Genomic DNA, 111,768 nt, shown 5'->3' on the forward strand with positions numbered 1-111,768 from the left:
CTAAACCCTAAACCCTAAACCCTAAACCCTAAACCCTAAACCCTAAACCCTAAACCCTAAACCCTAAACCCTAAACCCTAAACCCTAAACCCTAAACCCTAAACCCTAAACCCTAAACCCTAAACCCTAAACCCTAAACCCTAAACCCTAAACCCTAAACCCTAAACCCTAAACCCTAAACCCTAAACCCTAAACCCTAAACCCTAAACCCTAAACCCTAAACCCTAAACCCTAAACCCTAAACCCTAAACCCTAAACCCTAAACCCTAAACCCTAAACCCTAAACCCTAAACCCTAAACCCTAAACCCTAAACCCTAAACCCTAAACCCTAAACCCTAAACCCTAAACCCTAAACCCTAAACCCTAAACCCTAAACCCTAAACCCTAAACCCTAAACCCTAAACCCTAAACCCTAAACCCTAAACCCTAAACCCTAAACCCTAAACCCTAAACCCTAAACCCTAAACCCTAAACCCTAAACCCTAAACCCTAAACCCTAAACCCTAAACCCTAAACCCTAAACCCTAAACCCTAAACCCTAAACCCTAAACCCTAAACCCTAAACCCTAAACCCTAAACCCTAAACCCTAAACCCTAAACCCTAAACCCTAAACCCTAAACCCTAAACCCTAAACCCTAAACCCTAAACCCTAAACCCTAAACCCTAAACCCTAAACCCTAAACCCTAAACCCTAAACCCTAAACCCTAAACCCTAAACCCTAAACCCTAAACCCTAAACCCTAAACCCTAAACCCTAAACCCTAAACCCTAAACCCTAAACCCTAAACCCTAAACCCTAAACCCTAAACCCTAAACCCTAAACCCTAAACCCTAAACCCTAAACCCTAAACCCTAAACCCTAAACCCTAAACCCTAAACCCTAAACCCTAAACCCTAAACCCTAAACCCTAAACCCTAAACCCTAAACCCTAAACCCTAAACCCTAAACCCTAAACCCTAAACCCTAAACCCTAAACCCTAAACCCTAAACCCTAAACCCTAAACCCTAAACCCTAAACCCTAAACCCTAAACCCTAAACCCTAAACCCTAAACCCTAAACCCTAAACCCTAAACCCTAAACCCTAAACCCTAAACCCTAAACCCTAAACCCTAAACCCTAAACCCTAAACCCTAAACCCTAAACCCTAAACCCTAAACCCTAAACCCTAAACCCTAAACCCTAAACCCTAAACCCTAAACCCTAAACCCTAAACCCTAAACCCTAAACCCTAAACCCTAAACCCTAAACCCTAAACCCTAAACCCTAAACCCTAAACCCTAAACCCTAAACCCTAAACCCTAAACCCTAAACCCTAAACCCTAAACCCTAAACCCTAAACCCTAAACCCTAAACCCTAAACCCTAAACCCTAAACCCTAAACCCTAAACCCTAAACCCTAAACCCTAAACCCTAAACCCTAAACCCTAAACCCTAAACCCTAAACCCTAAACCCTAAACCCTAAACCCTAAACCCTAAACCCTAAACCCTAAACCCTAAACCCTAAACCCTAAACCCTAAACCCTAAACCCTAAACCCTAAACCCTAAACCCTAAACCCTAAACCCTAAACCCTAAACCCTAAACCCTAAACCCTAAACCCTAAACCCTAAACCCTAAACCCTAAACCCTAAACCCTAAACCCTAAACCCTAAACCCTAAACCCTAAACCCTAAACCCTAAACCCTAAACCCTAAACCCTAAACCCTAAACCCTAAACCCTAAACCCTAAACCCTAAACCCTAAACCCTAAACCCTAAACCCTAAACCCTAAACCCTAAACCCTAAACCCTAAACCCTAAACCCTAAACCCTAAACCCTAAACCCTAAACCCTAAACCCTAAACCCTAAACCCTAAACCCTAAACCCTAAACCCTAAACCCTAAACCCTAAACCCTAAACCCTAAACCCTAAACCCTAAACCCTAAACCCTAAACCCTAAACCCTAAACCCTAAACCCTAAACCCTAAACCCTAAACCCTAAACCCTAAACCCTAAACCCTAAACCCTAAACCCTAAACCCTAAACCCTAAACCCTAAACCCTAAACCCTAAACCCTAAACCCTAAACCCTAAACCCTAAACCCTAAACCCTAAACCCTAAACCCTAAACCCTAAACCCTAAACCCTAAACCCTAAACCCTAAACCCTAAACCCTAAACCCTAAACCCTAAACCCTAAACCCTAAACCCTAAACCCTAAACCCTAAACCCTAAACCCTAAACCCTAAACCCTAAACCCTAAACCCTAAACCCTAAACCCTAAACCCTAAACCCTAAACCCTAAACCCTAAACCCTAAACCCTAAACCCTAAACCCTAAACCCTAAACCCTAAACCCTAAACCCTAAACCCTAAACCCTAAACCCTAAACCCTAAACCCTAAACCCTAAACCCTAAACCCTAAACCCTAAACCCTAAACCCTAAACCCTAAACCCTAAACCCTAAACCCTAAACCCTAAACCCTAAACCCTAAACCCTAAACCCTAAACCCTAAACCCTAAACCCTAAACCCTAAACCCTAAACCCTAAACCCTAAACCCTAAACCCTAAACCCTAAACCCTAAACCCTAAACCCTAAACCCTAAACCCTAAACCCTAAACCCTAAACCCTAAACCCTAAACCCTAAACCCTAAACCCTAAACCCTAAACCCTAAACCCTAAACCCTAAACCCTAAACCCTAAACCCTAAACCCTAAACCCTAAACCCTAAACCCTAAACCCTAAACCCTAAACCCTAAACCCTAAACCCTAAACCCTAAACCCTAAACCCTAAACCCTAAACCCTAAACCCTAAACCCTAAACCCTAAACCCTAAACCCTAAACCCTAAACCCTAAACCCTAAACCCTAAACCCTAAACCCTAAACCCTAAACCCTAAACCCTAAACCCTAAACCCTAAACCCTAAACCCTAAACCCTAAACCCTAAACCCTAAACCCTAAACCCTAAACCCTAAACCCTAAACCCTAAACCCTAAACCCTAAACCCTAAACCCTAAACCCTAAACCCTAAACCCTAAACCCTAAACCCTAAACCCTAAACCCTAAACCCTAAACCCTAAACCCTAAACCCTAAACCCTAAACCCTAAACCCTAAACCCTAAACCCTAAACCCTAAACCCTAAACCCTAAACCCTAAACCCTAAACCCTAAACCCTAAACCCTAAACCCTAAACCCTAAACCCTAAACCCTAAACCCTAAACCCTAAACCCTAAACCCTAAACCCTAAACCCTAAACCCTAAACCCTAAACCCTAAACCCTAAACCCTAAACCCTAAACCCTAAAACCCTAAACCCTTAACCCTAAACCCTAAACCCTAAACCCTAAACCCTAAACCCTAAACCCTTAACCCTAAACCCTAAACCCTAAACCCTAAACCCTTAACCCTAAACCCTTAACCCTAAACCCTTAACCCTAAAACCCTTAACCCTAAACCCTAAACCCTAAACCCTTAACCCTAAACCCTAAACCCTAAACCCTAAACCCTAAACCCTAAACCCTAAACCCTAAACCCTAAACCCTAAACCCTAAACCCTAAACCCTAAACCCTAAACCCCTAAACCCTAAACCCTAAACCCTAAACCCTAAACCCTAAACCCTAAACCCTAAACCCTAAACCCTAAACCCTAAACCCTAAACCCTAAAACCCTAAACCCTAAACCCTAATCCCTAAACCCTAAACCCTAATCAGTTGCGTTTTTATAGTCTCGGATTGGCGTAAAATTTTGGCACAGTGTAGACATTTTTGGCGGGGACGTGCTCGTAAATTTTCAATGCGATCCGTGACCTGTAGCCCCAGTTTCAGCGTCCCGGACTTGGCGTAAAAATTTGGTTTTTTGAAGTGAAAATAGGGGGTCGGGGCCGGGAAACGAACTTTAAATGGAAATTTCCAATCGTCCACATGATCGCCTCCACTTTATCTGCTTTGCCCGTCGAATTTCGTGCCAAACGGATGAGCGTAAGGGCTTGACCTGGGGAAAACGGTCCGGATCGGACCCCACTGTCAAAAATCAGTTGCGTTTTTGCAGTCTCGGATTGGCGTAAAATTTTACCACAGTGTAGACATTGTTGGCGGGGACGTGCTCGTAAATTTTCAAAGCGATCCGTGACATGTAGCCCCAGTTTCGACGTCCCGGACTTGTCGTTAAAACTTGGTTTTGTGAAGTGAAAATAGTGGGTCGGGGCCAGGAAACGATGTCTAAATGGAAATTTCCAATCGTCCACATGATCGCCTCCACTTTATCTGCTTGCCCGTCAAATTTCCTGCCAAACAGATGAGCGTAAGGACTTGATTTGCGGAAAACGGTCCGGATTGGACCCCACTGTCAAAAATCAGTTGCGTTTTAGCAGTCTCAGATTGGCGTAAAATTTTACCACAGTGTAGACATTGTTGGCGGGGACGTGCTCATAAATTTTCAAAGCGATCCGTGACCTGTAGCCCCAGTTTCGGCGTCCCGGACTTGAAAACGGTCCGTATCGGACCCCACTGTCAAAAATCAGTTGCGTTTTTGCAGTCTCGGATTTGCGTAAAATTTTACCACAGTGTAGACATTGTTGGCGGGGACGTGCTCGTAAATTTTCAAAGCGATCCGTGACTAGTAGCCCCAGTTTCGGCGTCCCGGACTTGGCGTAAAAATTTGGTTTTGTGAAGTGAAAATAGGGGGTCGGGGCCGGGAAACGATCTCTAAATGGAAATTTCTAATCGTTCACATGATCGCCTCCACTTTATCTGCTTGCCCGTCAAATTTCCTGCCAAACAGATGAGCGTAAGGGCTTGATTTGCGGAAAACGGTCCGGATTGGACCCCACTGTCAAAAATCAGTTGCGTTTTTGCAGTCTCGGATTGGCGTAAAATTTTACCACAGTGTAGACATTGTTGGCGGGAACGTGCTCGTAAATTTTAAAAGCGATCCGTGACCTGTAGCCCCAGTTTCAGCGTCCCGAACTTGTCGTAAAAATTTGGTTTTGTGATGTGAAAATAGGGGGTCGGGGCCGGGAAACGATCTCTAAATAGAAATTTCCAGTAGTCCACATGATCGCCTCCACTTTATCTGCTTGCCCGTCAAATTTCGTGCCAAACGGATGAGCGTATGGGCTTGATTTGGGGAAAACGGTCCGTATCGAACCCCACTGTCAAAAATCAGTTGTGTTTTTGCGGTCTTTGATTGGCGTAAAATTTTACCACATTGTAGACATTCTTGGCGAGGACGTGCCCGTAAATTTTTAAAGCGATCCGTGACCTGTAGCCCCAGTTTCGGCGTCTCAGACTTGGCGTAAAAATTTGGTTTTGAGAAGTGAAAATAGGGGGTCGGGGCCGGGAAACGATCTCTATATGGAAATTTCCATTCGTCCACATGATCACCTCCACTTTATCTGCTTGCCCGTCAAATTTCGTGCCAAACGGATGAGCGTAAGGGCTTTATTTTGGGAAAACGGTCCGGATCGGACCCCACTGTCAAAAATCAGTTGCGTTTTTGCAGTCTCGGATTGGCGTAAAATTTTACCACAGTGTAGACATTGTTGGCGGGGACGTGCTCGTAAATTTTCAAAGCGATCCGTGACCTGTAGCCCCGGTTTCGGCGTCCCGGACTTGGCGTAAAGATTTGGTTTTGTGAAGTGAAAATAGGGGTTCGGGGCCGGGAAACGATCTCTAAATGGAAATTTCCAATCGTCCACATGATCGCCTCCACTTTATCTGCTTGCCTGTCAAATTTCCTGCCAAACAGATGAGCGTAAGGGCTTGATTTGCGGAAAACGGTCCAGTTCGAACCCCACTGTCAAAAATCAGTTGCGTTTTTGCAGTCTCGGATTGGCGTAAAATTTTACCACAGTGTAGACATTGTTGGCGGGGACGTGCTCGTAAATTTTCAAAGCGATCCGTGACATGTAGCCCCAGTTTCGACGTCCCGGACTTGTCGTTAAAAGTTGGTTTTGTGAAGTGAAAATAGGGGGTCGGGGCCAGGAAACGATGTCTAAATGGAAATTTCCAATCGTCCACATGATCGCCTCCACTTTATCTGCTTGCCCGTCAAATTTCGTGCCAAACGGATGAGCGTAAGGGCTTGATTTTGGGAAAACGGTCCGGATCGGACCCCACTGTCAAAAATCAGTTGCGTTTTTGCAGTCTCGGATTGGCGTAAAATTTTACCACAGTGTAGACATTGTTGGCGGGGACGTGCTCGTAAATTTTCAAAGCGATCCGTTACCTGTAGCCCCGGTTTCGGCGTCCCGGACTTGGCGTAAAGATTTGGTTTTGTGAATTGAAAATAGGGGGTCGGGGCCGGGAAACGATCTCTATATAAAAATTTCCATTCGTCCACATGATCACCTCCACTTTATCTGCTTGCCCGTCAAATTTCGTGCCAAACGGATGAGCGTAAGGGCTTGATTTTGGGAAAACGGTCCGGATCGGACCCCACTGTCAAAAATCAGTTGCGTTTTTGCAGTCTCGGATTGGCGTAAAATTTTACCACAGTGTAGACATTGTTGGCGGGGACGTTATCGTAAATTTTCAAAGCGATCCGTGACCTGTAGCCCCGGTTTCGGCGTCCCGGACTTGGCGTAAAGATTTGGTTTTGTGAAGTGAAAATAGGGGGTCGGGGCCGGGAAACGATCTCTAAATGGAAATTTCCAATCGTCCACATGATCGCCTCCACTTTATCTGCTTGCCTGTCAAATTTCCAGCCAAACAGATGAGCGTAAGGGCTTGATTTGCGGAAAACGGTCCGGTTCGGACCCCACTGTCAAAAATCAGTTGCGTTTTTGCAGTCTCGGATTGGCGTAAAATTTTACCACAGTGTAGACATTGTTGGCGGGAACGTGCTCGTAAATTTTCAAAGCGATCCGTGACCTGTAGCCCCAGTTTCGGCGTCCCGGACTTGGCGTAAAGATTTGGTTTTGTGAATTGAAAATAGGGGGTCGGGGCCGGGAAACGATCTCTATATGGAAATTTCCATTCGTCCACATGATCACCTCCACTTTATCTGCTTGCCCGTCAAATTTCGTGCCAAACGGATGAGCGTAAGGGCTTGATTTGCGGAAAACGGTCCGGATCGGACCCCACTGTCAAAAATCAGTTGCGTTTTTGCAGTCTCGGATTGGCGTAAAATTTTACCACAGTGTAGACATTGTTGGCGGGAACGTGCTCGTAAATTTTCAAAGCGATCCGTGACCTGTAGCCCCAGTTTCAGCGTCCCGGACTTGTCGTAAAAATTTGGTTTTGTGATGTGAAAATAGGGGGTCGGGGCCGGGAAACGATCTCTAAATAGAAATTTCCAGTAGTCCACATGATCGCCTCCACTTTATCTGCTTGCCCGTCAAATTTCGTGCCAAACGGATGAGCGTATGGGCTTGATTTGGGGAAAACGGTCCGGATCGGACCCCACTGTCAAAAATCAGTTGTGTTTTTGCGGTCTTTGATTGGCGTAAAATTTTACCACAGTGTAGACATTGTTGGCGAGGACGTGCCCGTAAATTTTCAAAGCGATCCGTGACCTGTAGCCCCAGTTTCGGCGTCTCAGACTTGGCGTAAAAATTTGGTTTTGTGAAGTGAAAATAGGGGGTCGGGGCCGGGAAACGATCTCTAAATGGAAATTTCCAATCGCCCACATGATCGCCTCCACTTTATCTGCTTGCCCGTCAAATTTCGTGCCAAACGGATGAGCGTAAGGGCTTGATTTGGGGAAAACGGTCCGAATCGGACCCCATTGTCAAAAATCAGTTGCGTTTTCGCAGTCTCGGATTGGCGTAAAATTTTACCACAGTGTAGACATTGTTGGCGGGGACGTGCTCGTAAATTTTCAAAGCGATCCGTGACATGTAGCCCCAGTTTCGACGTCCCGGACTTGTCGTTAAAACTTGGTTTTCTGAAGTGAAAATAGGGGGTCGGGGCCAGGAAACGATGTCTAAATGGAAATTTCCAATCGTCCACATGATCGCCTCCACTTTATCTGCTTGCCCGTCAAATTTCGTGCCAAACGGATGAGCGTAAGGGCTTGATTTTGGGAAAACGGTCCGGATCGGACCCCACTGTCAAAAATCAGTTGCGTTTTTGCAGTCTCGGATTGGCGTAAAATTTGACCACAGTGTAGACATTGTTGGCTGGGACGTGCTCGTAAATTTTCAAAGCGATCCGTGACTAGTAGCCCCAGTTTCGGCGTCCCGGACTTGGCGTAAAAATTTGGTTTTGGGAAGTGAAAATAGGGGGTCGGGGCCGGGAAACGATCTCTAAATGGAAATTTCCAATCGTCCATATGATCGCCTCCACTTTATCTGCTTGCCCGTCAAATTTCGTGCCAAACGGATGAGCGTAAGGGCTTGATTTGGGGAAAACGGTAAGGATCGGACCCCACTGTCAAAAATCAGTTGCGTTTTTGCAGTCTCGGATTGGCGTAAAATTTTACCACAGTGTAGACATTGTTGGCGGGGACGTGCTCGTAAATTTTCAAAGCGATCCGTGACCTGTAGCCCCGGTTTCGGCGTCCCGGACTTGGCGTAAAGATTTGGTTTTGTGAAGTGAAAATAGGGGGTCGGGGCCGTGAAACGATCTCTAAATGGAAATTTCCAATCGTCCACATGATCGCCTCCACTTTATCTGCTTGCCCGTCAAATTTCCTGCCAAACAGATGAGCGTAAGGGCTTGATTTGCGGAAAACGGTCCGGATCGGACCCCACTGTCAAAAATCAGTTGCGTTTTTGCAGTCTCGGATTGGCGTAAAATTTTACCACAGTGTAGACATTGTTGGCGGGAACGTGCTCGTAAATTTTCAAAGCGATCCGTGACCTGTAGCCCCAGTTTCAGCGTCCCGGACTTGTCGTAAAAATTTGGTTTTGTGATGTGAAAATAGGGGGTCGGGGCCGGGAAACGATCTCTAAATAGAAATTTCCAGTAGTCCACATGATCGCCTCCACTTTATCTGCTTGCCCGTCAAATTTCATGCCAAACGGATGAGCGTATGGGCTTGATTTGGGGAAAACGGTCCGGATCGGACCCCACTGTCAAAAATCAGTTGTGTTTTTGCGGTCTTTGATTGGCGTAAAATTTTACCACAGTGTAGACATTGTTGGCGAGGACGTGCCCGTAAATTTTCAAAGCGATCCGTGACCTGTAGCCCCAGTTTCGGCGTCTCAGACTTGGCGTAAAAATTTGGTTTTGTGAAGTGAAAATAGGGGGTCGGGGCCGGGAAACGATCTCTAAATGGAAATTTCCAATCGCCCACATGATCGCCTGCACTTTATCTGCTTGCCCGTCAAATTTCGTGCCAAACGGATGAGCGTAAGGGCTTGATTTGGGGAAAACGGTCCGAATCGGACCCCATTGTCAAAAATCAGTTGCGTTTTTGCAGTTTCGGATTGGCGTAAAATTTTACCACAGTGTAGACATTGTTGGCGGGGACGTGCTTGTAAATTTTCAAAGCGATCCGTGACCTGTAGCCCCAGTTTCGGCGTCCCGGACTTGGCGTTGATATACCACTTATATAGGTTATGATATACCACTTATATTGATGCCTAGTTGAATTTTAGAAAAGTGAGTAATGCTATGTGAAGGACAAAAGGAAGTTGTTCCTAAATCAGGCTACAGGAATATAATAATTGATGGTAATATTAGGTGTTGATTATTGGAGATGACTGATTTATATATATATGAGGAAATTAGTTGATCAAATGATTTGATGATTTTTGGAGAGATTATTTTTCCTATGCATCTAACGAACTTTGGATAATATATTTGAGGTCTTTCTAGAGCTTAAGTTAAATAAAATTTTGATGATGTGATTCATTGATTCTCTTAGATATCCTTGCTTGGCAGATAAGTTTATAATTAGCAGATCTGAGTATTGATTGACTGCATAACTAAGTTGGAGTAATACTAAGATTTTAATCTATTGAAATTTGAGGATGATAGTAATTATGCAGAAATAGAAAGAAGAACATAGTACCAAAAGGATTATACCGAGTTTAAAATCATAGTTCAAAGGATTACAGACATATTAGATGATAAGAATAGTACGTAGATAATAATTGTCTTACAAGATGAACCACTTTAGATTCAAAGAAAAACCATAGACCTGCAAATCGGACCTTTTTGCATCATTCCCAGAGAGTTCATACCTGCAGGTATTTCATAGTACTGCAGTTAGTTATTTATTGTTGTTAGTAAAGAATTGATAGATCAAATAGAATACCTGGCTAAGCCTCAGAGTGGAAAACCCTAAGATCTCGAACTGCACGCAAGAGATCTTGGTATTGTTCTTGGAGACGATTAGAATTCTGCTCCAAGTCAGCGTACCTCTTTTCCAAGTCTTTCGCATACGAATCTACCAACTTCTTCAGCTTTTTATTCTCTTGTTGGAGAACCCAATTTCTTCGCCTAAAATCTATATACATTCCCTGCAAAGTCGAAATTTGAGCTTTCAGCGTTTGAACTTCATTTCCCCGGACTTGGAGACGCCGAGCCATATTTGAAACCGAAGAGGCGCCCTGAATACTGAAAGCCAAAGAGTCATTGATGGCTTGAGCATCCGTCCTATCCGCCAACAACTTTTCATCTCGAGGAGTTATGATGCCTTCAGCCACGGATGCAGCTACTGCATCATTCAGCATCACAGAGTCATTAGTCAGAAGAGGACCTCTCTGAGATAGGAACAAAGGACGCCAAATTTCGGGTACTACAGGCGCATCATTTAGATCAAAATTATTTTGAGAAGATGAAGAAGCCATTTTGGAAAAGACTAAGGAAATGATGATACTCTTCAAAAGATCTGAAGGAGAAAAGATAGAAATGAGGCTGTTGTTTGAAAGATCTGAAGGAAAGGAAAGAGGACTTAATCAGTGAACGAAACGCAGTCTAATCAAACGTCATTCTAAGCGTAGCTACCACTAACACTAGCAGACAGCTCTCGAATCACGAGACTTCCTTCTTTTCAACTTTCACCATTTTCACCTTCTCGAATTCCGAATTCACCCAAGACTTTTCCGGATTTCTCGCCGCACTTTGCGTACCTAGCAGACGTGGAAGAGCATTCCGAGAAAAGGATGGAGAAATTGTGATCCACTGTCGGCACCACTTGCACCGACCCTTCGCGAATCTTTTCTATAAATTCGCTCATCTTCTCCATTGCAAAGCACACCTTTGAGCTTTCAACTCTTCATACTTTGAGAGCCAAAATTTTTCTTCTGGTCTAAACTTGTCATCGCTTCCTGAGAAGGAAGATGTAGTTTCATAACCAAATTCCAAAGTCTAAAGTTGGAAAAAAAATGCAGCATCACAATCAGATTCACAAACCACGAAGCAAGATTATTTTTGATCATATCATCCAGAAGCAAGATTATCCTTGATCACGCTTCTGAGATGAAGTATCTTTCTCTTCCTTCGCATCACCATAAACATTTCTGGCATCTACTTTCAATCCGGTGATGGCGATCTATGACAGAAGAGAGAGAGCACGACGATATGAGTACCGCACTCATATCCTTTCCGGATTGCTTGCCTTGCCTTTCTCTTTCCTGGATTCCATGTTTCCATTTAGCAAGCTTTCCACCAAGATTATCAGAAGACATCCTGACAAAGAAATTTGTTGTAGAAATTTTCCTTTAATGAGAAATGAAACATTTTCTTTTCTGCGTCCTACCCATTTGTATACTTCTTGTGATGAGCATAAAATTCCATGTTCAATAATTAATCATACGGTCTATCCTTGTTTACTCTCTTGATGTTATAAAACTATATTACTGGACTTGTTTTAAAAATCTGAATTTTTCCTTAATAGAAACTTTATACGAAGCATAGCTTATAATTTCGAGGACGAAATTCTATTAAGGGGGGAAGAATGTAATGCCCCAGATTTTTAAGACATATTTTTATAATAAAATTTATTTTTAATAAATATCCATTCGATTTATAAACTATTTTATAAATATTTTCAATTTGATTTTATGAACCGGTATTTTTATAAACTGATAAATTATTTTATCACAAATATTTTCTGAGTTAATATTATTGACGGAATAATAACCGTAAAAATTTATTTACCTATTTTTATAAAATTCGTAATATATTATCATACAAATATATTTTTGTTTAAATTATTCAGATATATATATTATTTCTTAAATAAAAAGAATTCGCCACTGCACTTAAACAATCAAACCACTACAGCAATCATCTTTCATGATCAACCACTGCGAGTCTGCAATCTTCCATCTTCTCCATTTTTCCCACTGCAAATTTCTTAATCAAACCACTACCGTTTATTAAATCCATTATCTTCTCCACTGCGAATGTATTGATCGACCAAACTCCACCATTTCTCCACTGAACATGAAAAAAACCTCCTCCACTCTAATTTCATATTCGCACCAAAACTCTTCCACTACAGTTTATTAATTTTCCACTGAATCGACCATTGCTCCACTTCACCGAACCATTTCCACTGATTCTCAGTGCCCTCTCCAATAAACCACAGCACTCGCGATTCTCACAATATTTAAGCAGATCATTGCTCTCCTACTAAATCGCACTCCATTCCTTCCTCTTTCATTTTCCTTTCTGCCTCCTGGATTCCATCATTCTTACTTCACGAAGTCAGAGAGAGAGATGCGAGAAATGGTGAGATTGGGAGTGAGATACAGAGAGAGAGTAGGGGATGCAGAGAATTAGAAAAGAGGGAGAGCTGGGAACAGGAAATCCGAACCTGCCAAGCCCGAGACCCATCAACCCAGCAAGAACCGTTCCCCCATAAACCAGAAATCAGAACCGTTCTGCCATGACCCATCGACAAACCCCAGCAACGTGTAATCCACCGTGACCCAGTGAGCAACCCAGCTGACCCAGCCGGCCGTGAACCCAGCAGCCCGACGAAGCCAACAACCCACCGAACCCAGCAATTTCGGCACCCATCCAGCAGACCCAGCAACCCGTAGCAGACCCGTGACCCCGATTCAGCAAACTCAGCAAGCCCATACTACAGCCGTAGCCTACAACGCCCCGATCCTCCACGATCGGCGGCTGGAGCTGAAATCCGGCATGAAACCAAACTCGAAGCCACCCTGCCAACCGAACCCCGTGAACCCGAAGAGCGTGAAATCCATAAACCCAACTCAGCCAGACCGTGCGTGCATAAGCCGATTGTGCAGACATAGCAGACCAGTTGTGATCCATCTGATCAACCCATAACCCCTTTGATCCATTAGAACCCATAAAGCCCGATAGGCCCAGCCCAAAACCGTAGCCCAGATTCATTAAGCCCAACCCATTGATCAAACCCAGAAGCCCATCAACCCGCAGCCCAGCCCAATCTAATCAACCCTTTTTGTTGTGCAACCCAATCTGACTTCAGCCCAAAGCCCATACCCGAGAACCGTGACCCGAACCCGGAAACCCGACCCGCCGGTGACCCATCTCCGGCAGAACTCCGGCGAATTTTCCGGCGAATTCCCGTGACCGAACGCATCGTTTTCACTAGATTTTTCTAGTGAAATTCTTATTTAATAAATCAAGAAAATATAACAAAGAGGATTAAAGCTCGATCCCGATATTAATGGGAAATCCAAGTAAGGGAACCCTTTGCCCCTTCTCAAATTATTATATTATTTTAATTATATTCCTTTATTTGCAAAATTTCGAGTTACTATTTTGATTCGGTATTTCAAATTATTTTTATATAAAGGATTTGTTGGTTTTGATATAAAATTTTTGAGTATAAAAATGATATTCTTGAAATCGTGATTTTAAGTAAAAAACCCTCCAACACGTTGCCCTATATATACTAGTAAAGAATGAAAAAGTTTTTGTGAGAAGTTATACAAGAAAAGAATGAGAAAGTTTTGAGAGAAAACTCTTTGAGTTATATATAAAGGAGAAATATTTTTGAAAAGGGCACATGTGTGGAGGAGATTATATTTTGAGGCCTAGACCCGCAGAGATTCGAGACCCTTCAAGATTTAGCTCGGTACCGTAGCTCGAGATGGAAGCGCACCCGCTGGTTCGCTTTGTGACAGCGGTATCTGTCTCTATGTCAGTCTAAGTGCACTTCAATTAATTAGCTGATGGGGGTGGGGCCTGTGGCCACAGGTAAACCGCGTTACTCACCCAAGGTCAACGCATCGACTGCGCAACCCTACTTACACAGGGCGTAATAGTGTATTGGCATATATTATGACTAATGATTATTTCAAATATATATATATATATATATATATATATATATATATATATATTAATTGTGTATAAAAAGGGAGTTTTTGACAAATGTTTTGGAGATTTATAAAAGGGAGTTTTTACACAAATGTTTTGGAGATATTTAAAAGAAGTTTTTGACAATAGTTTGAAGATTTTCAAAAGAATTTAACTCAACTGTTTTATGGTTGAGGATTCCTTACTGAGCATGTTTTTTTGTGCTCACCCCTTATTTTGTTTTTGTTTTCAGGTTATGAACAGAGAGACGTAGGTGGCCGGGATGGGATCTAGGAATGCATTAGGACATTTCATTTATATTACCCCATAATTTTCAGTTATTGTATTTTTACAATTAAACGACCGTTTCCGCATTTATTTAAAAACTCTGATATTTTGAAATCATTATTATTTTTATTTATTTAAATCAGCATACTAGTTAAGATATTTGGCAGACCTTACGAATCTTTGCAGTTTAAAGAGAAAAGTGACGAACCTAACCCATAGCGGTTTGGGGGCGTTACACTCGCGTTCTGCATCGTACGTTAGTAATTCAAATTTTGATATACCAAAAAGATTTCAAATTCAGATCTCTCGCTCTTAAAATATTAGAAACACAGAGGGTGTACTAATTTTGTTTAGTTTGACCCAAAAAAATTGATGATAAAGTTGTATGTTCAAGGTTTCTTCCGATCGGACTCACTCGCGTTCTGCATCATGCGTTAATAATTCGAATTTTAATGTACCGAAAAGATTTCAAATTCAGATCTCTCGCTCTTAAAATATTATAAACACCGAGGGTGTACCGATTCTGTTCCGTTTGACCCAAAAAAATTGATGATAAAAGTTGCATGTTCAAAGTTTCTTCCGATCAAACACACTCACATTCACATCGTATGTTAGTAATTCGAATTTTGGTGTACCGAAAAGATTTTAAATTAAGATCTCTCACTCTTAAAATATTAGAAACACCGAGGGTGTACTGTTTCTGTTCCATTTGACACAAAAAAATTGTTGATAAAAGTTATATGTTCAAAGGTTTTTTTGATCGGCCTCAAACTTGCGTTCTTCATCGTACATTAGTTAATCGAATTTTGATGGACCAATAAGATTGTAAATTCATATTTTTCGCTCTCAAAATATTAGAAACACCAAAATTGTTTCGATTCTATTCAGTTTGACAAAAAAAAATTGATGATAATAATTATATGTTAAAAATAATAACAATAATAATAAAGAAAAAAGCATATCCACCGTTCATACGCTTTCCAAACTGTCCCGACCGTGCGAGCAATATGCACGGATTGCCCCGTGGAAATCCTTCCAGAAGGTTGTGGAACGCAGATGGGATTTTCCTCGTGCGGTTTGGACACGTGTTCAAGTACGTGTTTGCTTCATTTTTGGGACAGAGCAATCCGACAACGAACAACCACCGCCCCCCCGCCCCTCAAGTACCAAATTAATACCTATCAAGCATAATCATATCCTCCTCTTCCTTCAGTTGTTAGTTGGCAAAGCGTTCGAGATCTTCTTCTTTTCATTTTTGTTAGATGGCTCTAAACCCTCAACTGTTCCCGAACGGGATGCCCGTTCCTTTCGTCAACGAGCTGTTTGTCTTGACCAGAGACGGCGTCGAATTCGAGGTCGATAAGATTCCCGGGTCAGTCTCTTCTCCTTCTCATCATCTTCTTCTTTTATTATATGCAATCTGGATTACTATTAAAAAAATTCGGAGCGTACTGCGCCTTCTCCTTCTTTATTCGTCGATTCCCGATTTAATCAGAGGTTTCGCTCAGAGACTGGCGTGAGTTGATTTCTCTTTGGCTGTATTTTTGGCTTTGGAGGATGCATTATTTTGAGCAGGATTCTCCAATTTACAAATGAAAACGAATTTAACTGTCGTGCATTCTATGATTGGGTTGTTTAAAATATCTATGTTCTTAAAGTCAATGTCTGAACGTACAGGAATGGTTTTGGAATCTATTCTGCTGTCATTGGAAAATTACTGTCAAAGATGTTTTCATGGTTTGAGGGGTGGTTAGGCCACGCACTTAATCGTTTTGGGGTGCTCCTAAACACCCCATTACCGGTTTTGGCCGCTACTTATGGCTTGTGTTGGGTCAATCTACTGTCTATGATTAATAACCCAAGTAACGAGTATAAGAAAAATCACACATAAGCAATTAATCAAACACTATAAAATCTAAAGACTTTGTGTTTATGCTTTGTACTGCCTTACCAAATGTTGGTATAGGCTATTTGTATATATAGAGATACTAGAACGTAGTTACAAGAGTTTAGGAGATTACAGTTCTGATGAGAATGAAAGACTACAATCTGATCTAAGTATTGGAATTCAAACTATTTATCTTATCACTAGTTCCTATCATCTAGGTTTTATCTTCATCTTGAGAATGCATAGAAGTAGGAACTTTATCTTGGGAAGACATATCTTATCACGATGGAAGTGAAGACTATACTGAACTGTTTCCTTAAGATAGTCTTTTTTGACAACCTGCTAGTGTAGATCCGTAGGATTATGCATGAACTAAGCAAGTTTGTTAGCACAGAAGATGTTCAGTCTTGTGATGCAGAGATACTGCATTGCGCCTACTGTGTTGCAGAACAAAATCGAGTCAGAGAATAAATCACCTTCAAAAGCCAACAGGTGAGTTGAAGAGGCCATTGAACAGTTGATCGGTTTTGCCTCAATCATTTTGGTCTTGATGAGAATGTCCAGAATGTGGCAATGCTGAGATAGGATGAAACCATTTGAGCTTGGTATAACTTTAATTCCTAGAAAAAAAAAAAATGGAGGTTCCCATGATCTTTGACAGCAAATTCTTGTTTCAATGTCTTTAAAACAGTAGAAACTGCTGATGGTTTAGAGGATGTGATTAGAATGTCATCCACATAAATTAATACTAGCATAGTGTAAGCAGGGACTTGTAGATGAAGAGAGAGGTGTCTGATTTGGATCCATGAAAGCCGAGCTCCAATAGTTTACCACTAAGCCTGGAGAACCAAGCTCTTGGGGCTCATTTCAGGCCATATAAGGCCTTTTGAAGTTTACACATATGATTGGGAAACTGAGGGTGAGGAAAGCCGGGGGGTTGAGACATGTATACCACTTCAAAAATGTCTCCATAAAGAAAGGCATTTTGTATGTCAATTTGATGAATGGGCCAGCCATTGGAGAGAGCAATTGATAGGACAATGCATACCGTAGTAGGTTTGATCACGGGGCTATCGGTTTCACCATAATTAATGCCCAGTTGTTGATGAAATCCCTTTGCAACTAACATTGCTTTATACCTTTCAATCGATCCATCAACTTTTCTTTTGATCCAAAAGACCCATTTTCAGCCAATTATATTGGAGGCCGGATCAGGAGGAACTAAGGTCCAAGTCTGGTTCTGTAGTAAAGTATTAAATTCAGTGTTCATGGATGTTCTCCAATGTTTGTCTTTCACGGCTGTAGAATGACTAGGCTCCATCTCTATAGCTGAGGACTCGGCAAGCAGGGCTCTCGAAAGAGGATACCGAACTCTACCATCTATAAATTCTCTAGGCTTGGATATGTTATTTTTAGCACGAGTGACCATGGGATGTAAGGATGCAAGTGGAACTGAAGGGGGAGAGGGAGATGCTGAAATTTCAGTTGGAGATGGTGACTCAGCAGAGCTAGAAGAAGTTGAAGAGAGGGGCTGCATTGGTGCAGAGTGCAGAGACTGAGAGGAATGGGGAGAGGAGGACTCTATGACAGGTTGTGGGAGTTGTGCAGCCGACTGAGGTATGAGAATAGGCAAGGAGAATTGCTGCCTAGGATTACAAGAATTAGACTCAAGTGGGGATAAGGTAGACGTATATGGAAATGCAGAGTCAGTGAAAATGATGTCTCGGGAAATTTAGAGTTGATTAGTGGGCAAGTGTAGGAATTTGTAGCCCTTGTGAAGAGGGCTATAGCCTAGAAATAAACAAGGGACAGATCTTGGTTGAAACTTGTTTGAATTATAGGGACGTAAGTTGGGCTAACAAAGGCATCCAAAAGTATGTAAGAAGGTATAATCCGGAGAGCATTTGAAAAGTGTTTCAAATGGGGAATAATTTTTCAGAACTGATGTGGGCATGCGATTGATGAGGTAGCATGTAGTGGAGAAAGCATCATCCCAAAATTTTAAGGGTAAATGAGCATAAGAGAGCAGTGCTAGACCGGTTTCGACAATATGCCGATGTTTCCATTCGATAGCACCGTTTTGTTGGTGAGTATGGGGACAAGACACACAATGCTGAATGCCAATTTGGTGGAGGAGTTTGTTGACAGGGTGATATTCACCACCCCAATCGGATTGAATTGCTTTAATTTTGGTATTAAAGAACCGTTCAACATAAGATTTAAAAGTGGAGAAAATTGAAATTGACAAAATATTATGTGAATGGCTGAATTTAGCCTTGAGTTCTCTCTATTATAAAGACTTTACATGAATGCTATACATGGAAAAAATAAAGTCCCGCATGATTCTAGCCCTATACGTACAAACCATAATCGGTCAAATATATATATACCAACTATACAAAAATAAGAGATGGAGAAATAAGGAAAGAAATAATGAACAATTATGGACAGCTGTGCTGTCCATTGACAGCCCCCCTCAAATTGATGCAGGGTGATCAATAAGCATCAATTTGCCACTTAGGAAGCAATGTCGATGACGGGTGAGCGCCTTGGTGAAAATATCCGCAATTTGGAGATCAGTGGAAATATGTGGAAGAGTGATAATCCTAGCTTCAAAGGCTTCCCTGATAGAGTGACAGTCCACTTCAATATGCTTGATGCGCTCATGATAGACAGGATTGGCCGTGATCTGAATAGCACTGGTATTATCGGCATATAGAGGTGTAGGGTCGGTCTCAATAAAATCTAATTCAGCAAGCAAACCACGAAGCCAAATAATTTCTGAGCAAGCAAGAGACATAGCGCGGTACTCAGATTCCGTAGATGACTTAGAGACTCTGTCTTGCTTCTTACTTTTCCAGGAGATCAAGGCATCACCTAAGAACACACACCAACCAGTGATAGAGCGACGTGTATCCGCACAACCAACCCAATCAGCATCACTATAAGAGGCAAGACGAGTAGAATTCCTGGCAGGAAAGAATAAACCACGGGCAGAAGTACCGCGAACATAGCGTATAATTCTTCGAACAGCAGTCAAATGTAGATGACGAGGAGCCTGAAGGAACTGGCTGACTTGCTGAACAGCAAAGGAAATGTCTGGTCGAGTAATGGTGAGATAAACGAGGCTGCCCACCAACTGCCGGTATAGGCTGGGATCAGCAAGTAAGTCACCCTCCTCTTTGCGAAGCTTGACATTTAATTCCATGGGAGTATCAACAGAAGAAGCCTCTTGAAGACTAGCTGTAGCCACCAAGTCACTAGCATACTTATGTTGATTGAGGGAAATGCCGGAGGGACCACGATGCACCTCAAGACCAAGAAAATATGTGAGAGACCCAAGATCTTTCATATGAAAGGACCCCGAGAGATGAGTTTTGAGCTGGTCAAGTAAAATAGAATCGGAACCAGTGATCACAATATCATCAACATAGACCAAGAGAAGAACAATACCCATGTCCGATTTCCGAAGAAACAAAGAGGTGTCATACTTGCTCTGCTTGAATGAAAATTGCAATAAAGTGGTGCGAAATTTATCAAACCAGGCCCTCGGAGCCTGTTTGAGACCATAAAGGGAGCGACGAAGCTTACACACATGTGAAGTCGAAGATGAAAACAAGCCTGGAGGTGGCTTCATGTAAATACATTCTTTCAGATCCCCATGGAGAAAAGCATTCTTAACATCCACTTGATGTAGGGGCCAATCATTAGAAGCAGCAAGGGCAAGAATCGTACGAACAGTTGTCATTTTAGCCACTGGAGCAAAAGTCTCTTCATAATTGACACCATACTCCTGATTATTTCCAAGAGCAACAAGCCGAGCCTTGTAACGGTCCAAACTTCCATCAGATCGAACTTTGACTGAGTAAACCCATTTGCATCCCAGGGGCACAACAGTAGGAGGACAGGGCTCAATGTCCCAGGTGTGATTAGCCTCTAGAGCAGCAATCTCTTCCTGCATAGCTTGTCGCCAACAATCATGCTTGACAGCATGTGAGTAACAGTTGGGAATATCAAAAGTGGCCAATGTAGCAGTAAGGGCTGAAATAGAACTGTCAGCACTAGAAGAAGAAAAAACCATACCTATCCGGAGGTACAGACACTCGAGAAGAGCGACTAACCAAAGGCTCAGAAGATGTTGCCACGGGCTGAATCTGGAGCGCGGTAGGATCAGATACCGAGTGAGCGACCGGAAGAGGCTGTGGGCGGGAGCGTCTTGTATACACAATACCTGGTTTAAATCGGGAACTGAGAGGAGGAAGATCTGAGAGCCACTCCTCAAAGGAGGGAAGAACCACAATAGAGGACGATGACAGAGAGGACACAGGAAAGAAATGTTGGTTTTCAAAGAAAATAACATTCCTAGAAATACGAGTACGACGTAAGATAGGATCATAGCAAACAAATCCCTTTTGACACACATTATATCCCAAGAAAGCACAACGGACAGATTGAGCAGACAATTTATGTCGCTCATGAGGAGGTAAATGAACAAAGCAGACACAACCAAAAGTACGAAGGTTATCATAACTAGGTTGCTTAGCAAATAAGCGGAAATAGGGAGACTCCGTATGTAGAACTTGAGAAGGTAAACGGTTAATCAAGTGAGTAGCAGTTTTCATAGCCTCGACCCAAAACATGGACGGAACAGAAGATTCTAACAAGAGAGTACGTACCACATCAAGAAGATGACGATTTTTACGTTCGGCTACTCCATTTTGTTAAGGAGTAGAGGGACATGAACGTTGATGAAGAATACCCTTAGATGCCAAGAAAGCCTGAAACTCAGTAGACAAATATTCACCACCAGAATCGGTGCGTAATGTTTTAATAGAAGAAGAAAATTGATTGGCACATATGCAAAGAATTCAGTAAAAATACGAAAGACCTCAGATTTAGAGCGAAGAAAATAGACCCAAGTAAATCTGCTATGATCATCAATGAACGTCACATAGTATTTAAATTTCTCATGTGAACTCACTGGAGAAGGACCCCAAACATCACTATGGATAAGTTCAAAGCAGCGAGATGCCCGACTAGCATGCAAAGGAAATGGAAGAATTTTGCTTTTACCAAGTTTGCAAGAATCACACTCAAGAGAGAAAGAAGAACTGTTTTTATTACCAAGCAAACCAGAATTCAATACATGAGATAAAATCTGAGTATTGGGATGGCCCAAACGACGATGCCACACCATACTAAGATCGGAAACATTATTACAAGCAAAAGACTTAATAGAAGAAACTGGAGACGAAACTGGAACAGGTAAAATTAGTGGAAACAAGCGCCCCACTTTAGGTCCCTTCGCGATCTGCTCCCCCGTTACCTGGTCCTGCACAACACAACCATCACCAGAAAATTTAACATCACAATTGTTTTCAACTAATTGGCCAACCGAAATAAGATTTGTGGAAAGCTGAGGAGCAAGAAACACATCAGTGAGTGTAGAAGAGGCATCTCCGACAGCAGCTATTGGCAGAGAACTGCCATTGGCAGTCTGAATAATAGAGTTACCAGCATAGGGCCGAACATGGCGCAAAGCGGTGTGAGTAGGAGTCATGTGATTAGAAGCGGCCGAGTCCACATACCAGAGTTTAGGGGAATGTTTACCTTGAAACCCCATTGCAGATAAGGCTGAGATCAGAATCTGTTGGACCATTTCTGGAGTGCAAAAATCTGGTGCAGGAGGGGCGGCAGGAGCAGCAGTAGGCGTGGCAAGAACTGAAGTCTAAAATGCCTGGGCTGGACGATTCGAGGGACGAATACGACATTCCTTGATAATGTGACCCTTCTTCTTGCAATAAGAGCAAAATTTCTTAGGACAATTAACAGCAATATGCCTAGACTCCTTGCAGCAAAAACACTGCAACGATCGAGAATGCATAGGTGGTCCACGGCCTTGGGCAGAGAAGGCCACAGTGGCAGCCCCAGAACTGCCATGAGATTGCTCCAAAATAACTTGAGTACTAAGACGTTGTTCTTCACGAAGTAACTCACCAAAACAAACATCAAGAGAGGGAACCGGAGAGCGATTCAGTAAAGAGGACCGAACAGGTTCATATTCAGGGTGAAGTTTCATAAGAAACTGATCACGCTGTGTAGTGGCGTGAAGAGTTTGAATAGCAGAAAGAGCGGCAGCAGGAACGTCCGCAGTAACCAAGGCCGCATATTCGTGCCAAAGAGTCAAAAACCCCGAGTAATAATCTTGGATGGAAAGGCTATTATGCTGAAACATGGCAATTTCATGTTCCAACTGAAAACGACGAGCATCATTAACTTGATGATAAACCTGCTTCAAATAAGCCCACATAGCTTGAGCAGTGCGATGAGGCCGCAAGTGAGTGACAATATGAGGCTCCACTGAACCAAGAAGCCAGGACATGATACGGGCATCAAGCACAGCCCAGGACGGAGAAGACCCGTCAGCCTTAGATTTTTCAGAAGTTGACGATGAGTCAACATCCGTGCCATCAATATGACCCCAAAGCGCCTTGCCCTTGAGAAAGAACTCAAACTGAAATGCCCAGGTAGCATAATTGGTGCCAGTAAACTTAACACACACAGGAGCTGAATCCATAGAGAAGAAACAGAGACTTCTACCGAGAAGAAAGATTCTGCCGAGAACTCCACTGAGAGGGACAATCCACACTGTTGCCCAGAGAAGTGCCGAGAAAGCCACCGAGAACCACACAAACTGCCGAAACCACCAACCCAAGCTGCAGAAAACGGTTTCGAGAGACTGAGGCCGAGAACCACCGAGAAACCGAGAAGCCACCGAGAAACCAAGAAACTACCGAGAACCACCGAGAAACCACCGAGAAGCCGATAACCGAAAAAAATCAGGAAGCAAAAAATTTAGTAATTGGGCTCTGATACCATGACAAAATATTATGTGAATGGCTGAATTTAGCCTTGAGTTCTCTCTATTATAAAGACTTTACATGAATGCTATACATGGAAAAAATAAAGTCCCGCATGATTCTAGCCCTATACGTACAAACCATAATCGGTCAAATATATATATACCAACTATACAAAAATAAGAGATGGAGAAATAAGGAAAGAAATAATGAACAATTATGGACAGCTGTGCTGTCCATTGACAGAAATAACATCACTCTTTCTTGTGCTTGTGTGTTGTTGACAGGGTTGTTTTCATCCTTTGTTGTGCTTGTTGCAAAAGAATCAAAATCTACTCCTTGCTATGAAGCACTTCATCTACTGCATCCACCTTGGTAGTGCCTGGAATATAAGACAGCAATCGAGGAGGAGGTTGGCCATAAGTTTAATAGGTGGAATGTACAAAATCATTGCCAAGGTTCTAGCAAATTGGTTGAAGTCAATGCTGGGGAAGATTGTTTCTCATTCTCAGACTGCTATTATCAAGGGAAGGCAAATACTGGATTCTGCATTGGTGGCTAATGAATGTGTGGATAGCAGGATTCGATTTGGGATGCCAGGCATTATTTGTAAATTGGATTTGGAGAAGCCATATGATCATGTCAATTGGGAGTTTCTGCTTTATTTATTGTAGAGTATTAACATAACTCCACAAGACTCAAATTCCAACTATGAGTCTTGTGCGGCACAATACAATTTGAAGACTATTGAGAAGAGTCCTAATTCTATTCGGAGTCAAAGTCTGAAGTTAAGAGTTCTAAGATCAATTGTATTCTAGTTAGTTGAGAGCTAAAGAAGTCCTAGATCAATTATGAATAGGAGTTTTGTTTATGATAATTTCCTGTAATTCTCCTATATATATATATATATTCAATGAAAGCTCATCTATAGAGCACGGTTTAACAGCCTAATATATTAGTTCTATCATGGTATCAGAGCCAAATCATCGACAAACATCGTGATCCATGGCCTCTTCCTACTCCAAATCCTCTGCCACATCGGCAGCTTCCCATGCTTCACAGCATCCCCCACCACCCGTCCAGCCCATTGTCATTTATTCAGTTCCAAATATGAACCATAACCTTAATATCAAACTCACCAAAGGTGACTTCATGGCCTGGCGAACTTAGATTCTTTCCTATATCAAAGGCCAAGACGCTTATGGCTTCCTCAATGGTTCTTCTCTACCTCCTACCCAGACGATTCTGAATCCAAGCCCTGCGGCCAGAGCTCCTGCCACCGTCGTCAACCCAAACTTCCTCGCCTGGAATCAACGGGATCAGATGATTCTTAGTATTTTGATTTCTACACTGTCTGAGCCTTATGTCATCCATGCGGTTGGCTCTCCCTCGGCTTCATCTCTCTGGAACACGCTGCTCACCATTTTCGCGTCTCAAGTTCGTGCTCGGGTCAGGCAAATTTACTTCCAGCTCGCAACGGTCAAGAAGGGCAACAACTCGATCACCGAGTATTTTCAAACCATCAAGACGCTTAGTGACACCCTTGCAGCCGCCGGACAGCGTCTCAATGATTTTAAGAGTGTATCTTTTCTCCTCAAAGGGTTCGGCTCCGAATACAACCCTTTTGTGACGTCGGTCACAACTAGAGTCGACCCACTGTCCATTGATGAACTTTACGACTACTTACTTGCTCATAAGATGCGACTGGAACAACAAATCCCAATCATTGATGTTTACCCACCTGCTGCGAACATCACCACCCGCAATTCAAATTTTCGCGGTCGAGGTTTCCGTGGTCGTGGCGGTCGTCCTTACAACCGGGGACATGGGTCTTTCAACAGCAACAGAGGACGCGGTTCCTATTTCTCCCCGAATGCAGCATCTTCTAGGCCTACCTGTCAAATTTGTGGCAAGCTCGGTCACTCAACTGTCTGTTGTTACTACCGACAGGAACCACCTGAGTCGTCCCAACAGCCCGAGTCGTACCAGCCGTCCAATCCCCAAGGTTATTACTCCACACCGGTATTGCCAGTCGAAGACTTTTGGTATCCCGACACCAGTGCAACTCACCGCACATCTTCAGAATCTCAACTTAGCTCAAGAGGAGTACCACGGCTAGGACCAAATCCGCATAGGCAATGGAACAGGTTTGAATATTTCTCATACTGGTACTGCTTTTCTTCCATTGTCTCATCGTAAGTTCATCTTAAATCAACTTGTTCATGTCCCCTCTATTTGTAAAAATCTTTTGTCCGTTAGAAAATTTGCCATTGACAATTCCGTTTTCTTTGAATTTCACTCTTCTTATTTTTTGATCAAGGACAAACAAACCGGGCTTCTTCTTCATCACAAGCACCTTAAAGATGGCCTCTATCAATTGCTTCCTTCTCCCTCTAGTTTGTCATCGTCGTCAATAAATCAAGCTCTTGTTGGTGAACGCACCACTCCGGCCTCTTGGCACAAGTGCTTAGGTCATCCAGCTTTTCGCACCGTTCAATGTGTCCTGTATCAGTTTAAACTTCCAGTTATTTCCAATAAGGCACATCCTTTTTGCTCAGCATTTGCTCAAGCAAAGGACATCAATTGCCATTTTATCCATTTATTTCTACAGTTTGTAAACCTTTACAATTAATTCATTCTGATGTATGGGAACCATCCCCAACTATTTCAGTTAATGGAAATTGTTATGATGTTTCGTTCATTGATGTTTTCACTAGATATACATGGGTTTTTCCTCTTCAAGCAAAGTCTGATGTCATGCCCACTTTTCTTCAATTTCAAGTCATGGTTGAATGTTTACTTAATCATAAAATTATAAGTGTTCAATCTGATTGGGGTGGTGAGTATCGTAATTTTTATAAATATTTTCAATTTGTTGGTATTACTCATCGTCTCTCTTGTCCTCATACACATCGACAACAAGGATGTGTTGAATGTAAACACAGACATCTCATTGATACCACATTGGCGTTGCTCACTGACAGCCATCTTCCCCAAAAATATCGGGATGAAGCTTGTCTTATATCATGCTACCTCATTAATCGCATGCCAACTCCATTGTTACAAAATCAATCTTCCTTTGAAATACTTTTTCATACAACACCCGACTACACTTTCCTAAAAATCTTTAGGTGTGCTTGCTATCCAAATCTTTGTCCCTATAACTCACAAATTTTCTCCACATTTAGAGGAATTTGTCTTTCTCGGGTATAGCCAACATCACAAAGGTTATAAATGTCTCCATCTAGAAACCGGCCGGATGTACATCTCAAGAGATGTCATCTTTCATGAAGACCGGTTCCCCTTTTCCAAGGCCTCTCCTATTCCCGAATCTTCAAGCGTTTCTCTTCCTATTGTACTTCCTCAATTATTGTTTCCTCCTCCTACCACTATATGTCCCCTGGATCCTCCTACTTTATCTTCTTCTTCTTCTCACTCCCGATCATCCCCTAGTTCTTCAAATAATTCTCCAGCAGTTCCCAATATGCCTTGTTCCAATTCCTATGCAAATCAGCCTCCTGCTCAAGTACATCCTATAAGAACTCGATCAATGAACAACATTGTCCAGCAACGGCAACTCACAGATGGTAGAATTTGGTATCTAGTTCCTCAAGCTTTAGTGGCAGCATCTTCTCCTGCCCATCTTGAACCAACATGCTACTCCAATGCTGTCCATATTCCAAAATGGTGAAATGCCATGCAAACCGAGTTCAATGCTCTTCTCCAAAATTAGACTTGGTCACTTGTTCCTCCCCATCCTTCTCAAAATATTTTGGGATGCAAGTGAAAGGCTGATGGTTCCATAGAAAGAAATAAAGCTCGGCTTGTTGCAAAAGGTTTTCATCAACAGGCCGGGGTAGATTATGGAGAGACTTACAGCCCTGTAGTGAAGCCTACTACGATTTGGACAGTCCTATCTCTTGCTTATTCCACTAACTGGCCAATGAAGCAAATTGATATCCAGAATGCTTTTCTCTGGGTTTCTTTCTGAAGATGTTTATATGGTGCAACCACCAGGTTTTGTTCATCCTACTTTTTCTTAACATATTTGCAAGCTTCAAAAGGCGATTTATGGCCTCAAACAGGCCCCAAGAGCCTGGTTTTCAAGACTTAGTAACAAGCTACTTCAACTCGGCTTTGTGGGTTCTAAAGCTAATACTTCTCTCTTTATTTATCTCACCAAGACTATCACTATGTATCTTCTTATCTATGTTGATGATATAATCATCACCGCTTCAGATCAGGCAACTATTACCGAACTTTTACAGCTTCTTAGTGCAGATTTTGCTATCAAAGACTTAGGCGATCATCATTATTTTCTTGGTGTGGAAGTACTCAAGCTAGATTCTGGATTTCTACTTTCTCAACGTCGTTATATCATTGACCTCTTGAAGAAAACAAATATGCATGAAGCAAAATCGATCACCTCTCCAATGGCTTCTTCCTCATCTCCCTCAGCTTTTGCAGGTGATCAAATGGAAGATTCGTCACTCTACCGTAGTACAGTCAGATGCTTACAGTATCTCTCTCTCATTCGGCCAGATCTAAGTTATGTAGTCAACCGTGTGTGTCAATTCATACATCGTCCTGTCAAACCTCATTGGCAAGCAGCTAAAAGAATTCTTCGATACTTGAAGCATACAGTTTCTCATGGTCTCCTTCTTCATCACAACTCTTCTAATACATTACAAGCATACTCCGATGCAGACTGGGTTGGATGTCCCGATGATCATCGCTCTACAGGTGCCTACTGTGTTTCTCTAGATTCTAATTTAATCTCTTGGAGCTCAAGCAAACAACCGACTGTTTCAAGATCATCTACTAAAGTCGAATATAAAGCTATTGCCAATACTACAGCTGAACTACTTTGGATTTGTGCACTTCATGAACTTGGAATCACTCACTCAACTCTACCAACTCTTTGATGTGACAATATTGGTGCCACCTACATGGCAGTTAATCCGGTTTTTTATGCCCATACAAAACATGTGGAAATTGACTTCCACTTTGTCTGTGACCGTGTAGCTGATAAATCTTTGGTTGTTCGTTTTGTTCCCAGTTCAGATCAGACTGCTGATGTCCTTACAAAGCCACTCGTTTCTGCCAAGTTTCATCACTTTTGTTACAAGCTCAACATGTGATCTCCCCCGTTGATCTTGAAGGAGGGTATTAACACATCTCCACAAGACTCAAATTCCAACTACGAGTCTTGTGCAGCACAATACAATTTGAAGACTATTGAGAAGAGTCCTAATTCTATTCGGAGTCATAGTCTGAAGTTAGTGATATAAGATCAATTGTATTCTAGTTAGTTGAGAGCTAAAGAAGTCCTAGATCAATTATGTATAGGAGTTCTTGTTTATGATAATCTCGTGTAATTCTCCTATCTATATTCAATGAAAGCTCATATATAGAGCACGGTTTAACAACCTAATATATTAGTTCTATCAGAGAAATGTGGTTTTGGAGAGAGATGGCGAGGCTAGATGGCGAGGCTGGATTGCTCATTGTATTTCAATTGTTTTTTTCTCTATCATTATCATTGGGTCGCCTATAAGGCCTTTTAGTAACTCCCGGGGTTTATAAAAAGGGGATCCTTTGTCTTCGCTTCTGTTTGTGTTGGTGATGAAGGCTTTCAGTTGGATGCTATTTGCACGGTGGACAATGGGCGACTCTCTGGGTTCTCAGTAGGATCGCAATCGCAAGAGGCTATGATGGTGTCTCACTTATTATTTGCAGATGATACATTGATCTTTTGTGATCCTAGTGCTGACCAATTCTGAGATCTGAGATGTTTACTGCCATGTTTCGAAGCGGTCTCGGGGCTGAAAATCAATTTGTCTAAATCTGAGATTGTTCCTGTAGGTGAGGTAGGGGATGTGGAGGAGTTGGCTAGCATTCTTGGGTGCAGTATGGCTTCGCTTCCTATAAAGTATTTGGGTTCTCCGTTGCGTGCTAAGTATAAGGACTCTCATATTTGGAATAGTATTATTGAGTAGATGGAAAATAGATTAGTGGGGTGGAAGAGATTGTATTTATCTAAGGGTGAGAGGTTAACTTTGATTAATAGCACTCTTTCGAGTTTGCCTACATATTTTTTTGTCTCTCTTCCCTATTCCAATGGGAGTGGCTAATCGTTTGGAAAAAACTTCAAAAAGATTTCTTTTGGAGTGGTATTGGAGATAAATTTAAATTTCATTTGGTTAATTGGCTTACGATTTGTTCTCGGAAGGTTTCGAGGGGGATTAGGAAGGAGAAATATGATTCGATATAATAGAACTTTGATGGGTAAATGGCTATGGAGGTTTGCTTTGGAAAGGGATTTTTTTGGAGAAAGGTGGTGACTATCAAAATGGAAGTATGAGGGGTGGGTGGTGCTCTAAGGAGGTTGGGGGTTCGTTTGGAGTAGGAGTATGGAAATGTATTAGGAGGGGTTGGGATGCTTTTACAACTCATGTGAGATATGAGGTCGGGGGTGTTTCGAAAGTCTTGTTTTGGCATGATGTGTGGTGTGGGGAGTTACCTTTGAAGACTTTTTTTCCATAGCTGTTTCTTATTGCATGTGGCAAGGATGCTTGGGTGGCGGAAAATATGCAAAGACATAATGGCACAATTCTATGGAATGTTTTATTTATTCTACCTGTTCATGATTGGGAGATGGAAGAGGTTAGTAGATTTTTTGAGATGTTGTATTCTCTTAAAGTTGGAGGGAAGGCAAAGATACAATTTGTTGGATTCCTGGGTGAAGAAAATCCTTTGAAGTAAAGTCTTACTATGAGGTTTTATCTAGTTCTATAGTCTTCGTTTCCATGGAAAAGTATTTGGAAAGTTAAGGTTCTCCTGAGAGTGGCTTTCTTTGTGTGGACGGCAACTTTAGGGAAAATCATAACTTTGGACAATTTACGAAAGAGGAACATTATTGTGATGGAGTGGTGCTACATGTCTAAGACTTCCGAAGAGTCCATTGATCATTTGTTCCTGCATTATATGGTTACTACAGAGTTGTGGAGTATGATCCTACAGCTGTTTGGTGTGGTGTGGGTAATGCCGCGATCGGTGAAAGATATGTTTGGGAAGTTGGAGGGGGCAAAAGGGCAACTGGACATTGATACCGATTTGGTAAATGGCTCCATTGTGTTTGAAATAGTGTGTATGGAGGAAACAGAATGCACACAGTTTTCAAGGGTATTCTGTAATTCTTGTGGTGGTGGTTAGACTATCCAAAATCCAAGGATATGTCTGACTATATTCTGCTCCTTCGCCAGAGGCTTCTCCTCTGGTGGCTCCGGTCGCTAAGGAAAAGGTGGTTCTGTGCAGTGGGCTTGCTCCGGAATTGGCGGTGGGCACTGCCCAGGATTCGGGTCCGGGTCCAAGTTCGTGTTTTAGCATGGGTCGTGGTCAGGGCCCTCTCTTCCCGAATTCGTTGCAGAAGGGCTTTTTTGGTGGGTATAATTGGGCTGTGTCTCCTCCAAGACCGTTCTCCTCGGTGGTTGAGCGTTCTCCCCAGTTTCTACCTGGGATGTCTTGGAGGGATCAGCAATGCAAGTTGGGTGAGAATTTGTCGGGGGATGGCCTGGAGGGTGGGGTTGTTCACACCAAGGCAGTGAAAGATGCTAAGTTGTGTTTTAGCACAATGGGGATTTCTTATATGGGGTCTAAGGAGGGTTTTCTAGATTTCTTGACATTGGTGGATGAGGGGCAGAACTCGGTATCTACTTCTAAGAAAAAAATGAATAGAGAGGTCAAGAATTTAGAATGCCCGATCAATTTCGATGCTAGGGGTGTGGGATCTAGCAGGTTTAGAGGCAAGAGATTGGGGATTTAATGTAATTTTTCTTGGGTTTTTTCGGGTTTCTTTCTTTGCTCTCTTTTTTCTTTTGTTTTGGTGTCCTTTTTGTATACTCCGTGTATGCTTTGGGGCGCCTTTACGCTTTTAATGCTATCTCGTTATTTTACCTATCAAAAAAAAAAGGAATACGAATAGGTTGAAGTAACCCTGCTGGCGAGGTGTTTCCTTTTTATTTTGTTGACAAACTGCACATTTTCTGATAAACTTATCTTTCTTCATACCTTTCTAGTAGAAATCTCTTTTAGCCCTCTGCATAGTTCTTTCATAACCAAAGTGCCCTGTAATAGGATCACTATGCACAAACTGCAGGACTTTTCTTAAGCTGGTGACAGCCACCAACATGAATTCTCCTTATAGAGAAGAAGACCTTCTTTAAGAGAAAATTTCTGGGTGTCTAAGGAGTTGTCATGCCACTTGGTAAACAATTTTGCCAACTCTGGATCCTGTTGATACTGGTTTTTCAAGTTTGCAACCCAATCTGTTGTTGGTATTGATAGGTACAACAGAGTTGCTTCTTCTTCCCAACCTTCCCTTCGCGACAAGGCATTTCTACTCCTTTTTTGTAATCCAAAATGAAGTCATAGCCCAACAACTTTGTAATCCATTTTTGTTGGAAAGGAGACTCAACCTTCTATTCTAGTAAGAATTTCAAATTCCGTTGATCAGCTCTCACGATGAAAGCTTGACCTAGGAGATATGGCATCCATTTTTGAATAATTGTAACTAAGGCAAACAATTCATTTTCGTATGTTGACATGTGTAGGGCTCTCCCTTTCAATTCCTTACTGAAATAAGCAATGGGCCTATTAGCTTGCATCAGTATAGCTCCCACTCCTAACCCACTAGCATCACACTTTATAACAAAGGGTTGTGCAAAATTAAGTAAAGTCAAGACTAGGGCATGAGTAACAGCTATTTCAAGGTTCTGAAAAGCTTCCTTGGCACTATCATCCCAACAAAAAGCATTCTCCTTAACATTGCTGTCAAGGGAGCAACAATAGATTTCCTCAAGATATCTAGAGTGATTTGCAGACGTTTTTTGTGGATTACCTCATTAGAACTGAACACTAGTATATCATCAAAAAATACTAGGATAAACTTCCTGAGGTAAGGTGAAGACATGGTTCATTAGACTTTGGAAGGTTGATGGAGCATTAGTTAGCCCAAAGGGTATCACTAAAAATTCATAGTGGCCTTCATGGGTTCGAAATGCAATTTTAGGTATATCATCCTCCATTACCCGGATCTGATGATAACCATATCTTAAGTCTAATTTTGAGAAAATGCTAGCCCCCCCACAGTTCATCTAACAACTCATCTACGATAGGTATTGAAAATCTATCTTTAATTATAACCTTGTTGAGTGATCTATAATTCATGCACATTTTCCAAGTGCCATATGCCTTTTGAACTAAGAGAACTGGTGATGAGAATGGGTTGTTGTTGTGCCTAATCACTCTGGATTGCAGCAAGTCTTTTACTATTTTCTCAATCTCCTTTTGATAGAAAAAAAAAAAAGGTATCTTTATAGCCTTATCGAAACTGGGCTGACTCCTTCCATGAGTGGAATTGAATGGTCATGGGATCTGTTGGGTGGTAGTCCTTTTGGCTCAAGGAAAATATCCTGATATTCTGTCGAAAGGCCCTTGTACTTTTAGCTGCCAATCTTCCTCCTGAGCTTCGATAGTTGTGTTGTCTTTGGATTCCATCAGCTGCATTAACACTCCTTTATTCCTCTTAGAGATATGATCTTTTGCCACCCCAAGACAACTCTTTGACCACCTTGCCCATGTGGCAAGGTAGTCCCCTAACTAGTTTTTTTTTTTCTTAAAAAAAAAAAAAAAGTAAAAGTAAAAGTTGTCACGTGGGCAAAGGTGGTCAGGAGTTATGTATTGGGGTGGCAATGTATCATATCTCTTCCTCTTATTAGATAACTTGAAAGCATTAGCATCTTCGCTTACTTGAGGAACCTGTTGTAAACCCTGCAACACGCTTTTAGTTTTGCTATATTGAAACTCCATAGTAAGGCTCACAAAATTCCCCAAAATATGGCATAAAATTCTCAGCCATTGAGTCCCAAGTACAACATCACATCCAGCCAAGGCAGAATGTGTAAGTCTACTTGAAACACAGATTTCTAAATCTTTAGAGGAACTTCATGGCTCATGCCAGGACTAGTAATCTCCTGACCATTAGCTACTCTGATTTTGATAGTATTGCTACCCTTAACTTGAACACCCAGCAGTTTAGCCAATTGAGAATCCACAAAGTTATGAGTACTGCCTGAATCTATAAGAATTACCACCTACTGATTCTTTAAGATACCTACAAGTCTCATAGTTTTTGGGCTAGGAGTGCCTGTGATGGCATTAAGAGAGATCTTAGGTGAATCTTCTATACAAAGGTCTCATGGATGATCTTCTTCCAGATACTGTTGAGGTAAGGGAACTTCACCTTCCACCTCTAACTCTTCAATCATAAAGAGTTTTGGAGCTGCACATACAACCTCTACTCCACTTAGAATCACAAGAGTAACACAACTCTTTCCTTCTTCTCTCCTCCATTTGAGCCTGGAAAATTTTTTGATCTGGAATTAAGGCTTTATCTAAATTCAAACTACCCCCTATGTTCTAAGCAACACCCATACGAGAGTTTTGAAAAACTCTTTCATTTTATTTTATTTTTAAAAAAAAATATATATATATATGTAAAAAACCAATCTTATGAAAAAAAAAAACGTAAGAAGCCCCTTAGTACAGGAGTATACAAGGAAAACACCTAGTTAGAAAGAGAAAAGCGAGCGAGAAAGTTAAGAAAAGAAAAGGACAAAGGGTGGACATAAGCCGTAGTCCAAAAATACAAGGAATGGTAGAACAAGGAAAGAATCTCTTCCAAGGTACTTTACAGTTCTCAAAACTCCTACTGTTTCTTTCCCTCCATAAGCACCAAAAGAGGCAATAGGCGCCATTTTTCAAACCGCAGTGCTCCTTAGTCTTCCAGAGGACTACTAACATGCAAGCAAGTCGATAACCCGTCTGCGCATAACCCAAGACATCCCAATACGACTAAAGAGGGAACTCCACAAAATAGAAACTACATCGCAGTGGAGAAGTAGATGATCCACGGACTTCCCATTCCAATTACACATATAGCATCTGTTTATCATGATAGGATGCCGTTTCCTAAGGTTGTCCAGGGTTTATCATGATAGGATGCCGTTTCCTAAGGTTGTCCAGGGTGATAATCTTGTCAAGAGCCGTGGTCCACACAAAAAAGGCAACCTTTGAGGGAGCTTGAGTGCGCCAAACACTTTTCCAGGGAAAACAGCGACAACCAGAGCTAGCTAAGGAGTAAAAGAAGAACTTGACTTTGAACACTCATTTTTTGGAGGAGACCCACCACAACTTGTCTTCACTGTCTCTGCTCACTTTGACTAAGTGCAACACTTGGAAGAAAGAAACAAAGACATCCACCTCCCAATCGTGAGCCTCTCTAGTGAAGCTCACGTTCCACTAGATTGAGTCGCCCAAATGCTCCAAATTATCTGCAACAACAGCATTCTTTACACGGGCAATACCAAATAAAACTGGAAAAGCTACTTGGAGAGCCGTTCCCTACACCACAAATCATGCCAAAAACTTATCTTGGAGCCATCCACCACGACAAATCTAGTTAATCGAGAGAATGAATCCCAACCTTTGATTGCCTTGCAGCTGGCTCTTATTTCCCACAAAGCCACTATTTCTATTAAACCCCATTGCTATTTCTGCCGAACCTCCCTGATTGTTGCTTCTATAGTGGTTTGGAACCCACAAAGCTCTGTTACTCTTAATATTATTCAAGATATTTTCTTCCTGAATTTTTGCTAAAGTGTTGGCATCTACCAAAGTTTGTGTATTAAACATTATGACTGGAAACCTAATTTCAGGCTTGAATCCTCCTAAGAAACAACTGAGTTTATGATGCTTTGGTAAATCATGTACCCTATGAGCCAAAACCTCAAATTGGCTTTTATATTCTTCAAACAACCCCGACTGTTGTAGTTTGGTAAGAGTTTCCATAGGATCATCATAAGATCCCTTCCAAATCTAGCTCTAATAGCTTTCAGAAATTCATTCCAACTAGTAAGATTGTTTCATTGAATCTTTCACAGAATTGACCTCCACTTGCATATTGAGAAGAGCAAGCTGGAATTCATGCGATTGATCCGTCCTGTTGTTTTCCAGCATGTTGATTGTGTTTTCATGAAACTGGTTGCGGACCGTGGGCTTTGATACCTCTTGTAAGAGAACAATTGATCTCTTAGGGATTTTACGGATAGAAGAAGGTAATGGAATGGAATTCTCACTTCCTCCAATGTAAGCAATTCAATACCTCTCTCTTTTCCTCTCCTCTCTTTATACAACTTTCCCTCTCTTTCTACTGAATCAGTTACCCAGTTACAATGAACAAATGTAAAACGATGACGTATTATATTACGTAAGAAACACTTGATACAGCTAGATGCAACTAATTCTTGACTGGCCAGGTGACGAGCTCTTTCCAACTCAGTTTCCTCTCCTTGCGCCTCATGTCACCCACTCGTCACTCACGATCTTCTACTTCTCCTCTGTAATTACATAGAACCTCCAGAAGAGCTCCTTACATCATCACACACCTTTACTTGTGTCTTGTAAAGTGTGCAACAAATCTGTTATCTAGTAAACACCATTGACCCCTTTTATCGCAGTAAAAGCACTTGATACTTCTGGATTTACCATGCCCCTTAGTATCGCCACACTTTCTTCTTCGTATGTTCTCTGTAACAAGAGCCTGTGCGTTATCCCTACCTATGTGTCTTCTTCTGGTTTCTTCATTAAATGTCTTTAACCATAGCCAGTTGTAGCACACCATTCAGAGTAGAGTTGCTAAATGACACCAACAAAGTCTCCCAACTCTCAAGCAATAGTGCTTGCAACTCATCATCTAGCAGACTAGCACTATTTTCATCGTGATCAACTGATTGAGACCAAGTCTTGTAAATCATTAAAATGCTCGGCAACGGACCTTTGCTCTGAAGCTTCAAATTCACAAGCTTTCTAATTGCGAAAGCTTTATTTCTAGTTTTCTTCCTCTCATATATACCCTCCAATTTTTTACAAAGACTGTAGGCATCCATCTCTTGAGAAACATGATGTAACACGCTAAGGTCAACCCATTGTCTGTGACATACCCAATGGTTTTCGTGTGCATCTTCTCACACTCTTTTTCAGTTATGTTGCTTGGCCTGGCACTATCACCCTCAATTGGATCATGTAAATCCTTACAATAAAGTTATGTTGAGTGTGGTTTGGCTTAGCCTTCCTCTTTCTTCTGTTGTTTTTTTACCATTAATAAATTTTAGTGTTAATTAGAAATTACTTATCAAAAATAAATAAATTTTAGGATTAATTTGAGTATTTCAAGTAAAAAAATAGTGCAGTGTGGTATTTTCTGTCCATTTTGATCGTGAGGTACTAACAGATGGTGTATCTTGCAAATTGAAAATGAGGTGTAAGTTCGGGCTTAAATGTATTTTCCCTATATATTTTTTAAAACAGGCAGCCACCTTTAAAATTACTTTGGTAAATTCCATATACCAACCCAATTGGCAAGAACTAAGCTTGGGATCGTAATTTTCTTGTATTGGGTTATAACAATGATTATTATTATTAAGTTGAATTCCAGTAAGAGACTCTGGAACTTTCTCATCTTTAGTTAGTTTGCAAAACATCTTTCATGCTAGAACCTAATGAAGTGGTATGTGGGTGTGGTTGGTTGTGGAGTTCACATCATCATTCATCATGGACCTAATTCAAGCATGATATGTAATGAGAGGGTACAACCGTACAATGAGTGAATTTTTGTTATTTCACCTTCTGTAGTACGACTTAATTTGGTATGTCCTTGTCATGGGATGACAGTGCTATTGTATCTCGAGTCTCATCTGACCAAGTGACTATTCATGCTGAGGTAGTTAATGGTGTAATATTCCAGTTTTAAACTGACTCTCACCTTGAATTATCAGGTCTCATGGCGGTCACTTTAAAGCAAAGGGAACAATCTACTTGTCCAATATACGCATGGTCTTTGTTGCAAACAAGCCTGTTGGGAACTTAACTGCTTTTGATATGCCTCTGGTATGTACCCGTATATTCCTCTCCTGCGTGCATTTTGTTGCTATGTCTCGTGGTTTTGTAGTTCTGTTTGAAGCTAAAGAAGTTGCTATAAACCTAATGACCTGTTTGAGATTGGCTCTTTACCCTTTTCAATTTTGGTTGTTGGTTTTGCTTCAGAATACATCCTTTTACCCTTTCAGTTATCTCTCTTCAAACTTTCCTCCTATAGCGGCTACAATAGTCATCCCTTATTATATATTTTGTTACCCCTTGGAGTTGGTTCAGAGATGTCTGAATATAACACTCCATGGGCTTAGTTTGCTTTTTCTGAAGCTTTTTTTATGTTGACATTAGTTTGGGATGTGGGATCTAAGGAACAAATTGGGTGCTAACTTAGGATAAATGATGTGGTTTTAACAAGAAGTAGTGTCAACATATGGAGAGGGTTTTATGGGGTTGACAATTCGTGTTAGCGTGTTGAGTTTATATCAGGTCGACTCACGGGCCAACCTGATATGAGTCAACTCGAACACAACCCATTTAGTTAAAAATGGGTCATACCCCTGACATAACGCGACCCACTTAACCCGTTTAATAAACAGGCTGTGTTGGTTGACCCGACCCGACCGCACAACCCATTTAATTAACAAGTCGTGTTAGGTTGACCCAAACATGACCCATTTCGACCTGTATATGAATTTAAATGCAATATGTGTGTGTGCGTGTGTGTGTGTGTGTGTGTGTGTGTGTGTGAATTTTAAAAATGAATTTATATGAATTTTAGCCTTCTGTTTTTTTTTTTTTTAATTTGTTTAAAAAAAACTAATTTAATTTATACGGGTTAAGCGAGTTGATCCGAAATTGACCCATTTATTAAACAATTTAAAAAGGGTTTTAATGAGTAGTGTCAACATATGGAGAGAGAGAGAGAGAGAGAGAGAGAGAGAGAGAGAGAGAGAGAGAGAGGGGGGGGGGGGGGGGGAGAAGCATTGCGTCCTGGTTCCCAACTTTACTGATCTGGCTACTTTAATCCCTTACACTAGCCTGGAGGAATGTATAGTTTTAGCGAGGCGCTGTTTCAACACAAAATAAAAAATAAAAAAATGGGGGAGAGGTAGAGAAGATTGTCATTTATCTTTCTAAGGTCATATCGCCCACTATCTCAGTTGCTTTTGTAGTAATTGATAATGTAATCGCAAGTAGGATCTTATGAAGTTGAGGAGTTTGTGAGCATTGATAGAGATATTTAGGACCATTGTTTTTGGAAATGGATGGAAGGAGGAAGTTGCATTATTTAAGTCTATACAATTGACAACGGCTGCTCTTTAATGTAACATGGAGCTTGGTTACAGATGAAGCTTCATTCATGACTTTGTTGGGGTCCAACAAATATTTCTGTGTTTTGTTTCAAGCCTTGTGATGAAACATCTTGTGGGGTTGGGTTGTAATCTGATGTGTCGGGCTGTGTTCATCTATGACCATGTATTGATGTCTCACTGATTCATGGATGGTTTATTTTGCAGCTTTATGTCCATGGTGAAAAATTCAATCAACCAATATTTTTCTGCAACAATATTTCTGGTCAAGTGGAGCCTGTAAGAAAACAGTGAGAGGTCTACAATTGTTGGATATGAGTATGACCCTTTCCTATTTCCAAGATCCTGACCATCTCTTTAACTTCTTTCAGGTAGTTCCAGAAAGCCAGCACAGGGCACTTTACTCCACTCATTCATTCAAGATTTTGTTCAAGGAAGGGGGCTGTGGAACCTTTGTTCCACTATTTTTTAACTTGATCTCTTCAGTGAGACAATACAATCAACAATCTAACTCGGGGGAACAACCTCGTTTGGATCCTCTGCAAGCAGCACAAACTCCTGTTGATGAAATGATGAGACATGCGTACGTGAAATCGCTTCTCTTGTATTTTTCTCTAGTCAAGTTGAATACAAAGAAATCATTGATTGAATATCTATTAATCATTTTGCAGATACGTTGATCCTAATGATCCAACAAGAATATTTTTACAGCAGCCCACATCTGAGTCTCAACTGAGGAGACGCACGTACAAGTCCCACTCTGCTGAGGACGCTATGTAATATTAATCCCATGTATTATAGCGTATGATTACATGTTTGAAGAAAACTAGTAAATTACTACTATTTTGAAGAATATTCATTGTTTTGCTGTGTGTTGTTTGCTTTGACCTGGTTTTGCTGGTTTTTTTTTTTTTTTGTTCAAACCAGGAGCTGAATCCGGCTGCTGTTCTGGTTTTTTTTCTGCTGTACTTGTGGTTGTTAGATGTGTTTCTCTCTAACTGTGTAGTTGTCTAGTTTGATTTCCTTCTGGAAGTTGTAATTGTTGGTTCTAGCATTTTATATGCTAGTGTTTGTACGGATTGATTTTCCTCGATACAAAAGTTACTTTCATCAAAATATATATTATTTTGTCAGTTTTTTAAACCAAATTATGTACCTTTCTGCCAAATGAATCAATTAATTTTGTCGGTGGGAATCACAGGTGGGGGTTTCTTGACAGTCTCAATTTAACTTGTAAGATTATTGGAAGATGGGCAACGGCCTGCGAAATCAGCAATTCTCATTTTTAGTTACGGAAATAACTTCAATTGAGATGGTGTGAAATTCATCTTTTGAATAAGCACTTGAAAACGTCTTGCGTGAGAAAAACAGGACGTATGATAAAATAACAAGATCAAAGATCTTGAATATGATCAAAGAAAAACAGGACGTATGATTAAGTACTTGAATGTGCCATCGGTGGCTAAAATAACAAGATCAAAGATCTTTCAAGTAATGCGTCCCATGATACATGAGGTATTAACCAGGGTATTACGCTAGTGATATACAGAGACCAACAGAGCATACTGAACTGCGTGACCCTTCATGTAACCACCGGCATGGAGCCCATTGAAAACGCAGAAAATACCTGTTTTCAGCATGCGGCTATAATGTGAAACTTCATACGGCCCTCTTTTAAGTATTTATAGTGCAAATCAACACCTGAGCTAACAAGGGGAATTAATGGGATAGTCGATTTATGTTTCTTCTCAGCCACAACTGGTAAGCAGTCATATGGAAGGAATCAAAGCCCCTTGGTGTTTTATGCCAACAAAAATGTTTCCGAACTTGGCACAGATTACGGAACATATTTAGGTACTTTCGCGTTGTTATTGACAGCAGTTTCTTTTTGGTGAGAGCTATCTCTCCTTGGTTGATGATAACCGCAAACTTGCTCCAGTTCAAAACATTAGCAAATGGAAGCTCATAGTAGTTTGAAATAATAACAGGAATGCATCCATAATGTATAGCATCACTTACCCTAGCAGTGTTCACCTCATAACCTTTAACATGGAGGCAATACTTGCTTCTCCTAAACCCTTCTTCATAAGGGAAAGGTGGACTCCCAGAGAAAACGTCCATATAAGAATCATTTCCCCATAAAGCTATCAGCTCTTGGCGAATACGAGAGTTTTGGATACGTCCAGAAAAGTAAACAAGTTTATGTCTGTATGTCAACAAACCAGCAGAAAATTGTTGGTCACAGCACGCAAAAAATACCTGTAGCAAATTGATCTAGAATTTGCAATGAATCTACAACCTGATATGCTTAAACAGGATTAGAAATTCATACTGCTACTAGAGGAGTTCTAATATCTATATGATTTTAATAATTTTGGATATAATCCAGTAAAACGTAGATCCGAGTCATCAGTCAGATAATTGAGTTGGTAGTGACCCCTATCCACAATTTGTACACCAACTGTAGGGAATTTAGTGTTGCGATTGACTGCTTGTTCTTGAATGGGTTTCCTGGGTACCCAAATCATTAAAATGGAGAGAAAGGGTTAATAGCCCTTTTAACAGCTAGGCTAGCCGGCATCCGCAAGGACACAAGTCACACAACAGTAAACCTCCCCTCAAATTACTGCACTTAAAAAGAAAACTAAACTTTCAAAAATTACTTAACCCCTTTCAACTCGCATTCCTTTATAAGTTACACCCTTTACTAGCAGGTGACATTAAAATATACTAAAAATGCCACACGTGACTTTTTTTTAAATGTAAACTATCCAAATTATTGCTAAAAACTATTAAATAAAAAATAAAAATAAAACTAAAAGGTGGTCAAACCACCTCAAGAGGTTGCGTAAGTAGTTCGGTCACCATCGAACTAGTCAAAGGGGTGGCCAACTGACACAAAGGCTGCCGGAGTGGTTTGGCTACCCTCAAACTCGTCAAAAAAGGTGGTCAAACCACTCCTTCATGACTGAGTTGGCCACCCTTTCATATTTTCCTTTTTCATTTTCATAATTTTTAGGGATACTTAGGTAGTTCAAGTAAAAAAAAAAAAAAACTCATTTCTGACATATTTTGTCCATTTTAACACCACATGCTAGCAAATGATGTAACTTGTAACAATATGGTAATTAGAGAGATTTAGTATCACTTTTTAAAATTTAGTGGCCTAAGTACCAATCCATCATCTTTTTGACACTTAGACTACCAAACTTAAAAAAGTAACACATGATTTCCTCCGACTACCAAACCGTTAAAAAGTACATCATCCAATAGCATCTAGCATTAAAATAAAGGGAAAATTTTTACACATGACTCGCACATGAATATTTTTACTTGAGCTATCTAAATTAACCCTAAAATTATTAAAAATAAATAAATAAATAAAAACAACTAAAAAACCCTTTGGGGTGGTTTGGCTACCCCATAACTAATTTAAGAGTGGTCAAACCATCCTTAAAGGTTAGAGAATGAGTCAACTACCACTAGATCATTTTTGAGAATAGTCAAACCACCCCTACGGCCATGAAGAGGGTGGTCAAACAATTCCCCGAAGCTAGGTAATTCGGTTCAAAGAGGGCCTAACCACTTTCGGCCGATAAAAGTTGTGTGCACATGAAGTTTTTATTTAAACTATCTAAATTGTCCTTAAAAATATTCAAAATAAAAACAATTGAAAAAAAAAAAGTCGTCAGCCACCCCAAGGGGTGGCCAAACCACTGCTCATGAGTAAGGTGGCTGGCCCACCCCTTTAAAAAAAAAAATCAATTATTTTTATTTTTTTAATAATTTTAGGGACAATTTAGATCGTTAAAAAAAAAAATAATAACTGGACTACATATTTTTTTGCGTAATCAGAAGTAATGAACAGAAAAGACAGAGTCCCCATTTTGTGATAATCGAAAAATTATCTTTGCACAACATTGTTGTCACATTGTTGACAACAATGTTGTGCACCAATCACTACTTGTGATAATCAGAAGAAGCTAAGCATAGTCGTGGCATGGCTGATGGTTTGAGTTGCCCATATAATGTAATGAACAGAAAAGACATAGTCCCAATGAAAGCAAGTAGAATATAGCAGTGAAAGAGTACCTCGCATCCGGGGGAGTAAGAGCTTTCTCATGTGGGCGAGGCCAAACCTGCGGGAAGCCCACGTCTTTGTGGGAAACATAGTATCTCTGGAAGTAGCTGGATGAGCAAGTTACCTGGATGGCATTGTTTTGCAAATCATAAAGCCTAGAGGCGGCCTCTCGACCAACGGAATGACAGTATACGTAGAAGTGGTCAGAACCGGCGGAGGAATTCCAGAATGTGAAATCACGGCGAACCTTGGTGGTGTATTGGGTGACAAATTCGGAGATGGATGCCTCGGAGTGGACACGAGGGTCATTCCGCAGAAGGTTGATGGAAAAGGGCAAGAAAAAGAGATGGGCTTCCTCTGGATGGCGCGTAATGAGGGAACTTCGAAGAAGAGCCACCTTAAACATGTGTTCGCTGAAGTAATTTCCTAGTCCTGCATGGAATGGGTTTGGGTGCGGAAGGAAGATGGGAGAGAATGGAGAAGACTGAGAATGGGACTGGTTCATGAAGGCATCAGAATAAACATAAATCTTAAAACTGCGCTTCATTTCCTGAAAATCTAGAGCAAAGAGTTGCCAGTTATGATAAGGACCCGATTCTATGTCTACCTTATTACCAATTGTCTTGGTTATTGAAGGTGGAGGTGCTGCATCTGCACTGCTAAAACTTGAGGGGAATGGGAATTGCGGTGGGGCTGGCTTTTCCTCTATAACGAATTTGCTGCTCCTTTCCGACGAATCAATATCAAACTTTAGGGTATTAATGTGGGCAGAGCCGCGGAAAAATGAGGCAATAGCAACCATCAATGCCGCCATCAGCGCTCCTAGGAGCAAGAGGCGTAGGTGGAGAGCGTGAGGACAAGAGGAAGGTTGTTTGTGCCTCCTCTCTACTTGTTCTGGAGAGACGAGCATATTGAAAACTGAGGATGCTTTCTTCAATCTTGCCCTCTTGCCCAGGTATCTACACCAAGTATTTACTACCCACTGTAAATTGTTGGAGTTTTCAATCCCAATTTCTTCACCGGTTCTACTTTGACTAGGAGTGGGTTACGTGTGCACAGTCACAAACAAACATAAATATTAATTATATTATATATATATATATATATTTGCTGGGAAAAAAAAAAAAAATGCGCTAGTAATTTTGCCGGAAGAGAGAAAGAAAAAAGATGCCCAGGGGCGAGAGAGTTAGACTGTCAGTCTGTCGCTAGATAGACATAATTTGGGCGGCAGAGAGAGAGGCAGTACTTTTTTTTATTTGAAATTTACTCCGCTCTGGTAGTCTGGGATGGCCGCTTGGCTAAGGACATCGCACCCCAATCCCCTACTATATGATTACGAAACAAATAAGCTAATTTTTCAATCTCAAAAAAGTCGCATCCACGGCTTGTCCGATAACCATCATCGGCGTCTTCACTTGGCGGTTAATTTTAGAAATCGTCGCTGCCGTACCAGAATCTATTGCAACTCTGACGATTCCATAAAGAAACAACAACCAGAATCAACTGGAATTCAACTTTACTCGGAGATTGAGAGGTCGTGCCCTTGCCCTTGCCCTCCCCCTCTTTGTTTTGTCTCTCTTACTCTGTGCGCTTATTTCATATACGATTATTCATATGTACGTTTCTATTTATGATTACCGTCGATTATTTTGATAGTCTGTTTACGTAATTCAACCAAATGGTCCGACCAAAAAGGGAAAAAAAAATAAAAAATAAAAAATAAAAGAAATAACATATGGACAGCACCTACGCACAAAATATAAGCAAGTTTAGGCTGATATCTATATGTAAGTCGCCAATTAATTCATGTCGAAAACGGGCTTTTCTGATCTATCCAACCGTTTGTGCATATCATAGCTATCTAGTAGTTGCATATATACGCATAACGTACATATGTATGGACGTAAACAGATATATTTCGTATCAGAAGTGCTAATTGGAAATAATCGTTTTTCTTTCTGTATTTGCAGATTACTTACTGAGACTGTAAAGCAATCACAAGATGCTTGGGGTGGTTCGAGTGAATGGAGGGAAGTTGAGGTGTTGTCTGATTTAGTTTTTGCAAAGTATCATATGGATTTTAGTTTGATTCATGTGTAGCAAATGGTAAACTGATTTTCATGTTAGCATTGGTGATACCTTGCTGAAAGAATTGCCAGTTATGAAAAATGGATGGTGATTATTACCTTATCCTTGTTTCGTTACGCCCATTCGCTTGTTTATTCTTGAAGCTAAATCTACCGGTTTTGCATAAGTTTCATTGTTTTATTGAATTAAAGAACACGTTATGTTGGAATGTTTGAATTGAATTGCGAACTCTATATGAATTTTTTTTTCTGTGCGCAAATGGATTTAGAAGATTTCCCATCTATACTATGCAATGCAAAAACAGACTACAACAATATCAATTCCTTTCTATTCAAAGATTGTGCTATAATCAGTTCAAGATGGGAACTTTGCCACAATCGTTGTCAGTTTCTTTGTCTCAAAAAGAGTTCGTCTCAATTGAATCAAATTGAGTTTGGTTGAGTTGAAATTTAAAGAGTTAATGCATCTTGAATATCATATATGGAAACGCTTGTAATGACTCTGATGTGATCATAATTATTTGGTATTTATAGTCCAATAAGGAATAAATCTCTAATAAAGAGTTTGATTCCGATTCTTCTTAGTAGAGTTAAGAGTCCTAGTTTAGAATTAATAAAGTCAGTCTTAATCCCAGTCAGTCAGTTAGATAGCTTAAGAGTCGTATTTTGATTACTAGTTATTTTTGTAATCGATCAATATTGCTTTTCTATTTAAAGGGAGATTATTAATGAAGAAGTATGCATGACGATTATTATTTGGTATAATACATTTATTGTGTTTAGGAGATCACGGCTCTCTCGAAGTAGCCTGTAGAGTGCGCAAAGAGTTTTTATGGAACAATGAAATAAAAATGGAAAGTTGACTAAGGCTTTTGCTGAATAGTACTGGATATTGAATAAAAGAGCATTTAGAGAAGCTCGATCTCCTGGATACAAGCAAGGACTATAGGATTTCTTTCTTACCTCACTGACTACTGACGCCTACTATTTATAGGCTTACCATTCGGGTACTAGTTCGAACCGAATGGCCAGTTCATATATTCCCTTACCTGCAAATATTTCCCTCGAGCAAGTAATTGTGTAACAGAACTTCAGTTCTGTTAAGAATTCAACAGAGAAAAGGAAGAAATTTCAATGTAAAAGAAGAAGAATTGATGAGAAAGATAGGAATTTTATTGAAAGAAATGGCCTATTCGAGAAGGCTATTCTCCTCCCTTGGCATTCGAGGTGCCAAGAACCTCCAAAGTTCACTAGGAACGAATTACAAACAGAATACCTTCCCTCTACATCTTTCCCTCTCTTTTGTATAAGTAAAGAAACAACTAACATAACTTCTAAAACGACTAACTGCTTACAACCGCCTCTCAGCTGTCAACCCGCAACAGTTTCACCACTTGTGATGATCTACTTCTCGAGCTAACTTCCACATGTTAACACTACTTACAGCCACGTATACCTCTAAGACTGGTCTATCACAATACTCCCCTCTTTTAAAGCACCTTGCCCACAAGGTGCGTGTAGGCTTGAGTTAACTTATGAAAATCCTCCCAAGTAGCATCTTCCGGAGTCTGTCCAATCCAATGCACCAACAATTCAGTGAAAGCCCTGTTGTTCAAAGGCCTTGATCGGCGATCCAAAATAGCCATAGGCTCTGGTTGAATAATTCCCTCCAAATTGACAGGCAGTAGCACAGGTATAGGAGAGGTATTAACTCCCAACATAGGCTTAAGCTGAGAGATATGGAATACAGGATGTATTCTAGAAGTGGCAGGCAAATCCAACTCATATGCTACAGCTCCTACTCTTCTTAAGACTGTAAAAGGCCCATAGAACCTCAGAGCTAACTTCAAACTCGTCTAGTGGCTACTGAGGTTTGTCGATAGGGCTGAAGCCTCAAAAAAACCTGTTGATTCACCTCCAAAGTCCTCTCACTTCGTCTCAGGTCAGCAAATTTCTTCATCCTTTGCTGAGCTTGCTGTATATTCTGCTGCAACAAGGCCAAAATCTATTCTCTGGTGCGAAGTAACTCATCAACTGCAGCCACGCTCGTAGTACCAGGAACATAGGACAGAAGTTTTGGAGGAGGCTGGCCATAGACTGCCTCATAAGTAGTCATTTTGATAGAAGAGTGCCATGTTGTATTATACCAAAATTCTGCCCAAGGTAACCACAGCAGCCACTGTTTAAACCTGTCCTGAGTAAAGCAACGGAGATAATTCTCCAGACACTTATTAACCACTTCCGATTGACCATCTGTTTGAGGATGATAACTGGAACTCATCTTCAAAGTTGTACCCTGTTGCTTAAACAATTCCTTCCAAAAATGACTTGTAAAAGTCAGATCCCTATCAGATACAATGGAGGTGGGCAGCCCATGTAACTTAAGGATATTAGCAATGAATAACTGAGCTACTTTCACTGCTGTAGAAGGATGAGCTAAAGATATAAAATGGGCATACTTGGATAATCTATCCACTACTACCAAAATCACCAAATGGCCATTTGAAAGGGGTAAACCCTCAACAAAATCAAGAGAAATATCCGACCAAATCCGATTAGAAATTGGAAGAGGTTGCAGCAAAACAGCAGGAGAAGTATTCTTCTGTTTGTTTTGCTGACAAACAAGGCATTCCCGAATGAATTTCTTAGTACTCTGCTTCATACCACGCCAATAAAAATCTCTTCGGGCCCTCTGCATGGTCCTCTCATAGCTCAAATGACCTGCAGCTAGATCACAATGCACATACTGTAGAACCTATTGCTGCAACTGAAGAGCTCCTCCAATATGGATTCTGTTTTTGTATAATAACAGACCCTGCCTCATAGAATACTTTTGATGGTCCAGCTTATTAGAATTCCACTACTGAATCAATTTCATAAGGTCTGGATCATCATGATATTGAAATTTTAAATTCTCCATCCAATCAGCAACTGGAAGTGAAACGGAAGATAATGCAGCTTTATTCTCCCAACCTTCCCTTCTAGACAAAGCATTCGCGACCTTGTTATCCACCCCTTTTTTGTACTCCACTCGAAAATCAAATCCCAGCAACTTAGTTAACTATTTCTGCTGAAAAGAAGTGCCCACTTTCTGCTCTAGAAGGTATTTCAAACTCTGTTGATCAGTCTTCACAACAAAAGGCTGGCCTAAAAGGTAAGGTCTCCACTTTTGCACTGCAGTGACAAGAGCAAATAACTCCTTTTCGTATGTGGACATATGCAAAGCTCTACCTTTCAAGGCTTTACTTAAAAATGCACTAGGCCAGTTACTTTGCATCAACACAGCTCCTATCCCCAATCCACTAGCGTCACATTCAATGAGAAAAGGTTTCTCAAAGTCTGGTAAAGCTAAAACAGAAGCTTGACTTACTGCTGCCTTCAACTTTAGAAAGGCTTCTTTAGCTTCCGGAGAGCAACTAAATGCATTTTTCTTGAACATGGAAGTAAGAGGAGCAGCAATAGATCCATAAGCATGGATAAACTTACAATAATGTCCTGTCAAGCCCAAAAACCCCCTCAAAGCTTTGATAGTGGTAGGAAATGGCCAATCCCCCATAGCTTTTATCTTTCTTGGATCAGCAGAAACACCATCTGCAGAAATAATATGGCCTAAATATTCCACCTCTGTGCAGCCAAACCGACGTTTGGATCTTTTTGCAAAAAACTGATTAGTCCTCAGGATATCAAGAGTGATCCTAAGATGTTCTTTATGACTTTCTGGAGATGAACTAAATACCAGAATGTCATCAAAGAAAACTAATATAAACCGGCGGAGATAAGGTCTGAAAACGTGGTTCATCAAACTCTGAAAAGTTGCAGGAGCATTCGTTAAACCAAAAGGCATCACTAAAAATTCATGGTGACCCTCATGAGTACGAAATGCAGTCTTAGGAATATCTTGTTCAACCACCCCAATCTGGTGGTATCTAAACCTCAAATCCAGCTTACTGAAAATCTTCGTGCCACAGAGTTCATCCAGCAACTCGTCAACCACAGATATTGGGAACTTGTCTTTCACCGTGACATTATTCAAGGACCTATAGTCCATGCACATCCGCCATGTGCTGTCAGCTTTCCGAACTAAAAGCACAGGTGAAGAAAACGGGCTAGTGCTGTGGCGAATAACACCAGAACCCAACAAGTCTTTCACAATTTTTTCGATTTCTCCCTTTTGGTAAAAAGGATAACGATAAGGCCGAACTGACGCAGGACCAGCACCTTCTACTAGTGGAATAGCATGATCATGGCTTCTGCGAGGAGGAAGATCCTTAGGTTCTGCAAAGACATCTTGATACTCTAGAAGCAAACTATCCAGTAGGGTGTCACGTGAACCTTTTTGTAACTCATTGGACATAACCTCAGTATGCGCCAGTAGCTGTAACAAAACCCCCTTATGTCTCTTGTTAGAGAATTTGAACCCAGCTGCATCTTCGAAACTCAACTGTGGCCCTTGTAACAACCCTTGCAGCATATATTCACCCTGGCCAAACTGAAACTTCATGATGAGCTGCTGAAAATCCCAGAGAATAGGACCTAAAACTCTCAACCATTGAATGCCATGGACAATATCACATCCGGCTAAAGGACATAAAACTCAATCTGGAAAAGAGCTTTCTGAATTTTTAAAGGCAAAGCCTTGCTTCTGCCAGGGCTTAAAACTTCCTGACCATTTGCTACCTTCACCTTATTGGTCCTGCCATGCTGCACCTGAATACCTAATATTTTTGCCAGATGGGCATCCACCAAATTATGGGTGCTTCCCAAGTCTATAAGAATGACAACCTAATGTCCCTTCAAAACTCCTAGCAACCGCATAGTTCTAGGATTAGGAGTGCCGGTAATTGCATTAAGATAAATCTCAGGGGAATCCTCAACCCTACAATCCTCAAATTCTTCTACCATATCCTCCTCGGCAACTACCTCTACCTCCTCAATCATAAAGAGTTTTGGAGCTGCACAAACGTGCCCTCTAGTCCATTTAGAGTCACAAGAATAACACAAATCCTTCTTCCTTCGTTCATCCATTTGAGCCTTAGTTATTTTCTGGACAGGAACTAGTGCTCTATCTGAGTTACCAGCACTACTTTTCTGAAAAGAAGAACTAGGCTGAAACTGCTGGGAACTATGCTGCACTTGATTTTTATTAGCAACAAAACCAACTCCCTTATTACCCCCTACTGTAAATTCAGCAGAACCTCCAACCTTGTTACACCTAAATTGATTTGAAATCCAAGGTCGAATGCCTTTATTATTATTCAGGATATTCTCTTCCTGAATTTTCGCTAAAGAATACGCTTCTACCAGAGTCTTAGGATTAAACATCCTAACAAGAAAGCGAATTTCAGGCTTAAGACCCCCAAAAAAACAGCTCAATTTATGGTGTTCAGGCAAATCATGTACCCTATTAGCCAAAACTTCAAATTGACTCTTATACTCTTCTAACACCCCTGATTGATGGAGCTGAGACGGAGTTTCCATAGGGTCATCATAGGATCCGTTTCCAAAACGAACTCTAATAGCCTTTGTAAACTCAATCCAACTATTGAGATTATTAGTACTACGAAGTTCTTGAAACCAAATCAGAGCTTTACCTTACATGTGAAAGGCTGCAAGATTGAACTTCTGATGATCGGGCATAGCATAGTTCTCAAAAAATTAGGTTGCTTTATAACACCACCCATCTGGATCTTCACCGTCAAATCTCGAAAAATCCAACTTTAGAGATCGCGGCCTGATAGAGTCACCCTCCGAACCAAATTGATCGCCAATATTGGTGTAAGAAGTACCCACAGACTGATCCTTATGATTCTTATTTTTTGTCACCCCGTTCAGCATCTCCTGCATCTTTTTCAACAACCGCTCCTGAAGTTACTGATTCTACTCCTGGAGCCTCTCCTCCATCGAAGCAACTGCTACCTGCATACTGGCCATGGCTCGCTGAAGCTCAAGAACATTCGGTTCGTTATCTGCCATCGAACGTGTTCTCATGAATTAAAAAGACGAATCAAAGAAGAAAAGGAAGAATAGAAAGAATTGTGGCTTTGATACAACTTGTAACAGAACTGAAGTTTTGTTAAGAATTCAACAGAGAAAATGAAGAAATTTCAAGGTAAAAGAAGAAGAATTGAAGAGAAAGATAGGAATTTTATTGAAAGAAATGGCATGTTCGAGAAGGCTACTCTCCTCCCTTGGCATTCGAGGTGCCAAGAACCTCCAAAGTTCACTAGGAACGAATTATAAACAGAATACCTTCCCTCTACATCTTTCCCTCTCTTTTGTACAAGTAAAGAAACAACTAACATAACTACTAAAATGATTAACTGCTTACAACCGCCTCTCAGCTGTCAACCTGCAACAGCTTCACCATGTGTGATGATCTACTTCTCGAGCTAACTTCCACATGTTAACACTACTTACAGCCACGTATACCTCTAAGACTGGTCTGTCACAATACTCCCCTCTTTTAAAGCACCTTGCCCACAAGGTGCGGGTAGGCTTGAGTTAACTTGTGAAAAACCTCCCAAGTAGCATCTTCCGGAGTCTATCCAGTCCAATGCACCAACACTTCAGTGAAAGCCCTGTTGTTCAAAGGCCTTGATCGGCGATCCAAAATAGCCATAGGCTCTGGTTGAATAAAGGAAAGCAAAACGACAACCACGACCATAAAAATCGAGAAACCATGAGAGGAAGGCAACCCCTCAATAAAATCCATCGAGATATTCGACCATACTCAACTGGGGATGGGGAGAGGTTGCAGGAGGCCCGGGGGATGGATGGTATCCAGTTTGGATACCTGACAAACAGCACACTCCCTGACAAACTTTTTGATGTCCTGATGCATACCTTTCCAAATAAAATCAATCTTAGCACATTGCAAAGTCTTGTGATAGCCGGAATGGCCTGCTGTGGGGTTTGAGTGAATGAACTCCAGAACTTGGAGTTGGAAGGGAGAATGCTTGATCAACCACAAGCAACCCTTCTTAAGCAACAGCCCCCGTTGCAAGGAAAAACCCTTTGAACCAGGTTGATTTTGCTGGAGGGTCAGCAAAATGGACTGAGTCTCCGGGTCATGAGCATAGGATGCCGTTAAATCCGCAACCCAAGTAGGGGTCGAAAAGGAAATGAGGGAGATGGAGAGCTCAGTAGAGGTAGAAAAAGTATCAAATTGCCGAGATAAGGCGTCGGCAACCTTGTTCTCAGTGCCCTTTTATACTCGATAATGAAGTCATACCCCATGAGCTTTGAGATCCATCATTGCTGAGGGACAGTGGCAGCCCTCTGCTCCAAAAGGTACTTCAAAGCCTGCTGATCGGTTCGGGCTTTGAAGGGGCGGCCCAACAAGTATGGACGCCACTTCTGTACTGTTGAAACAAGGGAGAGGAGCTCTTTGTCGTAGGTGGAAAGCAACAAGGCTCGACCCTTCAGAGCTTGGCTAAAGAAAGCAATGGGGTGCCCGTCTTGCATCAACACGGCCCCTAGGCCCAAGCCACTGTCGTCGCATTCAATGACAAGTCCTGAGTGAAATCAAGAAGGCGCAATACCGAAGGGCTTGTAACGGCAGCTTTGAGTCTAGTAAAAGCCTCGGTAGCAGATGGCGTCTAAGAGAAAGTATTCTTCTGCAAAATAGCAGTCAAGGGGGCGGCAAGAGTATCGTAGCCTTGAATAAATTTCTAGTAATAACCGGTGAGGCCCAAGAATCCCCGTAAGGATTTAATGTTGTGAGGAACCAGCCAATTACCCATGGAAGCTAGCTTGGATGGATCAGCTCATACCCCATGGCAAGAAATGAGATGACCGAGATATTCAATCTCCGGAACACCGAACTGGCATTTGGAACGTTTAGCGTAAAGCTGATTGGACTGAAGGACCTCCAAGACCTGCAGTAAGTGAAGCAAATGGTCAGATAAATTGTTGCTGTAAACAAAAATGTCGTCAAAGAATACCAGCACAAATCGACAAAGAAACAGTCGAAAAAGATCATTCATAAGCCCCTGAAAAGTGGAAGGTGCGTTCGTCAATTCGAAGGGCATTACGAGGAATTCGTAATGACCTTCGTGGGTGCAGAAGGCAATCTTTTGCACATCTTCAAGACGAACACGGATCTGGTGGTACCCAGATCGGAGGTCCAACTTTGAGAAAATATGAGCACCAAACAATTCGTCGAGGAGCTCGTCAATTACAGGTATCGGGTACTTATCCTTCACAATAGCTTAGTTCAAAGCCCTGTAGTCGACACATAATCGCCAACTCCCATCAGCTTTCCAAACAATTAAGATCGGAGATAGTAAAAGGGGCTAAGACTCGGCTGGATGACCCCAAAATCCAGAAGTTCCTTCACAATCTTCTCGATTTCTGTTTTCTGAAAATACGGATATCGATAAGGCCGAACACTGGCGGGTTGAGTGTCATGAAGTATAATCTGATGGTCATGGGACCTGGGAGGTGGCAGACCTTTAGGCTCGGCAAAAATGGACCCAAAGGACCGCAGAAGACCCTAGAGGGGTGCGGCCATAGAGGCAGGAGCCAAACCAAGAGTGGATGGGGGGACCCAGTTGAAGGAAAAAAACCCTTGTTGCCCAAAGGGAAAGATCGAAGGAAGCAAGTGCCATCCTCCAAAGTAAAACCTGAGGGAGTCAACCCTTGAAGAAGCATTCGAGTGGACCCTTGACCAAACACCATGGTCAATGACTGGAAGTCCCACAAGACAGGACCCAAGGTGCGCAACCAATCAACACCTAAAACCACGTCACAGCCACCCAATGGAAGGAGGTAAAAATCCATGGTAAATAGCTAACCCTGGAGTTTAAGAGAAACCGCAGAACAGAGGCCTTCACTCAACACAGTCGCACCATTAGCCACCCTGACCTACAACTGAACACCCGAATTAACCCGCAAGGGAACTTTGCTCAACACAACCGGGTCAAGGAAATTATGGGTACTGCCGGTATCCAAAAGGACCACCACCTTGTGTGTTCGAAGCATCCCAAACAGGTGCATGGTTTTGGGATTAATAGAACCAGCAATTGCATGCAGAGAGATCTCCGGATCCGGAACCTCAATGACAATAGGATCAACTTGAGGATCGCCACCATCCACCGAATCATCACAGAAAACCTCCTCCAATTTCTCATCCAAAAAAACATCACAACCATGCATGAGAAAAAGCTTCGGGGACTTACATTTGTGGGCTGGATTCCACTTCTCATCACACTTATAGCAAAGTCCCTTATCCCGGCATCCCTTCATCTGAGCAGGAGATAATTTCTGAATTGGGACGATAGAAGGGGACCGTTGCAAGGGCAGTGAAGAGGATGGGGAGGAGGAAGAACCCCCAAGGGCAGTCCAAGGTAGCTGTTTACAGTAAGAGTAAGATGGGGATGGGGAGCGAAGAGAACGGCAGGTGCTGAGGATATATTCCTCCTGGAGTTTGGCGAGACCAAAAGCAGGTGCCAAGGTGATGGGATTCAACATCCGAAGAGGAAGACGGATGTCGTTTTCAACCCGCTGAGGAAATAACTCAGTCGATTCTTATCTGAGATACCACGGAGATTATTTGAAAGAGATTCGAACTGGGTGGTATACTCAGTCACAATAGCCGTCTGTCGGAGTTTCATAAGCGACTCCATAGGGTCGTCGTAGACGGGGCCAAAGCGAGTGAGAAGGGCTTGTAAAAAAGCCTCCCATGTCGAAAACTGACCCGCTTCATCGGCGTCTTGAAACCAGACCAACGCCTTGCCCTCCATGTGGAAGGAAGCCATGCGAACGCGTTGATACAGGGGCGTCTGGTAATAGTTGAAGAATGCATTGAAGGTCCTCCTCATCCCGAACCAGGCGACGAGCCTCCCGGTCATCACATTCATCCCGTCATTTTTTGACAGCGGTCGTCAAAACCGTCGAAGGGTGGATTTTCCGGGGTTGGACGGTTAGTGAGCAGGGTGCCGAGCATGTCGGTGACCTCCGTGAGCTGGGTCTAGATAGAGGTATTGTGAGTGTGTTGGCGGGTAATGGCATCTTGACATTCCTTAACTGAGTCGGCAAGCTGGTGGAGACGGGTTCTGTCGGCCACTGCAAATGAAGGTAGCAGGAAGAAGAACCAAAATGGCTCTGATACCAAATGTAGAGTGCGCAAGGAGTTTTTATGGAATAATGAAAAAAAAAAGTTGACTAAGGCTTTTGCGGAATAGTACTGGATATTGGATAAAATAGCATTTAAAGAAGCTCGGTCTCCTGGATACAAGCAAGGACTATAGGATTTCTTTCTTACCTCACTGACTACTGACGTCTACTATTTATAGACTTACCATTCGGGTACTAGATCTAACCAAATGGCCAGCTCATATATTCCCTTACCTGCAGAATATTTCCCTCAAGCGAGTAAATGCAACAACCCAAAACAAACTAGCTGAAATAAAGGAAAGCAAAACGACAACCACCAAGGCTAAAACGCAGAGTTCTAGAATACTCTTCCACACCACTTCCAAAATACCCTCAAATCCCTAATTGCAATAAACAACCAAATCCCCAATTACTATAACCCTAAATTCCCAATTGCAATAACCCTAATTCCCCAATTGCCCAATTGAGTCCACAACACAGCCATTGGAGGTCACGGCTCTCTCGAAATTGCCATTGAAGGTTACGGCTCTCTCGAACGAGCTCGTCTATCATTTTCCTGTGTTTTTATTAGTTGATTCGCATAAATTGGTATCCGAGCCAGGCGCAATCACCAATCCATGACTGCCCAACAACAACGTTATGATAGAATCCTTGAGCTTCTACACGAGATACGCACTGTCGTGGAGCATATGACTATATGAGCGATGCGTGCCATCAATTTACCCAAAAAACCCAACCCAACGTGCCACCACGGTGCAACAACACACAACCGACAAATTTTAACCTTTTAAAACTCCCACCTCAACATGCTGCTACTGTCTCAAAAAAGAGGAAGAAACAAAAATCCATTAACGCCGGTGTCCTACCAAACCATCTTCGACTGGCCGCAGATCAGCCCACCCCAGCCGCAAATCCAGAAATCACCAGACCCAAGCTTCTAGACATGTTGTTAACCATCGCGCCGCTGCAAACTTCTCACTGGCAATTCTTCCACCGTCGCAAGCCACCCCGCACCCAATGGTTACTGCATCGCAGCTGAGCCGTCATGCTCTTAGAAATTTAAAAAAAAAAAAAAAAAAAAGAAGGGACATGTTTTTGCTTGGATCAGGAATAGAGGAAATAAAAGAAGAAGTTGGCCAAAGACTTAAAAGAGAAATAGCATATCGCCACCCACTGGCCACGTGATATGCATTATGTTCTCCAACATCTTTGTCTTTCCCATTGAGGGCACAATCGGGTATTTGGCTCCTTAATATTTTATGCATGGAATTGTTGATAAGAAAACCATGTCTTTGTGTTTGGGGTTTTATCGCTAGAGCTCATAAGTGGTTAGTCACCATCCTGTTGAGTGAAGCCGGCAAAGCCTTGGTTGAGTTTTTAATATTGCTATTTTCATAATTGTTAAGTGATATTTTTAGAAGGGTTTTAAGGGATTTCAAGAGTAGTTTTTAGACTTTTTCCTTTGGGGCAAGGAAATTGTTAGGGGAAGGGAATGATGTGATCATAATTATTTGATATTTAGAGTCCAATAAGAAATAAATCTCTAATAAAGAGTTTGATTCTGATTCTTTTTAGTAGAGTTAGAGTCCTAGTTTAGAAATCGGTCTTAATCCTAGTCAGTCAATTAGAAAGTTTAAGAGCCCTATTTTGAGTACTAGTTATCTTTGTAACCGGTCAATATTGCTCATCTATGTAAAGGGGGATTACTAATGAAGAAGTATGCATGATGATTATTGTTTGGAATAATACAGTTTACTATGTTTAAGAGATCACGACTTTCTCAAAATAGTCATTGGAGGTCACGGCTCCATCAAACAAGCCCATCTATCATTTTGCTATGTTATGTATTAGTTGGTTCACATCAATTTTCTTTTTCTTTTTCTTTTTCTTTCTGGAGTAATGCTAGAAGTCTCTCTTGTATCCCCCCAATAATGAAGTGGCTTTTAAAATCATCACTGGACTTGTGATTGATCACTATTAAATTTTGATAATATAGTAATTTTAAAAGCAATCTCATTTTTGAAGTGACTTAAGAGGAACTTCTAGAATTACTCATCTTTCTGTAGTACAAACTCTAGGACCAATAGTGTAGCATATATTTGATACCAGCTCAAATAAGCAGTTTTGTTTTCTCCTTTCTTATATCCTTTTCTGAAGAGATAGTCACTGTTGCATTATTAAAGATCTGCCATTGTTTTATCTCAGGGAGCATGGGTTCTCAAACCAAGAAGCTCAAAACCTAAGTCAGTCGTACATTTTGTTGGCGGCATATTTGTTGGAGCTGCTCCTCAGCTTACTTACCGTTTGTTCCTTGAGCGCCTTTCAGAAAAGTGAGTCATGATATTTGGACACTAAAAATATAATGAAACGCTTTGGTCAGCATCATGTGCTTTGAAAGATTTTGTGGTGCTGCTGCATGCAGATATTTTTTTTTTTTTTTTAAGTTTTATATTTATTCTATGATAGATTATCTAAAATTTTATATTTCGTGAGATGAAAATTCGATACCATGCTGGAATCTCTCTCTTAGGCTCACAACTTTTACAGTCTACTCATATAGCGCCCTTTTTTTCTGGGTTATCTGTGGATTCTTGTAGAATGTCTATTAATCAAAAAGCCTCTTTTTGTGATGTAGGGGCATATTGGTGATTGCAACTCCATATGCTAGTGGATTTGATCACTTCTTTATTGCAGATGAGGTCCAGTTCAAATTTGATAGGTGTTATCGGTTTCTACAAGAAACAGTGAGTTTTAATTGTTATTTGCAGAACTAGTATTTCTTTAAGTTGCATTTAAAAAGAAAGAAGAAAAGAAAATCCTAATGCCTGAATTTTGCAGATACAAGATCTCCCTACTTTTGGTATTGGACATTCTTTGGGATCTGTCATCCACCTTTTGATTGGTATTACAAAATCTTCCTCTTTGCTTCTAAGGGTACAAATGGTTTGGTCGCAGCAATTCATAAGATTGGTTACTTAATTGTTGATCAGGATCAAGATATGCTGTTCAAAGAAGTGGCAATGTATTAATGGCATTCAACAACAAGGTATTTGACCTCTGAATTCTTAAGTATGCATGTCTAAGAAGAGGAAAGAGGTGTGATGTTTAGAGGCAAACTTCTCCCTTTGGACCAACAAAAAGGTTCACCTGACAAATGATGTAATTTGGAGAGAAAATTTAGAGAGCAGCATATCTAAACAAGATGTGACTACTTTTAGAAGAGAAAGGTTGAGACAACCTTCCTCTTCCCCTTCATTTTCTTTACTTTTCCTACATAGACAAGTTGACCATGGTCAAGACTAGATTCTTGTCTCTTTTCTTTTTCCTCTTCAATTCTCTTTTTTTGGCAGTAAACCAGTTGAATTCTACAAATCTTACCTTTTCTAGACTGCTGTTCACGACAGATATAAATCACTTGAAACTGATGAAAATTTCTCTGTTGATTTCACAGGAGGCAAGCTTAGCTATCCCTTTGTTCTCACCTGTTCTTGTCCCAATGGCCCAAAGCATTGGACCACTTTTATCACAAATTGCATCATCACCAACAATCCGTCTTGGGGTGAGTATCCAAGTCCCAACATCACTTTGTAATTTATCTGAAGTATTATTTTCAAAGCAAGCTTCTTACGGCTTGCATTTCAGTTCTATTATTATCATCATCTCTTCACATATAGGAAAATACAGCATATCCATTCTTATTAAATGTAAGGAAGGAGACCTTAAGCATCATTACATTATTGAGGTACAAGTTCAAGTGTAGGAAAATTTAAATATGGTTAGATTCTTGAGACACTTTCTTCTCTGATTTGACTGTACTCCATTCTAGGTTAAGGTGCGTTTCTCATCTGTTTCTCTCTTTTCAAACACCATCCCTACTGTTCTTCGCTTTCCTCCTAGTATTCTTCTGCTTTATACAATTGGTAGCCTAACTTTCCAAGCTGCCATTTCTTCCTGTAGTCAACTCTTTGCGTCCTACCTCACTCAAATCCGTAGTTCTTTATAAAGTTTCTTCTGTTTTTAAAATTTTCTTTTTAACTTAAGTCCGAGGTGGCAGCACATATGGTAGATATGTTTATCCTTCGTCATAATTGAGTTTGGTCTACTTATATTTTACAATGGATGCTCATTGTAAATATATTTGGCTTTCCTATATGTCTGTGTGCATCTCTCTGTCTGTGCACATATTTGTGTATGTATGTTCTCTTAAGAAGTGTCTTTTGGCACTCCTAATAGCATATGAGAAAGACGTATAGGAATATGCGGAAGCGTCAACAGTTATTTCATTGTATGGCATTAATGATTCCTAGAAAGATGACTGATCTCATTTCTATGAATACTTGCAGGCAGAAATGACATTGAAGCAGTTAGAAAACCTTAGCCCCCCCATTATGAAGCAAGTTCTTCCTTTAGTTGAGCAACTTCCTCCCCTGTACATGGACTTAGTTAAGGGAAGAGAAGATTTTACTCCAAAACCTGAAGAAACTCGACGACTTGTATGTGAAACCATAAACCAGTAACACATTTCAGTTCAATTTTAGTTAGGTATTCATGAATGTCTGTTTGTATCCTTTATGATTGCATAGTTCTTGACCATTGGTTGACATGTAATTGATTTGTGAAAGAGCCTTCCTGAAGCTCTTCTAAGTCTTCAAGAACTAGAATAATTATTTATCCTTTTTAAATGGCGGTACAAAATTGTAGTGGCATACATGACAACTGTTCATGCCCCAATAGGCACCTATGGTAAATGATAGTAATTGTGCTTGATGTATGGCATGGTATGCGGTAGTAGTTATGACCTGGGTATGGCACTTATGTTATGGATATGTGCTTTGGATGGGCTGAGTTCTTGGGAAAACTTGTCATGACATGCTGCTATTTGCAGGGCATGTTAGCAGTAGTTTGGTTGGGAGGGTCTTTGAGATATTGAATATATTTCCAGAGCTTGCAAATTACATAAACTTGCAACTCCATTCTGCACTGCAAAATTCTTTTTGGAAACTTCTTTTTGGGTCGCCCTATATAATGATGTTTCACGTTTCTTCAGATAAAGTCATACTACGGCATTTCCAGGAATCTCCTCATAAAGTTCAAGGATGATTCAATTGATGAAACTTCAATGCTAGCACAGGTGCTTAGTTCAGATTCAGCCATCAGTTCAATGCTGGACATGTCTATACGCATGTTGCCTGGAGATCACGGGCTTCCTTTGCAACAGGTACGTCTTACCTAATATCTAGTTGCACGCACTTCCATGACTCTGAATTACACACTCAAGGAAATCTATTAGCTTGCATATTCAGAAAGAGACGAGCTACTTAAATTGTCTGTTGATTTTTTAGGCTCTCCCAGATGTCCCACCAGCAATGGCTGATGCAGTTAACCGTGGAAGCGAGCTTCTGACAAATCTGACTGTGGGGACACCATGGGAGACGGTAGCCAAAGAAGTGGGTAGCACCCTAGGTGTAGACTCGAGAATCCTTCGTGCAGAAATATCAAAGGACGTAGACCTGCTTGTAGATGCGATCACGTCTTGGATAGCTTCCAACACAGGTCCAAAACTTTTGAGGCCATGATGACTTTGCAAGACCTAGCAAAGAGCAAAGAAACAAATACTTTGTTCCGAGCCAAGTTTAGGGCAATTAAGGTGATAAAGAATCGCTATGGATTTATAGCCATAGTCTTGCGCATTTTTTTTCTTCTTCATCTTATGTCATATGGAATGTCCAACTTTGTCCAATGATAGGTGTAAACATGGATTCTACGCATCTGAAGTTACTGTACATGTATTTTCGCTGGTTGTGACAAAAACATACTGTATACTCTGTATATGCGTTATATATAGTTACCCTGGAACATTTTAGATAGCATCGGGTATATTTCCTGCGGAGTCAGATATAAATCTACAATGGTAGGAATAATGAGCTCATATCTCGTTCAGTCATTCCTACCATTTATGGCGTGGGTCTATTCCCGGTCAGGCTACAATCCTTCGGGCAGTCTTAGGCACATACACAGAGAAATATATGCATCAGGCCGTCCAATGCAAAGCGAATGGGAATATAGATCGCTTGAGGAAATCACCAGATATTCATGACATGTACCAGTAAGTGTTTGCTGCATTATCCGTCGATCTAAGAGGCAATTAGAAAGGACTATGGCAGAATGCGTCATTCTCTCTAAACAAAAAATGTTAAATGGACATTAATTTATGAAAATATGTCCTATTTATATAAGCAATTAAAAAACTCAGTTTACCATACAAATGTCTACAGCTTAGTTCTCCACAATCCAAACTGGATAATCTGCAAATTCTAGATGTCCTCTTTGCATCTACTAGATGTATTTACGTCAACTGCAAGGGCAGATTGTATTTCACACTATCGAATTCTCGTATTCCACACTATCGAATTCTCAACAAACTGAACAAAAACTCGACAAATTTTTGGAAGGTCAACTTCTTGCTGTGTTGCATCTATTCTCTGTGATAGAGATACAAGCCAAGGCCAAACCGAGCACATGCCCTACAGAAAGCTATTTCCTCTGCTGCAGCAACTGGATCCACGATGTGGCCATCACTGGGTGATACTGTCCCAGTTGACTCACGGTGAGCCTGTATCAGTGTGTCAGATAAAAAGTATACATTAGAACAAATGAAGCATATACGAATTTTTATTTTTGGTCATTGGGCTACACAATTTGGGGGGGGGGGGGGGGGGGGGGGGGTGGGAGCAAATATGAGTTAATTAATGCAACTTCTAGGCAAGAGAAAATGCACAACCAAAAGAAGACAACAGACTTAACATATTTCTTAGTTAATTAATTGTTGCCCATGTAACTCCTCATATAACTCCAACAATGAACTCACAGAAATGCATCATGGAACTAAGAGTTCTCAGGTAAGGTTTTTCAATGATGTCGATTATGTGTCCCAGAGTAGCTACCCAATAGCAATGGTGTTCCCATCAATTTTTTTTTTTTTTTTTGATAAATAATGTCATATCATTAAAAAAGCAGAGGGGCACAACCCTTGTACATTGGAAGTATACAAAAGTGCCTCTAAAAAAAAAAAACATAAAAGCATAATGATAATTCTAATGATAAGATTAGTTATTCAAATTCAAATACTAGATAATATAGTTCAGATTTACTATACAAGTGTAACACTTAGATCAGAACTCTAAGTCTTTTCTCTCATCACAATTATAATCTCCTAGTTCTATGTAACTACTTTCTCTATATATACAAGAGCCTTAACCAGTATTTGGTAAGGTAGCACAAAGCATAAACATTAGTCTCTAGATTTTATAGTCTCCAACTCACTTCTTCAAGAATACTACTCCTCTCCAACTCTCTAGAAATATCTTCCTTCTTCAACCTTTCATCTTCAATTAATGTCCTCAGCAATCATATCCAGCTCACAAAGACCCACCACCATCTCCTTTTTCCGCTTCCCTACATTACCAAAGACCTCCTCATTCCATTTCTTCAAATCCGATTTCAATGCTTTCAATTTCTGTGCTAACACATAAAACTAGGAGAATCCTGATAATTATAGGACCCCCACCAAGTTTTTACCTACTCCATAAAACCCTCTGATTACAGCCACATATTCTCAAACTTAAAATAACCCCCCCACCAAAAACCACAATCCAGCATCAACGGAAAGTGATTTTTACAAGATTCTAGGAAGGGGTCTCTAAGATACATCCAAAAAACATTCTTCCCACTCCGGATATAGCTAGAACCTATCAATTCCAAACCATGCCTCGGAATCTCGATTATTAGACCAAGTCCCCCTAACAATGGAATGTCTATGAGTCCCTGAACAAAAATGAATTCTGAAAATTCCAACATCGTTTGTGACTGTCAGGAATCACCTGATCTTTCACATGGATACCGGACTACACTAAAATCCCCCCCCCCCCCCCCCCCCCCCCCCCCAATACACCACGACATCTCCTACCAACTCATTCCAAAGGCATCTTTCCACATCATCATTTGGACCATACACTCCCGCAAATGCCCATTCAAAATTCTCAGTAACGCATCTGAAAGAACACGCTACCACAAACCTGCCCATACACTCCTCAATCTTCTCCACGACCTGCCTATCCCACGTTAACAAAATACCTCATGATGCCCCTCTCAAACCCAAACAAGACCAATCCACATGATTACAACCCCAAAAGCTACGAACCACCTCTCTAGTAATAACCTCCATTTTTGCCTCTTGCAAACAAACAATATTTGCTTTCCACTCCCTTAGAAGTCCTCTAATCCCCAACCTTTTCTCCTAATCATTCAGGCCTCTCACATTCCATGATACAATCTTAAGTTTCATAATGAAACACTTTCCACCCCTCCCTTCTCTATAACTATATGAGACTGACCTCCCTTGACATCATAATTCACTGAACACACCAATCTCTTTAATTCACAATTTCCTCTATTACCTGATTTCCCACTCAAGGCTGGAACATTACCCACACCACTTTGATGTCGACTAGCTTCAATTACAGTGAGCATAGCCATCAGCTGATCCTCAAAACCTTCAAATGAAAATCCAACTACATGACAAAAAAAATTAAAAAAAAAGTTACCCTCTCAACTACCCAATCTGAAAACACTGAATAAGACCCTCTTTGTTCCCCAATTGCAGCAAATGGTTGAATATCCAGCATCTCACTTCCCTTTCCTCTTCTGTACAGGTCACCATGGCCAAAGATGGATCAAACACATCCCCACAATAGAACCTACCTTTATTAACCTCAAAACTCCCTTCCCCCACCAGCCCACCCCATTCGATCTCCACAAGTTCCAGAGAGTTTCCAGAACCTAAGTTCAAGATGGATCCTATATTTTGTTGTCCACCTACCACCTAATACAAATTTTGGTTACCCAAATCAGATTCAACCCCTGAGACAGTCTCCAGGAACATCCCCATTTCCAATTGCCCATTCACCCCCAAACCACTCCTTTATTGATTTATCTCAAACCACCACCCAAGCTGCTCCCCTGTATCACCAAACCACCCTCCTGCTTTTTAACTCCTTCGCTATCCACCTTAAACAAAATTTTGTTCCTGTCTGTGCAACACTCAGACATCTTCTGTTGTTGAACTCCTTCCCCACCCACCTAAAACAGAACTTTGTTACTGCCTATGCAACACCAGACATTATCGCTTTACCTTTCAATCTCTTTTTAACAATTTTCAAGCTTACCAGAATTTCAACATCACATCCCTCCCCGCCTATACCAAGCAGTTCTTTGTTCTTGTCCTTGCAACACCCAGACATTGAAATTGTTTCTTTTGACATCTTATGAACAACTTTTGAGCTAGGAATCTTGGTGCGCTCAAACTCTAGGAATCTTGATGCGCTCAACATCTCCCCCCTTTTGTTTGCAAACGACACTTTGATATTTTGCGGGGCAAATTTAGATCATCTCGCTACTTGTGTGGCTTGTTCTTTTGCTTTGAAGTTGTATTTGGTTTGAAAATTAACCTATCTAAATCTACATTGGTCCTTGTTGGTAATGTCAATAATGCTGATGGTCTAACTAGTATCCTGGGCTTCAGGGTTTCTTCTTTGACTTTGAAGCATCTTTGCCTTCTGCTGGGAGCTTTTTTTAAGGCCATATCTATCTTGGATGACATTATTGAGAGGATTGAGCATTGTTTGGCTGGCTGGAAGATGTATGTGCCCAAGGGTGGGAAGATAACTTTGATTAAGAGCACATTATCCAATTTTTTCTACTTATTTCATGTCTCTTTTTTCCCTCTCTACTGGTGCTGCTAATTGCATAGAAAAGTTACAGCAGGATTTCATATAGGGAGGGTTTGGTGAAGAGTTCAAATTACACTTGGTTACTTGGCCTAAGGTTTGTTCTCCATTCTTTGAATGAGAGGATTAAGGGTCGACATTTACTTTTATTCAATCGAGCTCTATTGAGGAAGTGGCAATGGCGCTATGTTCCTAAGAGGCCTTGTGGAGGGTGATACTGCATTCTAAATACGGCAGCTTGTGGGGTGGATGATGTTCAAATGAGGTTCATGGGTAGTCTGGGGTGGGGTTATGGAAAAATATCAGCAGGAGTTGGGGAAGTTTTCTAGTCATACAAGATTTGAGGTAAGTGATAGCTCCAAAATTATATTTTGGCATGGTAGATGGTATGAGGATCAGGTCCTCAAGGTACCTTTTCCGAACTTGTCCAATACTGCCCATTTTAAGGATGTTACCATGAGAGATCACTTGGAGTTTTCTAGTGACTCTCATCAGTGGAATGTTAACTTTATCATAGCAGCTCATGATTGGGAGGTGGATTTCTTTACCTCGTTCTTCAATTTGTTGTATTCCATCATATTGAAATGGGGATGTGAAGACAAGTATTGTTGGGTTCCTTCCAAGAGAAGGTTGTTCGATATTAGATCTTTCTACAATGTCCTTGTTCACTATGATAATAGTCATTTTTCCTCGGAGGAGTATTTGGCAGAATAAGGTTCCCATGAGAGTGATATTCTTTGCTTGGTTGATCGCTTTAGAAAGATCATCATCACCATGGATAACCTAAGGAAGCGACATGTCATAGTAATGGATTGGTGGTTTATGTGCAAGAAGAGTGGGCTATGCCTAGAAAAATTACTCCATTGTAAGATTGCTAGGGCTTTATGGAATACTATTTTCATGTAGGGTTAGCTTGGGTTATGCCTACAAGAGTGGTAGACCTTTTCGCTTGTTGGAGAGGGCAATTGGGTAGTATTCAGAATGTTGCAATGTAGAAGATGGTTTCGTCCTGCCTAATGTAGTGTCTTTGAAGGGAAAGAAATTATTAGAGCTTTGGAGACCGTGAGCAAACGGTGATGGAACTAAAGGCTTTTTTCTTCAAGACACTTTACCACTAAGTAGCTACCTTCTTCTTTTTTTGATAAGTCACTAAGTAGCTACCTTTGAGTTTAATCTTTCTAACTTTCATGTTTTTCTTGATCTTTTTTCTTTTTCTGGCTATGTGTATCTCTTGTATACTTTGTATACTTGGGTTGCGTCTTTATTCTTTTTAATGAATTTACGATCACTTCTCAAAGGATTATATAACACAATATGGAGGTGACTAGACTTTTATTTCAATATGGAGGGCCTAAAATACTCTTTAGTTAGATCACGTTCATGATGAGGTGTTCCCAATTGAATATAAAGGACTCATTTGTTTCAGCATTGTATATTTTTCGTATTTTATCGTGTTTAATACAATAGAAAATAGTTAGTTAAAAGAAAAAATTGTTTACAGTAAAAAAAAAAATAAAAATAAAAAAGCATAGGGTAACTTTGTGCTAGCAGCCGCTATAATACAGAGGATCCAAGTGTTATCCGGAAACCCACCGTGATCTCATTCAACCAAATTTGTTCATGTAATCCATACCTAAAGAGATAGAAAATGGCTTGCGCTTTGTTGAAGTATAAATCATTTTTTGGACCAAGCTTGTGCCCCTAACACCACCTTTCTCCCCCCTCTTTCACCCCCACTTCTTCACACTACTACTACCACCACCACCTCCATCCTCCACTATTCCTTTGCACCACACACTGCCACCATACCCTCCTCTCTCCCTGATATTGCGTCAGAGATGACAGCAAAGACGAATTTTTGAATCATCTCATAATTCTTTGCTTCAAAAGGATCCCTTAGTTTCTCATGAATGAAAATTTTTAAATTGAAATACCCATCCAAACGACAAAACCGCTAAACAAAGTCAATAGCTTGCTATTTTAGCTAATAGCTTGGAGCCTTAGATCCAAGATAGCACATGGCTCTGAAAGACCTTGTCAACCACAATCAAGATTGCATCTTTCACCTTTTCTTTTTTCTTCTTAAGTTCATAAAATAAAATAAAAATAAAAAAAGATGACGACATTACAGATTAAGAACATATACATACCAAAAATTACTACATAACAGAAGTATGATATTTAATCATGACTGAAAGATACGTCCTCTCATGTTGAAGCAAAATCTCAAGTAGAAGACAACAAAATTATAAAGAAGCAAGACCAACCTTCATCATAGAACATAAATCAATAAGACTGATTAAGTAGCAACAGCCAATGTGAAGGCATTAGTCATGTTATGATGAAAGAACTATAGCATTTAATCCCTTAATTAGCCAAATAAACTGTAAAAAATGAATCATGGAGGGGTTTTTACATGATTCCATTGATTTTTAAAGACAATGAAAACCTCCCTATTAGCTACTACCATCCCATTTCAAATAACTACTGGTGTGTTTGTTTCGTATAAAAAGTTGAATAAAGTTGAATAATATTCAACTTTTTTCAAAAATAAATCATATTTTATTTAATTTTTTTAAATTTTTTCAAATTTTATCTCAGAAAGTCAAACCCCGTAATTCGCGCAGTGTATTCGAATAATATTCGTATTCAACACTCAAACGGACCAGTACAATACCACCAAAGCTCCCTGGAAAAGTAGGGCAATACCTTCTCAATGTACAACACTAACTTCACTCTAGAATTAGCACATCTAAATGGCACCCACTTAAAATCCTAAACAAGACAATATTTCAATTTGAACTTCCTCTAAAACAAGGTCCCAAGAAGTTCTCCAATTAACAACCCCCCATATAGCCCGAAACAAAGAGACTTTAGTGTGGGATTACATGGACTACAACCCGAGCTTTCTTAGGGCGGTTCAAGATTGGGAGCTTGAGTTCCTAGTTTCATTCCTCGATCTTTCATACTTTTCGAAAACCAATCCAAATGAGACCAATAAAATGTTGTGGTCCCTAGCTCGTAATCACAGGTTTGAAGTAAAAAGCTTTTACTATACTTTACAGTCTGTTGAGTCTTCCCATTTTCCTTAGAAGAGCGTTTGGAAGGTGAAGACTTCACCTCGTATCGCTTTCTTCACTTGGATGGCGACTTTGGGTAAAATTCTTACGATTGATAACCTTAGGAGGTGGGGGCTTACCCTTGTCAATTGGTGTTGTCTCTGCGAGAATAGCGAGGAGACCGTAAACCACCTCCTCATCCAGTGCGAATTTACTAGCGAGAAATGGAATTTGGTTTCTCATCTTATTTGGAGTCTTGTGGGTCATGCCTAGCAATATTGTAGAGCTAGTTCAATGTTGGAAGACGCAAGGGCGAGGACAATCCAAGGAGACCATATGGAAAGCCATCCCTACCGTACTTATGTGAAGCATTTTGAGAAAGAAATCAACGTCTTTTCGAAGACTGCGAGTCAAGTGTGCTTCAACTAAAATCTTCATTTTTGAGTGCCCTCTTAGATTGGGCTGTAACTTTCGTTCCTAATTTCTCTTCTTCTATTCTTGTAGATTTTGTTAGCTTTTTATATTTTTTATCCCTGTAGGGTGGTTGCTTTTTTTGAATACTTTTCGTGTACGTGAGCTTTCCTCTTTTTCTAATAAATTATTATTCATAAAATTGAAAAAAAAAAAAAAGGATCTTTAGTTGATTATTAGAAGATAACTCAACTCTCTAATTTTCTAACCTCTTTTTGGTGATACACGTGCACCTTTTCCTTGGCAATTGTGCATTACTTTTACAGTATACATCGCCTACAAGCCTAACGGTATACTCTAGCTTCCCAGCCATGCTTCTTATCACGTAGGTTCAAACCCAATATTGATGTTTTCCTTTTCTTATGCTTCCCAATTGCCATGTACTTGGCTTTACCCTTCTCTTTAAGATATATTTTATATTTACCAACAAAAGACTCAAGAATGGAGATGATTAAGCCAAGTATGTGACTGACACTTACTGTTCTTTCTCAATAAACCCGTTCTTTTAAACTGAAAAGTGACATGAAATCACTCAAGTATGTCTTTCATGCGTGCACATGCATGTTACCTTCAGCAGTTACAACAATTTAGTTTAATTATCGAGTCAAACAAATACTATAAACAAAAACTTTGGACGTAACTAAGCAGATTGATGATTTCTAATGGCATCTATGATACAAGATAAAATAGCATTGAAGGAAGCAATGGTTTTGAGACAGAAACAAAAAATAAGCAAACAAATGGGGGACTTTTGGATCGTAGAAAATGCTTAGAGATATGAGCATATCAGATATGAATGTATTCTCAGTTTTATTTACTAGTGGCCATATGCAGAACACGTAGATTCCTAGAGTATAAAATCACACCTCTCCATCAGATCCCCGAATGGTGACACGATAAACCACAGTCACGCTTCCATTGTCAGAAAATATAACATCACGTATCTCTCCACACCACCCTGCCAAAAAAGTGTTAACAGCTAAGAAGATCTAGAAATATGTATATCTACAAATAGTCTACAACACCAAAGTGTGTTTCTATGGATTATAAGGTAGTAAAGCAGTTGCAACCTACATCAAACTAAGAAATCTTAAATAGCATGACAAGTTCTAGAAACTCTGAATAAATCTCACAGTAGTGGCGCTGTTTCCCAGATGAAAAAAGCCATAAAGGATGGATTTGGGAGGTCATATTATTTTTTTCATTAAGTGCAACTTGCCAGAAAGTGAAAATCAACGGCACCGATCGCTGTCTAGTACATAATTATGCAACTTTGAAGAGATTCAGAAGGTAGTGGGGTTGTTCAAAGGGTGTAAAGTGAGAAAGATAAATACAAGGCAAAAAAAAATCATATGATGGTCGAAGACTTGTTGAAGATTGCTGCAAATATATATAGATACGCGAAATAGAATTAGTTAGGAATCAGCGAAGAAAGGTAAGGAAGAAATAGACAGACCAGGTGCGTAGAAGCTCAACATCCGATTGGCATGATACCTACAGATGGGAATCATCAAATGGCCAAAAACTTGTATCAGATCAACCATCAAGAGGCCGAGATCTATTATTCTTTGCTAAATTATTGGGGGAAAATGGAGAAACGATAATTCTAGTAATATAAAATTAGTGGAATTACCAGGGGATGAAGGTGGTGGCCGCAGTGTTGTCATCATGAGGTGGAGGAGTAGTAGTCTCGATGATATTGTCGGGGATTCTCTTGTTAAGGTCTCGGAGAATCTCAACCAGAGGGCGAGTGATGCAGGATGAGTTTGTCGGGGTAAATGACTTGTCCAGCGGCACCACATAATTCGAATTCGGCACGCCTCCCTTCTTAGCCCCATCGTTGCCGCCGCTGCTGCTTTTGCTCCCATTGCTACGGTCCAAAGCACATACAACAAGCCCCAGAGCATCCGTACGCCCTCCCCTGCTACTCCCCCTCCCCTGCGCCCCAACTCTAACAACTCCCAACTCATTACTGTTGTTGCGTGTTGAAGAAAACGACGAGGAGGAGATCGCCGGCAACACTGATTTCGTAAGGAAAGGATTCGTAATGCTTTGCACGGCCATTTTTAACCCCACCCCCTCAAAGATCCTCTACTTCCGGCTTTTGCTTTATGAATCAAATAAAAAGTAAACGGGAACAGAAGCAGACTGGTAGATGAATTAGCAATTTAAATAATATAAAATAAAATAAGCTCCGCCCTCCACAGAAGAAGTGGCCCAATTTCGATTATTATATTCCTAGAATACTTTAGAAACAAGGGCACAACAACGGCACTTCTGATACGCACACAGCACACCTACTTAGTACTTACTAGTCTTCCTGTCCGATGCTTGGCACGTATACCTGGAAAATCGGCGCCAAAAAAAAAAAAAAGGCGCAAAATATCTGATATGGGCTTTGTCGTGACCAGTCGAGTGGGTGGCCCCCACGACGATGTGGGCTTCAATTCAGCTGGACTTGGGCTAGATTTCTCTCTTCACTCCTTTTACGGTTTGACCATTTACGATTTACCACCCCGCCACGGGAACAAACAAGAAGTTCGCCAAGAAAAAGGACAAATAATTAACGGAAAATGTTTTATTTTCTAAATTTTTATCTTCAAAAGTAGTTCTTAAATAATGCGTCTAAATTATATAAAATTATGACACATTATTTTAGAAATCAAATTTTGAAAAAAAAAAAATTAGGATGTGTATCACTTCTCATAATTAACAAGGAGTATGGATCGTAGGGTGGTTTTCAATCACCAATTTTTGTACATAATATTTTGAAAATGGCCTCTTTGGTTATCGGTGTGTGTACAGTTAAACACAATTAACCGCGGCATAAAATATTTGAAAACTTTACGTCACAACACCAAAGCGTCTAATAATTTACATCATATTCATCGCTCACAAAAATATTCATTGTTTATAGTACATGCCACATGGACTACCTCTTCATTCGAGGCTAACATGTCCAAATTAAGGGTACTAATTTACATTCACGTGTTTAGTTCGAGTCGTATCGAGATATGAGTACAAGATTATATAGATCAATACTAATACAATCTATTTAATTAAATGAGTCAAACCACTCAATTCTAACCTATTAATTTTGTGTTTAATTTATATTAAATTTTCAGGTCGTATAAAAAATTATTAATCTTATATTATATGATAAGTTACAATCGTATCGATGCATAGTTATAAAACTACAATCTTTTAATTATATGAGTCAAATCTTTCGACCTCAACTCGATAGTTTCATATCAAATTTGTTTCAAATTCGCAGGTAATGTCGAAAAAATTTAGCCTTAATTAAATTATCAACAGGTAGGGGCTAGACGATATTATCGTCCACTTTCATTACCTTGACGGGATGTCAACCTCCTCAGACCTCTTAGTAAAACAGGTTTAAAAGTGAAAGGGTGAGCATACGGCTCAATAAATACGCGTAAAATCATAAATGCGTGTGAATTAAAACTATTAGAAATTAAATTTTCATTATCTAATTGGAAAGCAAAATATATTTGGTAACTTTCCTGTGAATGCCATAGGGATTATTTTAACAATAAATAACTTGAAATGTTATTTTAACATCTCTGGATGTATTTAATACGTAAATAGCCCGAATGCTTACCACTGCTCTCTTCACCAAGTAAAATATATATGAAGCGGAAAGTATATGTTTTTCTTTCTTTCTTTTTTTCTTTTTTTTTCTATTGACACCCACAATAGGTATAAAATTGTATGACAATTAATAATATATAGAGCAGCTACAAAATCATATATATATATATATATATATATATATATATATATATATATATATATATATATATATATTTGGTATCATTCTCTTGCACGTCTCTCTTGCGAATCTACTATTGAATCTGAAGAACTCACATGTGGTCCCATAGATTCAATGGTAAATTTGCACATCTCTTATACAAAAATAGACAAAAGTTATGCAAAAGAATGAAACCAAACATTTTTCCGAAACCATATCATAGCTACGTTATTTTCATGTCAGATAATAAAAACAAATTGTTGTAGAGCACATATCAAGGTTTCTCTAGCGCTATCACAAATCATAAATATATAAAACAGACAATTATACAATTATACATTAATCAGTTCCTTCCATGACCTTTCTTATTTTCCATCTATAACACCAAAAAGACTCACAGGTCAGTCTAATTCTTAATCTATCGAGAACAACTTCCCCGCACCCACAAAAACAAGGGCACATAGCTCTTATCTTTAGTAGAAATCCCGTATGAAAATGACTTCATAGATCCATAAATTATCAGCATAGCAGCCAGATGGAAACCATATGTTGGTGAAGGACGCTTGTAACATCATGTTGGAACTCGTATCACCTGTCACTAATGAAGTTCAAGTTAAATGAACGTTCAACAAATTACATCAACAAAGTAAGTTGTAGTTAATACCTTTCCCATCTTTCTATGGAAAATCAGTTCCACTTCACTGCGGAGGCTTTCCACATCCATGGCGTAATCTTTGAGATATTTGTCTGCCATCAAATTTTGGAGTTGCCGCCTTGTTCTCTCTAATGCACCATCCAAACCACAAAAGTCCTTGAAAACCAGAGGTTCAGGCATCCTGAGTTGCAGAAGATTCTTAATCGCAACAAGTGCCTGCATTGCATCTCAAGAGCAGCACAAGATAGGTTAGAACAAAAATACAGGCCTGGCATAAAATAAATTTAACTCCATCCTCATCATTCCACATTTCATCAGCAAGGTGTGTGCATGTGCGGAGCACAGAACATTCCAAGAATTAATCATCCACATATTAGTTGACATATGAAAAGTTGGTGTCTCCTAAAGAAGATAAATGGTCAACCACCTTCTCCTGTAGATCAAGATCATCTGATGCCATTAGATCTACCACAGACTTCAAGAAAAAACGATTGCTGAAAAAAGGCAGCTCAGCTTTGTCCAGATTTTCTAATTGACACTCTGTCAGATCACCCACGAGAGACACAGCTTTTCTGCGCAGTCTGATATCAATGCTTGACTTGCTCAGAATGTCCTACCAAACAGTAACTGTCAGTCGCAATCATCAGTGCTATATGAATAATCTCATATCTTTTTCTCATTCCAATGTAGGTCACCTGAAGCATAATATCTCCAGCTTCTGCATAAAACAATTCCTGACCGGTCAAATTGCTTCTGATCAAAGCTGAAACAGCATATAATGCTTTGATGGCTTCTTCCACGGAACTAGATTTTACCATCTTCATTAGCTTTGACAATGCCCCAAGTTCCAGGACCTGAAAAACTTGCAGATTTGTAAATTAGATAATGTTAAGCACATAACTTAATTGCATGAAAGCAAATCCTCTACCGAACTCGTAGATTAAAATATGAATAATACTATTCTTCACACCCATTTATCCCACTCATGTTACAACAGCTGGCATAACGTGTTTTGAGTAACTTAAAATGCCAACCACTTAAAAAAAAAAGTGTAGATCACTTGAAACATGTCATGTTAGGATGTGTGACAGGAGTATGATAAATGAGTGTGAAACGTAGCGTTACTTTTAAACTACATAACATTGCAGGAGAAAACAAAATATAAAACATGAACGTTTTGCATCTCAATAGGTTCTGAAAGGAAACATTTCATACCTGCCTCTGAACAACAGGGTTATTCTGACTGGCTTTCCCAAGAATCCATGCAGCAACCATCCTTATATCAGGCTCAGGGTTATTAAGTTCTTGTATAACCACGGCAAGGCCCCCAAGTTTGTTCAAATCTGACAAACACAAGACTAACTATGTCAGCAACAAATTTTCAGGTTCAAACTCAAAAACAAAAACAAAAACAAAACAAAAATCAAATCAACAACTGAACCACAACGGTTTGGCAAGTGAAATTTTCAAACACTGCCCTACAGGTTTCTCAAATATTAAAAAAATGATAAAAGATATGTAGGGTAGCTATTAATGCTGTCACTGGAAAAAAAAAAAAAAGAAGAAGAAGAAGAAGAAGAAGAAGAAGAAAAGAAGAAGCTTTAGAAGGCCCCTACTTAGCTCATATGGATAACAACAATACCTTTTGTCAACATTGATCCCCCATGAGAAAGAAAAAAAAAAAACACAAACAACCTAGCAGTCTGAATCTTATTCGCACCACAAGGATTTGCTTACCAAGCTACCCAACTATTCTGGGTACAACAATACCATTGTTCTTAGTCTTCTGACAAACCTATTTAAGGATCAGTGTGCCTTTCAAACCGCAGCTCACATGGCTAGATTTTGAAACTGCATTGTACAATATCTTTTCTCCTTTAATAATAAAGTCGGGACCATGGTTGTCCTTAGAAACCAACCAGTTACCTATATTTCTGCAACAAGACAATGAGCTTAAGCTCAAATGACCTCTCCTCACTGCCCATATCTTTTTTTTCCCCTTTCGGTTAGGTCCGTCCATATCATCTTGAGAAAAATTAAATGAATATAGGCTTTCTTCTTCTTTCCATGTTTCTTTTTATTCTGGAATGAAAACATCCTTTTAATATTCAAAGGAAAATTATACACAGAATCTCCCAAGTTCACAAGGTCAGCACCAAGGAATGTAGTGTTGCACATCTTCCAGCAAAGATTGCAGCTCTATGAGAAGTAAAATACTTACACCTACCATTTGCATTATCTATTGGCTCAACAAGCACTAGAAGTTCCTGTAGGGCACGTTGGCGATCTTCCAAAGAAAGAGAGGAATTATTCAAGTCATCTATTGCAATTTGCATCAACTGTGCATCCGATGGCGTTTTTAACTTTTCCATCAGTTCCTGTGCAAGTAGAATACATATATAGTTATATCAGACAAGAACACTTAACAAGTGCATGTGACATAATACAGAAGCACTAACACACTTGCTAGAGTCTAACCACATATGCGGAGGAACAAACACAGGTGATGTGTATGCATTAATCGGTCTGATTCATCCATAACAACCTCACAGGAAATTATATCACATACATTGTGTTTTACCTCATAACCTAAAAATAAAATTTACAGTGCCAAATCAGAAAATCTGCATTTTCTAAAAATTAAAAAGAAAAACTAAACGTCACACATGGGTGAAAAAAATCTAGAAATGAATCAGTATGAAGGAATGACTGGAATTAAGAAGAAGGGACCAAGAGGACAAAACTAACAGGAAAGAAATAGAGATAGTGAGATAAGACATCATCACCACCATATATATATATATATATATATATATATATATATATATATATATTAAAAAAAAAAAAAAAAAAAAATCATTTCATATTTGCACTAGATGGTGCAGAATGGCACAGAAGTTAATGTAGATGCTCCTATAAAGTACGTATAAATGTTTACTAAAACAAGTTATTTTCTTTAAATAAAAATCCTATAATCAATATAGGTAAATTATTTCCTCTACGTGGTACAGAAGAATATGCACGAGGGACTATATTTTTATGATTTCCAAACCATAAGCACCTAAATAAGTTCCCACCTTTAGTTCAATTTGTCGCTTTTTTAGCTCACTAGGAGATAGTCGCTGCACAGCCTCAGATGTTTCCTTTAATTTCAAAGGATCTGAATGACCTGATTCATTTACAAGAGAAATTCTCTCATTAGATATGTATATATATGCACACACAATATCTATTGAACATTTATGAATACAGAGAAAGTGCAAGCTCTTTACAGAGTAATATAAATCCAGACAAGCATTCCCTTGCAAACTTGGTCCCGGGTTATACAAAGCAGAGAATGATTACTTACAGCAAAAAATAAATTATTGAAGGTATTTCAAATCCATAAATCGGTTGTGACGTGAAAATATATTCAACACAAGAAAAATAAAGGATTGGGATTGAAATGTTTAGAAGAGTGGAACCGGGTGTCTATGTTAAGGCATATTTGGAATCTGTTTGCTTGCTCGGGTTCCATTTGGGTTGCTTGGGTTCGGATTTACTTGTTGAGAGGGAGGAGTTTTTGGAATCTAAGTATTCCTCAGAACTGCTCGTGGAGTTGGAGGAAGCTGCTGAGTTTGAGAAACACTGCTAGGAAATTTATTAAGTTTGATGTGGGAGATGGAAAGCTTATTCACTTGTGGTTGGACAATTGGCATCCTTTTGGGCCACTTTATGAGAAATATGGGTTTAGAATCATATATGATGCTCAGAGTAGTCTGGAGGCAAAGATGAACACTGTTATTCGGAATGGGAGATGGAGCTGGAAGCCGGCTAGATCAGAAGAGTTGGTTGATATCCAAAGTAAACTTCCGGATGTGCCTTTAGGTAATATGGATAAACCTATTTGGACCCTATCTCGGAAAGGAGTTTATGTGAGTGCTGATACTTGGGAGTTTATGAGGAAAAGAAAGCCGGAAATCAGCTGGTGGTCTGTTGTTTGGTTTTCTCAAGCAATTCCTAAACAAGCTTTTATCTTATGGTTGGTGGTTCTTAATAGGCTTACATCAGGGGAAAGGCTTGCGACTTGGGGGTATCAAGGAGACACACAGTGCTTTTTCTGCAGAAATGGAGTGGAAAGCCGTAAACATCTTTTCTTCTCCTGCAGCTTTAGCTCTCGTATTTGGAAGACTTGCATGAATCGATGCTTCTATCGACATCCTCCTCTTGACTGGCAGAGTGTGCTTGAGGAAGCTTGCAGGAAATGGAGAACGAAGAAGTTGAAGGGTGTGCTGTGTAAGTTGATTTTGAGTTCTTCTGTGTATCATATATGGCGCACAAGAAATGAGATAAGAGTACAAGGCCATCCCAAAACGGAAGAACAGTTATTAAAATTGATCTTCTGGGACGTTCGGAATAGAATTTCAGGGAAAGGAAAATTCATAAAGAACATGGAGAACGTGGCGATCTGTCAATTGTGGAATCTAGATGGGAGCATACTAGTTTGACACTTGTTTTGCTTGAGGCCAGCTGTTAACAGAGTGTTGTCCTCTGTTTTGTTGTTTCATTTTGTTTGGTCGGTTTAGACCTGTTGTTTGTACTTTGTTTTTTGATCAGTAAAGTTCACTTATTCATCAAAAAAAAAAATAAAGGTTAGTGCATTATCAAATTGAAAATTACAATGTAAATATACGTATGGAATCAATAATTTATTTCCCATCTTTCAATATTGCAAGTAAAATCATCCAACTCCAACTTTTCAAATGTATTCAGGAATGGCAGTAATAGTATCATTTTGGGTCACGCAACTAGAGACCTCTGACCCCCCAGAGGATACTTTTATAGTCCACATCATAATCTTGATTGAAATGAATTGAGAATGAACCAGTGTCATCTAGCATAACATAAAATTCATTATTCGGAGAAGGGACTCATCAAATAATAAAGAGAGGGTAATGAAAAATAGCACAGGCCGCGGCTCAATGAACCTCATCTGAAAGTTGAAAGCGAAAAAGCATCCTTATTCGAATTTGATGGATAGTCTTGATCCTATTGAAAAGAACTCACGGCAATATAAATGCAGAAAGCATAACCAGCCCCCTATCATTAATAGGAATATTAACAAATGATACCAGTGGGGCAAGTAATTGGTTAGGGATACTTATTCATCAAAAAAAAAAAAAAAAGTAATTAGTTAGGGATGTAAATTGGAAGGGAAGAAAAATAACGGATAAAATTACCAATAGCCCACTGTAACATTCCCTCGAGAGAAGAAAAGCCGCCGTCGGAGTCGTCGTAGGCGACGGCCTCGGTGGAATCTTCCTGCGCTTGAGGGTTGCGAAGCAGATCCACCTCCTCCTTTGCAGTGGACCAGAATAAGGCTCCCGACGAAGAAGTCTTATTACTACCATTATCATGAGCACGATCTGCACTAGCCATCACCGCCCATCCAAGGAGCAATGAAAGTAAAAGCATTAGCCACAGCGCAAAGCTTGCTAGACTCCGTCCCATATCTTGAATTATCTTCCTCCTCGTAGGACTGCTGGATTGGAACCTGGAACTGCAAGATACGATTAATTCTCCTCTTTCTTTTTTTTTTTTTTCTTTAATCCTCGGGGTTTCTCAGGGTCGCTGATTAACCCCTTTCGAGCTTCGACGAGCGAGCAAAATTACACGTCATCTCGTAGAACCTATACCGTTGATCAGGGATCGTGCGCTTCCCAGAAGGTTTGTTTTACGTGGACTTGCCTTGAGCGACAACGGTGAGTTGGAATGAATTTGTTTGACATTTTTTAACCATTAGTCGAAAATATAATAAGGAAATTCGATTATTATTATTTTATTTATTTATTTGGTTTTGTTAAAATTCTAGTATGGGCAAAATTAAATGGTTACGTCGATTTCAAAAGGTATTATAGGCGATATCTATCAACGTGCTTGAAAACGCAACACACGTCAGTAGTGCCATATATTTAAGCCAATTAAGCACATCTAATGATATGTTAGTATATATGTACAACAGTTGCATAATTGGATCCTAAAAGAAAAATTGCTCTAGCGATTTCACGATTTTTCCGACCTCTAAGGGAATCGTCTTTTTGTAGAGTGTGTTTTGGGAGGTTCTCTCCTCCCCCGTTTATTTGTCTAGGTTTTGTTTTCTCACTAAAAGTTTTCTCTTTGGGAGTCGTCGGCACCCTAGAAGATAAATGGTTTGTTTTTCTCGGCCTTTTCTGGTTTGAGAAGGTTGTTGTAGTGTCGGTTTGCTGGGGTTAACAGCGGTCGTTAGGGACTTATTTTGTGGCCACCGATGCTGATTTTGGATATGAGTTTTGGAGTTTTTCCACATCGGCAGCACTGTCTGAAGTTTGCCATGTTGGTCTAATTGGACTCGCCAGCAATGGATTGATGGTTTAGGGGATGGTTTTCCTTCTTTGATTTACTGTTTTCTTGTTAAAGGAGCTTTTTGTGTACATGGCGTTTTTTCGAGCATGCTTTGGGGGCTTTGTTAATGGGAAGGGCTTTACATCTTGGATTTTCGATTTGATTGGTGGACACCGGTGCCGAATCTGGCGTATTTTCCACTTCGGCGGTTTTGTCTGTTGCTGCCCTTGTTTGTTTTTTCGATGATCTTGCAGGTTTGGACCGTTGGCTCAAGTGACAATTATATTATAGGGGGAACCGCCCCCCTGCAAGAGGGGCTTTTCTTCGTGTATAGGGGTCTTTTCGGGTGTGCTCGTGGGGGCGTGTTTGCCGGGTGTTGGTTCCGGTTTCTTTTGGTCAGTCTGATGGCATGGCCGAGTTTTGTTCCGGATTTGTCGTTTGTTCCCTGTTGTGTTTGTTGTTTTGTAAGGTAGTTGCTCTGTATTTCTATATTAAACATGGTCTGTAAAAGCTAGTGTATAGCACAGTTTGCGTGTCCTCTCCTCAATCTTATAGAGGCTTATGTATACGTAAAGACATCTTCTTTTGTCTAGATTATTTTGTAACAGCTATGGTTTGTTATGGTGGTTTAAGTCTGACTTTGCCTGGGTGGAGAATACTCTAATCCTGTGCCTCTGACTTAGTTTATTAGAGATTCTTTGTAATCCTAGGCATTAGACCGATTTGGTCTCGTTTCGATCTATTCAAAGGGATCTTTAAATTCAAAAAAAAAATGACATGTTACTATGCCACATGTGGTATTTGTGGTGTTTAAGCCAAGTCAGCCGCATGAAATATTAAAAATTTACATAAACTAAAATAAAAACAAAATCTAACCCAAATAATCAAATTCAAATTCATTCTTGTCTCCCCAAATCAAACCCTTCTCTTCTCTCCAGATCACACCAACAAGTTCTTATCAACTTTGGCAAAAACAAGAAACTTTGAAAGAATCTGTCTAAGAAGCTCCGGAAGAATCTGCAGAAGAAGCTTTTGCTGACTAAGCCGCACAAATCTCTATATAAGAATCGGCCTAAGAAGCTCCGAATTTCTCCTTTTCTTCCCAAATTGCGTTAACACTCATTTTCATTATCTCCCAAGATCCCACAAAATGCGTGGTTTTAAATATGTGGGTTAAATACAAAATTGTTTCACGTGGTTTTCAAACTTTATATTTTGTTTTTTGAGTTTTAATTTTTATCATATGTGGTATTTGTGGTATGAAAAAAGATGAAAATGGTACTTTCATCCATTTTTCTATTCAAAACTGACGGAAATCCACGTCAATGCCACGTGACACTATTCAAAATGCGATATGTGGCTACACTATTTTTTAAAAAAAAAAATTTAAGGCTTTTTTTTTTTAAAAAAAAATAATAATAATAATAATTGTAGGGGTGGCTTTTGAGCCACATGGTGGTGGCCGACCATCCCCATTTAGCTTGGAGTGATTCGACCATCCCTAATGGTCAAACCTTTAAATTTTTTTGTTGAGGGTTTGGCCTTTAGGGGTGGCTGAACCACCCCTAAGGTAAAAATAATATTTTTTTTGTCTTTCCCGTTTGGCCTTTGGGTGTGACCGAACCACCCCCAGGCCAAATAAGGGTGGCCGGCCATTCCTACAATTTTTTTAAAATTTTTATTTTTTTTAAAAGCCTTAAATTTTTTTTAAAATAAAAAATAAAAAAATAATGTGGCCACGTGTCGCATTTTGAATGGTGTCACATGACGCTGATATGGATTTCTATCAATTTTGGATAGAAAAATAGATGGATGTACCATTTTCATATTTTTCCATACCATAGGCACCACATATGATAAAAATGAAAACTTGAAAGACAAAAAATAAAGTTTTTAAACCACAGTAGTGTGTAGGGTATTTAACCCTTACTACGTAGTTCTTGATTTTGTATAGGTAAATTTTTTGGAGACAAAATAGGCTGATTTTTGGAGTAACATCTTTTATGAATTTATGCTAGAATTAGGCGTTTTGGTTGTTTATGTATGGATTTTGTGATAGAAATTGTGGATTTTATATGTATGAGTTATAAACCCATGATATGTGTTGGTATCAAATTTCGTTAAAATATCTTACAGATTTCGTTAGGTGTTATGTTACTATCAATAAAATGGCGATGCTTGTTTTATTTATTTATTTATTTATTTTTATGAATAGTAACTTTTAACAAAACGATAAATATATAAAACTAAAACAACTATTTTTTTTAAAAAAAAATATAAATTCAAAGTGACCTTAGAATTACCTTTAATATAACATAAAAGTAATTTGTAATTAAAGTGAAGTTGGCACAACCTGATCAGAACCGAACGGATTCGACTCAAATTAATTGGGTGTTGGATTTTAAAATGCAGACCTGACTAGGGTGGATCAGTAATAGGCCCATAAAGGGGGCTAATTCGGGTCGAGGTAAAACTTTCCCAACCCCAACTTGTGGAGAATGACATGTTTGTGAACCCGTAACTGCGTAGCACCCTGCCGCCCTGTGGCCGACTTGCTTGAAAGTTGGGGATAAACAGTAGACGGATTCTTTAGGTTTGTTGTGCCCTTCCGGTAGGCTGCTGCTATACAGTGTTTGTTCAGTTACAAAGATTAGGGATAGAAAGAGATGGTGAGGCTCACTGCCGACTTGGTTTGGAAAAGCCCTCATTTTTTCAATGCTGTCAGGGAGCGAGAGTTAGATCTTCGAGGTATCCCTCTCTGTCCCTTTCCTACCGTTGAAGCCCTAATCTTTCTTTCTTTTATTTTATTTTTTTCTTTCCTTCCTTCATTGAAATGGCATATCGAAATGCTCCTACTTACATAGGTGGGAGAAACAGGCGAATCCCACCTTTTGGCAGTTATCTAATTATTTCCCCTTTGGTTGTCAGGTAACAAGATTGCGGTCATAGAAAACTTGGGTGCTACTGAGGTGAGCAATTTGCCTCTCTGAGTTTCAAATTCCCCCTTCATATGTCGGAATTTTGACTAGTATACTGTGGTTGACTAAAGAAATGGGTTTGTGCTTTAGTAATGAGGTCTCAGCTCAATCAATTTTTTTTTTTTTATTTTATAATTGATGATTATTCTTATTGGCTCGGTGTTGATTATAATCGATATTTGAAACTGGATTTTTTTTTTTTAAAAAAAAAAAAAATGAAAAAGAAAAATGAAAAAAAAAAGCTGAATGGATGTCATAATTTCCGGTATTAAAAGCCCTCCCCAATTCTTTACAGGTTAATGGTTTCTCATAATAAGATACTAGCTCTATGAAGCTGCTTCAAGCAATATGGTCACACACAACTTGGTTTTTCTTGAACTATGAACAGAATAAGCCAATTTTCACTTTCATGTTGGGTTTTTTGGCAGGACCAATTTGACACTATTGATTTGTCTGACAATGAGATTGTTAAGCTGGAAAACTTTCCGCATCTTAACCGTCTGGGTACTTTGCTTATAAATAACAACAGAATTACTCGTATCAATCCTAACATTGGAGGTAAGATTCAAATGGTACTTCTATCGTTTTGTGGCATCATTAGGCAAGCCTGTGGTTGTCTTCCCCCCCCTCTCCTTCTTTTGTGCTAAGCAGGTACTAAATTATATATGTTGATTGTATTGCAGAGTTCTTGCCAAAGTTACACACATTAGTTCTTACGAACAACAGGCTTGTCAACTTGGTAGAAATTGATCCTCTTGCGTCCCTTCCAAAGCTGCAGTTTCTTAGTCTGTTGGATAATAATATTACGAAGAAACCTAATTATAGGCTATATGTGATCAACAAACTAAAGTTCCTTCGGGTTCTAGATTTCAAAAAGGTGAAAAACAAGGTGAGTTTCTTTTATTGCACCAAACTAATCTTCTTGATTTTCTCCTTGTGCTGTTCCTTTCTTCTATGTTAAAACTGTAAACTAGCCTTAAATTGCCACGCTTTATTACACTCTCGTTATCCAAAGCTTGCTTATTTATGCTATCATTATCCGAAGTTTCAATGATGCTTACTGCTAGTTATCATTGACTGGATTGAAATATTGGCCCCATGGAGCCAGCAGATGTTTTCTCCTCATACTGAGGAAGTTGATAAATTCTGACAACTAATTAATCCAACTTTTGTTCCCAATTTACCTGAAAGTTGGATCTCCGCTTTCAAAATAGAATGTAAAAGCACAATTACTGGTAAACTTCTGGAGACTTTAGACAATCATGCATATTTGTGTTTGTACTTAAACTGGATCATAATCTGAAAAAACCACTTCAACATAGTGACCAGAGAACACGACTGTGTACTGGTCATTACACACATTATTTGACATATTTGTTGAGGCATGTATGTTGGGCAACGGCCTAGACCTGTTGCTGGCGTGCATAGAAAGCTAAAAACTAAGGCATTGTAATTTTATATTTGCTTCAAATTGTGTTTTCTGTTCATTCCAGGCATTGGATTGCATTATTTTCTTTAAACGTTTTTTTTTTCTGTTATATCCATGAGTAGAAAGCTGTTCTCAGAGCAAAAATAAATGAATAAATAAATTAACTAAATAAAGATATGGATGCTGTCACTTAGCTTCAATATCCATCCTTTCATTCAACTATATTATAATGCTTCCTCCTTTGTCAGTCTTTTTCTAATCTCCTTTGCCAATTATGTGCCTTCATTTCGATAATCATATTCCATAAATGATAGGAGAGAATGGAAGCAAGCAATTTATTTGCATCTAAAGAAGTTGAAGAAGAGGCTAAAAAGGAATCCATAAAGACTTTCACACCAGGTGAGGTGCTCAATGTTCCAGAAGTTGCAGAGGAACAACAAACTCCAAAAGTGGCTGCCCCAACACCTGAGCAAATTATAGCTATCAAGGTATTGTGATAATTACATTGATCATTACATTTAGTGACCATGGGCCATGAATGCCAGTTTTGGGTAATATGAAACCATACACCTACCTAGAAGTGAAAGTTTTTTAAGGTTTCTGGTGTTTAGTTGTTAATGGTTTCTTAATTGGGTTAGCCATTTCCCTATTTGTTTCACTCAAAGAAAAGACTTGTGTGATAATTCTCTGGCTACAGTATTGTGCATGCATGCATGTATATGTGAATAACATACATTTATAACTAGATTCGAATGCATTTAGCAACTTATTTTGTGTTTATACTTAGTTTTTTTATATTCTGCCACTTCATATCTTGTCTTAGCAGACAAAATTACTGGCAAGATAATATTGTGCTAAATAAAGAGGAGCAGACTGGCCCCTAATAATCGGTAGTTGCACATGCATTGCTCGATAAATTAAGGGACTTCGCTCATCCACACTCTTGCTTAAACGAATTACTCTTTTGATTCTACACTCCCTATTCTCATTTGCTGCTGGAATTTGACCTCTGTCGATATATCTTTGGCCGTTAAGGGTCCTCAATGGGGTCAGTAGCTAGAAAAAAGAAGCAATTTGATCCTAAGGCAAGAAATATCCAGTCACACCAAACGATTCGCCAATACAGCCAGAACCACACTTGTAGCCCAAGTCAATGGGATGTCCAGCATTTTTTAGGCATTTTGTTTTTATCTGTAAGCAAAAGTTGTTGATTACCTTTATTTAACAGTCTTAGAAGCTTTATTATCTTTCTACTGAAATATCCCAGGTACACCTTAACGCTTTTAATGATATCTTGATTACTTATAAAAATAAATTATCTTTCTGCTGAAATTTGAGGGCTTTAAGAAGCTTGGATTTTCTAAGGGCAAATAATTATGTGGATTATTTAGTAGATGAGAAGGGGTTATTTATTAACAGTGTTCTTAAATTTTATTGGATATTGGATAGATGGAAGATTTAATTCTTTTGTGTTGCTATATCTGGATGCTTGGCCAAAAAAGAGTAGTCAGACACTCAGACTTCCTATACAATGGGCTTGTTGAGAAAATGTTTAAGTCTCTGTCTTTGAGATGGTCATATGATTGGATGAAAACGTTGGGTTATATCCTTTCTTCCTCCTTTTTAATGATTTGTTAGTTCTATAGGTAGAGCATCCGTTCAGCAGCTAAGGTACTTCACTTTTTTTTTTTTGAAAAAAGGCTGGACATTCATTATATATATGTGTGTATGTAGAGATAGATATATTAGAGAGGGTTAGTTTGAAATTGATTCAAAGTCCACTAAGGTCTAAGGTTGTGCAAGGTCTAGTCTTTAATGCTAAAAATATTCTATGCAGAGTCATCTTTGCCCTTTGTGTGGTGCGCAAAGGAAAATGTTTGTTCTTCTTCCATGTCATGTTGGAATAATATGGGGTGTCTATATATGACTATCTTTTCGTCACCAGATGCATTTTTAGGATTATAATTAGAATTTGCTAATGTTTCATATGGTTCACCGATATGCAGGCTGCCATTGTGAATTCCCAGACTCTTGAAGAGGTCGCAAGACTTGAAAAGGTCCTTGCTTTTTGCTTGATTATTGGAGTTACTCTTTAATTTTTATTCTTCGTCTTCTTTTTGTTCTTAGAAGTAACATATTGCTTTTAACTTGGTTTGGATGAGCAGGCATTGAAGTCAGGTCAGCTTCCTGCAGATTTGAAAACTTTGGATGAGGATACTGGGGCAAATGTTGTCAAACAAAAGGATGAGAATATGGTCTCCAATAATCAGAATGAGGCTGATGGTGAGCCAAACGATGTGGAGGAACAAAGGAATGATGAACCTGCACCCATGGAACAGGTGTTGACTTTTTCCTGTGCTTTTTGGATTGTTTGATATGTAATCTGTACAATATACATACATATCTTTACAATATACATACAGACATGTATATTATATATGTATGCTTGTGTGTATGTATATAAATATGTGTGTATGTGTGTGTGAATGTGCAAGAGTCAGCTCCTCCAATGGACATTTTGTCGCTACTCCCTAGTGTTTGGCTTCTGTGCTAGTTTTGGGTGGATCAAATAGCATATTGGTGGTTGTATATGATTGTTGCCATTTCAGCCAAATGGTCAAGCAACCGGAATTCCTTTGCTTTTATGGTATGGGCTCTGGTATTAATGCCATTTTTCTGTTCTTGCAGGAGTAGAAGGATACCTTTGAATTCCAGTCTCATGAAAGATCGCTGTCCCTTTTACACTCCTTGGCGGTGGTTTTACAAAGACTTTTTGGGGGATATTTCAGAAAACTTATGATTACTTCATCAATGGTTCTGTGCATGTGCTAAGCCTGAGTTCAACTCTCCCTACTTTCCTGAGTCTTTTTTCTCAACCTCCAACCCCAATCCCCCCTCTCCTCCCTCCTCCCGCCCCTCATGGGGCCAGGGGCTGGAAACCCTTTCCCTGTGCGCGTACTGGTTATTACCTGAATTTGATGGGGTTTGGCTAAATGGACAGACCTTGGTCTATTGCTAAACTTGGCTCGACTGTCTTATAATGGTACATGTACTATGTTTTCTAATTACCATGCGATTATTTTCCTCTTTTCTTGGATCTAAGTAGATGGCATTTGATTGAATAGTTAAAACCGAATCGGCATTTATCAGTTTGATTAAGTGAATTGTGGCAATCGGAGTTTGTCTGCATATCACGTTGAGAATATGTGGGAGAATTTATTATGTTGATTTCTTAAAAGGTTGTCCAATTGCTGGAGTTGAAAGGTGGAGTGGAGGTCACTCACACGGAATAGGATTCTTTTCATTTCAAATAAAATAGGTAGTATTTATTTTATGATCAGGATTTAAAGTTAGTATGTCTAACAGTATACATAACGTCAATGTGATCTGGCTTTTATATTGTAGTTTTAATAATAGCATATTCGCTATAATTTAAAGAACAGTCAAGATTCAGTCTAGAATATTACTTTACTTTTAGCTTTTGTTGGTCGCCCTTGTTTAACCATGGTTCCAAATGACATCTCGCCCTCCGTTTTATCTCACTCCTCTATTTTTGTTCCTCTAGATTTCTCTCTTAAATCGATTGATCTTTCTTTCTCAGACCCATGACAAAAGGCTGGAATAAATAGGTGGGAGAGATAGCACCGGGGCAAATCTTGAACAGAAACAAAGTCAATCTCTCTTTGAAAATGTTCAAGGCTTACCACTGGCAAGAAACAACCATTCAAGAGAACCAGTCAAATAGAAGAAGATTGACTCTGCAAATAATGACATCTATATAATACATACAGAAATTATAAATTGGATAATACGAGCGAAATGTGAAAGACACGAGTCAAAGTAGAGAAATAAAGCTAAAAGGACAGTATATTAAATTACACTCCATGAATGGGTTAAATCAAGAAGATATCTTGGATGAATTTACCTACGAATGCTAAGTATTGCCCTAACTTTGTTGGTAATACCCTGAAATGAGAAATTCAAGAAAAAACTATTTATATCATACACAATTGATAGGCATTGAGAAAATGCCTCAAGAAGACATGCATAGGCATTGAGAAAATGAAGAGAGAGAGAGAGAGAGTTTTTTCTTTTATTCCAAGTTTTGCTTCACTAGAAGAAGCAACACTGTGCTTTTTTTGTTTATTTTATTCTTGCTTTTACGTTTATTGTGGGTCTGAGAAATAAAGATCATCGATTTGTGAGAGTTTTAGAGGGGAAATTAAAACAGATAGGAGAGAGAACGTGAAGATAGAAGAGGAAGGTGTGGTGTTATTTTGAACTATGGTTAAAATGGTTAAACAAAAGTGACTGGTAAAAGTTAAAATTAAAGTTACTTTTTTAGGCTAAATCTTGAACGTTGTTTAAATTACAGTAGATATGTTGTTATTAAAACTACCGCATAGAAGCAGGAAAAGGATCCATATCAATGTTCACATGTCTTTTAAAAAAATTAAATAATGTCGCATGTGTAATTCTTACTTTTTTGTGATTATTATGTTATGGTCGAGTGGTGTTTTCTTTTTTTTTTAAGGAAAGATCTCAATTTATGAAGACAAACAATTCGAATACCAAGGGTTACCTATGTGTCCTCTTATATAGTTTCATATAGGGGAGATGAATAATTTCATATTGTTGTTTTAAGCCGATTTGTCGTGGAATAGCATTAGGTCAAGAAGGGGCACGATTTTGTGTTTGTATTTGATGTTTAGAGAGAGAAACTATTCTTTAAAAATGTCATTCAAGTTACGAGAGAATAACATAGATGAGAAGAAAAAGTGTTGGTGTAGGTGATAAATTCTTGAGTGCTATAATCTTTTGACAGCGTATCAAATTTGGAATAGCATAATGTCTTTACCAAGTTAGGAAATGAAAACTAAAATAATGTAGCGTGTAGACTTGAAAAGTAAAGTCTATTTACCTTTGAATTAAAAACTAAGAAAAAATTACAAATAGTTCTTAGTTTTTTAAATTAATGTAGTTCAGGTTTTAAATTTTGATCTTTCTTTTTTCAAATTGATTTTTTCATCAACTGAATTTAACATGTTAGAGCATCTCCAACATCAATGTCCATTTTCGCTACTCAAAAACCTCACTTTCCTATTTTACCTACTCTTTTCTTTTCTTTTTTTTTCCCAAAACCTCTAACAGATTTATTACATCCTCTACTTTCTTTAAATATTATTTTTTTTAATTATTTATTATTATTTTTTTCACTTCCTTTCCACTCTCACTTCTCCCTCTGATTTCTTCACCCCCCCCCCCCCCCCCTCTCTCTCTCTCTCTCTCTCTCTCTCCAACCCACCCTGCAACCCACCAAAAATCCCAGCTATAACTATAAGCTTTTCTCAAACTACAACCACACCCAGCAACCCCCCAAAAATCAGAAAATAAAAGGCAGAGCTCTGTTAGACACTGAAAAGCTACAAGAACCAGCCAAAGGCAGACCTCGCCTGAATAAGGCTGAGATCCGCCATTCCAACTGCTGCCCACGCACGACTATAGTGGCCCAACCACCACTGCTACCAAACCGCACCACCCAAAGCCAGAAAATCCCATGCTCTCACGGGCTCTCTCTCTTTCGTTCTCTCCTCTCAATTTCTCTTTCTGGCTTTAAAATCTTTCATTCTCTCAACCTCTAGCTCTCTCGGTTCGAATTTCAGAAGAGAATGGGGAAGAGAGGAACGGGTAAGATGAGGGAGATTGAAGACAACTGTGAAAGAAAGAGGGGGAGAGAAAAAATTAATAAAAAATACTTTTGCAGTGTGAACAGCAAAGAGGCACTTCTGCGCGAGCATAATACCTATTCTAACTTTTTTTCTTAGTGTGAAAAGTAAATAGGCAGAATAGCTTTTTTTTTCTTATAGTATGAACAGTAAATAGACAGAAGTGCCTATTTACTGTTCACACAATAAGAAAAAAAAGTCAAGACAAAAAAAAAATGCCCATAATAATCAAATTTAGACCTGTTAACAGGATGTCACATGGCTTAAAGAAAAGGGATGGAAGTGGACACCCCACTAATAATATTACCATATCCTCTCAGCAGCAACATTTTTTGTTCTATGTGCAGAAAGAAAAGTGGCACAGGTGATCATATAACATTACCATATCCAATAGTGAATTTGATACTAAAGAAGAAAATTGAAAGAAATAAAAAAAATAATAATAATAATCAAGGATGGAGTAAGAGTGCAGATGAGGGAATTTCTTGCAGCGTTGGGGTACAAATCTGTTGACAGTACTTTGTTTAGCAAACCAGCCAATAGTGTTATCATCCAATTCCTTTGAAGAAGCTAGTGCTACCCAGGTGGTAATAGTTATGGAAGGAATTTTAGTATCTGCGATAGATGGCATTGGATGACATGCTAGTGTCTCAATTCATGCAGCAGTACAAAATTAAATGTCATTACTATAAATGTCCAAGAAAGGTTCAAATATCTAAAATAAGGCAAGAAATGATCCATTTTGATGAAAACAATCTGAACACTCAAAATCAAGCAGCAGACCTCAGGGCTTCACTCAAACAAGTCTTGCCAAGTTGCCTCTCAGCAATCTAAAAGCTTAGCATTCACTCCATCCCGTACAATCCTGTTCTCCTGTTAAGATAATCCATTATAACTTGGTGAAACCCCATTTGCGATCGACAATAATCTTTTGTCGTCCTGGAAACTTGCATTTGGCCCTTCAGAGTGCTTCCTGTGCATGGTTCCCATTTGCATCTTTGCACCTAACACAGAGCAATACCTGACCAATACTTACCCTTGCACAAGTCCCTTGGGGCTTCCCAAAGGCACCTCACATACCAGTTTGGAGCCTATCTGCTCCAGCACAAGAAAGCATCTTGTGGATTAGCGTAGGACATGGAAGGGATGAACTCTTACTCGAAGGTGGAACGCATCTTTTCCTGCATACTCATGTATCCTGATCTTCGGATCAGGAACACACCCCTACAGTATCTAGACTTTGGAAAGGGCTTATTTTTAATCTGCCGGGAACACTTTGCCAGTCTTCGACCCATTAAACCTGGGGCAGCAGAAAAGATTAAGGCTTTAGCAAGAGAGAGAGTTGTAGCAAGGGTACTAAGATCCACGTCACTTACGATTATATTTGTGTTTACAAACCCCCCACCCCCCCCTCCCCCCCCAAACAATAAATAAATAAATAAATAATCCAAGTTGACTAATATAACAACAGAAACACAAAAAAATAAGCATGTTCCCTCAGAACTGAAGACTAGTTTTCAACAATCACATTCAGACAAGGCTGAAACTTATTTATATCAAGTTCAATCATCGGGAGCAACAATCTGAAAACCAACAAAAAACCCACACACACAAGGACGACCGAATCAACTCAGTTAATTCCCCCGCCCCCACCACCACCACACACACAAATGACTAATATCACAACAGAAACACAAAATAAGTATGCTCCCTCATAACTGAAGACTAGTTTTCAACAACAACATTCAGACAAGGCTGAAACTTATTTATATCAAGTTCAATCATTGGGAGCAACATTCTGAAAACCAACAAAAAAACGACATACGCACAAGGACAATGGAATCAACTCAATTAATCAACACGACTTTTTCACATGAAGACGCACTAATGTACACATGCAAGACCAAACGTGCATAGAAGGCAAACAAGAGGTACTCAATTAAACATTATCAGCTAAATAAATCAACACTAGAAGCATGCAGAAAGAGCTCTCAAGGACAAAATGTGACCATAGATTGTTGAATATTTTGACAAATCAACACAGACCACTAATGTACACTACTATCAGAAACCCCCAACAAAAATAATCAAAAAGAACAATTAGAACGTCAAATTAAAATAGAAAATGCTCTAAAAGCAAAAGTCCAATTTAACCAAACTTTATGAACAGTCCTAAACTTATAAAACTGCGATAATAAATGAGGATTTAGATTAAAAGCTAAAACTACGATATTAGCTAACTTTATATCTTCAGTGTGACATATGAGATGACGGGTCTTGAACCTTCTCTAAAGCACTTTACCCAAAGAACCAAACACCAGATTTGCTAATATAAATTCAATGGCCCACGAAGAAACCCAAAGCTCCGAGAAGAAATGGGTTTACAGTGATAAAAAGGTTCTGAAACAAACATAAATCCAGACCTTTTACTACGAGAAAATCAGATATTAAAAGTACGACAAGAAACTCCCGAAGTGAATAACGATGACATCTACATCTGCCATCTGCGCATATCAGTAGTACACTCAGAATAAAAGAAGGAGAACACAAAGTAAGATCGCATTAACAAATAAGAGCATCTTCTTGGAGGAACATATTTTCAGTGAGAGAATAACAAACACAAATCGAAAACAGAAAGCAATCGCATGAATCCCAGTGATTCGTAGGTTACCTGCAGAAAGCCTGAAACGAGAAAAATGCGACGCCCACTACGATTTGATCACTTTCGCTGAACAGGATGCCCCTTCTCTTTATAGACCTAAATAACAACTAGCGACTCCAAAACCCTAACTTTACCGCTGTTTTACTACATCACAGTCAAAATTCAGTTAACCATGGTTCCCACTTTCCAATAACTTTTTAGAAACGCTTGGCCTACCAAATTTTTTATTAAGATAACGTGAAATTTATTTATTAGAAATGATTAAAATAATTAATAAAAAATATTATTATACATATTAATAAATAAGTTTCTTATCATTTTGATATCAATTTTTTAGTAAAAAATCTAATATCTTTATAATTTCTCATAATTTTGAATTTTTTTTTCTCAGCTCTCCCTGCATTTTAATTATTGCCCTTGACAGTATACTAATTTAACAACGTTAAGAGCATCCACATCAAGCTCTCCAAATTTTTTTTCCAAATTTAACCTAAACAATCTACTTTTTTGATTTTATCCATCACTTTTGAAACACTTCATACATCAAACTCTCTAAATATTTCTCTATTTTAATTATATATTGTATTTTTATTAGTTTGGACACCAACCAATTTAACTGTATGAACATCAAATTTTCCTACAAAAAACAATCCCACCACAATTGGCTACCCACATAACCAAAAACTTTAAATTAGGTTGCAGGATTTTCTACCAATTTCCATCCCACTCTCTTAAATCAAATCCCAAAGCACAACAATCACCAAAAATAAAAAATAAATAAAAATAAAAAATAAAATTCTACCAATTTGAAGACAACCTAGATCGAACAACTTTCAAAGGGATGAGGAGCTTGGTTTTTCTACCAATTTCAGAGGGACGAGGAGCTAGAAACCCAGATCCGACGACGAGGAGCTAGAAAAAAGGGATTTTCTCCGACAACGAGGAGGAGCTCGAATTTTCTACCAATTTCAGAAGGACGAAGAGCTAGAAACCTAGCTTGGCTTTCAACGCAGATCCGACGACGAGGACTATCCGGTGGTCGGATCCGGGCGCCACTACCTCACAAATGGATTCTAGCGACGTTCTCTCTCCGAATGCACGACACACCGGTGCCGTTGTTGCCGAGGAAGCCATGGGTGCCGTGGGTGCCGAAGGTTCCGCTAATGCAAGCTAGGTGTGGAAAATAAAATCTTGGACTTGGGCGTGAGTGAAGAAAGGGAGGAAGGCCAGAGGGAGATGAAAGTGAAGAAGGGAATAAGGTGCGTTAAATTTGGTGATAGAATCTGATAAGATTCATTTTGGTGAAAGAATTGAGAGTTTGATGCAGGAGAGATTTTTATAAGTTTCATCAATATTTGGAGAAAAGTTTGAAATACCGAGTTTGATATGGATGCTCTAACGCTGCTCCCCCCCCCAAAAAAAAAAAGAAAGGAAAATAATATTTTAAGTTAGAATAAATATAAATAAAAGTCTCAAATATAGCTCCCATATTTTGCTAATTTTTGCAATTCTATGGTATTTTATTTTCTAAAAGGTTAATTATCTTATAGTCACAGTAATCATACAATATACTATTACAAAAACATTATATACTAAAATTCAAGTGCAGGCAATTAAAAAATAATAATAATAAGAGCAGGTAAAAATTGAATGCAATAAAATTAGGGGTTAAATACCTTATTGGTACCTGAGTTTTGGCAACATTATGTTTTGGTACCTGAATTTCAATTTGCATCACAGATGATATCTCAGTTTTGAGAAAATACCAAATTGGTACCTCAGTCAAATTTTTCGTCAAAAAACAAACGGCCCGCTACGTCACTGCTACTTGGCACCATTAGGAACACGACACCTGTCCCTTGCGACATGTCAGAATCCACATAATTGCCAAATCACTCAAACACTTCCACATCACATACCCATGTCATTTACTGATTTTGGGGGAAATGGCAATTATGTGAGTGCTGACATGTCATAAGGGACAAGTGTCGTGTTCCTATTGGTGCTAAGTGACAGTGATGTGGCGGACCGTTAGTTTTTGTACGGAAAACTTGATTAAAGTACCAATTCAATCTTTTCTCAAAACTGAGGTACCATCTGTGATGCAAATTGAAACTCAGGTACCAAAAGATAAAGTTGTCAAAACTCAGGTACCAATAAGATATTTAACCCTAAAATTAATGCATTAGTCAAAGAAATTTCATTGACTTTGATTCGATGGGAATGTATGATTTTACGATACATATTTTCAGTAATTTATTGTTCGAATCTATTAATTTGGATGACAAATATGAGAGAATCCTTATTAGGCAGCAAAAACTTGTACCCTTCAACCTTCACGACAATATCCAAATTACACTTTCAATCAATGTATTTATCACATTTTTTGCCTAAATTACTAACAATTTGAATCCATAAATTTATGAACTAATTATGAGCTAATGTTTTAGATACTTCTCACGCTTTTGGTGGATATTAGGCTACACCATTTTTTTTTTTTTTTTTAAATGTTAACACCTTTTTATACTCGGGTTAGTCAAGCGATTCTCAAATCATTCCTTAAGATCTCTTAATGGTGGAACGTAACACAAGGTTAATGGCAACGTCGTATCTGGTAAATGTATAATAAATTCCTAAGTCGACGTGCGATTTGAAAATAGTCCTTCACTTTTTAATTTTAAGCATTTACTCCTTAACTTTTTCACGTTTTTGAATTTGGTCATTCCGTCTATTTTCCATCTAATTTTGTTAATTCCGTTTGGTTGAGTCACTGTTTGGCCACGTCAGAATCGACAACTAAGTCTAAAAACGACGTCGTTTCAATATTTCTTTTTTTAAAAAAAAAAAAAAAAAACGAATGATGGGTTTTGGCTCACCCCCAAAGGCCATGGGGGAGGTTCGGTCACACCCAAGGGCCAAAACCCAACAATTTTTATTTTTTATTTTATTTTTTGCCATGAGGTGGCCATGGGGGGTGGTTCGGCCACCCCCAGACCGTTCAAAGGGGTTGCTGAGCCACCCCCTTGGCCAAAATGGGGGTGGCTCACCTTTTTTTTTTTTTTTTTTCCTATTTTTTAAATAAAATTATTATTAAAAAAAAAAAAAAAAAAGTATTGAAACGGCGTCGTTTTTAGGCTTAGTTGTTGATGCTGACGTGGCCAAACAATGGCTCAGCCAAATGGAATTAACAAGATTGGATGAAAAATTGATGGAAGTACCTAATTCAAAAATGCGAAAAAGTTAAAGAGTAAATGTTTAAAATTAAAAAATGATGGATCATTTTCAAATCACGCGTCTACTCAAGAATTTATTATACATTTACCCTAATAGTTTAGTGTGTACGTGTCATTGAGTCAATACCAATTAAATTCACCACATCATTCAAGAAAAACAGAAGAAAATAAAAAGAAAAAAAATATATAATAAGAATAGAGATAACCCAAACCATCCCCAATTTCAAAAGGTAATTGGGGTGGTTCACTATCCCAAAAATTAGGTTGAAGGTGGTCGAACTACTTCTCTCTCTCTTTTATTGTCGTATTTTTTTTTTTTTTTTTTTAATGTATCATTTTTAAAATGATATAGCAAAACTAATTATTCTTTTTTTTTTTTTTTTAAGTAGCAAAGCCAATTATTGTTATTATTATTATTATTATTATTTTATAGATACATAAAAAGAAATTACATCATTAAAGGAAATTACAACAATAACAAGGGCTGGGCAACCAAAAATGAAAACTAGGAATGTAAGTATGCGGTGACAATGTTTTCGAAGATGCGGGCCAAATGATTTTTAGTACGAATGCTAGAAATCTGGGCCACAAGTAATGGTGGTTTGTGGTGTATGAAGAGTCTTAAGGACTCAAACACCAATACAGAAACAAACATGGAGAAGTTATGGAAACAGAAAAGCCCAAATAAACAAAGGGGAAAACACACACACACACACACACAATGGGTCACCGGGGCTGGGGATGGGAGCCTCTTGTGACGGCACGTGTACTCCACGCGCCAGCACGGGGAAAGCCTCTCCCTGGCCGTGAACGACGCCCTCGACCAGAAACCACCAACAGTGGAGGTGGGGGAAGGTGGAGAGGAGAAATAAGGCATTCACATGCCGGCGGACAAGGATCTGTTGCTAGAGTGTGCAAGTCACGCTCTGGTGCGTGGTTGTCCGGAGGTGACGCGGCTAGTGTCGGTGGGACCAGAGCACGACAGCGATCATGGTGGGGAGGAGCGTGTAGTGCTTGATTTGGAGGATGATCGTAAATCTAAGTATGAAAACTTCAACCTTTAATCCGCACCAAACTTGGCCTAAAACACGGTGGAGAGCACGATGGAGGATGGAGGAGACCCATGAAAGCCATGTTGATATGTAGAAAAACAAAGAAATGGACATGGATAAGGCTGGGGCAAACTCCAGCAAGATAAAGGTTACTGCAAGCTCCAACAAGATAAGAGCCTCATCAAAGGTGAAAGCACGGGAAGTGAGGGGGGTAAGAGAAGGAGAAAAGGAAGAGAAGGGGGCTTCCCTCCCATGGTGTTTCGGGGTTGGTGGTTTTTAGAAGAAACGTTTTAGAGAGAGGAGGGAAAGTTTTTTTCTCGGGAGGACCAGTAGCAAAGTTAATTAGTTAACCTATCAACATGTTCCAATAAAAGCATGTCTATCTCCAGCCAGGCTATTGGCCAAAATCTGACTTCATCATCACCTCATACACATGGTTAAAATACATGGAATGACTTGAGACTTTTTTTTTTTTTTTTTAAATGGATAAGTGGTTGATATTATTACTAACAACATAACACCTTACAAACAAAAGTTTGCCAACCAAAACCAAATAACTCAAAACATAGCTCAAAACCACCAAACAACAAAAAACAACAAGCAATTAAACCAAAATAGAGAGAGCAATATTCCAACTTAAACAAAGAGCAACATTCTCCCTAGTCTTCGTGAATTTTCCTTTTTCATAAATGCGATATCAAATGTCCCAGTAGATCAACCGAAGCACTTGTTCTTCATTTTTGGACCCCCATGGTGCTTAATTTCGTTCCTTGCCCGCCACACATGATAAACAGCATAATGTAAAACTAATATGCAAAGAACATCCCATAGCCTCTTAGTTTTCCATTGTCCACAGCCAACCTCCAGCACATTAGACCAATCAAGATCAAGATTACCAATATTACACCTCTGCATGCAGTTCTTCCAAATCCGAGAGCTAAAACTACATTGGAAGAACATGTGGTCTCAACTTTCAATTCCATGCCTGCAAAAAACACATTGTGTGTCTCCTTTATATCTCCAAACTATGAGTCGATCTCTAGTGGTAAGCCTATTTCTCACAGGCAACCACAACAAGAAAGTCTGTTTACGAATGGCATAAGAAAACCAAATGATAGGCCACCAAGGTACCTCCGATCTCTTCTTCCTCAAAGAATTCCAAGTTTCTGAATTGACATAAGTTCCTTTCTGAGCCACAGTCCAAACCAGATGATTAGAATCTCCTAGCTGGATTTCCAGGAGCCGAGTTTGGATAGTTACTAGCTCTTCAGAATGAGCTGGCTTCCAATGTCAATTGTTAAGTGTCGAATGTTGCACATTCAAGCCCCTTAACTTGCATATGTTATTTTTTTTAGCATTGTTATTTGTTTGGTTTTGTGTTGTTTTATTGTTTTCAGATTTTAAATAAAGATACAATTAATTTCATTGATTTTGGGTTTAAAGCACACATTGAGAAGACCTGGAAGATGTGGTTAAGTTAAATCAAAACAAGGAAATGATTAAATCGGAATTTATTCACTAAGAGTCAAAATCGGATTGGATTCAAATTTGGATTTTGAACATGTATCAGTGTTTTAATCATAACTTTCGACTCAGATCTCGAATTTCGATGAAATTTTATGGCGTTGGAAATCTAATAAAAAATTCAACAAATATGTCAGAAATAGCTTTTCTCTAATTCGGACGTTTACTATGCCAAAATCGCCACGAAATAAAAGACCGCAAATTTAGAATCATTTTCCTACTTCGATTGAAGTTTTAATCTCTTACTTAGACTAAAAGACTAAGTTTTGATTTTTCTTGGATTTCTAGATCTTTTAGGCCTCTCCTAGTCTCTATAAATAGACCCATAAGCTTCAAGAGAATGTGTGCTTGTGCTTAGCTTTAGACAGAAAACTCTTCATGGAGGCTTGACAAGTTGAAGATGAGAATAACATGGCAGGAGGCCATCCCAGCACCATGATGAGCGGCTAAATTCGTACTAGGGTGTTGATATAGCCATTTCCAAGTAACAATGGTTTAATTGTATTTTAATTTGGAATTTTCTATATGCATGATGATTATATAACTGTGAGAATTGATCTTAATGTTTATATTCAATCATTATGAATTTCTTATCTTGTCTTAGAAAGTCTTTTATATTGATTGAACTCTATCCTTCATATTTTATGTGATTATGTGAATGATTGTTATACAACGATTTTAATTGATATATGATCAAGAGGGTTAGATAGGTCATGCCTAGGGAAGACGGATTGTACTACACCCTAGTTTAGTGTAATTTAGGTAGACAGTTCGTACCAACCGAAGATGGGTTATACTATTCCATTGATTGTATGTATCCTATTCCATTGATTGTATGTATCCTATTAAAGACGTACCTAATCTATACATCAGGAAGACGGGTCGTACCGCATTTTAGTGGTTAGGTGAACGGTCCGTGCTAACCGAAGATAGATTATACTTATTCTTTAAAGGTAATTTCTTGACTACTCGAGTGAGACAATCCCTGTATCATGCACAGTACGAATTTCCCTTGTTAATTTATGATTGACCATTGTTATACGGTGAGTGGTGAAATCAATCCCTTATTCTTTCTCTCATCCCTACTCTTTTTAAATTAATGTTTCTTTTACATTTATGTATTTATTTTTAGAAAACAAAAATAAAATCAAACATATTTTTAATTAAGTTATATTTAATATAGAAAAGCTTGATAGCAATACCCATGCAGCCCTTGAGGTTCGACACCCTCTCTATAAGCCTTATCCTACAAGGACTTGTCCTATTGCGAGTGATTATTTTTATTATTGATAGATTTTGGTAAACAAAAGACCGCATCACCAATCTCCATTCCTTAGAACAAACGCGACTTTGGCATCAATGTTACTATGAGAATCATAGATTATTCTGAAGCCGAATCTCTCAAGTAAAGGCCCACATGGATGCCAGTTATCATGCTATAAGTGATACTAGTACCATCTCCCACTTCAAACTTGAGAAAACCTCTAGCAAGATGTCAGATTCTAAGTAGTTTCCTCTAATTCCATGAGCAATTTTGAGGAAGTTTGACATTCTATAAACTTCTCCCCATCAAAAGATGCACTTGAACCGAGGCAACCCAAATAGATCCAAACTTAGCAAATAAGGACCAAATATGCCTCATCATGGAAGAAATATTCAAAGTTTCTAAACATTTTAACCCCAAATCACCTTCGAACTTGGGGAAGCAAATATCACCCCACCCAACATTTGCTTTTGCTGACTTACCATCCTTACCATTCCACAAAAACTTATTAAATTTTTGGGAAATATCTTTTAAAATACTCTTAGGCAGAATAAAGATACTGGTCCAATAAACTTGTAAGCCGTAGAGAACAGAGGTAATCAACTGCAACCTTCTAGTAAAAGACAATTGCTTCGAAGTCCAAGAACCAATCCTACTTGTAATCTTTTCAATCAGCACTCTACAATCCGCAGCAAAAAGCTTGGAGGAAATTAAAGGAACCCCAAGATAACGAATTGGAAATTGTCCTTCCTCCAACTGCAGTTCAGCCATTAGGATAGCCTTCATCCTAGAAGATAAACCAGCATAGAAGCAATAACTTTTGGAAGGGTTCGCTCTCAAACCAGAAAGCTGTTCAAATTCAAGAAGAGCAACCTTCACAACTTTAATGGAAGAAACACTTGCCTCAGAAAATAGCAACATATCATCAGCAAAACAAAGATGCGTGAGCTGCAAAGTTGAGCATTTGGGGTGGAAATTGAAACCTGAATCTGATCCAGTGTACTCTCCCATAATTCTAGAAAATATTTCCATGACAATGACAAACAGGTAAGGGGAAAGGGGATCCCCTTGCCTCAACCCTCTGGCCCCCTTAAAATAACCAACCAAAGTTCCATTTATGGAGATAGAAAACCGTGGGAAGGTAATGCACTCTTTAATCCAATTTATGAATCTAATGGGAAAACTAAAGCAAGATAAGCAATGGATAATAAAGTCCCAATTAATTGAGTCATAAGCCTTCAAAAAGTCAATCTTCATTGTGCATCTAGGCTTCCCATCATTTCGGTGATAATTTCTCACCAATTTTTGAGCCAACAAGACATTTTCAGCAATATTTCTACCCGGAATGAAAGCAGATTGATTACTACTAATCATAGAGTCAAGAATAGGGAGCATCCTATTTGACAGGATTTTTGTGATGCATTTGTAGACTACATTATAGTAGGCAATTGGACTAAAGTCCCCCATAATAGAAGCATTCGACTTCTTAGGCACCAAGGTTAAGATGGTAGCATTCACCTCCTTTAAGAGCATGCCGATGTCAAAGAAACTTTGAATTGCTGCAACCACATCAGCCCCCACAACATCCCAAGAAGACTTGAAAAACTCAACCGTGTAACCATTTAGACCAGGTGACTTATTTGCTTTCATGCTGAAGAAAGTAGTATTGATTTCCTCAGTCGAAACAGCCTTCTCAGCCGATACAACAGGAGGAATAAGATGTCTAAGCCGAACAACATTCTCACCAGAAAAGATCATCTGAGTAGACCCCAAGAGCTTCTTATAAAAAGTCTCTGCAATGTTTTTAATCCCAACAATATCTTCTACTCGGTTTTCATTCTCATCATATAAGTAAGTGATGGTGTTTTTAGCATGTCGCCCTTTAAACACCCTGTGGAAGAAAGCCGAATTCTAATCTCCCAAAAGAAGCCATTGATTTATAGCCTTTTGTTTAAGAAAAGCCTCATCGGCTCCTCAGCTCTGGAGATGGAAACATAAGCATGCAAATATTCCCTTTCTTTGAGTAAAGCTTCAACACTACCAAGAGATTTTAAGACATCTTGTTAAGCTATTTCCAGGCACTCTCGGGCTTGGATAACTTTGCTTGTAATATATCCATAGCAACTAGAATTTTTGCCCTTCGAAATTGCTTTAAAAGCTTTTAGTTTTATGCATAGTTTATACATAGGGACCCCCCCTACAATCTTGATTCCAACTGGTGGTAAGCCAATCCATATACTCCTTGTTTTCCAGCCAATAAGTGAAAAACTTGAATGGCTTTGGGTCAAAACTAACCATAGTACCTATAGAAATGATTGCAGGAGAATGACTAGAAATTCCATTAGAAGGGAAATCAACACAAGTCCTTCCAAATCTACAAATCCATTCCTCATTCACCAATACCCTATCCAACTTCCTGGCCACAAAACTCGGACCTGCACTTTTATTATTCCAGGAGTAAAAGCAACCACTAAAATTTAAATCTATAACTTTTATATTATTCAAACAATCCCCAAATTCCAGCTTATAAGAGGTCAAATAAGCTGAACCCCATTTTTCCTCCAAACAAGGAACCACATTAAAGTCTCCACATAAAATCCAGGGGGTAGAAGATACCCTTAACTTCATGGAGTGAAGATTCTGCCATAAACATCTCCTATCGATAGGGTTATTGGCACCATACACAAAGGTTTGGTACCAACAAGCTTTCTCTTGATTGGAATAGAAAATGCAAGTAACACTCTGGTCACTTTTATCAACAACAGACACAATAAACTCCTCCTTTTTCCAGCAAACCCAAATATGGCCCAAGTAATGCTTTCCATAGTTGAATTGACAATCTCAATTTGGAAGCATAGAAGAGCAAATTTGCACAGCATGACTTTCCTTCACTTTAGTCTCCACCAAACAAACAATGCTAATCTTTTTGGTCCGAACAATACTCAAAACCTCTTTTTGCTTGGAGGGGTGGTTCAAGCCCCTCACATTCCATATTAACATGTTCATGAATGAGGCGAAAAACCCCTCATCAACCTCTCCTTTTCCTCCTCCAGTTTCCCCTTCCCTTTGTCAATTGAACAGGATGGACCAGGATCCAGTTCTGCATTAGCAACATTTGAAAAGCCTCATTTGACTTTCGAATCTCACTGTTGTCAAAAGTCCTACCATCAACTCGACCCAACAACTGAAAGGAATTGGACCAATGCTTACTATTATCAACAATAGATGCACAAGACTTATGTGTTTTCTTGGATCTGCTCACAACATTCCAAGTATCACCTACAGAAGGTCCTAGAGGATTAACTCTACCAATGTTAGGCTGAAACTGTGGGACACGTACATGATGAACTGGTTCTTTTCGACGCCACACTTCCTTCTCAATTTTAGTACAAGTGTGTGAGGCATGCCCAAATGTGAGTCGCTTTTTACATTTTATGAGCAGCTATGGATACTCAATCCCAACGTTGTTAATATCACCATTAATTCCTATGAGTTCTATTTCTTTAAGAAAATTAGCATTTACTAAGACTCGGGCAAAGCCAAGCCTAAGTTGCTCCACAGTCACCGAGTCAGCACAAATAGGCTTTCCTATTCCACTAGCAACATGACTCAAATAGGTGGAATTCCAAAATTCCATAGGGAGATTATGAAGCTTAATCTAAATAGGGACAGAGGCTAAAGAGAGCTTAAGTAATTGTATACTTGGAGCCCATCGACGAAGAATAAGAGGTTTATTAGCAATATGCCACAACTTCTCCTCCATCACTGCGTCTCTGATGATATCATTTGCAAATCGAAACAAGTAGAGGCCATTCTCCTACTAGAAAGCCTCTACACTCCCAAATGACGCCCAAATATTCTCCACAGTTCTCTTAACCACATAGAACAAAAGAGGTTTGTCCATAAACTGACAAATCAAAGAAGAAGACCATTTCGAGATCCTTTCCTCAATAGCTTCCTTAGGCGGCTGAACAATAATCCTCCCATTTTGGCGTTGAGGTTCAAAATACTGCAAAGAGCCTAAGGATTTTTCAGTTTTGAAGAGCTGCCTCCAATCTTGAATCCTTCATTTCTCAACATCTTTCCCCAACCCGTCTTCATCCTTCCGCACAGGAAAAGGAAGTGGAGCATTGACATTTTCCACCTGAGCATCCTTCGCGGGTACTTCACTGTAAAAGAACAGGGGAGCGAATCTCCATGTGATCTTCATCCTGCGACAAGGAACCATCAAGTTCTTCTAGAGGAAGACAACAATTCATCTCCCTACATTCAGGTATTTCACCTTCCAGAGGGATACAACAATTCAGCTCCCTACGTGCAGATACTTCTCCTTATGTAGTATTGACAATGTCCTCCGACCAAACATCCAGAGCAACCTCATTGGACTCATGTCCTCCAAGTGCACAAGGTTTGGTCGCTTTTTTCACTCTTCTCCTTTTCGCCATAATTCAAAAAGACCGACAGTATCACCCCCACCATTAATCCAGAAACCTGTTTCGGCAACCTGCACCGGCAATCACATTACCAGGCGCCCCCAAGCGAGTAGCAAAACCCAAATAGATTCCTAACTGCCACAGAGCGTCCTAATTGCCTTTGCCACACAAGCAAAAAGGATGAAGAATCTGTTCTTTCATTTTTGGAATGACTTGAGACTTAGACAAGATGTATCACTGACACTACTTCAAGCCCAAGGATAAGATGTGGTGTACAAAATGTGAGCCCTTTTTTTGAGTAATCTTCTAGAACTATTTTCTCACACACACAACCTTATGGTGAAATTGATGCCAACTGAGGCTGCATTTGGAAACTCTGTTGAAACCTATTTTTACAGATTTCAAATGCTTGTTTGTTAACTCCATTTCGTAGTACATTCTGCAAATACATTTTCTCTAACCTCTACAAATAAGCTAGAATGAGAATCTCCGAAACCTGAAACCTTCATTCTCATTTCTACTTCTAAATCTGGGGGATCACATGCACAACATTCAAGGCCCAACAATCAGTTGAAGCCTTTTTTAGTTTCTTTATCCTTTTTATTTTCATTTTTCTTCCTGAGACCTCTCCTCTCTTTACTTTTAACTTTTTTTTTTTTTTTTTTTGTCTTCCTCACCTATCAACCCCTCATTTCCCACAAATTAATCAACCTAAACTCCATAGTTACGAACCACAAGAAGGCGGGGGGGCTTTTGCGATGGTAGCCGAGATCCATACCACATGAATCTGAATTAAGGCCTCTCATTTTCCTCTCACTAGCCATGATTCACAGAAACATCGTCATTCTATTGGCACTCGGCAGAACAAGAAAAAGAGTTCAAACACCCCACAGAATATTTAAGGCAACTAAAAAATTGTGCAAAAATATCGATATAGAGAACTAAAATAAAATTAAAATAAAAATACAAGGCAAACAAATAAAGTGCTTGCAAAATTATATGATCAAATAAATCAAACAACAAATTGGCGACAAATAACATATTGGAATCATTAGAAATCATGATAAATGAAAGAGAACATTAATAGAATGACAGCATATACAAGGGAAAATCACAAAATTCTACAAAAATAGTAGCAAAGTCGAATAGAAGGCCTTATACGCTTCAGCCGTCAAATAGTTAAAGTTGTAACCGGTATATAATTAAAATTAGACTAAAGATAATTCAAAAGTTGTAGTAAGGCACAAAAACGAAAAATACAAAAGAGTTATTCTATATGTTATATAAATGTCTATCAAATAATGTGACTGTTTTTAAAATCACCATTTGATCAAATTCACTATTTGATCAATCACATGCTCAATGTTAATTTTAAAAGCCATCTCATTATTTGATGGACACTTAATAAACATTTATACGACATGTAGAATTACTCTAAGCAAAGCCTAATAAGAGCAGTGCTACGCTGAAGCAAAATTTTCAGAATTCATCCGGAAATTTTGTTCCGAAAATTTTGCTTCAGCCAAGTATTACCCACCCAATAATAAAGAGAAATTATTCATTTTCTTTTGGTCCTTATTCCATTCTCTTAACTTTCAAAATTAGCATTAATCTTTGGGACCTGTATTATTTCACAAATAGACTCCACCAATTCAATAATAATTTTAAAAAAGAAAAAAAATGAAAGAAAGATCAAAGAAAAATAGAAAATGTATAGCGCGTCTCAATAATAATTCAAAGACCGAGACCCTGAACTCCTGAAGGTGGTTTGCGGGTGTCTTCCAGTTTCTACAAGCAGCAGCAGTATTAGTTGGGCTGTGCTATATTGTTGTGGGCTAAGGACAGGGCCTCGGACCCTCCTGTTTTTACTTCGGCCTAGTGTTTGCAACTGGTGAGTGGTGACAAACACACAGACGCACACCCAGAGAGAGACAGCGCGCAAGAATGGCGTGGAGGGGACATCTATCTCGGAATCTGAAGGAGCTTCGGATACTGCTATGTCAATCATCCCCTGCGAGCTCGTCCGCTAGGTTCTTCATTTCTACTCTTTCCTTTAAAAAATAAATTAATAAATGTGTTATTTATTTTTATTTCATTGTTTACTACTAATGATAATTCGAAAAATATAATATGCAATATGCTCTTAATCTGCTCTGTTGTTCTGAATTTCTAAAAGAGCATTCGTGGAGAGGAATTACAAGGACCTCAAAACACTGAACCCTAAATTCCCAATCTTGATTCGCGAATGCAGTGGGGTCGATCCCCAGTTATGGGCTAGATATGGTATATCCTTTTCTTTTCCTCTCTCCTTTTCATTACTTTTTGTCTCAATTTCATTGCATATCATGACAATTTTCAGATTTACACGTCTCGATTCCTGTAATTTTTCTGATTAAAATATGTAAGTACGATTGGTGCAAATGATGTTAGATTAATATCGACAAGTTACAAATCTCGCGTTTATTTCTTCATTTTTATCAAGAATTATTTATGTGCATCTTCGTAAAATATTCCGTACCAGTATGCTGTAATGTTTATTCACCTAACCTACTTTGTTGAAATACGTTGTTATCCACCTCCTTGTCTAAATGCATTTCCTCCATGGAGTAGTTAGTTATATGATTTATGGGGTTGCAATCTTTTGTCCGCTAAGAATGGAGGTGATCAAGAGATTTTCGTTAATGGGAGGATTCTGAAATGTAGTGTTTCATTAAGGGCCGCTTGCTGGGAGGAAGAGCCTCCCTTTGCAATTTAGAGAGAGAGAGAGAGAGAGGAAATGAAGGAGTTGATAGGGAGGCAAGCGTCAGTGTGTGGGTTGGTATTTGCAGCCACTGGAGTTATAGTCTTGAATTTTCTAGTTTTTCTGCTTTCTGGTATTTTCTTCCCCCTTCTGTTATTTTTTTCATTTATTTATTTTTATCCTTCTTACCCTTCTCGAAATTTGTTGGATGATCGAAGATTGGTGGGGAATTTCTTTTAGAAAGAAAACATCAATTGGTTGCTCGTACGACCTAAACCTAACGGATGAAAGAGGGTTTCCTAAGGTAAATGCATCAATGAAAGAAAAAGGATGGATGATGTAGCCACTCAAACTAGCATGTGCTTGCATGGTTGAGGTTCTTATGTTGACTGATTTTGGTTGTGTCTGTTGATTTGGACTGTCACATGTAAGATGTGGCAAATGATAAATAGAAGATTATTGATGTTTGATGGTGAATAGCCTACGTTATTGATAGGATCACACAATAACTTAAAAAATAACTAGAGAACTGGATTGTTATTGCATTTCTATGCTTTATTCTTGCTGCTTTAAGGTCAATTACATTTATAGCGGATTGAGAATTGGTTTTTGTGGGAAACTAGCCGTTGGTGATTTGTTGAGGATTATTGCCTTCCATGTTTGTTTCCTGTATTCCATATTTGTTTTCTCTTGCCTTTGGTGGTTGTTACCTAACATTTCCGCCTCCTTAAGATCAACCTTGTCCTCAAGGTTGGAAACTGGGAAACCTTTTGTGTAGAGAATGAGCATCTTCCCACATGGCGTCCTTCGGGGGTAAGTTGGTCCATTGGATCAGCAATTGGGTTAAAGTGCGACCCCATTTTTTGTACTTTGCAACTCTCTAGTACTTGTAAGGGTGTTAGTTGGAGTTTGCCCGTGTCATCAAAGGTTGATAAATCTTGTGTCTGGCCATCAGTTCGGCCTATGACCCGTTTGAGGCTGGATACAAGGAAAACTGGATGGACTGTAGAGCCTCGGGATAGGTCCAATCGGTAAGCAATCTTGCCAACTCGCTGGAGGATTTGGAAAGGCCCATTGAATCGTGGGGCTAGCTTCATGGATCGGTTGGTGGCGATGGAGCTTTGAGTCTTTGATGGTATGGTTGGAGATGAAGGAAAGCCATGTCACCTACCGCAAATTCCCTTTCAATTCTGTGTTGGCCAGCTTGCTGTTTCATGTGGTTCTGAGCATCCACCAGGTGTTGCTTTAGGGTTCGAAGGATACTGTCTCATGCTGCTAAGGCGTTGTTCGCCTGTGTGATCGTCGTGGTCCTTGCTTCATACCCAACAAGCGGTGGTGGTGGGCAACCATTCCACGAGGTAGAACCTCCTAAGGGAATATAAGGTTTTCATGAGGCTGATCTTGAGCCACCATTGAAGCATGAATACCTTCATTTAAAATAATGTTTTTGGTGTAGAAAGTCTCAAATTCAGGATCTTCTGCTGCACGGGTTTCTTGAGAAACAAATTCATAGGTGCGTACATAAATGGCTTCGCAAGGGGGTCATCTTTGTTGAAGTATGGTAGGTTGTGTTATACCAATACTCCACCCATGTAAGCCATTTGACCCATTGCTTGGTTTGAGTGCTGATGAAGCACCTCATGTAAGTCTCTAAACAACAATCGACTACCTTTGTCCTTTGTTTGCCCATCAATTTGGAGGTGGTAACCTGAGCTCAGGTTTAGCTTTGTTCCGTGAAGACGGAAAAGTTCCTTCAACTTGCTAGTGAAGACAAGGTCTCGATTGGACACAATGGATTTCCATAAACAGTTCTAGGATTGTTACAGGATTTGGGCAACCTGTGGAGCTTGACTATATTATCCATGAAGGCTTGAGTGATGGTAACCACTGTATATGGGTGCTTAAGAGCCACAAAGTGGGTAGCCTTGGAGTGTCTATCCACTACTACCATGATGACAATGTACCCACGAGAGTTGGGGAATGCATCGATGAAGTCCATTGACAATTCTGACCATATGTGTTCTGGTATTGGTATGTAGCTTTGGCAGACCCGAAGGAAGCGGGCTGCTTCTTCGGAACATGGGGTGGAGGTGGTGGTGGAGGTTTGCAATTAGAGTGGCCTTCACTGGATTTGGTCTGCATACATTGGGCACTTCCGGAGAGAGGGTTATACTTGAGATTGAGAGCCAAAATAACTTTAGCCATATCCCTCAATTGTTGTTCAGCGTAGTCCATGAGGCGGATGATGTCCTAGTCCATTTTCTGTTGCTTCTGCTTATGGGTATGTACCATACATGAATTAGGTATGCTCTGACAACAAATGATAGGATCGTACCATAACTTAAAAAAAAAAAAAAACTAGAGAACCGAATTGTTCATAAATAGTTTGAGCTCGACTTGTATACACTCGACTCAAGTTTGGTTTGTTTATTATATGAAACAAACTTTAACAAAATTTAGGCTTGTTTATTAAACAAGGGAAGGCGAACTCTTATAAAATCGGCTTGACTTGTATAACTTCATTTTAATTATTTTTTATGGTATTGTTTTTAACTTTGTAATAAGAATATCTTAAGTATTTAAAAAGATAAAAGAGAACCATCTTCCTAATATAATAGATATAGCTAGAATACTTATGATCGTGAGTCTTGACATAAATATGTATGTAAGTGTAATGAACTTATATATATGCTGTAAAACATACATATAGGCTCGAGGTAGGGTTATTTAAGATTCTAGATAAGGTTATAAGATGTAATATAAATAGTTAATCTCATGATAATTTTTTCTGATTTATTATGAATATAGGTTGGTAACGTTGATGATTATAAGTTTATAAATAAAAATTAACTTATCTAATTAACTTGAATGATAAAATCTTAACAATAATTAACTAACTAATGATTAGTGTGAAATTATGAAAATAAAGTATAAACAATGATGATATTTACTTTAATATAAGAAATGAATAAGTTAATTGAGCAACTCATGAACAATTTGAGTTCATTTGAAAAATAAATAAATTGAGCTTAAACAAATTATCTAGTTCAGTGATAAATTTGAGCTCAGCTCATGTTCAAAACAAAAGAAACAAACCAAAAATGAACATTTAATATTTGGTCTAGTGACCATTAATGTTAGTTTAATTGAACTGTGTTCATGTTTAATTATGACCATTATGCAAGTTTAATTGAGCCAGATTCATGTTCGGTAATCTTCCATCTTTTGGCTATCTGGTTTGAGCTTGAATTGTATGCATTAGTTTCATCTACTTAACTTTCGTTTATCATACAGATATGGGTGTTGAGAGGAGCATTCGTTTGGAAGGCTTGACTGAGGCACAGATCTTTAAGGCACTTGAAGACCTGGTGAAAGTGGGGGCATCTCTTAAAGCCTGATAGTGCTACTATCGGAGTCATCGGTCAGTATGAATTGGAATAAACTAATATAATGGGAAAATCTTCCCAGAGACTTTTTTGTTCAATTGATCTGATGTGTTTTTCCTTAAAGATGTGTATTTGAGTACTCTGGATCTTTGTCTTGTAGTTTGATCATTTGAAGATTTAGCATCATCCATTTTTTCTCAAACCAATATACCTTCTGGCCAATGTTTGTCTACAAACAGTCGGTTCAATTCTGAATTTGACCTCTGGTTTTGGGTATTATTTCGATACCTGTTTGGTGGGTATTATTAATTGCTAAGTTATTCAAATTAAATAAGCCCTTGGATCAACGTTTTATTTATTTATTTATTTATTTTTTAATTATAAATAAACCGTACATAAGGGGGTTGTGAGAATCATTTAAGTCCGACTGAGTCATAGTTTGATCAAATCCCATCATGGCATCAATGAGAACCAAGGTGGTTTACACTAATCAGGCATGAAGATTTTCATTGCGGAATTCGAATCTATGCCCTAGTATGTACTTAATCACTTTGAAAATTTTCTTGGGTTGTTAAAACCATCACCATGGAGGGTGCCCTTGAATCAATTTGAATGTGTCTTCATGCCTCCGAAAAACACTTATAATCCCAGTGAAAAAGAAGAAGAAGAAGAATAATATTTAGGCATAAGAAATGATTTACTTGTTTAGTCTAAATATTTTCAAATAGGTTACAACCGTTTTAGTTCTATGTAAAATTTTGGGATTTAATTTTGGAAGAATTGTTAAATTGGTCATTGTGACGAATAATTCTTCTGGTTTTAAAAGTGAAAAATAATTGACTATTTTTCCAATACTTCAGTGGAGAGTTGTTGTTTTTTTTTTTTTTGGTAGATTAACTTTTTTGTTATTATTATTATTATTTATTTATCTATTCAAAAGGGAGAAAAGGGGAAAGAGAAATTTGTAGATTACCCTTGAACACTTTTAAATCCTCAGGGAAAGCAAAAGCTTACATGGCCACCCTGAATAAATTATTGCAATTAATCTCATAAATTGGGCTAAAGTGCTTAATGATTAAATTTTGAGCCTAAAATTTAATATCCACCAAAACTAATACCACAATAATATTAAAATATTCATTCTTTCAAAAAGATTATAAATTTAGCTCATCCTGATAATAAATCATTTATCATATTGTACTAAATTTTTTTTTTTTCATAATTTAAAGAATATAAAGAGAACTTCACTTATAACTCTTAATTTTTCATCACTTTTGTAATTAGGGTATCAACCTTTAAAAAATATCAATTTAGGATATCTATCTTTTAATTTTTTTTATTTTTTTTTTAATTTCAACATTCCGTTAGAATTTTTTGTTAAATTCTATTAAAATTCTCAGAATAACCATGTGTGTGTGTGTGTATTTTTTTTTTTTTTAATATATATGTTTTTAAAGATTCAAACATGTGTATTTTTGTAAATTCCGTTCAATTCTTACCAACACTTAAATTATTGCATTTTTTTTTCCTAAAAAAAAGGGAGAAGTATTTTGGGAATTTTTGACAGTATTTAACGGAAAATTCTAATAGAGTGTTGAAATTGAAATAAATTAAAATATGGATACCATAAATTGACAATTTTTAAATATTGATACTCTAATTGCAAAAGTGATGAAAATTCATAAGTTATAAATGAAAGTTTTTCAAAAATATATCATTCGCTAAAATTCACACTTCATTCATAAAATATCATAATCTTCCTATCCTAAAAACTGAGACGTATAAATCTCATGGACTGAAAATCGGGAGTATTACATAAAGCATCTTAGTTTTGGAAGGATGTTGTGGAAAAAGGAACTTGTTAGGCTATATCTAGTGGGCAATACAAAGGAACTTGTTAGGCTACCTCTAATTGGCAGAACATAAATATTTTGGAGCTCCCCTTATGATTCCTACTGACCATGGATACAAGCCTAACCCCAATATTAACATTTATAGCTCTCCATTGTTTCAAATAGTTGGCCTTATTAATTCAACGAATTTGGCTTAGATGCTGTAAAACAATTACAGCACTCATTCTGTATTTTTTTGATGGTCCATTTTTATTTCTAAATTTTCTATAAGGAATAGAAAGATAAAGACATTAAATCTAAGACGTTGACAAAACTATAAAATAAGTGTTGAGATTTTTTTCCTTACAGCATCCAAGCCAAATTTTAATAAAAGATCTTGAAATTTGGAGTTAATTCATAATCTTTTTTATCACATAATTTAGGGATATGAAGTTAGTTAATTAGGAATATTTTATAAAGGAGATGATACATACACAACACCAAAGCATATTAGGGTGGAGCCCAGTTTATAAAATATAAGGTGCAAAAAAAAAAAAAATTGAAAAATGTTTGGTTTCTATTTTGTGCCAATCTTTTATTCATTCTTAT

General features: G+C 39.2%; 7 protein-coding genes and 1 pseudogene across 11 annotated transcripts; 4 read left to right on the forward strand and 4 right to left on the reverse strand.

The window, feature by feature from the left end:
• Positions 1-15,553: 15,553 nt before the first annotated feature.
• On the forward strand, positions 15,554-39,634 carry LOC133863328 (UPF0664 stress-induced protein C29B12.11c). The gene is made up of 5 exons (XM_062299276.1): positions 15,554-15,836; positions 37,108-37,219; positions 38,722-38,793; positions 38,886-39,097; positions 39,186-39,634. Exons 1-5 carry the CDS (start codon positions 15,727-15,729, stop codon positions 39,292-39,294), a joined length of 615 nt encoding a protein of 204 aa, XP_062155260.1. The 5' UTR covers positions 15,554-15,726; the 3' UTR covers positions 39,295-39,634.
• A 310-nt stretch (positions 39,635-39,944) lies between these two features.
• LOC133858505 (probable glycosyltransferase At3g07620) lies at positions 39,945-43,579 on the reverse strand. 2 transcript variants are annotated; one of them, XM_062293980.1, is made up of 3 exons: positions 43,211-43,579; positions 42,607-43,027; positions 39,945-40,720 (listed from the first exon to the last, which is right to left on the reverse strand). In XM_062293980.1, exons 1-3 carry the CDS (start codon positions 43,503-43,505, stop codon positions 40,234-40,236), a joined length of 1,203 nt encoding a protein of 400 aa, XP_062149964.1. In that variant the 5' UTR covers positions 43,506-43,579; the 3' UTR covers positions 39,945-40,233. The 2 variants fall into 2 exon arrangements, with proteins under 2 accessions (XP_062149964.1, XP_062149963.1); XM_062293979.1 differs by having other exon boundaries at positions 42,607-43,579.
• A 153-nt stretch (positions 43,580-43,732) lies between these two features.
• LOC133863336 (uncharacterized) lies at positions 43,733-60,668 on the forward strand. 2 transcript variants are annotated; one of them, XM_062299283.1, is made up of 10 exons: positions 43,733-44,129; positions 44,566-44,635; positions 57,004-57,128; positions 57,434-57,542; positions 57,637-57,700; positions 57,789-57,844; positions 58,250-58,357; positions 59,142-59,291; positions 59,846-60,016; positions 60,141-60,668. In XM_062299283.1, the coding sequence occupies exons 1-10, from the start codon at positions 43,882-43,884 to the stop codon at positions 60,372-60,374; spliced, it is 1,335 nt and encodes a 444-aa protein (XP_062155267.1). In that variant the 5' UTR covers positions 43,733-43,881; the 3' UTR covers positions 60,375-60,668. The 2 variants fall into 2 exon arrangements, with proteins under 2 accessions (XP_062155267.1, XP_062155272.1); XM_062299288.1 differs by lacking the exon at positions 59,142-59,291.
• A 338-nt stretch (positions 60,669-61,006) lies between these two features.
• Positions 61,007-70,270, reverse strand: LOC133863349 (DNA repair RAD52-like protein 2, chloroplastic). Its single transcript, XM_062299293.1, has 4 exons — positions 69,747-70,270; positions 69,570-69,607; positions 68,980-69,071; positions 61,007-61,411 (listed from the first exon to the last, which is right to left on the reverse strand). The coding sequence occupies exons 1-4, from the start codon at positions 70,175-70,177 to the stop codon at positions 61,274-61,276; spliced, it is 699 nt and encodes a 232-aa protein (XP_062155277.1). The 5' UTR covers positions 70,178-70,270; the 3' UTR covers positions 61,007-61,273.
• Positions 70,271-72,177: 1,907 nt separating this feature from the next.
• LOC133863357 (hsp70 nucleotide exchange factor FES1) lies at positions 72,178-78,237 on the reverse strand. 3 transcript variants are annotated; one of them, XM_062299315.1, is made up of 8 exons: positions 77,760-78,237; positions 75,618-75,709; positions 74,762-74,918; positions 73,756-73,883; positions 73,236-73,394; positions 72,968-73,153; positions 72,550-72,756; positions 72,178-72,483 (listed from the first exon to the last, which is right to left on the reverse strand). In XM_062299315.1, the coding sequence occupies exons 1-8, from the start codon at positions 78,028-78,030 to the stop codon at positions 72,481-72,483; spliced, it is 1,203 nt and encodes a 400-aa protein (XP_062155299.1). In that variant the 5' UTR covers positions 78,031-78,237; the 3' UTR covers positions 72,178-72,480. The 3 variants fall into 3 exon arrangements, with proteins under 3 accessions (XP_062155299.1, XP_062155285.1, XP_062155292.1); XM_062299301.1 differs by having other exon boundaries at positions 72,178-72,477; positions 77,760-78,235; XM_062299308.1 differs by having other exon boundaries at positions 72,178-72,477; positions 74,768-74,918; positions 77,760-78,231.
• Positions 78,238-81,359: 3,122 nt separating this feature from the next.
• On the forward strand, positions 81,360-86,395 carry LOC133863378 (U2 small nuclear ribonucleoprotein A'). The gene is made up of 8 exons (XM_062299322.1): positions 81,360-81,648; positions 81,829-81,869; positions 82,307-82,436; positions 82,562-82,767; positions 83,622-83,795; positions 85,314-85,364; positions 85,473-85,646; positions 85,996-86,395. Exons 1-8 carry the CDS (start codon positions 81,567-81,569, stop codon positions 85,999-86,001), a joined length of 864 nt encoding a protein of 287 aa, XP_062155306.1. The 5' UTR covers positions 81,360-81,566; the 3' UTR covers positions 86,002-86,395.
• Positions 86,396-89,458: 3,063 nt separating this feature from the next.
• On the reverse strand, positions 89,459-91,859 carry LOC133858369 (large ribosomal subunit protein uL16-like; annotated as a pseudogene).
• Positions 91,860-104,974: 13,115 nt separating this feature from the next.
• LOC133858396 (NADH dehydrogenase [ubiquinone] 1 alpha subcomplex subunit 2) lies at positions 104,975-109,533 on the forward strand. The gene is made up of 3 exons (XM_062293861.1): positions 104,975-105,231; positions 105,378-105,484; positions 109,236-109,533. Exons 1-3 carry the CDS (start codon positions 105,146-105,148, stop codon positions 109,337-109,339), a joined length of 297 nt encoding a protein of 98 aa, XP_062149845.1. The 5' UTR covers positions 104,975-105,145; the 3' UTR covers positions 109,340-109,533.
• The last annotated feature ends 2,235 nt before the right edge of the window (positions 109,534-111,768 follow it).

This window comes from Alnus glutinosa, chromosome 1, assembly GCF_958979055.1.
Source record: "Alnus glutinosa chromosome 1, dhAlnGlut1.1, whole genome shotgun sequence".
Taxonomy (NCBI): Eukaryota; Viridiplantae; Streptophyta; class Magnoliopsida; order Fagales; family Betulaceae; genus Alnus; species Alnus glutinosa.

Coding starts and splice junctions, on each gene's coding strand:
- LOC133863328 (XM_062299276.1), top strand. CDS start 15,727: ATGGCTCTAAACCCTCAACTGTTCCCGAACGGGATGCCCGTTCCTTTC. Junction 15,837..37,107: donor GAGGTCGATAAGATTCCCGG/GTCAGTCTCTTC, acceptor TTGAATTATCAG/GTCTCATGGCGGTCACTTTA. Junction 39,098..39,185: donor GATGAAATGATGAGACATGC/GTACGTGAAATC, acceptor ATCATTTTGCAG/ATACGTTGATCCTAATGATC.
- LOC133858505 (XM_062293979.1), bottom strand. CDS start 43,505: ATGCTCGTCTCTCCAGAACAAGTAGAGAGGAGGCACAAACAACCTTCC. Junction 40,721..42,606: donor CTTACTCCCCCGGATGCGAG/GTACTCTTTCAC, acceptor GTTGACATACAG/ACATAAACTTGTTTACTTTT.
- LOC133863336 (XM_062299283.1), top strand. CDS start 43,882: ATGGCCGCTTGGCTAAGGACATCGCACCCCAATCCCCTACTATATGAT. Junction 44,130..44,565: donor CTTTACTCGGAGATTGAGAG/GTCGTGCCCTTG, acceptor CTGTATTTGCAG/ATTACTTACTGAGACTGTAA. Junction 59,292..59,845: donor CTGAAGAAACTCGACGACTT/GTATGTGAAACC, acceptor ACGTTTCTTCAG/ATAAAGTCATACTACGGCAT.
- LOC133863349 (XM_062299293.1), bottom strand. CDS start 70,177: ATGGCCGTGCAAAGCATTACGAATCCTTTCCTTACGAAATCAGTGTTG. Junction 69,608..69,746: donor GCCACCACCTTCATCCCCTG/GTAATTCCACTA, acceptor TCCCATCTGTAG/GTATCATGCCAATCGGATGT. Junction 61,412..68,979: donor TTCGGGGATCTGATGGAGAG/GTGTGATTTTAT, acceptor ACACTGATACAG/GCTCACCGTGAGTCAACTGG.
- LOC133863357 (XM_062299301.1), bottom strand. CDS start 78,030: ATGGGACGGAGTCTAGCAAGCTTTGCGCTGTGGCTAATGCTTTTACTT. Junction 75,710..77,759: donor AATGTTACAGTGGGCTATTG/GTAATTTTATCC, acceptor TAAATGAATCAG/GTCATTCAGATCCTTTGAAA. Junction 74,919..75,617: donor AGCGACAAATTGAACTAAAG/GTGGGAACTTAT, acceptor CTACTTGCACAG/GAACTGATGGAAAAGTTAAA.
- LOC133863378 (XM_062299322.1), top strand. CDS start 81,567: ATGGTGAGGCTCACTGCCGACTTGGTTTGGAAAAGCCCTCATTTTTTC. Junction 81,870..82,306: donor AAAACTTGGGTGCTACTGAG/GTGAGCAATTTG, acceptor GTTTTTTGGCAG/GACCAATTTGACACTATTGA. Junction 85,365..85,472: donor AGGTCGCAAGACTTGAAAAG/GTCCTTGCTTTT, acceptor TTGGATGAGCAG/GCATTGAAGTCAGGTCAGCT.
- LOC133858396 (XM_062293861.1), top strand. CDS start 105,146: ATGGCGTGGAGGGGACATCTATCTCGGAATCTGAAGGAGCTTCGGATA. Junction 105,232..105,377: donor CCTGCGAGCTCGTCCGCTAG/GTTCTTCATTTC, acceptor AATTTCTAAAAG/AGCATTCGTGGAGAGGAATT. Junction 105,485..109,235: donor CCAGTTATGGGCTAGATATG/GTATATCCTTTT, acceptor TTTATCATACAG/ATATGGGTGTTGAGAGGAGC.